The 115,015-nt window shown below is 49.5% G+C and overlaps 3 protein-coding genes across 6 annotated transcripts; 1 reads left to right on the top strand and 2 right to left on the bottom strand.

Moving 5' to 3' along the window:
* Positions 1 to 2,715: 2,715 nt before the first annotated feature.
* Positions 2,716 to 5,768, bottom strand: FOXJ1 (forkhead box J1). Its single transcript, XM_047080408.1, has 2 exons — positions 5,271 to 5,768; positions 2,716 to 3,471 (listed from the first exon to the last, which is right to left on the bottom strand). The coding sequence occupies exons 1-2, from the start codon at positions 5,766 to 5,768 to the stop codon at positions 2,716 to 2,718; spliced, it is 1,254 nt and encodes a 417-aa protein (XP_046936364.1).
* Positions 5,769 to 7,803: 2,035 nt separating this feature from the next.
* RNF157 (ring finger protein 157) lies at positions 7,804 to 91,602 on the bottom strand. Of its 3 annotated transcripts, XM_047081340.1 has the most exons (20): positions 91,455 to 91,601; positions 67,505 to 67,623; positions 36,742 to 36,830; positions 30,766 to 30,912; positions 30,211 to 30,328; positions 29,437 to 29,503; positions 29,093 to 29,136; positions 28,680 to 28,727; positions 26,716 to 26,787; positions 25,842 to 26,001; positions 25,569 to 25,681; positions 22,732 to 22,970; positions 21,924 to 22,032; positions 19,917 to 20,028; positions 19,290 to 19,477; positions 18,948 to 19,013; positions 17,883 to 17,931; positions 15,958 to 16,068; positions 12,193 to 12,233; positions 10,460 to 10,524 (listed from the first exon to the last, which is right to left on the bottom strand). In XM_047081340.1, exons 1-19 carry the CDS (start codon positions 91,540 to 91,542, stop codon positions 12,193 to 12,195), a joined length of 1,980 nt encoding a protein of 659 aa, XP_046937296.1. In that variant the 5' UTR covers positions 91,543 to 91,601; the 3' UTR covers positions 10,460 to 10,524. The 3 variants fall into 3 exon arrangements, with proteins under 3 accessions (XP_046937295.1, XP_046937296.1, XP_046937298.1); XM_047081339.1 differs by lacking the exon at positions 12,193 to 12,233 and having other exon boundaries at positions 7,804 to 10,524; positions 91,455 to 91,599; XM_047081342.1 differs by lacking the exons at positions 10,460 to 10,524; positions 12,193 to 12,233; positions 15,958 to 16,068; positions 17,883 to 17,931 and adding an exon at positions 18,523 to 18,675 and having other exon boundaries at positions 91,455 to 91,602.
* A 16,647-nt stretch (positions 91,603 to 108,249) lies between these two features.
* On the top strand, positions 108,250 to 113,730 carry UBALD2 (UBA like domain containing 2). Of its 2 annotated transcripts, none has more exons than XM_047081338.1 (3): positions 108,250 to 108,440; positions 108,684 to 108,746; positions 112,589 to 113,730. In XM_047081338.1, exons 1-3 carry the CDS (start codon positions 108,321 to 108,323, stop codon positions 112,904 to 112,906), a joined length of 501 nt encoding a protein of 166 aa, XP_046937294.1. In that variant the 5' UTR covers positions 108,250 to 108,320; the 3' UTR covers positions 112,907 to 113,730. The 2 variants fall into 2 exon arrangements, with proteins under 2 accessions (XP_046937294.1, XP_046937293.1); XM_047081337.1 differs by having other exon boundaries at positions 112,586 to 113,730.
* Positions 113,731 to 115,015: the final 1,285 nt, after the last annotated feature.

Here is a 115,015-nt window from a genome sequence, read left to right as displayed (position 1 = left end):
GCTGGCTCCCTGCTTCGGGAAGGCGCTGTCCCCACAGTCGGGCACGAAGTGGTTCAGGGGCTTCTCACCTCAAAGGTGGGGATCAGAGGAGATAAGGAGCCTGCTGGGAGAGCTTGAGTCAAGGGCGCCAAGCCACACAGCCCGAAAGAGAGAGAACCACGCAGTGCAACGTGTGAGCCTGGCAGGGGGGCAATCTGCAAATCTGAATAGAGTCTGTGGTTCGAGGGATCATCCGTGAGCGCTGGTTTCCTGGCCGTGGGCGCGGCGCTAGGCCTCCATGGGAGCGTGCTTGTTCTAAGGAAATACACGCTAAAGTATTCAGTGCTGACAGGGCATCATGTCTGTAACTTACTGGCACATGGCGCGAAATCTATTTAGATTGGGATTGCATTGAATTTATATATAAATAGGAGGTAAGTGAACATGGTTAAAAACCCACCCAGCCAAGGGCCAGAGCAGGGATGGATCGGGCTCTCCCCACAGCCTGTTGCCCTGGGGGAGAGTTTGTGAAGCTCAGCGGCCCAGCCCCTCTATTGGAAACATCTGGAGACCCTTAAAATCGCTGATGCCTTGGTCCGACCCCACCTGTCAATCCTGAGTGTACTCCCTTTTGGCCAGGACTGGAGGCTGATCCTGGGGGTCAATGGGAAGGCTGGGGCCCCCTTGTTCCCCTCTACTGGGGACCGTGGCTAGGAAGGCTGGTGGGGGTGGTGGGGAGAGAGAGGGAGGGGTGAAGGGAGTCTCAGTGGAGGCAGCCGCCTCAGCCTGCTGTGGGGCCGGGGTGGGCTGGCTTCTGGGCTCAGGAAGGCCCCAACCCCCTGGCCCAACAGTGTGTGCGCCCTCCCGAAATATTTGGAATAATTAGCAAGTGAAAGCCGCAAGTTAGCACAGGGAATGCCAGGTTGGCCTAGAGCCAGACTGGAGAGAAGGGAAAGAAAGGGGCTTCGGGAGAAAGGGGTCTGTGGAGGCTGGGCAGGGTTGTGCGAGACAGTGCTCGTTTGTGCCTCGGGTGTGGGAGGGGGCTGGGTGGAGAGGTGGGCTCCAGACAAAGCTGGGGGGAGGGACTGAAAGGTGCCGCTGTGCGTCACCCAAACACACATTTCCCGTGCCTCAGTTTCCCCATTAGGACTCCGGTAGGCTGGTCCCTCGTGGGGGACCCCCCTGGTGGCCTTTTCCTCCTCCAGCCCGCGTTGGGCCCGGGAGGGAAGGCGCCTGGCTGGGTGAGCACACGCCGCGCTGGGGCCCTCTGGCCTCACACCCTGTCCCTCCAGGAGAGGACCCAGGGAGGGTGATGCTGGAGACAGGCCCAGGCCAGGACCGCAGACTCAGGCCGGCGAGCCCAGGCAGGCCCTCGCGGTCAGGGACATGTGAGCGTGTCCCTGGGCATGCTTGGCCCTTGTGAGTCCCCAGGGCCAGGGAGGGGGCTGCGTCTCCTTTGTCGCCCTTTCCCCGGGGACTATGGGTGCAATTCTCCCCATTGTGCAGACGGAGGTGCTGAGGCCCAGGCTGGAGGGGACCCCTGAGGACTGCTTCTCAGCCCCTTCCTCCCAGGGTACACAGAGGTCACGGAGAGTTCATCAAGGGGCACTCTGGAGGCCTCAGCGCCCCCACATCTTCCTCCCAGCCAATCCCCTCCTCCCAAACTGGCCCTTGCCTTCTCCTAAAGTTGCAAGCAGGTCCATCTTCAGATTTTTAAAAATTTTATTTTTAAAAATGTTTTATTGTAAATAACTTTCCATGAAAAAGGTTAGGTTGCCCCACGGGGCAGGAGGGTGGATGTGGGAAGCAGACTGAGGGGCTCAGGGGAGAGCGGGACACTCCCCCCTCAGCAAACGCGGGCAGGGATGCGGGCGATCCGTCCCCCCCACCCCCCCCCAACCATTCCTGGTCCCAGAGGTTCTAGCAAGCTCCATCCCTCCCAGTTAAGCCTCAGCTACAGCTACACTCACTACATTAGTCTGTCTGTCCCCTCCCCACTGCAGCTCAGCTGCCCCTGCCCCCAACCCCCAGAACCCCAACTCCCCCACTGCTCTCTGCCTCAAAGATTAGGGATTTACACTCTTTGCCCCCACCTCTAGGGATGGGGCCAGGCAAAGACCCCAGAGGCCTTAGAAAACCTCCTCGCCCACCAGGCTCCCCGACCTCATTCTGTCTCTGCCTTCTGTCCCCTCCCCCCTCCTTCCCCAGGCCCAGGGGGAAGGCTTTGCCCGGAGGGGCCTCCAGGGGGTTAATTTGCTGTCACCTAATTAGCATCTGTTGTACCTGGGATCTTTCTCTGGATAGAGACCTGGGGAGGACAGCGGGAGAGGAGGGAGAGGTGTCGTAGCTGAGGCACCCAGGGGCGGGCCCTGTACTGTCGCTCCCCAGCTCGGGCCAGCGCCCCTCCACGTGCAGCCCCCACTGTGCGGGGCCGGAGCCCGTCCCTGGGGCAGGAAAGAGGAGGATCAATGAAACACTGTGTGTGCGGCCGGGGGGCCGGGGAGGCAGCAGTTCTGGTCCTGGGCCTCGGCTCTCAGCCTCCTGGGCTGGAATCTGAAGGCAGCCCGGGCTGGGGGCCGCAGGGCCTCGTGGGGCCAGCCTCGGGAGACCTGGCCCAGCCCCTGCCCGGGGTGGTAGGGTGTCCGTGGGCCTGTGCAGGGTGGGTGGGTGGGTCGGGGGGTGCACTCTGGGCCCTGACTCGGGCACTGTCCGGAGCTGGGGGTGGGGCCTGGCCTCTTACAAGAAGGCGCCCACGCTGGCCCAGTCTTGCAGGTCGGCGGCCAGGGTGGCGTCCCCGGCCTCGAAGAGGGGCTCCGGGGGCAGGCAGCCACTGCCGCTCTCGTCCCAGGGGTGCTGCAGGAAGGACGTGGCCAGGAAAGTCTCGTCGAAATCCAGGCTGTCGGCCGCCTGCTCCACCGGAGGCCCCCAGGTCGCGGGGCAGTCGATGTGGCGGCCGTGGACGGTGAGGTCCACGTCCCCGTGCGAGGCGGGGCTCAGCGGCGGGCTCAGCTCCAGGGCCTCCAGGGTGCCCAGCTCGCCGCCCAGAGCGCCGGCCTCGAAGATGGCCTCCCAGTCAAAGTTGCCTTTGAGGGGCTCCAGCTCGCCCTGCTCCTCCTGGGTCAGCAGCAGGGTGCTGGGGGCCCGCGGGACCTTGGCCACCCGCTTGGGCAGCGGCTGCTTGCGCTTGTGCCCCAGCCTGCCCTCGCCCGCCTCCCCGGTGGCCTCCTCAAACTCCCGCAGCAGCTGCTGGGCCTCGGTGTTCACGGTCAGCGGCCCGGCCCACGGGGCGGCGCCGGGCTCCTGCGAGGCCTGGCGGGCGAAGGCCGGGTGGATGTGGACCGGGGGCAGCCGCCGCTTCTTGAAGGCCCCGCTCAGCAGCCGCTCGGCGTACTGGGGGTCGATGCGCCAGAAGCCCCCCTTGCCGGGCTCGTCCTTCTCCCGAGGCACTTTGATGAAGCACTTGTTCAGGGACAGGTTGTGGCGGATGGAATTCTGGGCACGGGGAAGGGAGGGGGAGAGGAGAGAAAGAGGTCGGCTGGGTGAGCCGGAAGGGCCGGCGATGGGGGGGGGCGACTCGTGCTCCTGCCCGCAGGGGAGGAGGGACGGACACAGCGCTCTGACCGGTGGCTCTGGGACACAGGCCACAGGGCACCGGCGGCCAGGAGTGCGGCCGGGGGGCTTTTGTTCCCTGTTGCCGGGATATCCGCCTGCTCAGTCATCCGAGCCCTGAGCCGCAGGGTGGCTCTCAGGGCCACCCCGGCCTGCCCTCCCTCCCTTACCCCACCGCTTGCGGTCTCTGGCCAAAGGCTTCAGCTCCCCCAGGGCCTGGACGGCCCTCTCACTCCGCCTGGGCCTGGGCCTGGGCCTGGGCTTGGCGGGCCCTGTTTGTGAAGAGTGGGTGGGTTGAAAGGTGGGGGTGGGGAGTGCTGGGCTGTGGAGGGTGTGAGGGTGTGTGCTCTGAGCGTGTGTAGGGATGAAGTGGGGGGGGATCTGATGCCTTGCCCTGTTTGTTGAGCCCCTGCTGGCCTGCCCTCCCCGCTCCGCCCCCCGCCCTCCCCCCCCCCCCCCCGCAGGCTATGAGGCCTCAGTTGATTATTACCCAGCCTGGAGCACAGCACTCATTCCCGACACCCAAGTCCCGAGGTCTAAGCTTCACGGGCTTGGGGGAGGAGAGAAGGGGGGGCGGTCTCTGCTTTCTCATCGAGGGTACAAATGACACTTGCCCCAGTCAGGGCCCCAGCAAGTGTGGAATGGCCTGGGACTGGGATTCTGCAGCCTGCTCCCGGTGGGTGCCCCAGGGAAGAGTCTGGGCGTTCTGGGGCCTCTCTCTCCAACTAGACCCTGATCTAAAGTGGAAGGCTCATATCTGCTTGGCCTCAAATCACCACTCTGCCTTGTTCATTCCTAGGTGCACAGTCTTGTCCAAACCACGCCAGGGGACAGGGGTTTAGGGCCCAGAAGGCAGAGCAGGTGGGTGGGTAGCGGCCCCCCAGTAAGGCTGGGATGTTTACATGGAGGCTCGGGCCCCTTGGCTGCTCTGTGCCAGGTTCCGGAGACTTGGAACATGAAGCCAGTGAGTGCGGCAGGGAGAGCCCCTGTGGAAAGCACCTGGCCCAGGTAATTGTCCCCCCGGGGAGGTTGACTGAGAAGAGGGGGAGGACAGGAGGCAGGAAACTGAGGAGGAGTTGGGTGAGGGGCTGGGGCAGCAACGTTACTTTAGGAAGGCCCCACAGTCCCTCCAGGGGGACACAGCTGGCCTTCACATGCCATGTCCCCCCACCCCCAGCCCACCTCCACTGGCCAACTGCAACAAGACAGAATGCAGAGCCTGGCAGGGGCCATGCTCCAGCATCCCATTCTGAGTTGGGCCTTGACAGACTGTCCTTGGGCAGGGCGGTGTCTAGGAATTCTAGGACTTGGGACAAAAATGTGTCCCTTAGTCCATCATCCTCTCTTAGAGGACCATGTCCGCGCATAATCTGGCCCTGGTCTTTGGGCTGGGTCTACTGGATGAGCGGCAGGTGCTTTCCCCATGAATATTGGGGTCTGCATCCTTTCTAAAGCCCTTTCAACCTCCTCCCTCCTCTCTCTCTGAAGTCAAAGGGAGGGGCAGTTCCAAGCACTGGGCTCCCTTGAGGTCCTTCCTCGACGGCCTTCCTCCCTTGGGGCCCTGCCTGCACAGCGAGCCTACTCGGCGTGCGGACCTGGGACCTAAGTCCAGTCAGTCCGCCCCGCGTGGGGAGAAAGGAGGTGAGTGGGGAGGGAGCGGCCGCCACCTGCACCTCCCCTACCTGCCAGGTGGGATCAGCGTGGCGGAAGTAGCAGAAGTTGTCCGTGATCCACTTGTAGATGGCCGACAGGGTGATCTTGGTGGCCTTGCTGGCCTGCATGGCCATGCAGATGAGCGTGGCGTAAGAGTAGGGCGGCTTCACACTCGGGTTGGTGGCGTAGTCCACGTCGTCGGGGGGCGGGGCCTGCAGCCCCGGGGGAGCGCTCCGCGACGTGCATGACGACGTGGGCTTACCCGGAGTGTGCGGCTGCCCCAGGCAGGCGGGATCGGCCGCCAGGGGCGACCCCGGCGCGACCGAGCCTGGCACCTGGTGATAGCCGTGGGGGTCGGTGCCCCCCGGCGGCAGGGCGGGGGCCTTGGCGTTGAGAATGGAGAATTCCTGCAGCCACTGCAGGCTGGTCAGGCTGTCGTCCAGGGCGTCGGGCTCCTCCAGGCCGCCCTCCGGCCCCGCCTCCTCCGCCGCCCCTGCACCCGAGAGGCGTAGCCAGCTCTCCGCCATGTCTGCGGGGACCCTCCGAGGGGGCGGTCAACATCCACGGCTGAGCCGGGGGTAGCCCGCCGCGCTCTCCGGCCCGCTGACTCCCGCGGCTCCAGTTACAGGGCCTCCCGGACGCGCGCTTCCATCCCGCGACCAGGGGGTCGCCTCCTCGGAAGACCAGTGTGGTTCCTGCGAAGGACCACGGCGGGAGCTGAGCACTTTCCCCACCCTCGAGGGGAGAGTGTGTGCGAGGAGGGGGAGGCTCCTCTAAAATCGTCCCCGCTGCTGGGGAGGATCTTTGCTGGCCGAGGTCTGGGAAACAGAACCAGTGCCCTGGGGTCCGACCCCCCGCTGTGTCCATCTCACTCTTTTCCTCTTCGAGGTTTTAGAGGAGACTTTCTTTACTGGGTATCCGAGGCTATCACCTTCTCCCCCAGAGCGGGAGATCAACCCTCTCACAACAAATGGAAACGGGGCGAGGGAGCCCAGGAGGGCAGAGGCCAGAGACGCGGAAGTCGTCTGATTTTTGAAAAGAGATATTAGGATGGGGGGTAACGGGGAAGGAAGGAAACAGGATAGGAATTACAGGGGGGCGAGAAGTAAGTGTCCCCCAAACTCAGATGTCATTCCCGGGTCCACCAATTCACTCGAGGACGGATGGGAGAGCGGGCTGGTACAGACACCCTCCCTTCCCGCGGCCAGCAGCCGTCTCAGTCCCTTACCTGGCTCAGAGCGCAGCCCGGGCCAAAGGAAGGTTCTGGAAGAAGTTCCTCCCACCCCCCGCGGCTCTCTGTACCCAGCTCGAGTGCCCCGCCAGCGCCCCTTGTCGCCCCCCCGCCCGACGGCGCCTCTCTGAGCGCTAGTGGCCCCCGGACCGGCATTAAGTAGCCGCTGCAAAGGCTTCTTCTGCTGCCATGGCGACGCTCCGCCCCCATAAACAGCTTCCGCTGCTGCTATTGGCCAGTGCGTTTCTAAGGAGATCGCGGGCTCTAGCCACTCTCTCTGGCGGTAACTCTCCTCGAACTCCCTCCTTCTGCCGCCCTCTCCCGCGCCACCCAGCCCCCCTACCCGCCACCGCGTCCCGGCTCCGCGCATTCCCGCTCGAGGGCCCCGCGCAGGACTCGGAGAAGCGCGCGGCTCTCGCCCGAGGCCCCCGGCACGCCCGCGAGCCGTCCGCCGGGGCAGCCGCACTCCCGCCCTCGCTCCCTTCCTGTCCCGGCTGCTCCGGGCGTCCACGGCTCCGCGGACGGAGCCAGGGGCGCGGGGGCCAAGGCTGGGAAGGCTGGGAGCCGGCTCAGGCTCGGGAATCGTGTGCTTGGGGTTTCCTTTCCTCTCCTCTGGGCTCACGTTTCTGTGCCCTTTCCCACCCTCCCGACCCTGAGTGTCGTCTGGGTGCCCGTGGGCAGGTCTGACTCTCCGATGCCACCTGCCGCTCAGGCCCGCAGCAATGGCTGCACCGATCCCAGGCACACCAAGGCGAGCAGGGTTTCCCGGTAAGCGGCTCCCTCCCCACCCCTGCATTCGGCAAGGTTCCCGGAAGCTGACTTTCCAGAGGCTTCTGCGGAAGCGCTCTCCCTCCTTTTCAGATAGCTGAGGGAACAAAGCCGGTGAGTGAAACTCACAGAGGTCACAGACTTGCGGAACTCTCCTAGCAGGGTCATTCGCCCCGTTCGTTTCACCAACTTTCTAGTGGCATGGACTAAAGGTAGGGGGACACCAGGGGCTGCTTCCTCCCCTCCTCCTGGTCTCTGGCCGGTCACCAGCTTTCCTGCTCTTCAATTATTGAGGAGCTGCAGTGACGGAAGTTCTCCGGTTTAAGGGTGAGGGTGGGGTGAGGACTCCTTACTCAGGCCTCTGCCCAGAAGCTGGAGGGCAGGGAGTGGGAAGCCCGTGTCCTCAGGGTGGCCCCTCAACTCCCACCTCCCACGCGGAGCAGGTCTTTCCCTACCTTCTGCCTCCCCCACTCTGCCATCTGGAGATTCTCTTGAGGAAAAATGTTTGAGTGCTGGAGAAAGTCGGACAGAAACTTTCACAAATGAGCCAAGGACACAGTTAATAGCTCTCCTTCCCTTGTAAACAGTTTTATTCGTTTTAAAGAATCATGCAGCAGTCCATAAATATTGCATCCTTGATGTCCCCACTGTAGTGTGCCCACGAGTGTACTCCAGGGAGTGAGGGGTACACAGATGGCACAAACAGTACACACACACACACACACACACACTTGCACACACCAGGTGTGCAGGTCCTAAAGCAAAGTGATCAACCAGCATGCCAAGATCAGGTGGACAGGACACCAACTCTCCCCAGGTGAGACAGCTCAAAGTGTGCGGCTCTATGCCCAGGAGATGCCCCAGTGCGGGCATAAACTCCAATGGGTGGAGCTGGGTGGGGAAGGAAGGAAGGCTCCATGCAGCCGGGATCAGCACACCACCTGGAGGCCACAGGGACCTCGGGCCAGAGTTGGCAGGAGAAGCCACAGGCCTCCAGAAGTCTGTGCCCTTGTGCGAGAGGCCAGGCCCCATCCCATCCTCACTGGGCCAACTGCTCATAACACAACTGTCTCCGGATGACGGACTGGGTGCGGCAGGGTCAGGAGCTGCCCTGTTCCCTGATCAAGCTGACTAAAGTCCAGCTCCTTTGGATGGGATGTTTCTGCTTGCCTCAGAGCCAAATGAGAACAAAGAGGTAGGAGAGACAGAGTGACAGAGACACAGAGGGATCGGTCCGAGAAACAGGAGCGAAAGGGCCATTTCTGACCTGGGCATGTCTTGATTGTGGAACCAAGACCTTGAAGAATCTTTCTGAGCCTCTTGCTGGGAGAGGACCCAGCCTGTGCTGTTGGGAAGGACACAGACCCTCCAGGAGGGGTGATGATAATGCTTTTCTCTCAGGGCTCCTGGCCACTGTGGCAACTGTTTACCTACATCTCCTTCATCTTGGGTAACACCACACGGTGAATACTACCTGCCGAGAGGGGAGGGAGGCTGTGGACCGCCACCCCCGGCTGAGGGAAGATCCCCATTCCCTGGGGCTTAAACTTCAAGGAAATCAGGCAGTGGGGTTATTGCTCTGAACTCAACCGCAGAAGGGGCCGTAAGGATGTTGGGGGAAAGGACAGGAGTCGGGCCTGAAGCAGCAGGGTCCAGAAGCCCCAGCAGGGCCTCAGAGAGGGGGACATGGGGACTCAAGACAGAAGCTTAGATTCAGGCATGACTCACGTGTCGTGTCTGTTGGGACAGCAGGCCTTCCCCCCACCAGGTCAGGACCTGAGTCATAACCACTAGGCCGGGCAAGGGTCACCACCGCCTGGCAGTGCAAAGAAGCCACACGGAAGGGGTGAAGGATTCCCTGGGCACGGGGCTCACTTTGGGGTGTTGGAGACGACCCTGAAAGGCTCTTCCAGGGTAACAGTTCCAAATACAAAGACAGGCCATCATCATGGTCAGAGCCTAAAGGCTCTGTGGTCTCTGGGCCTCATAAATTGCTGTATCTAACTCTGCTTCCCTATCTCATGCTCCACTAAAAGACCACCTTTTCCCAAAGCCAACAGACACATCTGTGCAAGAACTGTGCGGAGCCACCGATGGCAACACTGTCCAGAGAGGAGGAGCTCCCAGCAGCTTACAGCCTGGCCTCGCTGTTTTAGACTTCTGTTGACATGCCTCGCACGGGGCTGAGGAGAGGTGGCGGGGGTGGGGGTGGTGCCTATGATCTGAACCACAGAATCTCTGAATCTCTAAAGAGCCTGTGGGAGGAGTGCCTCCCCCTCCCCTGCTCAGGCTCGGCAGGTCTGGAAGGCAGGGAAGGGTAACACTTGGGGTGGGGAGGCCCCAGCTCCACGTGTGCCACTTCCTGTGGGACTCCTGGGCACCGACTTGAGAATCACTGTTCCACCCCTCTCTCAGCCTATTTCTTCAACTATTGACAAAAAGGGGTGGGCACAGGGACAACAGATAGATGTCCACAGACCACCACCGGACCGGGCTGTGGTGAGGGAATGTGAGAACATCCGACAGCTCCTAACACAGGTGCCTGGCACACAGAGGTGGTCAAAGATGTGTTTTCTGGAAGGTCACCTTAGGATGGAGTCCCAGGCCTTCATGAACGCACCTGCTCCTAAATAACCCTCCCGAGGGTCATCACATAACTGGGGGATTCTCAGACTCGAGGCCTCCTTCCTAAGCACACAGATGCACGAGGCACAGGGGACCAGCTCTGTGACCAGACCAGATGTTCCAGAGACCAGAAAATGCCAGAGGGGTGTTTGTAATGAAGCTGCCAAGACTCCAGGTCTTCTTGGTTGTGCCCCCTAAGGAGAAAAAGATGCACGAGGAGCAACCAGCCCGTGGACCTGAAGGTCAAGGTGGGTACCTTCCAGAGAGTCTCTGCAAGAGGTCTCATGAGCTGCAGTTCACTGAGAGGCTTTGGCCCACGAGGAGAGAGGAGGCTGCCAGTTCCTTCTGGGTGGGGAAGGGTGGGGATTACGGAGGACACCGGGCCAGGAGCGGGGGCAGGCTGACCTCCACGTCTAGCTTGCATCTGGGTGTAGAGAGTCTTCGAGGTTTCGCTGAGGATGCCGAGGAGGCCAGCAGTCCAGTGAGGCCGGGATGGAACGTGAGGGTGGCAGGGAGCCCAGGGACGGGCTGGGGCTCTCACACGGCCAAAGGACCCCACACGCAAGGCCTGTCCTGGGGGTCCTCCAGGCTGCCGGATGGTAAGCGCGGGCGCTGTGTGTGCCGACGACCGACGACGTTGTCATCGGCCTGCCAGGTGCCTGGAGAAGAGAAAAGAAGGGGATAGGAGCCAGACCCCCGGCCAGGTCCGGATGGCATCTCCAGCAGGACAGCCCAGGAGTTCGGCACAGAAGCTAGCAGGACGCGTGTTACCTGAGACCCCCATGTGTGTGCAGGCCACAGCGAAGGAGAGAGAATCGGGCGAGGTGGGCACCCAGGGGGCAGGGGGCTGTCCCTGTCCTAACGGGCTAGGGACAGTCACGGCCACCATGGACTGCAGAGAAGAACATACAGGGTATTTCTCGTTCTGTGCACCTGCCCTGCAATCCACTTCTGTGTCTTTGTTTTGAAGTTTGCCTAGATGTTATGGGGGGTCGGGCTGAGGTTTTCCCCAGGGCAGGAAGCAGTGGAGGGGAGTGAGAAGAGCGTGTTAATTTGGGCTCGGTGTCAGTGTTTGCCGTGGGAGCCGGGAGGGGCAGGACGGGGCTGGTTGCTCAGCAGGGTGCCAGGGACAGAAAGGTGGGGGGGGGCGCAGGTGTGACGGGCCCACCTGCTGCTCTTCATCTCTGTCCACCCGAGCAGCCCTCTGGGGTCACCATCAACCCCGGGAGACACCAGCCCGAGAGCCTTGGGGTCGCCCAGGTGGCACCCACAAAACTCTTGTCCTCCCCCAAACTCGCCACGGCTCCTGCACAAGGAGCACCGGCTGCCTGGTCTAGAAGCCTATTCTTGGCTCCTCCGTCCTTCGTGCTCTGTATTTCATCCATCACCACCTCCTGTCTGTCATCAGAAAACCCGGGCTTCCCTCCTGGCTCATGACTGACGGACTGACCGCGTGCTCCTGGGCGGAAGCCTTGATTCACCCACCCATCGAATGGGAGCGGAGTGCTCTCCTCACAGGGCTGCTGGGACGACAAAACAAGGTGACATGGGAGTGTGCTGAGCAGGGCGTGCCTTGTCCAGGCCGCCCTCTTCTCTCCCCGGGGTCTCCCCTCAACTCTCGTGCTGGCCCCGACTGCCTTTTCCCAGTGGCGCCCTCCAGCGCAGTGCGAAGCTCCCTGTGACACAGAGGCTCCCGGGGAAGACCTGACTCCACGGGGCCCGCGGACCTCCAGGCTGCGCCCCCCAGGTGGTGCCCCCAGCCCGACTGTGGCCACAGTGTGCACCTGAGACGGCGAGGGAACCGCCAGGCCCTTGGCCTCCTCCGTCAGACTGCAAGCTCTTCTGGGCAGGCCTGGCCCTCAGAGGACTCATGCAGGGGACAGGCCGGGCTGAGCCGGTGCAGAGGGAGGGCCCGAGGCTCACTGTGCTCGTGTTTGAGGGGCTCAGCCTCACACCAGGGCCCGCCCAAGACCCTTTCACGGCCCGCACACTAGGACTGAGTAGCTATAAACTGCGTATCTCCCGGAAGTGCCCTGGTGTGATCATCCATCTAAAGGCTCTGGCGGCAGTGTGCGGGGGGGGGGGGGGGGGGGGCCTGGGGCAGAGAAGTGAGTGGAACAGAAAATTCGTGCTGTCTCTCGAATCTAGATGGAAGCTGGAGATTTCAATTCCCTGGAGTCTAGGACATGGGCCAAAGTGCATTCTCCTCTAAGGGAGGCTCTCTTCAGTGTGACAGGATGGACAGAAGGCAAGATTGCCCTTTAAGTCAGGAACCCCCAAATACAATGAGTTGTTTGTTCACTTATATAATTTGGTAGATCTCATACCTATTCCTCAATGTTTATGGGGCAGGACTCCGGAACTGCGGCTGTTCGGTAGGAAAGACCAAAAGCAAACGGTGAACGAGAGAGAAGACACACATGCATGCACAAAATAAAATCCACGCCACCGCCGCCGCCAGCACGCCACGAAACACCGGACCGACAGGCCGCCCTCACTCTGAATTCACACGAGTGCCTGCTACAGACTCCACCGCTCTAGAACCCTGAGCCAGGGCCTGGAACCGATCCTGCCGGAATAGACTCAGCACTCAGACCTGAAGGATCTGTTCTCGCCGGCTTCTTAATTCACTCCGTGGCGAGGGGAGGGTTAGCAGCAATCCCGTGGTGCCCTTCCTGCTCCCCCCCCTCCCCCCCGAAAGGACTCCGAGGGGCCCTCAGCAGAACCCTGCTGCGGCTCCCAGGTCACATGTGCAAAGGGGGAGCCTGGCTGCAGAGGGCAACCGGCTCGCAGACGGGGCTTCCCGAACACATGCTCCCACTGGGTCCGGCCCTTCAGCCAGAAACTGGAGCTTGTTGACTGAAAATCTGTCGTGGCGACAGATCAAGGTGCCTTTCCATTTAGAGGATGGGAAACAGGAGGGCAGAGAGACCTCTAGAGGTAGATTTGGGGAGCACATTTAGGGGAATTCTGCACATCCCTTTCCCAGCTCTACCAAGCCCCTGATTAAATGTAGGCGCTCTGACAGTTTGATTGTCTCATGGAGTTTCCAGGGGAAAGAGAAACCTAATTCAGATTTCTCCTTCACGTCTAGGAAATATGAACTCTCCTAGGTGCATCTCAGCCTCGGGTTATGAGGCTTGAAGACAGGAGGAAACTGGATTTCAAGTTTTTGCCGGTATTGCTGTGCTTCGCTGGATATGTCCCCTCCTGCACACTGCGGTCATTTAACAATGTATCTCTATTTCCACTAACAAACCCAAATTATGTTGGCTTTTTTCCCCCCCATCACCTACACTACCCAGAACCTTATCACTTACTCTACCCAGACTTGTCTCTGGTCCTCTGGCCACTATGTTGCCACCTGCGTGGTATGTCATCCAATTCCTTGGAGCCACATCCACTCAGCATGGCTTCACGGTCCCAACCTGCTCACCACCTGCACCAGCCGACTTAGGCTCCCTCCCCTTGAGACCTTTTAGAACACTCTCAGAACACACCACCCCCTTGGTCTTGGAGCCCAAGAAGGCCCAGAAGCTTCTTAGGGGAAGAAGGGCTGGAAGGCCACGGGTGCCCTCTCAGTGACACTCCCACAAGTGGGATAGGAGTGGTGAGGATGGGGACCTGCGTGGTCTTCGTCACGGGCCGGGTCTCCCGGCAGAGCACACACGAGCATGGGGAGCGTGGCATGTGGGGCGGGGAGAGCGCGGGATGCTCCCCTTGGCTCCGCTTCTCATCAGCCCTCCGCGACGGGAGTGGCGCCACCCGGAGAGGGAAACCGACTCGAGCGGAGACCAAGTGCCTGAGAAGCTGTCCTGGTGGCCGCAGAACACGGAGCTGAGCCAGCCTGTGGGTATCCCAGAGGATGGTTTGGACTTAACAGCTGAGCGCGAAGAGGCCTATTTATTCCACTGGACCTACCAAAGCGGATGCTCCTGTTATTAATCCAACAGATGCTTCCAGAGAGTTCCCCAGCAGGCTGCTACCAGCGTGATGCTAACGGTAGAACCAGAGGAACATTTGGCCGAGAAAGCAGATGCGCCTTCCCTCTTGTAAGAGCCCTTGAGACCTGTGGTGAGAGGGCACAAGGGGCCACCTCAAGTGCTTCTACCTGAGTCGCTCTCCCGACAGGCGTCACAGGCATTTGGCTGCACGTCTGGCTTGGACCATGAACCTAGCTTAATCCCAGCGCGCTGGCTCTTGAGAGCACCATAAGGAACCCCGGGGGTCCTTTCGCCTTCCCGCAGTCCCGCAAGTGGAATAAATATCAACAAGCAGGTTGGCCAGAGAGAGTCAGGAGGCGGAGGGAGCGGAAGGAACAAAGTCAGTTTCCAGCAGCATGGTTGGCTAAAACCGTTCCTGGCAGCCCCCTCTGCCAGAAAACGGGGGTGAGGGGGAGCCCCTCGAGGGAGACAGGAGCCTAGCAGAAGGACGGCTGCTAGTGAGCTGCCACAGACACAGGGCAGAGAGGACAGAGATGTCATCATTCCCGACTCGTGCCCCAGGATGCCAATTCAAAACGACTCGTCCTCATAATGCTTGCCACAGAAGCATCCCCATTTTTTGTGGAACAGGGACTCATCTATTTTGACAAATATTTTTTTCTCAGAAAATCTCCTATTGAGTGCAGGCCCTCGCCAGTTAGGACCGGAGACCTAGGCAGAAGCCTCTGGCATGTGCACACGCCCAGCAAGCTCGGTGTCGGGCACAGCATGGCTGGCGGGGGGGGAGGGGGGCGCGGGGACAGTGCTGGCGCAGAGTGAACATGAACTTCCATACGAGGTCTACATAACATAAATGAGCTTCAAAAGAAACAAACCAGACAGACAGATTTACATTTGGCAAAAAGACGTGAAAAACAAATGGACAGACGGAAGCAAGATACGGAGTGGGAAGGCAGGAAGTGAAGTGTGCCTGGGCCCCACAGCTCCAGTCCAGGCCTGACACGGCATCTTTTGTCCTCACTGAACGTGAAGAGTCCTGGGCAGGATCTTCAGGACAAACTAAATAGAAAACAACCGGAGAGGCCTTTGAAAGGCTGGAGAAAGCGCCTTCTGGGGATTACGGCTTCCCCGCCACAAGCCTGTGTGGGGCAGGGCGTGCGAGTCCCCGTGTCTCTCCCAGGCTGACGGAGAGCGGCCACCACAGGAGGCTGTGCTGTTCCGGCGCCTCTAGCTGCTTCGCTGAGCGAGTAAAGCACTGGACCCATGATGTGACGTGGCTGTTCTGAAGTTCAAATAAGTCTCCATTTCAGGGGATGTTGAAGAGATTTACAGACACCACAACGTGGATGACCATCTCTGCTGTGAAACCAGGAGGGCGGTTTTGACCTAGTCTACCCGGCCGTGACTCGGCTTCAGAGGAGGGGTTTGTGGAGCCCTTGAACGAGCACATGGAATAGAAGGGGGTGGGTGCTTAGCGGGATTAACGCGGTTCCCGTATAGGAAGTTATCCCGGGTTTGGCTTAGTATCATGAGAGGGAAAAAGGGGGCCTATCGATAGTCCGGACTCAAAGTCAGGGCTCCGGGGAGCATAGTCACCCTCGACCCCTGACTTCTCCTCTGGGATCCAAGTCTAGTAAGTACAATGCAAATGTAACCCAAAGCTCACTGGATCACAGAGCCATTTGCTAGTCTAAAAAATGTCGGCTTTCAAATTCCTCCCTGTTCCTCTGAAGAGCTATGGATCCCCTTTCCAAAGGCTCAGGCTATCTTTCCAAGACCTTCTTAGAGAGGCGGGGTCTGCCTCAAACTTCCTGTTGATGAAAACAAGACCAGGCTACCTGCCACGGGGCCTGCAGGATGGGGGTGGAAGGCTGCTTGGTCAGGCCAATTCGGAAGAAGGGGGGTTTTTTACTCCTGTCGTCCTGTCCTCATATTCTTGCTCAGGGCAGGGTGTGCTCTCTGCACAAGTTCAAGGGCTCTCCCGAGGCCTCCTCACTTCCTTTCAGCATCTGGCTTCCAGCAGCCTAGCACAGCCCATGCCTTCTTGCAGGAAGGCCGGGGCAGGAGACAGGTGTCCCAGGGTGAGAGCAGGGGTGCGAGCAGGGGTGCATCTCCCACCAAGTTCATGTTCAGCAGACTGCCACTCACCGGGTAAGCAGACCTCAGGGCACAGCTTATTGTCCAGTGCTTTCACGCTTGCGATGCCAAAGTCATTGTTATTGTCACACTCCATACCTAGAAATGCGCGTGTCCTCTGGCCTGTAAGGGAGTTAACGCAGTTAGAGAGGGGCTGGCGGTATTTTTTCTCTGCTTTGCTGTCCTTAAAAAAAAAAAAAAAAAAAATCTTAAGGATGGAGACAAAAAAAATTAAATCATATGTTTAAAAAAAAGACAGTAATTAAGTGGGTAAAGAGTGGACAATAAAGGAATCAAATTTTGTGAGGCTGCCTGTGTGCCTGCCCTGTCCTGCCCTGTCTCCCTAACTGGCTGCTTCCCAGCAGGTGCTCAGCCTGCTGGAGGCCGCGGGGCACCGGCTCACGCAGAACCACACTGGTGTGGACTGCGGCGGGGAAAGCTAGGGAGAGCATCTGCTGAAGCTACCCCTGCTCCTGCCTGGGTCTGGTGTGTGTGTGTGTGTGTGTGTGTGTGTGTGTGGTGTGCACGCACGTGCGTGTTTATGACCACAAGGCTCTGTAAGATGATAAATACATACAACAGACACTAAAAGTCTCAGTTTCCATAATTTTGCATATAAAATCAGAATCACCACATTCACAAAATTATGTTTTGTTTTCCTATGAAACTTGTTATTTTGAGGCTGCCTTGAGGGTCTGACCAGAAACCTACAGACATGTGAGGGGAAGGGAAGAGTTTCAGAAGTCATTTTTTCTAGCTCCCCCTGTGCCGCCGTTTTTCTCTTGGTGAAAGGGAGAGGAAAAAACGTAAAACCACCGTGCGGGCCGTGGGATGTCAGGCAGAAACCGCTCGCCACCCTGCAGTTTTCAGAAGCGAGTATTCTATGGGCGGGAAGCAATCACAAAAGGGCAACTCAGGGACCTTGAGCGCTGAAGGCATCCACCGAGCGGACGACACGCCGGGCCCTGTCTTGGGCTGGCGTGCAAGCGTGGCAGGGGCACAGCCTTGGCGGCCGTCCCCTCCTCCTTCAGGGCTTCCTGGTCAGGGGAGAGTGGTCAGGCCAGCATGCACACCCCTGAACTCCCCAAGCAATGGCCAGCGCTAAAGCAGAAGCAGGTAGGATGACATCTGCGTCCGGGCTGCGGCCCGGGTCTGCTCCGGAGGTGCCCTTCTGAGGGAGGAAAGAGACGCTGGCCCCTGGAGCACGTGGTAGTCGATTCCCAGGGGGATTCTCCCAGTACCCCCCACCCCCCGACTCTTCTCACTTCCCTGATCTGAAGATCATTCCTTCTCTCCCAGCCTCGCTAGAAACAAAACTCTTCCATCTGAAGATATAATGGGGGCGTGAGTTACAGTAAAGAAAATTGTGATGATAGCCTGCAAACGCTCGTCGACACGGAGCAGCTGGCGTCTGTCGCCTTCTCACCCCTGCTCTGCGCCTACGGGCTCCGAAGGTCCCTCCACTAGCGAAACGTCAGCCACCTTCTTCACCAAAGCAAAACCAGACCAATTGCCTGACGGTCCTTTCTCCCACGTGGAGGAAACTGTTCTGCTGCTGTTCCTAATCATTGGGGCTGCCGGAGCAGCTCTGGGGGGGCGGGGGGAGGGCTCAGCTGCCAAGCGGAAGCGGGAAGGAAGGAAGGTGATGAGGGTCGCCCAAGAAGCTTCAGAACTTAGTCCACGCGAATTTAGAGCTCCCCGTGCGCTTTGTGAAGCAGCTCCGTCCTGATGTCCTCGGCCCTGAGGCCTCCAAAAACCCAGGAAGATCGCTGCGGCCCTCAGACTCCCTGCTTGCCTTGATACTCCATCAAGAAGGCCGCCTTTCCCCACCAGGCGCCCTGGTGCCACCGAGCCATCCCGGTGTCCCTTTCTGTACCCTTTGAAGAATCCCAAGAGGGGAAATCTAATAAGAGGGAGCGAAAGACCAGGTCTTTTACCATCTTCTTGTGGGGGGGGTCCGTCCTCTTCCTCCATAACATCATTTCCCTAGGACAGAAGGAAGGCGCTATGAGTCTGTAAAAGCAGTAAAATGAATCTGTTGATCAGCTGAAGACAGAAGTAATTGGCCTAATGGTATCTCACTCCAGGGCCTACGTCAACGGCATACATCTCCCGTCGTGTCTGAGGGGCCCGGGAGGCTGAGCAGAGACAGATTTTCCTTGGTGAGGCATGGTCTGCCCGCAGGGACCGCGTCTGAGGCCCGTCACAGATGTGCCCGGGGAATGTCAAGAATAGCCTTGGTAACAGTTTAGCTCATACTGTCTCTGTCTCTTGAAGGTGGAAATAAAAGTTGTCAAATGAAAAGGTAAATAGTAAGATCATGGAACTTTCAGAAATTCCTTTGGGATCCCAAACCCCAATGGGCTCTACTCCCGTGAGAGCATCTGGCTCAAGAAAGAGTGCTAGTGCCCTCACTGTGACCTGGGCCTGTCACGCACTTCCCGAATACCTCCATCAGGGCATTCTCATACTGAATTGTAATCCTGTCCGCACCACCTGCCATGGGGCTTCTAGACGAACAGGACATTTAGTGACTCTACACACAACATGGGGCTCGAACTTACGACCCTGAGATCAAGAGTTGCAAGCTCTTGTGACTGAGCCAGCCGGGCGCCTCTGCATGAGTCTGTCTATACAGTCAGGGTCGGGGGGGAGGCCAACACCAGGTCACTGGGGTCTTTGTGTCATCCCGTGCCAGGAGGTGCCTGAGACAGTCATTCTGTGTAAATACTGAGCGAACGAAGGACACACACGCTCAGGTGGAGGGTCCGACCCAGAACAGTTCCCTCTAGGACCCATTCCACACCTGCTACGCTGGGACTGGCGCACGGTGCCGTAGGACAGTCCACTGACCGGAGTGCGTGGCCACTCTCCCCTGCACACCACATCCCACCCCCAACTGAGCCAAGCCTGCCACCTTAGGAGGCCTCTTCCAGAACAGCGCCCATCCTACCGCGCCCCCCCACCTCCGCCAGAGCCAACAGCCCCACCATCGGCGTTACCTCTGCGTCCTGCTCCTCGGCGGCGAGGCCGACGAAGTTGCTGTCCGGAGATGCTGCCGGCATCACCTGCCACAGAGCAACAGAGATCAAGGCACAGACAGACCCAGCTCGCAGGGCTGCAAAACCGACCCGAGCCCTCGGCAAGAAAGTGGCACCAAAGAGAAGGGTCAGAGGTGAGGGGTGTTTGATTCAACGACCCCACCTCGTCTGCCAGGCCCTCCTTCCAAGCCCGGTGGGCACTCGGCAGCTGTCCCCCCGGCAGACCGTGGGGCGAGCTGCCCTGGCCGCGTGTGCCGAGTCACGGCAGCAAGGACCGTCCCCAACCCCGGGCTCCTCCCTCACCTCTCCTTCTTCTGAGGGGGCCCTGCTGGCGGCCCGGGGCGAAGGGAGCGCCTCTCCCTCTTCTTCAGTGCCGGGGGCGATGTAAGAGCCGGACATGGAGGAGACCGTGTCGGTGCTGATCTGGGAGTGGCGGCTCTGGGAGGACACCATGGACATGACGGACTGGGCCAGACTGCTGCTGGCAGGGTCTGGGGAGGCCGGAGCGGAAGGAAGGAGACGGGAGGTCAGGCTTCGGCGAGCGGACTGAGGAGCGGACCCACCTCCCTGTGCTCACGCAGCGAGGACCACAGCGGCCACACTGCACCCTTACCTAAAAAGCTTCGGGTTCAAGGTTTTCCGAGGTTCTGCCCCTTTGCATTTTAGAGCTCAGGACTCTACCCCGGGAGCCAGGGTTTGCTCGTCTCTGACTTAATGTTACAGGAACCGCTGACGGCAGGCCGGGAAACAGACGAGGACTCCTGCCCCCCTGCCTGGCTGTCAGCAGGACCCCCTTGCCTCTGACTTTGGCCTCGTTAGTCACGCAACTTAGGTATCAACCTGCTGGCCCAAGTCCATCCTGGAGGAACTGTCAGGGGTGCTGAGCGCTGGGCCGAGGGGCCGAGCGTGCAGTCCCCCTCCCTCATGTACCTTCTGGGGAGGAGATTGTGGAAGAGAGAGGCGTCCCTGTGCAAGACGACTGGTCAATAGCTCCCGACGATGACATGGTAAGATTCTCACTTTCTGGAGTTATGCCACATTCCTGGAGGGAAACAGTTAAGTGCAAAGGGAAGGGTATAAGGGCAGGGGGCTGGCTACGGAGGGTGAGGGGGGCATCGGGGGCGCTGAGGGCCCCTCCATCAGGGGGCTACGTGCAGAGGAGGGGCGGTTTCTCTTGTCCTCACTTCTCTGCCGCCCTGGCCTGGAATGGCTGTCTCCCAGGGGAGGTGCAAACTTCAGTCAGCACATCCTGCCTGAGGCACAGCATCTGCTAGGGCCATACAAAGACTGCAGCTCAGGTGACACAGGTCACCCAGCAGCTGTGACACGGGAACACCCCAGGTTTCCCCAGGATTATAAACCGCTTTCCTTCTGAAGGAGAACACAAAACCAGCAGAGGCCTCACTGCCTGCCAGGCACCTCCGCTTGGATATCGGGTTAGTTCCAGCTCAATCGACCTAACACAAACACTACCTTTGCCTCCCCACCCACTCCCGACACCCCAGCTATCGGTCACCTGGGCCAGTACCCTCACCCCATCCCAGGCAGATGGGGATTCTGTCCCTATAACCCTTTCTCCAGGAGTTTTGTTTGGTTTTAAGTAGTCTCCACACCCAGCGTGGGGCTTGAGCTCACGACCCTGAGATCAGGAGTCACGTGCTCTACTGACTGAGCCAGTGGGTGCCCAAGGAGCTCTGTGTTTATCGTAGCTCAAGGATTCCCTCCCGCCTGGGCCAGTGGAGTCATCCTGACGGCCTGCTGGAATCTGGGCGGCCACTGTGTGCCTCCGTCAGGCAGGCCTTCCTACAGCAAAGCTCTCCCAGACAGCGGGCCTGCTCAGAGCCCCGGCCTCCGCCCTACACCTCTGCGTGCCCTGCCCTGGCCATCTCAGATGCTTCTGTCGCCTTTCTCTAGGAGTCTAAAACATGCTGAGAGTCAGCTCAAATGCTACTCCTCCACTCTGCTCCCCTGGTTTATAACTGCTCCTGTCTCTGCCACAGCACTTTACTGTCCCTTCTTCTCTATCGTTCAAATTCACTCAACGGGGCACCTGTGTGGCTCAGTTGGTTGAGCGTCCGACTTCAGCTCACGTCACAATCTCTCCGTTCAGGAGCCTGAGCCCTATGTCGGGTTTGCTGCTGGCAGCGCAGAGCCTGTTCTGGATCCTCTGCCCCTCTATCTGCCCCCCCCCCCAATAAATAAAACATTAAAAAAGATTCATCTATTCATCCATTCAGCAAACAGTGCTAGGCACAGCACTGATACTTGTGTGTGCGTCCTGTCCCCAACCAGACACTGAGCTCCCAAGGTCAGGAACCACTTCATCAGGTTTGCCTGTTCACTCTCCCTAGCTCACTGCTGTACAGAGAGCGGGGGTAATGAACCTGTTCAATGAAGCCTGTGGGGAGCACGGGTGGCAAGCCCTGCCCTCTTCCACCGGCCTCCCAACGCACCTCTGCTGGGCCTTCCTGCTGCCTGTTCCCACGCCCGCAACCCGCTCTCCTCAGACATCTGCATCGTTCACTCTCTCACCTCCTTCCGTCTTGGTTCACAGACTACTTTTTACAGACAGCAACCCCCACCTCTGGCCTTGAACTCCCTTGTCTGACGAGCCAATCCACAGCACGGTCTGACACATCCCTTTTCTCCTGTCTTTGCGTCCATCCTAGCCCTGATAGCAAGAATATCAGCGCCACCAGGACAAGGACTTTTGCAGTTTCCTTACTGCTACTGTTCTCAGCATATGGAACAGTGCCTGGTAGAGAACACAGGCTCAATATATTGTTGAAAAGATGGACGTAATGAAATCTTTGCTGCTGTCTCAAAGGGTGTTCCAAGGTGCCCGAGGAACGAATGAAGGCAGACAGACCTGGAGAGGCCTATGGGACGGAAGAACCTGTGGTCCAACGTCCGAGAAACGGAGGGGAATGAAATTACCTCTTCGAGATGCTGAGCTGAGGGTCTCTGAGAGAGCGGTGTCTCTGACTCGCTGCAAGAACGCTCGTCTTCCTCTTCACGCAACACAGAAGAGTTCTGGGAAACAGACCTGTAACAGTCCGGAGGGGAAAGCATCTGGCGCCAGAATCCACACGAAGAGGGGGACTGGCTTGTACTCTCACGAGCCGGACTCCATGGGAAGAAGAGGCCCGAGAGGGGATGGAAAGGAAGCCCAGGTCTTAAGGAGGAGGACGGAGGTGGGAAAGAGCCCTAGGGGTAGCCTGAGCGCTTTTCGGGGTGTCAGAAAATCTGGGCTTTACTTTTAACTCCTTTAGTAACTTGTGTCTGTACCTGGGGAAAAGTCACTGACATTTTTAGGGTCTCAACATTTTCATCTATAAAATACGCTCCTTAACTCTGCCACAGAAAGCTTATCATGACTTGTGCCTAGTTGGATTTAAATGCTTATGAGGTACAGGTACAGATTACTGAGCGACGCTCCCCACAGGCGTCAATGACCCTAGGGATGTCCTCCCCCCCCCCCCCAAAACACATGAGATTTGCCTGTCTGGATTCTAAGTACCCACAGGTACCGTAAGTATCTTCCTCACCTACGGAATGGGGTAACCTTCTGCCAGAGTGTTCACCCCAGGTCTTAAGTGGGACAAAAAAGCTCCGGGAACAGCCCAGAAGGTCTACACTGCCCTGGGGACCCAGGACGTGAGCCCGCACTGAGGAGGTGAGAGAAGGAGTGAGAGCCTATCATCAGGGCCTTGAGGGGCAACATTGTCGAGCACCAACCACTCACTTGGAGAGACTCTTTTTGAGCTCGATTCCTTGGCTGCTACAGTCGGACAGGCGGTCGAGTGGGGAGAGCGTCCTGACAGGAGGCAGGTGGCCATCACTGCCGTACGAGGGGAGCATTCCCGAGAGGTGGCCGTCTCCAAGCACGTGAAGGGCAGGGGCCGCTGGGGATGGGGTGAGGGGCCCATTGAGGGCCTCCAGAAGAGACACAACTTCATAACCTGGTGGAATGTTCTCTGAGGACTAGGGGAATCAGAGACAGGTTGAAAAATTAATTAAGTACTCTTTGTTTTATGACATGATCATGTTTCTCACTCTACACTGAAAAAAAAAATGTTTTCTTTTACAGCTGGTCTGGCAAGAAAAGCTTCTGCAAAGGAGGCCAAAGAAAGACACAATGTCAGGGAACCTGCATATTCCTACATTCTGCTTACAGGCGAACATCTTCTCAGCAATGTTTATTTTTCTGATTGTAATGGGAATACATGTTCGTTACAGGGAATACGTGTTCATTACCGCGAGATCATAACCTAAGCAGAAATCAAGAGTCAGACGTTAACTGACGGAGCCCCCAGACGCCCCTATCTGTAAATCACAATTTTATATCCTGCTTTATTTTAGCAAATGTAAGTATTTTCCTTCATACACGTCCCCTTGTCACAGATTCCATGTTTCCTACCTGTTCTCTGCCCGGGATTTAGCTGCATCCACCATTTCCTACTGTAAGCAACATTTTGAGGAACATCCTTGTGTACAGATCTTTTATTGTTTTTGGAGATTTAATTGGCTTCATTAAGCAATTCGTGAAGCGGGCAACATCCCATCTAGCAAGGAGAGAGATGCTACCACAAATCTTTTTTTTTTTTTCCACATTGTTTTCTTGGTATTAAATTCTTAGATCTTCGATGACCAGATACAGATGTTTTTAAGGCGCTTGATGTACGCAGCTATACGGTTTTGTTTCTTCAAAGAGCCTTCTAGTCACACTCCTATAAGCAGCACAGAAAACCTATTTCAACTGCTTCTCTGACAGCATGGAGTATCTTTAAGAAGCTTTCGAATCTGGGGGCGCCTGGGTGGCTTAGTCGGTTAAGTGTCTGACTCTTGGTTTCAGCTCAGGTCATGATCTCATGATTGGTGGGTTTGAGCCCTGTGTGCAGACAGCGTGGAGTCTGCTTGGGATTCTCTCTCTTCCTCTCTCTGCCCCTTCCCTGCTCATGTTCCCTCTCTTTGTCTCAAACTAAATATATAAAACTTAAACAAACAAACAAAAAAAGCTTTCGAATCTGGAAGGTGAAAAATGGTACCTCATTTTATTTTTTTTTTAATTTTTTTTTTTTTTTTTTGAGAGAGAGAGAGAGAGAATGACAGAGGGGCAGAGAAAGAGAGGGACAGAGGATCTGAAGTGGGCTCTGTGCTGACAGCAGCCAAGTCCAATGTGGGACTTGAACTCACAAACCAATGAGATCATGACGTGAGCCTAAGTTGGATGCTCAATGGACTGAGCCACCCAGGCGCCCTGGAACCTCATTCTAATTGATTGGTATATGGTGGATCTCTAATGTGGTTGACTTAAAAAAAAAAGAAAAAAAAAAGATTGTTAACCAGTTAAGCATCCTCTTCTGAGAATTAAAAAAAAATATTGTGGGGTGCCTGGGTGGCTCAGTCGGTTAAGCATCCGACTTTGGCTCAGGTCATGATCTCACAGTATGTGAGTTCGAGCCCCGCGTTGGGCTCTGTGCTGACAGCTCAGAGCCTGGAGCCTGCTTCGGATTCTGTGTCTCCTCGTCTCTCTGCCCCTCCCATGCTCATGCTCTGTCTCTCTCTGTCTCTTAATAATAAGTAAATGTTAAAAAAAATTTAAAAAAAATCCTTTGTCCATTTATCTACTGTTTTATCATATGAGCCATGGCAAAGACATTGTCTTTCCTCTGATATAAATGCTGAAGACATTTTTTTCTCTAAATGATTTGTTGTTTACCTATTTTAATTTTTTACACATGTGAACTTTTACATTTTTTATACAGTAAAATCTACCCTTCTTCTTTTTTTTTTTGTACTGTTCCTCTGCTTTTAAGCTTAGAGAGTCCTCTCCCATGCCAAGTCAATTAAAGAATCACCTATAATTTATTCTCAGTCTTTAATATTTGGTTTGGTTTCATTCGCTTTAATATAGTTACTCTATCTGGAATGTTAGTTGTTAATCTGGTAAGGAGTAAAGTGCTAGGCTGATTTCTCCTCCCTAAATAGCTAACTAATTATCCTAATACCATGTACTGAACAATGGCTCTCTTCTACTGGTGTATGAATCTGAAGACGGTCTCTGCTACGAAAGCACAGCTTCGAGGCTGCGTTCTAACGCCATCACTTATGCTGTGAAACCGAGATGAAATATTTCATCCACTCGGGTCGCAGTTGCTAAAGCCATGAAATGGGATAAAGAAAACAGTTACCTTCTTCGAGGACTCGCATAAAGACAGTAATCTGTATTCAAATCCAAAACAATCATCCCCTTGTTCCTGCTTGGGGGGAGTTCCAGAGCTGGACCCCACTGGGAGGAGGCTGCACGCAGACAGCTCTAGGCGTCGTAAATATTAACTGGACGCCCAGTTCCCAGGGAGGAAAAGGGGGATTTAATGATCAGTATCCAATTTTCCGTGGTAATACCGGTCGGTTTTAACACAATGTGACCTCAGCCAGCTTACCAAATACTGCAGCGTGCCAGGGTTTAATTACTTGTTGCAAAGTCAGGTAAAGAAGGGTAAGAGGTGAAAAAAAAAACCCAGCAAGGAGAGCAGAACGCCTGCCTCACAAACGGTCATGGTGCCCAGCCCAACTTACTGAATGCTCTTCCGAGTCAGACGTCTGAGACGAGATGATGGGGTTAAAGCCGGTTGGGGACAAGGGGCCCAGTTTTTTCCTCATGGCCCGGATCTGAAGCAGTGCCCGGAAGGCTGGAACAAGGAAACAGGCCATCGGGCCATCCTGATGCAGGAGTCAGGCTACACGAAAGCCCGGGCAGAAACCACAGTCCCCCCACCCCCACCCCCACCCCAGTGTCGGTCAGTTCGCAGACCCCGTTGTCGGGTCCCGGCCTGCGGTTCTGGGGCTTACGCAGTCGGCAGATGGGGCAGTTGTTGGCCTGGTAGCGCAGGGTGTCCGCACACGTGTTACACAGGCAGAGGTGGCGACAGGGCAGAATCAAGGTGTCGCGGACATCCGAGAGACATACCACGCACTCAGCGCTGTTATCGCTCACTTCATCCTCAGCCACCTGTCCCAGGAGACAGAAATTCAGCCGGTGACACAAAGCCCTTCGTGTCCTCCATTTTCTTCACAAGCAGCTTTGCCTGAAGAGCTGAGACAAGTGGTAAGAACAAAACCTTACATTTGCTTTGGACTTTAAAAAAAAAAAAAGTGTATTTATTTTTGAGGAAAAGAAAGGCAGAGAGACAGAGAATCCCAAGCAGGCCCTGTCAGCACAGAGCCTGACGCTCTGTGCTGGGGCTCAATCCCATGAACTGTGAGATCATGAACTGAGCCCAAATTAAGAGCCGGATGCTCAATGGACTGAGCCACCCAGGCGCCCCTGCTTTGACTTGACTTTCCCGTTCAGCAAGTGCGTTCACATACTGGTCAGTATCACTTCTTCTGGGAACTATTTATCTCAAGCTCGTCCTATGGGGCTCAGATCTGTCCTCTCCGACAGATCTGGTGGGGCCCTAGGAGACCACACCAGGAAGGGCAGGGGCCAGGTAACTGGGTGACCAGAACTCTGCAGAACAACTGATCCCAGCCTGCCTGTGTTTTTCATTTTGGAAGTGAGGTAAGCATAAGCATCTGAAATAAGGAACAAGAGAACACCCTCCTAGGACCAAACTGATTCCAGAGTTGGTCATGCTAAACCCCGAGATCCCAGCTTCATCAGAGCATTTCTTACTCCGTCCCCAGGGAAAAAAGTACATTCAGAATTTCGGATGGAACTTGCCTTAGAATCCTGGGTGTTGTACTTGTTTTCAATTCCATAGATCTCCTGAAGGAGGTAGCTGACCCCATCTACCTGAAGAGCAAACAGAGAAGTTCAAGGGCAGGCTGACTCAACAGAGATAAGTAGGAACTTGCCCCTCAACCTTCTCTGGTAACCAAGGACTACTGATGCACAATGAAAAAAAGCAAAGGCCTAGACAAGTAAGGATTTTTTTTTTTTTAATTAAAAAAAATTTTTTTTTTAATGTTTATTTACTTTTGAGACAATGCGAGAGACAGAGTGCAAGCAGTGGAGGGGCAGACAGAGGGAGAAACAGAATCCGAAGCGGGCTCCAGGCTCTGAGCTGTCAGCACAGAGCCCGACGTGGGGCTGGAACTCACGAACTGTGAGATCATGACCTGAGCCGAAGTCGGATGCTCAACTCACTGAGCCACTCAGGCGCCCCAAGGATGCTTTTATTTACTTATGTTTTCTCTTTGACAGAGAAAAGGAAATCCAATGTTTGATTCACCCACCATTATACCCAACAGGGAACACGAAAGTTCACAAATACAACACTAATCTGTGTACTGCAGCTCACTATTCCAGACAGTTAAGAAGGGATAGACTAAGCAAATGGAAGAATGTGCATCAAAACAGAAGCATCAGCTAGGTAACCAAAGTTAAGTGTAGACATTACAAAACCAAAGGAATGGAAAAGAGAAAGCAAGAAAGCAAGAAAGAAAGGCAAGGGAAAGAGGGGAAAGGAAAACATCTGAAGCAAAGAGAGACAGAAAGATCTTGAAGGGGAGGCCAATGGAGCCCCTCCACCTTCACGAGCCACCGTCACCTACAGAGCCAAGGACCCCTCTTGGCCCTGTTCCTTAAAACCCCAAGTTCAATGCCCACTCCCACTAGCCTAGCCACGTCCGAGCCAAAGCAGGCCCTTTTCTCGTTTCTTTACACGAGCCCACTCCTCCCTTGGCTTCACCTCTGTCCCACTGATCCCCTCCCCTCAGACCTAGCCTGTCACTGATTTTATACCTCACTCTCCAGTGTGACAGAGTCAGTTGCTAATGCCAAGCTAGCAATAGGAAAATAGACCATTTACCTTGAGCTACCCTAGCCTTTCCATCCTATCTAGGCGTTCTGGGAAATGAGGCCTCCCCATGAGACAACTCACCAAAGCCTGGCCGTGGCAGGCAGTACTCTGGGCCCAGGATCTGTTTCCTCCTGTGCCTCTTAAAACTTGTTTCGACCTACTGATTCTAATGGAAAGGATATTATCAACAGATTTAGACTAAGGTGTTATTGACTACTATTGGCCTCATTAATGAATAACTCAGAATTTCAGACACCTGTCACCCATCTGCAGGGGAGGCTGGCCAGTGCCACTGGCACCACTCTCCAGGACTCTCCGCTCACCGTTGCAAGAGTGGAAAAAAAAAGTGCTGGCACACAGCAGGGGTTAGGCCTTTGAGCAGACATATGCGTGACTTGCTGGTCATCCCGGAAGACGGCAGATGGCCAGGAAACTTGGAATTTTAGAAAAACACTTGGTGGGATAAATTAAGCCAAGGGCCCTAACTGGCTCTGAATTGGACCCCGACATTTTATCCTTTAGCTCGGAATGTTTCTCGCCCTGGCATTTTCAATGAAAAGAGTTCTCCCTAAACCTAATGACAAGAGACAAATCCTGTTCTTTCCTTTCTCAAGACCTTTGCTCAGATAATGGCTGCCTCCACGCCAACAATTCTGGAACAAGAAAGACACCAAAGTCAGTATTCTTTTCAGGCCACCCAAGGAGTTTCTAACACACAAAAGCACTCCTTTTTTTTTTTTTTATTTTATTTTAACTTTTCTTGGATTAAAAAAAAGGGGGGGAGTGGAAGAGAAAGAAGCATGCTTAGCAAAAGAGAAAAAGAGAGAGATGAAAAGAAAGAAGTCTGGGGGGGGCCAACGATCCCCGGCCCTCAGATACCTACCACTTGTTTCTGTTTGAGGGGCTTGACACAGAATGACCCATCGGTGTGCTGAAATGAAACACGACCATTAGGACCAGGAAGCAGGGGCAGGAACCGGGCGTTCTCGGGCACTCCTCTCAATGACACCTGCGTGTGATGGCACACTCCTCACGCCGCGGGGCCTCATGAGCATCTAGTCTGACCCTTCCGTCTCGGGAAGAGGAGACTGCGGCCTCGAGAGCTGCAGGTCGCGCAGCACGCGGGCGGCAGAGCTGGACCGAGGCCCGAGGGCGGCCCCCAGTGTGGTGCTCCTCCCGCTCCGTGGGGAGCTGGGCCCGTCCTGCCGCGCTCAGGGAGCTGGCCAACAGGCCGCACGCGTCCCCGCACGAAAGACAGCTAAACAGAACCGAGTGAGGCCCTGTGAAGCTACTCACCTTTTCAAAAGTGCCCAGCAGTACATGGCAATGGCCAAAATACTCTGAAAAAAATAAAGGGACGCGGGTGAAGGAGAAAGGCAAACAGCACACCTTGCCACCCATCTATCTTCCCCGATTCCCCCCAACCCGGAAGACCAGACGCTCTGGGCCGTCAGGAGAAGGGGCCCGTCCCCTTCACCCAGGGCTGTTCTCATCAGCCTAAGGAGTGCAAGGGGCATGGAAACTGGCTGCCTGATCCCCACGGCGGGGGCATGTTGTTCCCGAGGCCACAGCGACTGCCCGGCCTGTGCACCACAAAAGGGCAGCGCGTAGAGCAAAAGAAGACAGAGAACGCCCATTACCGTCTCCTTCATCCACCACGGCGTGGACCACTAAAGGGTAAACCTCTCGGTCCAGATCAAAGCCAAGCTGAAGGGAAAGAAAAGGGGGGGGGGGGAAGACTTAACACGTGTAAATGGCCCAGTAATCCATCAGAAAGGGAGACATGGGGGGGGTCGCCTGGGTGGCTCAGTCGGTTAAGGTTAAGCGGCTGACCTCGGCTCAGGTCATGATCTCACGATCAGTGAGTTCGAGCCCCTCGTCGAGCTCTGTGCTGACAGCTCGGAGCCTGGAGCCTGTTTCAGATTCTGTGTCTCCCTCTCTCTGACCCTCCCCTGTTCATGCTCTGTCTCTCCCTGTCTCAAAAATAAATAAAACGTTAAAAAATTAAAAAAAAAAAAAAAGGGAGACATCATCAAGAAGCATTAACTTCATCTCTGCTCTCGTTCGTCAACTTCGTGACCACCTAAGTCTGTTTAACTGGAGGCCACCGTTGCTTTCTAAAGTCTCATGGCTGTGAAGCCCTCTAACTGGCAGGTTCTTCTCTTTGAACGTGACTTTCTCAAAACACCCGGGGTGAACGCGCTACTTTGGAACAGAAAAGCTATCGACATGAGGTGTGTTTTAAGGGCAAGGAGAAGTTACAGTGCTGAAGAACATGGCCTCCCAGCATCTGGGCGGTCCGGGCACTGCCGGCCGGAGTCCCGATTAGGTCCTAGGCCCGTCTGGGTCCACGTGAGGGACCTGCCCCCACGCTTCCTCCCAGCAGCCTGTCACCGCCCCCGGAGGCAGCTCACCTCCTCTTCTGCCCACTCTGAGGGGTCCACGGTGTGGGAGGGCAGGCAGAACTGCTGGCCGACCCCTCGCTTGTAGTGCACCGTCTCCGACTGGAGGCTGTTGTCCTTGGGGATGTAGCTGTCCATCAGAGAGGGAGACAAAGCAAAAGTCAGTATCTAGCCCGGAAGGATCTGACCGCTTCCTCTGTCCCACGCCTGGTCTCAGTATCAACGGGCTCTAGGTACAGAAAAGGAAAGGAAATATTTCCTTCTAATGTGTCCTTTGCTCTTGCTTGGGAACGCCATTAAGATTATATGTCCAACCCGCACATCCGCACAAAGGTGGCTTAACAGATTTTTAGCAGCATCTTGATGAAATGCAAGGTTGTGCCACCATCTGCCGCTGCACAAGCTGGCCCAGATTGAAGGGAAAAGGCAAAGAGGTGGGGCTCTGCAGAAGAAAGTCCGAGCTCAGGAACCAGATCTCACCCGGTCCGTAGGTTTTTTCCCCACAGGTGAGCGCGGAAGGCTCGCCTGTCTGGGAGGGATGTGGCTCACCTGGCCTCTTGTTCTTACCTGGCAATCCCGTTCTGGAACTCTTCCGTGGCCTGATAGTAGATGGTGATGGCCACCCGAGCATCAGTGTCAAAGGTGAACTCCACATTGTAGTGGACTTTAGCTCTGCCTGCCTCTTCTCCCAGGGTCTTCACTTCCTCGGCACACCTAGAAAACCAGAAAGACGTGGCATTTGGGAGCTCGCAAACCAGTTTTCAATTTATCTTTTACAAATTTTTACACTTCATACATCGTGAGCTTCTCTCCAGGGTCGGAAACTTAGGCCCGCACCTTCATTTCGAGTGATGGCTGAACACCCCGTGAGCACTGCTGTTGGGCATTTAGGTGACTTCTGATGTTTTGCGGTGCTATAATGAACATTTGTGCATTTGCCAGACCTGTTTGTCTTTTTTTTTTTTTTTCTTTAGTTTTATTGTAATCGAAGTTACTAATCACATAGCTTCGTTTCCGCGGGGCTTGTTACTATCATAGCAGGCCCTCCCCCCTCCTTTCCCCCTCTTCAGAGACAATCTTTACCTCGTTTAGCTGATCATTGTCGCATTTACCTATTTTCTATACAACATGCTTAGATTATCCTTTTTATTTTTTTAAATGTTTTTATTTTTACTTTTGAGACAGAGACAGACACAGACACAGAGCACAAACAGGGGAGGGACAGAGAGAGGGAGACACAGAATCCAAAGCAGACTCTAGGCTTTAAGCTGTCAGCACAGAGCCTGACGAGGGGCTCGAACCCATGAATGGTGAGATGGTGACTTGAGCCGAAGTCGGACACTTAACCGACTGAGCCACCCAGGCACCCCACGTGGATCATTCCGGACTCTTCAGTTCCAGGTGCTAGCCCTGACTTCGTACTATGGGAACCAGGATTTCTTTCTCTTTCCTCGCGCTGCCCCATATGTAGTACCCACCCCCCACCCCCCAGTACGCTCTATCTCGATTCTGCTAGTTCAGCACATCCGCGTCTGTCTTACTGTGATTATACGGACGTGGTTCCCGGCTTAGCCACAGAGTAATCTCTGAGTATTTTTCTTTCCCTTTTTCTCAAGAGTTTGTGCTCATTTCTCTTTCAGTCGCTCGGTTTCCTAGGTACTTTCTCACTAATTCAGACCCTAGCCCTCTGCTGGCCATCCGTCTAAATCTCTCCATGTCCAGAAGTGCTGGGTGTTCCATGCATTTTGTCTTCTTGAGGGGGGTCCTACCTGTACCCCAGGCCCTCTGTGCCTGGGTGCAACCACCCGGAGCCACCCTCCCCCCGTTAGCCCGGGAAGTCCCCTCCACCTCTTTCCTGCATCTCCTGGCTTCTTCTTCCTTGGGGCACGCTTTCACTGTGGCAGAGCACCTCTTCCACTAGCCTCCTGAAAAAGGACGTGTTGGAGGGATCAACTTTTTGAGAGATTTTAGTCTACAGTCACACCACACTAAAAGTTTGGTTGAGGGGCGCCTGGGTGGGGCAGTCGGTTAAGCGTCCGACTCTTGATCTCGGCTCAGGTCATGATCTCACAGTTTGTGAATTTGAGCCCCGCATCAGGCTCTGCACTGATGGCGCGGAGCCTGCGGCTTGGGATTCTGCCTCTCCTTCTCTCTGCCCCTTCCCTGCTTGTGTGCTCTCTTCTCTCTCTTTCGCTCTCTCTCTCTCAAAATAAATAAATACACTTAAAAATGAAAAGATCATTTGGTTGAATAAAGAGTGCTGGGTCATAAATACTTCTAAAAAGCCATTTGAAAACATTGCTGCATCATCCTCCGGCGTCTAGCACCGCCTCCAGAAGCCATTCCAACTGCTGGCCCTTTTCCCTCTGATATATAATCTCTGCCTTATCATCCATTGAACTCAACACTCCAGTAGTCCTTTTTTTTTTTTTTTTAATTTTTTCAAATGTTTATTTTTGAGAAAGAGAGAGAGACAGAACATGAGTGGGGGAAGGGCAGAGATGGGGAAACACAAAATCGGAAGCCGGATCAGGTTCTGAGCTGTCAGCACAGAGCCTGACACGGGGCTTGAACCCGTGAATGGTGAGATCGAGACCTGAGCTGAAGTCAGACCCTTAATTGATTGAGCCACCCAGGCGCCCCTCCAGTGGTCCGTTCAATTTAGAAACTCATGCCCTCTGGTTCTGGGAAATTTTCTTAAATTAGTTATGCCATTAATGATGATTTCCTTCCTTCTATAGTCTCTGTTCTCTTCCTAGAACCATTATTGGATATGACACCTTGTAAACTGGCACTCTATGCTTTGGATCTTTCTTCTTCTATTTGCTGTATCTCAACCTTTTTGGCCCACTTTCTAGAAAGTTTCAACTTTTCTTCCTCCATTCTATTGACATTTTCATTTCTGCTGTTTTTGAGTCTTGTTTATTTCCTAAATGGCCTGTGTCATTGTGTCCATGAAATAAGACAGCATCTACTGTCTCTGAGGCTACAAATGAGCTTTTTCTCTTCCTGCAGTTTTTATTTCCACTTAGTTATATTTTTTCCTGTTGGTTTGTTTGGCCCCTATATTTTGTATTTTTTTTTTATGTTTATTTATTTTTGAGACAGAAACAGAGCATGAGTGGGGTAGGAGCAGAGCGAGAGAGAGACACAGAATCTGAGGCAGGTTCCAGGCTCCAAGCTGTCAGCACAGAGCCCGAGGCGGGGCTTGAACCCACCAACAGAGAGATCATGACCTGAGCCGAAGTCGGATGCCTAACTGACTGAGCCACCCAGGCGCCCCTCTTTTGTCTTTAAGTAGGCTCCACGCTGGGTGTGGAGCCTAACTCGGGGCTTGAACTTAGGACCCTGAGATCAAGATTGGAGCTGAGTTCGAGAGTCGGACACTTAACCGACTGAGCCCCCCAGGCGCCCCTTGCCACCATCTTTCATATTATAGGCACTCCCTATGCATCTAGGAATCTTTGGTTGTCTGCTCATATTTAACAAATTAAATCTCCGGTTGGAAGTCTGAATGCATGGTGGGGTTTGGGGACCCTGGGCTTCCCCAGGGACCAATCCGGGTCTTTGGAGGAATCTCCAAGGCCAGTCTCTTTGGTCTTCCCATCTGGGAGGGTCCTGCTCCTCAGAGACAGTGTTCCTCTCTTTGGACAAGGGCCTGGCAGCCAGCATTCTGGGGGCAGACAGTGTTGGGTGGTGGCAGGCTGCAGGGTTCAGCATCCAGTGTGCCCAAATTCCCTTAACCCCCATCTTTAGTACTGAGTCTAACTTTAGCCGTCCCTGGGTCTCCCAAGTCCACAGAGTCTCTGTTTTAACTTTTCACTGAGAATCGCCTGCCAGCCTTCTGCCAGGGTGTGCAGAGGGCAGCTCTGGCCGTGTGGCAAAGAGAGGAGGATCTGACCGCCTCTCGAGCAGGCTTCCCACCAATGCTCTTCATGTTAGCCTTGCACCTCGATATCCAGAGGTCCTGGTACTGCCATTTCCTGAGCCTTTGGGGGGGGGGGGTCACAGTTCCACTGGGTGATTCTCAGCTTTTCCTTCGGCTCACTTGGGATCCTGATTTCACAGGCCTGCTGCATTATTTAACTCTTACCATTTGTCCCAGCCTCTAAACCGAGAGGTTTAGTTTTTGCAGTTACTCCTCTCCCATTCCCCCACTGCTTCTGGATTTATGCTTTTTAAAATTGCTTTTTTTATTAAAAAAAAATTAACGTTTATTTTTGAGAGACAGAGTGCAAGCAGGGGAGGGGCAGGGGGAGAGGGAGACACAGAATCTGAAGCAGGCTCCAGGCTCCGAGCTGTCAGCACAGAACCCGATGCGGGGCTCGAACTCACACACCGCAAGATCACGACCTGAGCAGAAGTCGGACGCTTGACCGACTGAACCACCCAGGCACCCCAGGATTTATGCTTTTGAAAAAAATGTTTGTTTATTTATTTATTCTGAGAGGGAAAGAGAGAGCATGAGCAGGGGTGGGGCAGAGAGAGAGAGTCAAAGAGAAGGAATCCCAAGCAGGCTCTGCACTGTCAGCACAGAGCCCATGCGGGGCTCCATCCCACAAACCGTGAGATCATGACTTGAGCTGAAACCAAGAGTCGGAAACTTAACGGACTGAGCCACCCAGGCGCCACTGGATTTATGCTTTTGAAAATACACTTATTAGTGGGTTTTGACAGCAAGCGAAAGATGTTCAATCCTCCATTTTTACCTGGAAATCTGTGAATCAGTATTTACCCTATTCTCATAATCTCAGAAAAACAGACCCAAAACACCCTTCACCTTAATATTTATTGAACAGCGGGTGTTTTCTTCCTATTATCTTGCTGAATTCTGACAAGAGCCATTAAAGGTCAAGTGTGGTGTCGCTCTCTACGTTACGGACGGACGGGAAAGGACTTATAGGGTGAGAGAAAGAGGAGAGAGCGGCCGACAGCCGCTGGCTCCCGAGGGCTCACGGGCCGCAATCCACTCTGCTGCGGCGGGAGCTGCCCCACGGAGGGTGAGCACCCGCCTGCAGGCTGCCCCGCGCACAGAGCAAGCACCTCCTTGGCTGCCTGGTCCCCAGAGTTGACTCCAGGGCTGGGGAAATCGTTGGGGAAGCAGTCAGAACTTCAGGGGCAAATGAAATACTGTATATAAATCAGGAGAGAAACACAGAAGTAAATTAGTGGTTGCTTAGGCCTGAAAGAGGGGTTTCAGGAGAAATGTGGAGTTATCACCAGTGAGTTCAGGGTCTCTTTTGGAGGTGATGAAAATGTGCTAAAATTAGATGGTGGTGATGACTGCACAACCCTGAATATACTAAAAACCACTGAATTGCACACTTTAAATGGGCGAATTGTACAGCATATGAGTTACATCTTAAAAACAATGATCAGAAATAAAACTTCCTACTGCTAACAGGACTGACCTATACGGGCATAAAATGGACTCATGAGTCATCTTCCTTGTCCGTTCAGAAAAACCTGAGATCTGCGATTTGCCCTAGCCAAAGCTGTCTTCCCAGGGGACCAGTGGGCATCAGATTAGCATGCTACCTGGAGGGCAGCATCAGTGTAAAAATTACACTATCTTACGGACTGTACAGAGAAGGTAAATGTTGAAGATACTTAATAATGATGATGATGATTAACCAACCAGACAAGGACACAAAGAGTTCCTCTGAGGAAGGACACATGAGATGAAGAATAAATTGGAAAGTAAATATAAGCAATAAAATAACGCTTTTATATTCCAACTGCAAATATCCCATTTTTCCGCAAGCTTGCTGAGGTAGCTGCAAGATTCACTTTTTCCCCTCAACAATTTTATTTATTTATTTGTTATGAGAGAGATAGGGGCGCCTGGGTGGCTCAGTTGGTTAAGCGTCCGACCGGCTCAGGTCACGATCTCACGGTTCATGGGCTCGAGCCCCACGTCGGCTTCTGTGCTCGCAGTTCAGAGCCTGGAGCCTGCTTCAGATTCTGGGCTTCCCTCTCTCTCTGCCCCTACCCCGCTTGTGCTCTGTCTCTTCCTCTCTCTCAAAAATAAATAAGCATTAAAAAAAAAAAAACTAAGAGCGAACACGAGTGGGGTAGAGGAAGAGAGAGAGGGAGAGAGAATTCCAGACAGGCTTTTTGCTGTCAGGAGCTCAAACTCATGAACCACGAGATCATGATCTGAGCCGAGATAAGAGGCTCAGGACACTTAACCGACTGAGCCACCCAGGCGCTCCAATATATATATATATATATATATATATATATATATTTTTTTTTTTTTTTTATCATAAAACAAGAATAAAGACTGCTTCTGGGAAAAGGGAAAGTCTTTCATAAACACAGACTCTCACATAAAGTTCTGAACAATCTGGATGCGGGAAGACCTAATCTACGTGGACAGGGGCTGCTCGATCACCGCCAGGGCAGTTCACATCCTTGAGGCCAGGGGAATGAGACTCTGGGTCTGGAAGCAAACTGCTCTGCTAGTCTCTTGAGGGGTGGGGGAGGGGAGCTGCTCCGCACCTAGAACCGGGCCTGAGCCCCAGCCCCAGGGGAACTTACTTTACAAGTCTTAGTGTGTCCTTTCGGATGTTGATCAGGCTTCTCAGAGTCTTCACAGGTTCTTGGGGAGGTGGGGCCGCATAAGGAAACTGTCGGAAGCAAAGTGAGAAGGCAGCATGTTTATAGAGACCGGTCACTGTCCCCGGCTGGTACACAGCTTCAAGGCTGTCAAACAACAGCTTTGGGAGGTGAGATGGGAAGGCGCCCCTCTCCTAACTAAGTGAGGACACCCAGACCTGACATGTTAAGCGAACTTGCCCAAGGTCACAGCTAGTGGTAGAACGGGGATTCGATTTGGCGTCAAAAGGGCGAGATGTGTCTGCTTTTTCCATTAGATGCAGTTCATTTGAGTCGGGATTCAAAATGTGAGTAACTAATAAAAACTCTCACTGAAGTTCCAAATACCAAAGGACATACTGTGGCCGAGTTAATCACAAAAGGCTTTTCCATCTGACCTGAGACGACAGGGAGCCAGACCTGCAAGGTTTTTCCTTCAGTGAAGCCACATGGTGTCTTCGGGATTTAGGGACCGTAAATAAAAGAGAAGCCCATCCTGTGTACAGAGCTGAGGCTGCAAACAGCGAAGAACAAATTTTCCCTGCAGCTGGTTATATAAAGCAGACTCCTTTAAAATGTGAGCCAAGAGCTATTTTGGGGTCCTAAGAGGTCTGTGCTTGCCCGTCATTTACCTTATGCTTTCACTCTTGCCCCATTTAGAGGGCTGGATTTGGAGTTCTGTGTGAGGATAATGTGATAAGAAAGGGAAAACAGTAGAAACGTTAAGCGAGACTTGCTTTCAGATAGTTAAGAATGACCGTTCTAGTGTTACCTGGACAATCTACGTTTTTTACATAGAATTCACAGAAAACCCACCAGTCTCTGTAGCTTGGCCAAACTGTGGTACTCCTAGGCTCTAAGAGTCGACCTCCTAGTGCTGGGATCAGAAAATAGGATACCCACATTATACTCTACTTGTGCCTTCACAGATTTTTGCTGAATGTGGCTCTTTTTCTTGGGAAACATAATTTAACCCGCGGTACGTGTGATTTTATGTATTCAGTATGACTGCTGATAATTCACTTGTATGAAATGGGACCCTTAAGAAAACACATTCAGTCTACAATCATGCGCCTTCAGATTACCCACCTTGTGGGTGTTAGATAGCAACATTTTACTTTTTCATGGATACATTAAACATGTATTCTTTTAAAATACAGGGTGGTTGGCTTTTCTAATTATAAAGCAATACGTGTTCAAGCAGAAAATCTGAAAAACACACAAAAACTACAAAATCAGCCATAATTTCAGCACCCAGCAACACCAAAGTTAACACTGCAGAATATGTGTCTCCAGACAGGCATCTATCCCCTCACTCATCCATCGGTCCAGCTGTCTACTTACCCACCCATCTCTGTATCTCTGCACTGTTTCTGTGCAGAGATATCTATGCAGCCGTGCCCACTAATTTTTTCCGTTTTTCATTTAGAAAGGTGCGGTAACCCTAACCCTAACCCTAACCCTATAGACTTTTAAAGTCTATGGGGCGCCTGGGTGGCACAGTCGGTTAAGCGTCCGACTTCAGCCAGGTCACGATCTCGCGGTCCGGGAGTTCGAGCCCCGCGTCGGGCTCTGGGCTGATGGCTCGGAGCCTGGAGCCTGTTTCCGATTCTGTGTCTCCCTCTCTCTCTGCCCCTCCCCCGTTCATGCTCTGTCTCTCTCTGTCCCAAAAATAAATAAACGTTGAAAAAAAAAATTTAAAGTCTATAATCAATCTGCCCATGTGGCTACACACATCAGAGACAGCACCGTACTTTCTTTGACCAATTCCATATTATTCAATGTTTTCCATTGGCTTTACTTTTTCTCCTTCTTCTTTTATTTTTTGTTTTTGCCGATACAAATGTTGTGGTGAGTGCCTTGTCCCTACATTGCTGCATGCTTGTTTGATTACTTCTTTAGGACAAATTCCTAGAAGTGGAATTACTGGATCAAAGAGTAAGCATATTTTGAAGACTTTAAAAAATATTTTGCCAAATTGTTTTCCAGAAAGCTGATTCCAATTTTGCTCTCCCACTGGCAGCGTACGAGGGGGCTTTTCTATAGGAAAGCTTCAATTCTGGTTCAGATCCTCTCTGTGGCCTGTTCCCCTCCCCCCCCCACTTCCCTAGGCTGTCACACTAAAGGAATTTAAAACAATTTTAAAACAAGCTTAAGCAAAAAGTAATTAGGCGAGAAAATCCGACACAAGTGCTAGTCTATTCTAAAGCCAAAATAAATGACTTTGGGATTAAAATTTTTTTCTGGAGTAGCAAAGTTAATCATATTCATTTGCACAGGTACTTGGGAGTTATCCATAACTCCTGAGTTTAAAAAAAAAGAAAAAAAAGGCGATTCTTCCTTCTTTCTTCACCCTTTACCCTCTATACCCCCCAAAAAAGAAAAACAAAAGGAAAGTGAAAAAGGAAAACTAGTGCTCTTCGTCCTCCACCTCGAATAATCCCTGAACCTCAATTCTCGGTCATAAAGGTACTGACCTCAGAGGTTTTGTCCGTCAGTCCCTGACCAGACCAAACTTAATTCTTTGTCCACTAGTCTTTACCTAAACCCTGTCTTCGTTATGAAAGGTGAAGCAGAATCCCAGAAACGGCACTTAGGCGTCCTTCGTGAGGCCGTTCAGCTGATGTACTCCAGGATGATGCCCGAGGAACAGGAAGGCATTCCATACGCCCATCCTGAGCTTGAGGCAAGAGGTCAGGATGTGCCCTGCAGAGGCTCGACAGTCTTCCTCCATCGGTGGGCCTGGTGGCATGCTTTGTCCAAGACAGAAAAGGCCACTTCTTCCCACTGACTGGGCTAATTGTGCCAGGGTACTTGTGTCTAGTGGTCTTCCTTGTCACCACTCACTCCCGAACTCAATGGATGGTCACCGAGTGGATCCTGAGTCTACTATGTGCCAGGATCATGCGGGGTTCTTTGGATATTTTGTTTTTCATTTGACTTCACTTAATTGTGGTAAAATACACATAACATGAAAATTTTCACCTTCACCATTCTAAGTACACGGTTTGGTGGCCTCCAGTACATTCACATGCCGTGCTTCCATCGCCACCATCCGTCCCCAGTTTAAATACATTTTTATTCAATAGGCTCAACACTGGGAGACGTGTTTGCCACGCACACCAGATTGTAAAGTCCCGGGGGAACTCAAAAATTATGCTGGTTGATGGGATAAATGAAGAAAGTCAGTATTAACATCCTCACTTTGCAGATAAAGAAACTGAGATTCAAAAGATTGTCTGATTACTGAAGATCCAGGCCTAATAGCAGAATCAGGATTTGAATCCAGAACCAAGAGTTCTGGTTCTTTCTCTTGTAGCTGCCTCAGCTAGTGCAGGGCAAGTCTATGGGTTGTTCTGATCCCGGGAGTATTCTAGGAACCTGAGCAGAGTGTAGAGAGCCTGACAGTTAAACACTCATTGCAGAAGGTACCGCATCCTGTTCAGGTTCTGCAAGTTAGAGTCGAAACTCTGGATCACATCCTTACGCTCACTTAGCCAGCAGTACATACAAAAGCATACCTAATGCCATACTCCTTTTAAATTCTAACAGGAGTATCTAAGGTCTTCTCAGAGAAAAGCTTTCTTGGAGCACAGCATGACAAACTCCTTTTGTTTGTAAGATCTAACAGCACCTGCAGGAGACACAAATGTACATTCAGGGTATGGCGGCCACAGCAGAGGCAGTCACTGCTCCTCTCCTGCCCGAGGTGCTCAGACGCATGGCACTGAGAGATATTTCTAGAGCACAGTGGGTTCCTCTAAACTATTTTCAAAGCACAAAGATGGGCACCCATCCATTCAACACTCTGGCTTCATCCTGAGTACTCCGTGCTAGGCCTGGGATTCAATGAGGGACCCGGCACACCTTTCCTGGTCCTGCTTGTAAGGGGCCCAGAGCTGTGACAGCTTTTGTTGGGCCACTGCGCTCACCGGCCTGCGGCTTCTGCACTGAAATAAGACCAAATCTCAGAATAATTTAAATCCCAAACACCTCATGTCCAGGATAGGAGTATGGTACAGGCTCAGCCAAATGAACCCTTTCAATGAGCCCCAGGGGACTGCCAATCAGGGTTCCCTGTGAATACTGAGCAAGTTCCTCTTTGGCCTTTTATCCTGGTGTTCATCAGTTTCCTTTTATGTTAGCCTTACGCTGGCCAAGTGCCACCTAGTGACCAAATGTGGAACTGCCAGTTTAGACTCAACAGAAGCATGCGTTGCTGTGTGTGTGTGTGTGTGTGTGTGTGTGTGTGTGTGTACGTACAAAGTATACACACGTATATATGTGTGTGTGTATCAACCATATATCCTAGACTTCTAAACCATTCTAATTTTCAAGTATTTTGTTAAATCACCCCAACGGATGCACACATTTTGTCGTAGAAAATATGGTCACAAGGCATATAAGGTAATAGAATATCTTATTTTAGTTGTAAATTATTAGGCAATTCCCAGTAGTCTATAAAAAGGGCTATAGCCATTCATAAAAATAAGTAATTAACTTCAATCAAAAAGTTTTTAAGTACATAATTTGCTAACGTTTGCTATTAGATTTAGGCCTGATCAGATGCATACAGCCTCCCAGATTTGGCTGTGGGGGGGCTCCTTCAAGGTGGTTACTGTGTCCTTTGACATGCCCCCATTGTTTTCTGAGCACTTCCTTACTTTCTGGTACCACAAGATATTCCAGGTTAATCTTGTGTTTTTCTCTGATCCCCGGAATTGTTCCAAGGGGCCCTGGGGTTCTTTGAGAGAAGTCTACCTCATGCCATGACTTAGTCACTAATCGTTCACTAATGAACACTTGGTCTGTTTCTAGTTTTCACTATTACAAACAGTGATGCCATGAACATTCCTTGGAAGGAATCTTAATAGAAAAAAGAAAAAAATAGGGAAGAAAAAAGGTGGGGGAGAAAAGCAAATTAAAATGCACTAATGCAGTTTTTATTTAGGAAAGCAAAGGCCCCAAATGCCAAAAACCTGCTTCCAAAGAGAGAGGATATTATTTTAGCCAATCTTCTATGATTAAAATAGAAAAGAACTCATTTAATATATTAGCAGTCTTGTAATATTTGTGCTAAAGGATCAAGTAATAGTTACTATGGAAACCGACATCCGGGGTCAGACGAATAACTCATTTACAGCACTACAGAAACCCTGTCTTTTATAGATTTTTTGGATTTTTTATATGTAAATGTCACCTCCTTTTTATTTGATGTCTGCTTATGTTCTCAGCTTTCGCTATTTCCCCTCTTCTCAGATGTGTAGTGTGTCCTAGACTCACCAGTGGGTATTTTTAGAATTGCGATGCTTTAGAACATTTTCTTAGATCGGTGTCAGGGGAGAACAGTTTAGTCTCGGCTTGAGTGCTCTGAAATGAATTTGCCTATTTACCAGCTGTAGCGCTGAGACAGACTGTATTGTCCCTGCTATAGACCAGAGCATCAAATAAGCTATATTCACAGCTGTTAAAAACCCCTTTTCACGAATCTCCCATCCAACCCTCGTGGGGAGTCAATCACCAGTGTAGAAAGACTGGCGATCACAAAGCTGACAACACACAAGACACTCTTTTCGCTTATATCAGAAATGTGAGCGACACACCAAGAGGGTGTCACACGATGACCTTAGCACAAAGATGCTCTGTGTTCAGGGTTGGTTACCAAAGGAATCAGTCCAAGAAGGCAGCCTATTTATAGTCTGTTAACTCTTTTGCAAGGTCTCCTGGCAGGAAGCACACAGGACCAATGGCATGGCCATGTGACATCACATCTTATGTTGACCTTTCCCAAAATATTTAAACCCTAGTATGAGTGTGCCCAATTAACCGAGTCTCTCCAATCCCTCTAACCGGTGATAAGAAAAACATGGAAAATCCACTGCAGAGTAAAGCATCCACCATGAAACCACACGGATCTAGGTCAGTGACCATTGCTATGTACTGCTTTGGTGACAAATGAAACCTACTCGACTTTCAGTTCCCCACTGACAGAAAGCCCTCGCCAAAACCAGGCCCCTCCCGGGAAGGATCAGGATAAAGCACGACCCAATCCTACTGTGCTCCTGAAATAAAAGTACCTTCCTGAGGATGAGCTGTTTTTAGATATACAGGGTTTTGCCTAACACCAGCTCATTTTAAGGGGGGTTAAAAGGGAAGTAGTAGTGCTTTTATTAAAGCAGACACAGTCATCTTTTCCCTCCAGGCAAGTTGGTAAATAATGACTAATGGCCAGAGAAACTACTTTCAGACAAGCACTCCATTCCAGACGCCTGACTTCCGGATTGCATCTGGTCAGAAGACTCATAACCCAGCTCACAAATAAGAATCCACTTTTAAGCAAGAGATTTTGAGATGCCTGACACTGTATGTGAAGAATGTGTCCAAAGAGACAAGCAGCAGTATTAGTTGAAATAGGTATTTTAATATACAACACCTATTTCTCCCCCAATGAAGCATATGAATGTTCTAATGCCACCAAATGCTAGTTTTCTGGTCATTTTTAAAAAATGTTTACTTCCTTATTTTTAGAGACAGCATGTGCACGTGGGTAAGAGGCAGAGAGAGAGGGAGACAGAATCCCAAGCAGGCTCCTCACTGTCAGCACAGAGCCTGATGCGGGGCTTAAACTCCCCAATTGTGAGATCATGACCTGAGCGAACTTGGGACGCTTAACGGACTGAGCCACCCAGGCTCCTCGTTTTCCAGTCATTTTGAAACAGGCATTTTCAAGAGGCCAATCCCTAAGAAGGGCAAGAGGAACAAAGCCTTCTTCATTCCATATTTCAAAAAACAAAAAACTGGGGCGCCTGGGTGGCTCAGTTAGTTAAGTGTCTGACTTTGGCTCAGGTCATGATCTCATGTTTCTTGAGTTCGAGCCCTGCATCAGACTCTCTGCTGTCAGTGTGGAGCCTGCTTCGGATCCTCTGTCCCCCTCTCTCTCTGCCCCTCCCCCGTGCTCTCTCTCAAATAAATAAATGAATGAATGAATGAATGAATAAAAAATAAACATTAAAAAAAAAAGCAAAACCAACAAACTATAAACTGCTCTGCTGTCTTTCTGTGCCCCCACTGAAATATACTGACTCTAAAACTATATAAATGAGGTCCAAGGTTAATCACAAGAGTTGTCAAGTCTCTTCTCACATTCCTGGAAAGAAAATATGCTCTTGCTTGAAAAAATAACAGTATGAAATACGGAAATAGTTAAGTTTATAAGCCAGTCAGTTACAGGATTCTCATCCCTGGTGCGGTCTGGAGACTTTGGCGAGGCTATCTATTCACAGATACAGCCCTAGGAAGAACGCCATTACTCTGAATCGGTGACCCTAATGAGATTTCATTTTCTTTAGCTAACCACAAGATATGGCAACCCCATATAATTCGAACTAAATAGCATGCAATAAATATCTATAGCTCATGTCTGATGGTTTTAATTTGTAAGTTATCAACATTACGATCTGTAGTCTGCAGCTAATTTAACAAGGTGATGAGCTCCATGTTGCCCTGCTAAAGTTCCAGAAGTTGTGAGAGCTCTGATTATTCTTCAGTCACTCCTTAGTAGCAGTGAATACCCAAGGTTCCATAACCCAACTGAACTACTTTATCTGGCTCATATGAAAGTCTAAGCTCATTTAAGGACTGTATATAGTGAAATCTAGCAGCTAGAACCGTAACTATCGTCCTGGATGGTGAGTCTCAGAGACAAAATGCACGTATTACAATAAACCATGTTCAGAGTCCGGCCTAAAGTTCGATTTTTGTCACTGGCTTCCCTCTCTTCGTGGGATCCGTGCCCGTCCCTTCCTTGGCCTCCTACCTGAGATCTCTGCACCTCTCCGTGTCTGTTATCTCTCAGACTGTTCTTGCAAATCTCCACTTCGTCAGCCACACGCTTTAACATCTGCAATTTTCCTATTGCCAGCAACCGTGTCTCTATGGCTCTTCCTCTTTTCACCGATTTCCTGCATGCTGTGAAGACCCTGAGCTTCTGATTGTATTTCAGGGCTTGTCAGAGGTGATTCCAGTTCATCAAGAATAAATAGGTGTCCCAGTGTTAACCAAAAGCTTCCTGAGACTAAAGACGGCCAAGTTCCAAGTTGAACCACGGTGCGACACAAAGGTGGATACAATGGATAATAATTCCCCAAGAAGCACTACACCATCGCATCTCCTAACACCACGAATCTGACTCCTAGGTTTGTAATTCGCGGCCATGAACACAGAGATCCTTTAAGCGCCAGATAATAATCTGTTCGGAAAGCACAGCCCCATAATTAAGTGGGCAGTCAAATGTACAGCACGAGGATTTAGTGGCTGGCTTCTAACCAATAAATTATGGAAAAGGAAAGGCGTATAGTGGGTAAACCTGACAGATCCCACTTGGACCAAGTGATCAAGGTCACCATCAGCAGTAGTAAGTCATGAGCCATCAGGTACCTCTGAGGTGATGCGATCAGAGGAGCACTTCCCTCTGTGGTACTCTTCCCCCAAATCTGCAGCCTTGGTCTAATTACCAGAAAACCCAAACCAAGGGAAGTTCTAGAGAATATCTAACGGTACATCTCAAAATTGTCACGGCCGTGAGAAATAAGGAAACACTAAGACACTGTCACAGATGAGAGGTGACAACCAAAGGTGATGTGGGATCCCGGATTAGATTTGGGAACGGAAAAGAGACATGGAAAAACTGGGGTGGTCCTAATAAAGTCTGTAGGGTTTTTTGTTTTGTGTTTTTTTTTTTTATGTGTGTGAAAAGAAAGCTGGGTAAAATCTGTAGTTTAAAATAGTAATGTACCTATGCTAATTTTTAGTTGGGATAAATGTACCGTGGTGTGTAAGAGGTTAACAGTAGCAGAAGCTGGAGGAAGGGTATTATGGGAATTCTCCACTACCTTTACAATTCTTCTGTAAACATAAAATTATTTCTTAAACAAATGTTTATCTTTGGGGCGCCTGGGTGGCGCAGTCGGTTAAGCGTCCGACTTCAGCCAGGTCACGATCTCACGGTCCGTGAGTTCGAGCCCCGCGTCAGGCTCTGGGCTGATGGCTCGGAGCCTGGAGCCTGTTTCCGATTCTGTGTCTCCCTCTCTCTGTCCCTCCCCCGTTCATGCTCTGTCTCTCTCTGTCCCAAAAATAAATAAACGTTGAAACAAATGTTTATTTTTGAGAGAGCGAGTGGGGGAGAGACAGGCAGAGAGAGGAAGAGACAGAGGATCCCAAGCAGGCTCCACACTGACGGCACCAAGCCCGGTGCGGGGCTTGAACTCACGAACCGTACGATTATGACCTGAGCCAAAGTCGGACACGTAACCAACTAAGCCACCCAGACGCCCCAGGATAAAATTATTTTTTTTTAAATAAGTTCCGGTGGCACCTGGGTGGCTCAGTCAGTTAAGCATCTGCCTTCAGCTCCGGTCATGATCTCACGGTTTGAGTTTGAGCCCCACATCAGGGTCTCTGCTGTCAGTGTAGAGCCTGCTTTGGATCCTCTGTCCCCTTCTTTCTCAGTCCCTCCTCCGCTCATGTGCGCGCGCTCTCTCTCTCTCTCTCATAAATAAATAAATAAATAAATACACAAATGGAAAGCAGAGGATCTCAAAGTGGAAGGTGCAGGTCCTGGCTCGTGTACTACTGGTTGTGTACTTTCCGATAAATCACCGTACTTTACTTAAGTAAGTCTCCATCCCTCACCAGTAAAATATGCCTCACAATTTGTGACATTAAAGGCTGTATTCATCAAGGGCAGATTAGGAAAACAGAAACCACACTGGTTACTTTAACAGAGAGAATCTATTCTAAGGCACGGGTTAAACAGGCACTGGAGAACTAAAACACGAGAAAGGGACCCTGAGCTGACAGAGGGTGACCTCAGGAAGCAGCTACCTCCCCTAAGGGCTGGGAGAACAGAGGAGAGAGTGGGGGTTATCAGATCCCAGAGGCCCTGTGAAGCTGGGCTCAGACTGCTTCTTCTTTTTGGATATAGCTGACAGAAAGAAATTGAAGATGACACAGACCGAAAGACAAATATTCCATGCTCATGGATTGGAAGAATTAATATCGTCAAAAAGTCCACGTTACCCAAAGCAATCTGCAGATTCAACGCAATCCCTATTAGACTTTTGAGGTGGGCCCTTCTCTTCCTCCAGCCCTTCCAGCGCTCCCTGTTGGTAGAGCCTGGCAGGGAGCAGCGGGTAACGGAAAAACATGACCCCTGGACGCCAGTTCCAGCCTCTGGGGTGGTTAGGGGTCAGGAGACAATAGCTTAGCTATTACCTGTGAGATAGTTTTGTAGACAGTAAACTCTGCCCACAGGTATTTATTATTATCATTACTTCTAAGAAGTGCTTAGGCTCACTGCGTGTTCTCTTTCTTTTAAAAAATATTATTTATTTTGGGGGGCGCCTGGGTGACTCAGTCGGTTGAGTGTCCGACTTCGGCTCAGGTCATGGTCTCGTGGTTCGTGAGTTCAAGCCCCGCACCAGGTTCTGTGCTGACGGCTCGGAGCCCGGAGCCTGCTTCGGATTCTGTGTCTCCCTCTCTCTCTGCCCCTCCCCTGCTGGTGCTCTCTTTTTCTCTCTCCAAAATAAATAAACATTAAAAAACATTAATAAACATTAAATAAATATTTTTTATTTTTAAGGCTGACGATATACACTTCTAGTGTTTATAGCATTTAACATTTTAGTGAGTAGAATATATGGCTAGGAACTACATTCTATTCTATTCTTAGAGCAACCTTTACTGCAAAGCTTGCTTATCACTGTTCCTTCTATAGATAAAGCCTATGTCTGATTGACTTCTGTAATAATCAGGGCTATTTTATGTGATTGACCTGGTAAGGCCACTTGAGAGAATGCAGAGAGCGTGCTCCTTAGGGATGCTGGTATGTACGTGTAACCAACTGTTGTTTGACTCAGAAGCCTTTGACTTTTATAGAATTTGTGGAACAGCTTCATGACAAAATAAGGCCACTATGCATCCCTTTAAAAGCTGAAAAAATTAACCAAATTTTTCTTTGAAATGCAACAACAAGAAGCATAGTTTCCCGTAAGGTGGGGTGGACGATGACAACAGGAAACAGAGGTGAGAGTGTGTACGCTTGGCTTCAGTAGGTTTCAAAGAAATTTCGAGGAAATTCCTCCAACACAGAGGCTTTAGTTTCACTGCCAAATACCACAGCAGTTCTTAGCACTCTGGTTTGTCAAGAAACAGCATTAAACAACAAACCACAAGTTCAAGCGCTTTAGTGGCACTTTCCAAGTCCGCAACACTGATGTCATAAAGCGCCTTTCTCAGGGCTTCTGTGAAACTGTACAATTCACGATCACGTCCTCTCTGTGTGGTGTCTGCTCTTCCTGCGAGATTATAAACTGGAGGGAGAAATCCATGTTAGAGTTGTCTTTGTATGGCCCAGAGTGATTAGACCAGAACACGGACAAGACAGGAGGAGGGATCTGTAGAACGAATACAAGAGTAAGATCTTCAGAAAAGCATGTGTCCACGGTGGCTCTCAGGATTCTGAACATTTGCCCTCAGGCTACGTGGCAGGCTGGCACAAACAGTGTTCACAAAATAACTGGACAACGCGCACTGCCACGTGTTTTTTAATAAAGGTTTGTGGGGCAACATTTATTAAGTTTAATGAGGCATTAAGACCCTCCGGTCCTGCCAGTGAACTGTGTGCAAGACTGGAGAAGGAAAATGAAATTATTTAACGAACTGATGGCAACACCAGGAGCTGGAAGACTCGGTTCTCGCACTTATTGATAAGTGAGACCTCGGGTGAGTAATTTATCATCTCGGCCTCAGTTTCCTCGTCTGTAAAATGGGATTTACAGCCCTGTCCATCTCCTAGGGCGATTAAAATCAAATAAGAAATGTTTTAAAAACGATACAGTGCTATGAAAATACTGGTGATCATTAGCGATCGCTGTTAGTGATAATACTGTCTCTTCTTTAAAGAATTCTACCTGTGATGCAATCGTGGACACAGGCATACTTCGGAGAGATTGTGGGTTCGGGTCCAGAATGCTGCAATAAAGCAAGTCAAACGAATATTTTGGTTTCCCAGTGTATATAAAAATGATGTTCACACTATGCTGTAGTCTCTTAAACATGGAATAGCGTTCCGTGTAACAAAAACAAAAACAAATGATGTACATACCTTAATTTAAAAGTATTTTATTGCTAAAGAATGCTAACCATCTTCTGAGCTTTCGGTGAGTCATAATCACTTATCCCAGATCACCGCGGCAAATATAATAATGGAAAAGTTTGGAATATTGTAAGAATTACCAAAATGTGACAGAGACATGAAGTGAACAAATGCTGTTGGAATATGCTCGACGCGGTGTTGCCACAAACCTTCAATTTATTTATAAAAAACTCAACGTGTGCCAAGTGCAATAAAGAAGCACAATAAAACGAGGTACGCTTGTGCTTAGAAAAAAGAACGTACAAATGAAACGTCGGCAACTCGATCTCCCTCTCTTAACTGTGAATCCCGAAGCACTCGGAGTAAATACAGTTAGGATGCATCTCACTTTGTTGTGACCCAGGAGAATTATTCTAAATGTGCCACTTAACTCTATTGGAATTCTAACTCCTGGGAAGAGCAAACTCCCAGGGAGGTACGGAAGTTCCTACCACAGTGACTGGTAGGCTCTTTGAGGTTCTCAGCTTGTGATTAGACGGAAATGGAAGAAGACACTGGCTAAAGTAAAAGGAGAGTTAGGCAAGCTCTCCTCTTGCTGTGGCCCTGGCGGCCTAACACACAGGACTTCTGCAGCATGACCCCAAACAGTCATGAACCAATGAAGAAAACAAAGCACAGGTCTGGGACGAACAGCTTCTGTCCTGCAGCGAGACACATGCACCCGTTGCTGGGGAGCTGGGATTAATGGCTGTGACCGAGAGCTGCCCGTGACCAAGGGCTGCCCGTGACCGAGGGCCGCCCGTGACTGAGGGCTGCCCGTGCAAAAGCCAGGCTGACCTCCCACCCCTCCCACCACCACACTGGGATCTGCGCCTGTCCACAAACAGGGGCTCCCTGAGCTACGTGGAGACCAGGCCTGAGAGAGAACGCTGGCATATCTATGAACCCCCGCTCCCTTCCAAGATATATTCTTTTTTTTTTATTTAAAAAAAAATTTTTTTTTTCAACGTTTATTTATTTTTGAGACAGAGAGAGACAAAGCATGAACGGGGGAGGGGCAGAGAGAGAGGGAGACACAGAATCGGAAACAGGCTCCAGGCTCTGAGCCATCAGCCCAGAGCCCGACGCGGGGCTCGAACTCACGGACCGCGAGATCGTGACCTGGCTGAAGTCGGACGCTTAACCGACTGTGCCACCCAGGCGCCCCCAAGATATATTCTTTTTTAAAGTCAGGCTTATTGGGGCGCCAAGGTGGCTGAGTCAGTTAAGCTCAGGTCATGATCTCGCGGTCTGTGAGTTCAAGCCCCTCATCGGGCTCCGTGCTGACAGCTGGGAGCCTGGAGCCTGCTTCGGATTCTGTGTCTCCCCCTCTCTCTACCCCTCCCACGCTCATGCTCTGTCTCTCTTTGTCTCTCAATAATAAATAAATGTTAAAAAAAAAAAAAAGTCAGGCTTATTGAGATATGATTTACATCAAAAGTAAAATTCACCCTTTTCAGTATGCAGTTCTATGAATTTTGACAAACACATACAGTTGTGTAACCACCATCATAATCAAGATACAGAACATTTCCACCACCCCTAAATGTTTCTTCATGCCCTTCTGTGGGCACCCCCTCCCTGCACCCCCAGGCCCTGGCAACCACTGATCTGTTTTCTATCCCTATACTTTTGCCCTTTCCAGAATGACAAGACATATTCTTTACAACACTTACATAAAATAGCCAAAGGCCTCTTCCAACTCGCACACTACGCTGTGTGTTCAGTTGCCTTACGACCCTCTTGCGTATGCTAGGAGGGAGAACCCAGGGTCTGAGGCTTACAAAGGGCAAGAAAATTCACTGCAGCTTGAGAAGCCTACACATGGTCTCCTGAGAGCAGGACATATCCTGGTGGGAGGGGGAGCCGCTCTTTAAAGTCCAAAAACAAAGGCCTCATTTTAAACTGTCCCTGTGTAAACCTCCCAGCTTCCTCTTCCCTGACTGCACAGCATTAGACACAACTAGGTTTCCTTCCGGTTTAGATGAATTTCTGGTGTTAAAGGAAAACATGAATTACTGTGGCTGGAACTGGATATAGATGAGTAAGAAAATTCTGCTAGGCTAAGAAGCTTGAGTTTCAGTAGAATATTCTTCCTGTCAGATCTGGCTTGACCTCACACTGAGTTATTTGGGCCTTGCAAAAGACTGAAGTTTTACTGAATTCTGCAGGAAGCGCTCAAGACCTAGGCGGGTCTTGGGTTAGGGTTGAGGTTAGGGTTCTTTGCACACAAAGGAAATAATTATGTGACCTGATAGAGATATTAGCTAAAGCTACAATCATACTGCAATATAAAAATATATCGGATCAACACACTGCATACCTTAAACTTACACAATGTCATACGTCAATTATATCTCAGTTAAAATACATAAATTAGAAGAAAGGGAGAATGAAAGGCAAGCAGAGACTTTGTAAATATAAACATATATTTACATATATCTATCTGAGAAAGGACTCCTATTTTCTTAGTATTTCCTTACCAAGAAAGAAAAAGCAGATGACCTCGTAGAAAAATCAGATAAGCTAATGGAAAAGATTTGAACGGACACTTCACAAAGGAGGAATCCAAATGGCCAATAAACAAACATAAAGGTGCCCGTCCTCACGAGTCATCAGGAAAATGAAAATTAATTCTTGGGGCACGTGGGTGGCTCAGTTGGTTAAGTGTCCAACTCTTGATTTCAGCTCAAGACATGATCTCTCAGTTCATGAGATGAAGCCCCACTCTGGGCTCCGTGCTGACAGCGTGGAGGCTGCTTGGGATTCTCTCTCCCCCCCCCGAGCCCCTCCCCCCCGCCACTGTCTACCAATTTGTGCTTTCTCTCTCTCTCTCAAAATAAATAAATAAACATTTAAAAGAAAAAAGAAAAACAAAATTAATTCTACACACCCACCAGAATGAGAAAGAGAAAATACGAGGTGCTGGAGATTTCTAAACCATGCTGGTCGGAATACAATTGGTGTCAAAACGGCTTTGGGGAACGGTTCAGCAGTTATCCACAACAGCGTCCTCCCGTGCCCTGGCAATGCCCATCCCAGGTATACTCGGAACAGACGTGGGTCCACGTGCGCAACAAAATACACACGATGGGACGGTCACAACGGCACTATTCGCGACAGCCCGGAACAGACGGCCGAATGCTGTAAACCGTAGGGTGGGTAAACTGTGGTGTACTCACACAGGAAACACACATGCAACAAACATAATCGCTACATGCGATGAGGTGAGCAAATCTCACAAACATTGAGGGTATCCGTTATATTTCAGGAAGCATAATTTTTACTTTTATTTAAAAAAAAATTTTTTTTTAATCTTTATTTTTGAGAGAGAGACAGTGTGTGAGCAGGGGAGGAGCAGAGAGAGAGAGGGAGACACAGAAACTGAAACAGGCTCCAGGCCCTGAGCTGTCAGCACAGAGCCCGACGCGGGGCTCGAACTCACAGACCGTGAGATCATGACCTGAGCGGAAGTCGGACGCTCAACCGACGGAGCCACCCGGATGCCCCCAGAAGCATAATTTTAAAAGGACAAGCCAGCCTCATGTAAATAGATCCAGAATGATCTCCAAGATGTGCTATTCAATTAAGAAGCGAGAAAAAAAAAACAACCAAGGGCTGAAGTGGGAATGGGGTGTGCGGTGACGCTCTAACACCCGCCTCCACTCCCTCCCGGCATTCCCACTCTCCAGCTGCTGAGCATGTCGGCCACTGACAGCCCACTGCGGCTCCTTCGCCAGGAATCAGGAACCAGAGCCTCCTGGTCCAAGAAAGTGCCCTGGACTTCCCCTTCATCAGACCACCACAGGGCAGTCAGCAACCAGCGAGACCTGGGCAGGGCATACGAAAGGCCAGGCCCCTTGCCTCAAGGTAGGGCGACGCTGTGACCCCAGTTGTCTTCCAAAGCTTCCCAAGGAACCAGGCCGAAGCGAGTGTCTACCAAGACCCCACCGTTGTTCAGTTTTGCTCCCCTGCCCCATCTGGCTTCTGCTGTCCCCGTTCTCAGGACAGCCTTCCTTCAATAAACAGATTTCACAAAGGTCTCCGTCTCACGTTTGTTTCCAGAGAACCTGGTATCAGCAGCTGCCTAAGGAAGTGGACTCTGCGGGTGCAAGTTGGGGGGTAGGTTACCTACCAGCCAGAGGGCAAGGAGGACCCATCCCCCGACACGGTCCCTGGCGTGTTATGGTAAGTGTACCACTGGCTGGCTTACGGGAAGTGCAAGTGAAATTGTTTCCATAAAACTGGAGAAGTGGGTGGCTATTATTAAGATCCATCCATTCACCAAAACGGGAAAAAGTCTCGGACACAGCAGTCAACAATTTAAAGCCAGGTAGGACAGGCAGTCAGCGTCCTTTGGCAAATTTCAAAGACCGCCATTTCCTGCAGCCACAGGACCTAACTTTAAGGAGTGGAGGACAAAAAGAAGGCTGTGCTCTTAGCCCAGGTACGTCTATGAAGGCAAAGTCAGGGCTCTGATGGGGAAAGAGTGGCCTCTAAGGCTTGAGAAGGGGATATCTATGTATACTCACTGGAGAACCATGAACCCCAGAGTCCCTCGACTCCCTCTCCTTGGAAGACAGGCGACACGGTGCTCTCACACAAGACAAGCTCCTTACAAGACAATGCTTGCCCTGCAAAGGACCTGCCCATCTTCCGTCTTCCCCCATGGCCATAGACCATAATTAGGGTCAAATCTCAGCATTATTCACTTGGGGCCCGCTAGGCCTGCTAAGGGTGGGGCGGGGGGGGGGGTGGCACGTGGATTTTTATGCCAAAGATGTGCAGGCCCAGGCTAACACGGACACAGATAGGACTAGAAGCATACGTGGGAGTGGTCCGAGGGCACTGGGGCAAGGAGTGTGGAATACAAAGCTGGATGAGGGACAGCCCACTGGTTACGGGGACATTCTCTCGTGACACAGAATTAGCACCTTGGCAAGCTCCCTGGGTCTAACGTGCTGGGGAAGGTGGCCTCTTGGGAGCTTAGAAAAGCAACGGACCATACTAAATGATATCAGAACTGGTGCAGCAGTCGCCGGAAGAAAAGATCAAAGCCTTGCAGAAGCAGGTACACTAGGATGGGTCTGTCATACAGGAAAACCCACCAGCTGGCCATGTCCTGTGCGGGAGCCTAGAAGAGTCCAGTTACCAAAGCCTAGACGCTGCCGCTTACACTGGTTGCCAACGTGAATCCTGCCTCACGTATCAGGGCCTTCCTCTTCCTTGGCCCTGCAACCCGAGACGAGACCTCCATCAAATCTCATTTGGACAACTGGCTCTCCTTTACCTGTCCCCACAACCCCCTAAATCATCTTCTACACTGTCATCTGAGTGATCTTTCAAAATGTGTATTATATGACACCCAGTTTAAAACCCATTAGTTGGGACACCTGGGTGGCTCAGTTGGTTGAGCATCCCCACTCTTGATTTGGGTTCAGGTCATGACCCCAGGGGTTGTGGGATTGAGCCCCAAATTGGGCTCATGCTGAATGTGGAGGCTGCTTAAGGTTTCTCTCTCTCTCCTTCTGCCCCTTTCTCCCACTCATACTCTCTCTCCAAAAAAAAAAATTTTTTTTTAACCCATAAAACCCATTAGAGGTTCCCCATGGCTACCAGAGAAAAGTCCGAAGCCTGCAGAAAAGCATACGAGGTCCCTCCGTCTAGGCCTGGCTCAGGATGCTACACTTCAGTTAGATGGAATCATCTGGAACACACAAACCACCTTCCCTTCTTTAGATGCCTTTCTGCCTTTGCTCATCAGCCCCTCCTCCGACACGTTCAGGTTTCCTGGCTCGTGGATAAGTTCCTCAGGGCAGGGACTGCATTTGCTCTGCCTTTGTGTCTCTCGTGTTCAACATTAGTCTGGAATGTCACAAGTGTTCAATAAAATGTTAAACGAAGGAAGGAATGATTGAGTCAGTCAATCAACGATTTGTGTCACGGGGAGGGGAGAAAAAGATCAACGGCATGGTGTAATGATTAGTAAAGAAAACTGTATTCTCAACCAGTACAGACACCAAATTAAGGCAAGAACAGAAGAGAAACTATTTCTTCCTCTTCCTTCTCTACTTCTCCCTTTTATATTCTCTTCCATTTATAATCCAACCTGATTTTGAAATACTTTTTTTTTTAAGCTTTACTTATTTATTTTGAGAAAGAGAGAGAGAGAAAGCACGTGAGAGACAGCAGGAAAGGGGCAGAGAGAGAGAACTCCTAACAGTTCTCTTGGGGCTCGAACTCACCAACCATGAGATCATTCATCTGAGCCAAAATCAAGAGTAGGATGCTTAACTGACTGAGCCACCCAGGAGCCCCTTGAATATAGAGAAGGTAACCCACTAGCAGTCAACAGCTACTAAAAACTACTGTTCCTCATTCATCTCCAGCAAAGTTTCTTCTCCAGAGAATTTCTCTCCTTTCTCTCATAATCTCAGGTTACGCTACAACTGCCTTCTATAGCTTCTCTTCATATTACTATACCCTGAAGTCCGCACACCAGACAGATAAAACCACGATCCCTGTCTTCCATCTTAAAGCAAGGCAGTACGTCTAACATGGAACATCCTGTTTCACTAACCTTGGCCAATGCAGAAAATGTAGCTAAAGGAAGGAGCAAACGTAGTTGATGTTTTTTTGCATTAAAAAAAAAAAAAAAATCCAGGCAGTAGTTGCAAACTATCTTCCCCAAGATACTTATCATTTATCTGCACAAAGCTGTTATTTAACAAAGTAATACAGATGCAATCAGGGTTAGGCACGGGGAGGTGGTGCCGGCAACATTCCACTTTTTGATCCGGGTGGTGGGTACAAGGGCGTCTGTTTACGGTTTCTTTAAACTGTAGGCATATGGTTTACATAGTTATGAATATTTCACAAGTCACAATAAAAAAGCGAGAAGAAAACTCATAGGAAATAAATTAAAAGGAGTTGTTTTTAAAAAAAAAAAAAGAAAGTAAGGGGTACCTGGGTGGCTCAGTGGGTTGAGTGTCTGACTTCAGCTCAGGTCGTGGTCTCGCAGTTCATGAGTATGAGCCCCGCATCGGGCTCGTTGCTGTCAGCATGGAGCTTGCTTGGGATTCTCTCTCTCTCCCCCCCTTCTCTTTCTGCCTCTACCCTGCTCACAAGCTCTCTCTCAAAAAGAAATAAGCTTTGTCCATCTGGGTTGACTCAGTCGGTTAAGCATCCGACTTCAGCTTGGGTCACGTTCTCACTGCTTGTGAGTTCGAGCTCTGCTTCGGGCTCTGTGCCGGCAGCTCAGAGCCTGGAGCCTGCTTCAGATTCTGTGTCTCCCTCCCTCTCTGCCCCTCCCCTGCTCACAATCTCTCTCTCTCTCTCTCCCTCCCTCCCTCTCTCTCTCTCTCTCTCTCTCCTTCTCTCTCTCAAAAAATAAACATTAAAAAATTTTTAAAAAGAAGGAAATTCTGACACCTGCTACAACATGGATGAACCTTGCAGACATCATGCTAAAGCCAGACACAAAAGGACAAATACTGTAAGATTCTACTTATATGAGGTAGCTAGTCAGATTCAGAGACAGAAAGTGAAGAGTGGACGCCAGGGGCTGGGGGTTGGGGAGAATGGGGTGTTAGCGTTCAGTGGGTACAAAGTTTCAGTTTTACAAGATGGAAAGTGTTCTGGAGATCGGTTGCACAACAAGTTTACCGCTGAACTGTAGGCTTCAAATAATTAACATGCTATGCTTTATGTTATGTGTATTTTGTCACAATTTTTTAAAAAACTATTAAAGCTCACTTATTGAACTGAGCAGTATGGTCACCTCTGGGAGGAAACTAGGAACAGGGAATTAATAAGGAAGCAGGAATATTAATAAGGAAGCTATTTTTTTAAATACTTAAGTAAGGGGTGCCTGGGTGGCTCAGTCAGTTGAGAGACCGACTTCGGCTCAGGTCATGATCTCATGGTTTGTGAGTTCAAGTCCCACGTCAGGCTCTGTGCTGACAGCTCCGAGCCTGGAGCCTGCTTCGGATTCTGTGTCTCCCTCTCTCTGCCCCACCCCCACTCATGCTCTGTCTCTCTCTGTTGCAGAAATAAATAAACATTAAAAATAAACAAATAAGCCAATAAGCAAATAAATAAATACATAAATAAATACATCAATACATAAATACATAAATAAATAAAATACTTAAGTAATACTGTATAAAGCCCTAAACCGTATTTAAAAAATGGGATTATTCATTCTCCAGTTTAGGCATTTCATAGTCTGGATTTTCTTTTACTCTCAGATTATTAAAAACTAGGCTGTATCCATCATGAATCAAATGGTTCTAACAGTGAATCATTGCACACTGGCACCAAGAGGATGAAGCCACCTGATTCCATATTCCTCTTCATGCTTATTCTGATCTTGTTACTGTTCTCCACAAGCCCCCAACCCCACTTGGCAAGCCACACCCTTTCTGTAGTTCACTAAACAATTAAACCATTATTTTATTAATTTCCTTAATTTTCCCACTCTATGTATTTTCCTAGAACTGTCTCCTTTCCTGCTCAGCAGTGGGCCCTTTTCCTATTTTTTTTTTTAATGTTTATTTATTTTTGAGAGACAGAGAGTGAGCAAGGGAGAAGCAGAGAGGGAGACACAGACTCCGAAGCAGGCTTGAGGCTCTGAGCTGTCAGCACAGAGCCCGACGTGGGGCTCGAACCCCACGAACCGTGGGATCACGACCTGAGCCTAAGTCGGATGCTTAACCGACTAAGCCACCCAGGCGCCACCCCCCGTTTTTTTTTAATGTTTATTTTTTTTTTTAATTTTTTTTTTCAACGTTTATTTATTTTTTGGGACAGAGAGAGACAGAGCATGAACGGGGGAGGGGCAGAGAGAGAGGGAGACACAGAATCGGAAATAGGCTCCAGGCTCTGAGCCATCAGCCCAGAGCCTGACGCGGGGCTCGAACTCACGGACCGCGAGATCGTGACCTGGCTGAAGTCGGACGCTTAACCGACTGCGCCACCCAGGCGCCCCTAATGTTTATTTATTTTTGAGAGAGAGTGAGCAGGGGAGAAGCAGAGAGAGAGGGAGCCCTTTTGCTATTTTTACAAAAAAATTTAAATGCTTCTGATTTAAAAAAAAATTCAAATTCAAATATATATTCACACAGAAAAATACAAAGTCAGGAGTATGTACCTCCCCTCACTGATGTAGCCCGAGAGTTACCACTGTAACGGGTAAAATGCATTATTCTCTTATGTATTTTATGCACCTACAAATATAAATACACAAAAAAGCATACAAATACACATATATTGTTATGCACTGTTATTTTTATCAGAAATGAAACTGGATTCTATAGGATACATAACAACTTGCTTTTTTCAGCACACCATGTGGTCATAGACGTATTTTTATCTCAGTGGGGTACAAATCTACTTTATTTTTGGTTGAATACCAGTTCTTAGTGTAGACACACTATAATTTCCTTAACAATTCCTGCCTGATGTGTGCGAAGCCCACATATCTGGTGTCAAAAACGAGTTAGCATTGTGGCAGAATATTGAGAGAAGAGGAGTAAGTTTCTCCTTTACTCAGAGATTCAGAGAAATGAAACAGGTTGGCTAAAGGGTATGCAGAACTAGAAATGTAATAAATATGGCCAAACTAAATGCCAAAGACAGCTGTAGTACAATTTATAAGGGAAGGAGGAAGGAAAGACAAGAGCATGCAAAAGGCAAGTAACTCAATCTACAACACACACCCACATACACACAGAAAAGAGGCACGTTCCTGTCATGGACTCTCATATCAAAATTCTTATGTTAAAGCCCTAACCCTCAATGTGACTATATTTGGAGGGGAGGCTTTTGGGAGGTGATTAGGGTTAGGTGAGGTCATAACGGTGGGCCTCTCAAGATGGGATTAGTGCCCTTATAAGGAGGGAAGAGAGAGAGCACTTTCTTTCTGCCATGTGGGGACAGAGCACGAAGACAGTCACTTGCAAGAAACCCTCACCAGAATGAAATCTGCCAGCACCTTGATCTCGGCCTTCTTGCCTCCAGAACCTTGAGTGATGGATACCTGTTGTTTAGCCCCCTAATTTATGGTATTTTGTTTTAGTAGCCTGGGTAGACCAATCCAGGCTCTAAGGCAACGCATGCCAGGGTACCTGTATTGTGACCCACCTGTCTGATTACACTGGGGCCAGGGCACAAACGAAACTGCAGATAGGGGGCGCCTGGGTGGTCTGACTCTTGATTCTGGCTCAGGTCACGATCTTGCAGTTTTAAGATCAAGCCCCAAGTGGGGCTCTGCACTGAGCATGAACCTGCTTGGGACTCTCTCTCTGCCCTTCTCCCACTTACGTGGGCTCCCCCCCCACCCCAACAAAATAAAGAAAATTTTTTAAATGTTTATTTATTTTTGAGACAGAGAGAGACAGAGCATGAACGGGGGAGGGGCAGAGAGAGAGGGAGACACAGAATCGGAAGCAGGCTCCAGGCTCTGAGCCATCAGCCCAGAGCCCAACACGGGGCTCGAACTCACGGACCGCAAGATCGTGACCTGAGCCGAAGTCGGACGCTCAACCGACTGAGCCACCCAGGCGCCCCGAAATATTTTTTAAAAAGAGTAAAACTGCAGGGGCTCCTGGGTGGCTCAGTCAGTTGAGCCTCCAACTTCGGCTCAGGTCATGATCTCACGGTTCATGGGTTTGAGCCCCGTGTCGGGCTCTGTGCTGACAGCTCAGTCTGGATCTTGTTTCAGATTCTGTCTCCCTCTGTCTCTGCCCCTCCCCCACCCATACTCTGTCTCAAAAATAAATAAACATTTAAAAAAATTTAAAAAGCGGTAAAACTGCAGATAAAACCCACACATGGTATCCAGTTGAAGTGCTAGCTGTCCCACAGAGGCTGTTCCTCGTGTCCTTAACTACGCCCTGCCTTCGGTTCAGACTGCCCACCGTCCTGTAGTCTGAACCATCTTTACCGTTAACGCCACTGTTCTAGTTCAGGCACCGTGTATCTTCCTTCTTATCTAAAACAAACCACGACCTAACTGGCTCCTTATCTCTTGTTTCTCCAATTCACTCTCTACACCGTGAGATGATTTAAAGAATTAATTTTCTGGGGGCACCTGGGTGCTCAGTCAGGTAAGCGTCCAACTTCGACTCAGGTCATGATCTCACGGTTCATGGGTTCGAGCCCCGCGTCAGGCTCTGTGCTGACAGCTCGGAGGCTGGAGCCTGCTTCGGACTCTGTGTCTCCCCTCTCTCTGCCCCTCCCCTGCTCACACTCTTTCTTTCCTTCAAAAATAAATAAACATTTTTAAAAATGTAAAGAAATTCAATAACAGTAGGGTGCCTGGGTGGCCCAGTCGGTTAAGTGTCTGACTTCAGCTCAGGTCTTGATCTCAAGGTCCATGAGTTCGAGCTCCGCATCAGGCTCTGTGCTCACAGCTAAGAGCCTGGCGCCTGCTTTGGATTCTGTGTTCTCTCTGCCCCTCCCCCCAAATAAATAAACATTAACAAAAAAATTAACTTTCTGGGGGTACTTGGGTGGCTCAGTCAGTTAAGCATCCGACTCTTGATTTCGGCTCCAGTCATGATGTCAGTTATGAGATTGAGCCCCAAGTCGGGAGCCTGCTTAAGACTCTCTCTCTCCCTCTCCTCCTGCCCCTCCCCAGCTCATACACACGAATGCTTTCTCTCTGTCTCTCAACAACGAAAAAGAATTAACTTTCTGAAAGGCAAATCAAATCATAATAGCTGTCATTTTTGGAAAACTTAAAATATATCTGCAAGATAGGTATTTTTATAGATGGGGAAACTGAGGCTCACTGATGGCTAATATGTTAACCAACACCAAGAAGCTACTCAGTGGCAAAGCAACTCATGACTATGACCTTCTTTACTGCCTTAGAAAGAAAGGCATAAACTTCTCAATACGACCCTCATCGCCCTTCCAACATGGGCCCAGTCTGTCTTTCCAGCCTCACCTCCCACCAACATACCTCATGACCCAATCCTTACAGCCTGCTCACCCTTCTGGAAACCCAATCTTAGTCGCTTCCTCACGTTGCTTGTTAATTCTGCCTTAGTGACCTTCCCGACACCCACCAGGGAAATCCTGCTCATCCCACCCGGTTCAAGGAGTCGTCTCTCAGAGCCAGCGCCCTGGGTGGAAATCATCCTCACTCCCCTCTGCTCCCAGAGCACTCTGGCCCTGTCTCTCACACAGTCACACAGGACTTACCGGAACACATCACAGTCGGGAGCAACCTGTCTACCCCATCATACCGCGAGCTCCTCGGGGCAGGGGCAAGCCTTCTTCATCTTTGCACTCCCAGCTGCTAGCGCAGTATATGACCCACAGATATTTACTGAACAAATGAATGACCGTGACGGACACAACGCTCTGTATGGCCCAAACTCTACTTTGTAAATGGATACATTGCCAAGTTGTGTTAAATAGCTCGCTCTCCCTGCACACCTGTGGATAAAAGGGCTGAATTTACAGAGACTTGATGCAAGTACAGCTTTTAGGTGTATCTCTGTTGGGGGGGAAGAAAGACCCACCTGTGCCTACCTTGATTCCTACGGCCAGCTGTGCAGCCCTGGCTGCAGGGAGCAGGACACAGAACCCGTGTCAAGGGGGTCTGGTGACACAACACGCGAGATGGCGCATCAGAGGCCGGACTGGAACTCAGCTGCTTTCCTCTAAGGTGAGATGATAGATCTGAACTCAGGTAGGGTCGAGGTATCACTTGATTCTTGGACAATCCTGAGGTCACCACGCCTCTAAATAACTTAGAGTTTTAGCAGTAATCTGCCTCAACAAAAGAAGCCCTCGCTCAGTAAAGGAGCAAAAAATCAGCACCAGCTCTTCCACCCCGTAGGAAGGCGAAGCATGGTCTTTATTTAACATTTTACAACGGTGATGTACAAACACAGGGATCTCAGCTCCTCTATATATGGGGACCAGAACAGAAAGACCATCAGAAGCCCTGTTGACCGCTTAAGACAATTACTTAAAAACCAGTGACTATTCTCTCCACGCAAAACTATCGGTAGCTGCAGAAATAACCAACCTGAAAGGGTAGCAGTACAGCCAACATTGTTTTTACCCTGGCTTCTTTTTACCCAGCAATCCCAAGACATTCTTCAAGCATCACACTCCCATAAAGTCAGAACTATCCCCCTTTACCAGTGGGTAATCTGAGAGCCTCAGTGATAGATTTGCCAAGGTTGCAAAGAGTCTAGTGGTTAAGATGTAAACAAAACCTGAAATCTTGACTCCAGCCTCTCTTCAACCATCCATGTCTATGCACGCTCTAGTTCATTAAATCTGACCCCTGGGACTTGATACTAAATTTGACGTTGACGGATTATCCCAAGTGGGAGATCGGCAGGGCTCCAGTAAAAACTACAGGCTGAGTGATGCGTTTGCAAGCGGTATTCTTTTTAGTTTGACCATTCAGAAATGACAGGAAATACCACAAGTCCCACAAGCCAGGAAGTCTATGGCACTTATATATTTTTTTTTTATTTTTTATTTTTTTCAACATTTATTTATTTTTGGGACAGAGAGAGACAGAGCATGAACGGGGGAGGGGCAGAGAGAGAGGGAGACACAGAATCGGTAACAGGCTCCAGGCTCTGGGCCATCAGCCCAGAGCCCGACGCGGGGCTCGAACTCACGGACCGCGAGATCGTGACCTGGCTGAAGTCGGACGCTTAACCGACTGCGCCACCCAGGCGCCCCTATGGCACTTATATTTTATGTAACAATTTATTTCAACATCTTCCACTCCTTATCTTCATTCTCCCTCGAAGGAGGAGCTGCTTGGTGGCTTTAAAAGGTTGTTCCCGGGGTGCCTGGGTGGCTCAGTCGGTTGGGCGTCCGACTTCGGCTCAGGTCATGACCTCGCAGTCCGTGAGTTCGAGCCCCGCATCAGGCTCTGGGCTGACAGCTCAGAGCCTGGAACCTGTTTCGGATTCTGTGTCTCCCTCTCTCTCTGACCCTCCTCTGCTCACGCTCTGTCTCTCTCTATCTCAAAAATAAATAAATGTTAAAAAAAAAATTTTTTTTTTTTTTTTTTTCCAACGTTTATTTATTTTTGGGACAGAGAGAGACACAGCATGAACGGGGGAGGGGCAGAGAGAGAGGGAGACACAGAATCGGAAACAGGCTCCAGGCTCTGAGCCATCAGCCCAGAGCCTGACGCGGGGCTCGAACTCACAGACCGTGAGATCGTGACCTGGCTGAAGTCGGACGCCTAACCGACTGCGCCACCCAGGCGCCCCAAAAAAAAAAAAATTTTTTTTTAAATAAAAGGTTGTTCCCTTTCCTCCGCAACCGGATGCCCACATACTGACCCTGGGGGACATGTTGCTAGAGAGTAGAAGTCAAGTCCTCAGAACTCAAGCTACAAGTCCATGTTCAATCTCTGGGCCGTCCCCCAAACAGGTATGGTGTGCAGTAACGACAAAACACAGAGGTCAGACCAGCAGATGGAATATACACCAAACAGCAGCTCTCTCAAGGGACACTCAGAGAGAACATGTCCCTGCCACTCGGTCTACTTTTAGATCTCTGTCTGCATCTCACAAATTACACTTGATGATCTACTAGGACAGACTCACAGACAGGATATGCACAGAGTTCCTGAGCACACATGCTCTGAATAGCAGAAACCGGAGTGCTTCAGGCTCTGGGGCTGGACGGCTAGGTTCAAATCCCAATTCAACCACGTACAGGCTTAGTGATCCTTGTTTAAATTCTTTGCATCCATGTTCCTCATCTGTCAAATAAGGACCTTCCTCACCAGGGTGTGAGGACAAAATGACATAACATGTATGAAGAGCTTAGAGCAACCAGTCCTGACAAACAGTAAGTGTTCAATGAATGTTAGCCATGATCATTATGAAATAACGTGTGGGGAAAGAAAAGGAAATGTGCCACGTTTGTTCTGTATACCTTCTTTTTTTTTTTTAATTTTTTTATTAATGTTTTATTTTTATTATTTTTCAGACAGAGAGAGAGTGAGCCAGGGAGGGGCAGAGAGAGAGGGAGACACAGAATCCAAAGCAGGCTCCAGGCTCTAAGCTTTCAGCACAGAGCCCGAAGCGGGGCTCAAATTCATGAACCGTGAGATCATGACCTGAGCCGAAGTCTGATGCTTAAACCATTGAGGCCCACAGGCGCCCCCTGTATACATTATTTCTGTATATATCTGAAGTTACTCCAATTTGCTTTATTAACCTGAAATGATGATATCTCCTGAAAACATCTGCTCTTACAACATTAAGCATATTTAATGATGACTACATAGAAACAACAACCAAAATGTCAATACTCCTCTAGAAAAAGCCTCAAACTTCAGGTCAGGGCTGCTCTTTAGGGCTTCAGGAAGACCTCAGTCCTCCACAGGCTCACAGAGAAGCATAAACAGGGCAGCTGAACCAGGAGTCTGCCAGCCAGAAGAAACCTCAGTAGGAACCAAAAGAAGTATTTATTTGTTTTAAAATAATCTTTATGGGGCGCCTGGGTGGCTCAGTCGGTTAAGCGTCCGACTTCAGCTCAGGTCATGATCTCACGGTTTGTGAGTTTGAGCCCCACGTCGGGCTCTGTGTCAACAGCTCAGAGCCTGGAGCCTGCTTCAGATTCTGTGTCTCCCTCTCTCTCTGCCCCTCCTCCACTCGCATGCTGTCTATCTCAAAAATAAATAAAAACATTAAAAAAAAATCTTTATGGTCTGAAAAGGTCAAAATTAAAAAAAAATAATAAACTATTCTCACACAAGAAGAAAGAGGAAAAGAAAGGAAGTAATTGACGTAAAAAGAAAGGGCCATTTTTCAAGCACGAATTGACTCCCAGGGAGGGAGGCACAATTCTTACCTGTCTCTGTCAAAACAAGACAAAACAAAACAAAATAAAACAAAACACCAAAGATTCTTCTACTCTAATTGCTAAGGCACCAGTAACAAAATCAGAGAGTGGACATTTGGTGAGCATGAGCTGGCATGACCGAATACGAAGCAAGAAGGATGTGGTATTTTGAAAGCACTCCTGGTCTGTGAATTAGGGGAGGGGGTCACTCCAGATAGAAAGGGAGAAACCAGTGAAAACCCATCATCAAAATATGTTTTTTAATTAAAGCTCAAGATGGGAGACAGTCCCTGGATGAATCTCCCTAAAGGAAAAAAAAAAAATTCTCCAGGTCACTTATCTACCTAAAAGTCTTCAATATTCCCCATAGCCTACAGGTAAGAGTCAAAAGCCTTAGGGGTAATGCAGCCCCTACCTACCTTTCCAATCGTGTCTCACCATCAGGAAATGTCTACTCCTGCCAGCCTGGCTTCCTTATTTGTTCCCGGGAGAAACAGACCATGCTCATTTCAGCTTGGTGTCCCCAGCGCCCATCACAGTACCTGGCACACAGCAGTCGCTGGGTAAAGGTCTGCTGATTTGACAACAACGGGAAAACATTCGGGCCTGTGCTCTGCACCCGCTCCTGGAAAGCCCCTTCCCCACCCGTCTGGTAAAAGCCTAGGCCTCTCCAAAGGCTCGCTCAACACCGTCCGCCTCTTCTCCACACGAGCATGAGGGGGTCAGGCCTGCCGTTCTCCTCTCCTGCTCGCAAGCCCCACAGTATCCAATCACTTCGGACCTCTCCAGCTATTTACGCATCTCCTGTTCCTGTGTTTCATCTGCCCCACTGACCCAGGAGTTTCTGGAGGAAGGCAGGGCTTTTTGAAGCAATGAGAAGCAGTGGAAAGGTCATCGACCTGTGGCCAGGCAGACCTAGTTATTGGAGTTTGGGAAAACTTTATGTAAATAAACACTTAGAACAGTGCCTGGAACAGAGCATGCACTTATCATTGGTCATTTCTTAGAACCTCAGTTCTCTTGCTTATGAAACGGGATTAATAATTGGGGCACCTGGGTGGCTCAGTCGGTAAAGCGTCCGACTTCTCAGGTCACGATCTCATGGTCCAGGAGTTTGAGCCCCCGCTTCGGGCTCTGTGCTGACAGCTCCGAGCCTGGAGCCTGCTTCAGAGTCTGTGTCTCCCTCTCTCTCTGCCCTCCCCAACTTGCGCTGTCTCTCTTGGTCTCTCTCAAAAATAAATAGACATTAAAAAAATTTTTTTAATAGGATTAATAATAAATCTTCTGGTGCCCCTAGCTGGATCAGTCAGCAGAGCATCAACTCTTGATCTTGAGATCATGAGTTCAAGCCTCACATATTAGGTATAGAGCTTACTTAGAAATTAATAACAATAAATCTCTGTCAGGTGGGTCTTACGAAGATTAGGAATAACGTCTGAAAAGTCTCTAGGACCTTCCTTAGCCACTCACTAGCCATATGGCAGGCTATTCTTCCAAAGCCTCGGGCTGGGTGTGGAGAGGATGCTACATACGTTTATGGCATGAGCTGAATGAACAGAGACATAGCCTAGTATCAATTCAGATATGAAGGGAAACCTTTTCAGTCATTCATTCAACAGCTCGTTAAGGGCTTGTCAGTATGTATCAGGCTTTGTTCTAGGTGCTAGGACGCAACAGTAAAAATAGTCCTGACCTGTGAAATATACATTCTAAATTTTTTTTTTTAATGTTTATTTATTTTTGAGAGAGGCAGAGACAGAAGGCAAGTGGGTTAGGGGCAGAGAGAAAGAGGGAGACACAGAGTCTGAAGCAGCTCCAGGCTCCGAGCTGTCAGCCCAGAGCCCGACGTGGGGCTCGAACTCACGAGCTGTGAGATCATGACCTGAGCCGAAGTCGGACGCTCAACCGACTGAGCCACCCAGGCGCCACCCCCCCCTTTTATTTTAATTTTTTTTTAATGTTTATTTATTTATTTATTTATTTTTATTTTTTTTTAATTTTTTTTTCAAGGTTTTTTATTTATTTTTGGGACAGAGAGCGAAAGAGCATGAACGGGGGAGGGGCAGAGAGAGAGGGAGACACAGAATCGGAAACAGGCTCCAGGCTCTGAGCCATCAGCCCAGAGCCCGACGCGGGGCTCGAACTCACGGACCGCGAGATGGTGACCTGGCTGAAGTCGGACGCTTAACCGACTGCGCCACCCAGGCGCCCCAATGTTTATTTATTTTTGAGAGAGACAGAGACAGGATGCGAGTGGGTTAGGGGCAGAGAGAGGGAGACACAGTGAAATTTACGTCCTACAAGGAAGGGCAGATAAAAAACAGAGGGCGAGACAGAGAAATACAAACTGATATGGTATTAAGTGCTATGAAGAAGAGAAAAAGAGGTGGCATTTAGCAGAGACAGGAATCTTTCGGACATCCAGACATCGGGAACCTGTGAGATGTCCTCCCCCTTAGGCAGACTCCCACAGTCTTTCCAGGGGTCAGCCTCTAGTGACTGGAGACCCAACGCCAGCCAAGGGGCTGTGGCCTGGCTCCCAGGGACCCTCTCAACTCACACCGAGCTACAGACACCTCCGAACCAATGATTACAAACTTATTTTTATAAGACTGTTTGTATTGGCCACTGAAGCCCCACGCGGAAATAAACAGGTCATAACCATACCGCTACTGGTCTGTTCCCCAGAAAGTTCAGATCACTGTTCTCTCCAAATAGGTAACCTTCGGGGTGCGTGGAGTCAAACTTCTCTCCTCCCATAATGAAGTGGCTGGCAAAATAGCTTCCTAGACAGGGAGACACAGAGACATCAAACAGAAACCAGTCAAACTAAACCAGGTAAAAAAACTGACTCGAAAAAACGTTAATCCTTCCAACAAATAATCAGTGCAACAGTTAATAACTGTTAGGGATTTTCTCTTGATTTGGGACAATGGCACAAAGTACGCCAAACCATAGCAGCGAAAACCCAAGCTACCAACCACAAATAGATGAATTTTCCTTTTAACGTTGTTAATCGAATCCTTATTATGACCTGTCTGTAATACCATCAGCCAAAAGACCAGAAGGCCCCACAATGCACATTAATGACCACATGTACGTATTTTGTCCCCGTTTTTTTCCCTTAAACTTGAAGTGGTTATTTTCTATCCCCTATATATTCAGGGATCTTAACTATAGGCACCAGCATGTATACACACACATACATTTCTCTGCCTGGATTTTCCTAAGCCAGTTCATACCTAAACACACACGTCTCAGTACCTGCCTACTACCACATACGTAATTCCATAACCCTCTACAATGAAGGCTCTTTCCTTTTCACATTTGCTTCAAAATGATTGTTGTTGTTGTTTTTATTGAGCGAGAGAGAGAGAGAGAGGACACATAAAGGCGGAGACAGAGAGGAAGAGAGAGAGAGAGAGGGAGAAGCAGGGCTCACCCAAAGCAGGGCTCGTGCTCATCCCACGTGGGATTCGAACTCACTCACTGTGAGATCATGACCTGAGCCAAAGTCACATGCTTAACCGACTGAGCCACCCAAGTGCCCCAAGATGATTATTAAAATGAATTTATATAATACAACTGTCCTTGGGGGCACCTGCGTGGCTCAGGCGGGTTAAGTGTCCGACTCTCGATTTCGGTTCGGATCACGATCTTGCAGTTCATGGGATTGCGTCAGGCTCTAAGCTGACAGCACAGAGCCTGCTTGGGATTCTCTCTCACCCACCCTCCCTGCCCCTCCCCTGCTCTTACACTCACACTCTTACTCTCTCTCAAAATAAATATCTCAAAATAAATAAGTAAACATTTTTTTAAAACATAGCTGTCCTTGGGGCACCTGGGTGGCTCAGTCGGTTGAGCGTCCGACTTCAGCTCAGGTCATGATCTCACACTCCATGAGTTCGAGCCCCACACAGGGCTCTGTGCTGACAGCTCAAGAGCCTGGAGCCCACTTCAGATTCTGTGTCTCCCCCTCTCTCTGCCCCTCCCCTTCTCATGCTCTGTCTCTCTCTGTCTCAAAAATAAATAAAAACATTACAAAAAATATATATATAGCTGTCATTGACTTTACTTACCAATTACCACACAGATTATGGAGTTCAACAGGACAATAGTTTAGAACTATGAAAAGACACATGTGCACACACACACACACAAAACACACACCCTCAGTCCCAAATTCACTAACGGTGTGAATGGCCAGGGTTTCAGAGACATCAGTCATGTCTTGGCCCCACCTTGACTCACGAGGAAGCAGGGATATTTTTAACACTACAGTAACTAGAGGCAATCCGTACTCAGGGGTCAGGATCCCCATCTGCCTCATCCAGACAAACTGAGGAACTGTACCAGGACGTGAGGGCACTGATAAGTCACCAAGGGAGGCTTAGGTAACACTGCAAATTCCACCTGGGAATACTTTCCAACCTAGACTTAAATGAATGCCTCTTAACATAAATTTCTTTTTTTTTTTAAGTTTATTTATTTTGAGAGAGAGGGAAAGTGAGAGGGAGGAGCGGGGCGGGAGAATCCTAAGCAGGCTCCGCGCACTGTCAGCGAGGAGCCCGATGTGGGGCTTGAACTCACAAACCGTGAGATCACACCCTGAGCTAAAATCAAGAGCTGGACGCTTAACCGATTGAGCCAGGCAGGCACCCCAACCCAAATTTCCATAATCTAATTATCCCATGAAGATAAGCCATCCGAAGGAAAGGATTTATCCCCCAACACGCCTTCTCACGGCTCTCCTCACATACCCCAATTCCTGGATGAATTCAAAAAACGTATGAAATGGTGAGAGGCTTCGTCGTTATCTGTCACACAGCAAGAGTATAGATACATTTTCTAAACCAGTTTCAATTTTTGTCGAAGGTTTATAGCAAACTAAACACAGTGAGATTCAGCACTTTCAGCTGTGAAAAAGCCATAGGAAGGAAGACAGAGAAGCAAATTCCAACAGAAAAACTGAACCACATGTTCATTCGCGGGTGTTCTTCCCATGCAGCTTTACAAACACTTATTACACGAGGCAATGTGGATAAAAATCACTCACCACAAAGTGAGGCGGTTCTTTAATTGAACAACAAGTAGGAAAACATTATTTGAGAGAAAAAGCGGCCAAAATCAAAGCATCACTGAGGAACTCGCGAGAGTTACCCACCAAAACCGAAAAATACAAAGTGTATCTATCTGCGGTGACAGTGCAATTCATCATTTGGGAAAGCTTAATTATCAATTATTTATGTCTCGCACTTGCAAGCCCTATTTTCCAACTGCATAATTTATAGAGGGGGGAGGTGCCGAGTTGCCCTAAGTAGAAGCTGCCATCTCAAACAGTGGAAGTCATTTGCTGTTGAAACTTAGCAAAATATATTTTCTATACGTTAGAGACTATATAGTTATCATCCATTCGCTGAAATTTTAAAAGTTAAAGATTTTGGGGCGCCTGGCTGGCTCGATCGGTAGAGTGTGCGAGTCTTGATCTCTGGTCAGGAGTTCGAACCCCACGTTGGGGAAAGAAATGACTTAAATAAATAAATACCATAAGATAAATAAAAAGTTAAAGGTTCCACGCTGAGGGATGGCTTGCCCAAGTCATGAATAAAGAATGGAGAGAGGAAGGTTTGGTGTCTGAACTGTACTGTTGAGTTCAGTATGGGACACGCTGAGTTTCCAGTACCTGTGAACAGTCAGGTGAGGGATGTAGGGACAAAGAAATCCAGATAATCAACTTACCGATGGTAGTGATTATCCTAGCAAGAGAAGAGCACTGATGTCTTGGGGGGTAAAGGGCTAAAGATGGTGACAGGGTTCTTTTTTTTTTTTTTGCCATAATATTAAAAGAGAAGAAATTACCAAGAAAGTAGGATACAGCTAGCTGTACTTTTGCCTTACACTAAAAATCAAGAGCACAAATATACACAGATTTAAAATTAGGGTCAATATATCACAGGTGAAAAAAGGACTTCTGCATTTCAGTAGAAGAGTCGATGTAAAATTCCTTTAAAAAGATGATCTCCGGGGGCGCCTGGGTGGCTCAGTGAATTGAGTGTCCGACTCTCGGTTTTGGCTCAGGTCACGATCTCACAGTTTGTGGGACTGAGCCCCGCACTGGACTCTGTGCTGACAGTACCCTCTCCCTCTCTCTCTGCTCCTCCCCCCAACCCGTGTGCATACACACGCGCGCGCGCTTTCTCTCTCTCTCTCAAAAATAAATAAACTTAAAAAAAAAAAAAGATGATCTCCCTTGGTGCACTTAAAATACAAATACCTTCTCTGTTAAAAAATAATAATAATAAGCTTAAAGCAACCAAAAATTTGCTCGTTCCTTTCTTTGAAACGGACCCCTGTAATAACTTGCCCTAATTAGACTGGCAAGAAAGAGCAAATCTGCCTCTGCAGCCTGGATAAAGCTTTCTGTCTGTCTGCCCAGCTGTCTAAAGGGACAGATCAGCGCAGTCATGTGCCGCTACCGCATCAGCAGACGGTAACGCCGAACACACTGACGGTCTCTGAAAACGATGCCTTTTGGCATATTTGTGCACAGTTTCACTTTTCAGCATGAACTACACTCTAAAATCAGAAATGGTAAGGGGGAAAGAACTGTACTCAAATACTTTGCCTGTTTGCTAACAGGAACACGTATGACTAATGGATAAACTGCAAGCTTTTCATTATGAGTTAGCTAGAATTTCTTACTCAGAATTCGTATTCAAATTGTTTGTGGGCTTGAAGAAGGTATATCTTGTGGCAATCATTTTACGAGATAGACGTGTGTCATCTCATCGCTTTGTACACCTTAAACTTATACAACGTCAATTATATCTCAGTAAAGGGGGAAAAAGAAGACACATCATACACGGAATTCCAACATTATATTTAAAACACAGCACGAGTGGGAGGGAGAAGGGGGAAATGGTGTTTAATGGGTATAGAGTTTCTGTTTTGTAAGAAGAAAAAGTTCTAGAGATCTTAACAGTACTGAATTGTACACTTGAAAGTGGTTGAGATAATAAATTTAATGCTACATAATTTTCACTACAGTAAAGAAAAAAATAATAATAAGGTTTGGTCCAGAATGGCCAACACTAATTCAAGTTCAGGATTAAAGGAAAAAAATATTAAAGAAAAAAAGGCATCCAGGCAAAAAAGTAAAACTATTTCTAAGGGAAGAAAATTACACTAGCACTGTTCCTCCAGATCAGGGCTGTCCAATAAAAATATAACACAAGCCAAAAGTGCAAGCCCCCTACGTAATTTTTAAATATCTAATAGCCGCATTTTTTAAAAAGCAAAATTAATTTTAATATATTTTATCTATCCCAATATTGGATATCCCAATATCCCAATAGATCCAAAATGTTTTATCAACATGCAAATCAGTGTAAAAATTATTAACAAGCTATTTACATTCTTTTTTTTTTTAAGTATGGAGTCTTCAAAATCTGGCACATATTTCCTACTGTTTACAGTGCATCTCATTTTGGACTGGCCAGGTTTGGTTTTTTTTAATGTTTATTTATGCATTTTGAGAGAGTGAACAAACAAGCAGGGGAGGTGCAGAGAGAGAGAGAGAGAGAGAGAGAGAGAGAGAATTCCAAGCAGGCTCCACACCATCAGCACAGAGCTGACATGGGGTCGTGAGATCATGACCGGAGCTGAAACCAAGAGTCAGACGCTCAACCGCGGAGCTGAAACCAAGAGTCAGACGCTCAACCAACCGAGTCACTCAGGCGCCCTTGAACTTGCCACATTTCAAGTGTTCTACGACTACATGAAGCCAGTGGCCGCCACAGTAGAGAGCACAGCTCCAGACACTATTCCTCATCCTCTGATTTAATCTTTGTCACTATCAACACTTTCTGGCTCTACAAAAACTTCAGAGTAATTCCAAAGGAACTTGTATAGTACCAAAGGAATCCTACCCTATCAAAGACAACTTTTGAACCAAGAGCTCAAATCAGTAAATTGACTTCAACTGTCCACAAAGAAAAATACAACTATTTGTTCCTTATGTGAAGAAGAGAAAAACCTCAGTTTTTCTGAGAAAACTGGTTTTCTAGTTTTCAGAAAAACCAAAGAGAAAAACCTCAGTTACAATTCACTATCTTAAACAATTTGCCCAATGAATTTAAGCTATTGGGCCATATTCCGAACATCACAGTGAAATTAAATATTGCTCAATTGATTCCATAATTTACATCTGATCCAATGAGACATTCTGATATATGCCACCAAACTGCTATGAACTATAACATCACACAATAAAGAACAATTAGACCCACTTCCCATTTTCCTGCAACTCTGTATGCCTTTTATAAGATATACATATATCAAATCATCACATTGTTCACCTTAATCATTATGGGTACCCTATATATTAACAAAAACTCTAATTTAAAAAAAAAAGGGGGGAGCTGGCTGGCTCAGTCCCTAGAGTATGTGACTCTTGAGTCAGGGTTGTAAATTTGAGCCCACGTTGGGGGTAGAGATTAATCAAAACTAAAATGTAAAAAAATAAAAACTGAGCCCGGGTGGCTCAGTCTGTTAAGCGTCGGACTTCGGCTCAGGTCATGATCTCACAGTTTGGCAATTCGAGCCCCGCATCAGGCTCTGTGCTGACAGCTCAGAGCCTGGAGCCTGTTTAGGATTCTCCCTTTCTCTCTGCTCCTCCCCCACTTGTGCACAATGTCTCTGTCTCTGTCTCTCTCTCAAAAATAAAAAATAAACATTAATAAAAAAGATTTTAAAAAATAAATAAGAACTTTTCTTTCCAAATCCATGAAATTACTGAAATATGTCTGCCTACAGAAACCAGGCGTAGGAAAAAAACCCCAACTGTTTAGGCCTCTAAGTAATGCCACATTGCAAATCAAAGATTTTAAACTCAAGTCATGGAAACTTTATATTTTACAAAACAAACAAAACTCAAAGATGAGCAAGCAAAAAATTTTGATAATTTATGTGGAGTAAATGATAAAGTAAAACGTATTTGGGATTTTAGCCCCTATCTTAGGCTAAGTGGGAGTTTTTATTGCAAGATTTATAAACAATCTTCCCTTCTTTTTGCATTTTGAACGATGTCACATAAAACAACTATTCTGCCTATAAGTGAAAAATATTAATCTTCAACTTAATGGAGGTGTATGCTTGATTATTGCAAAAAAATGGAATTATATTTAAAAATAACTTTAGGGGTGCCTGGGTGGCTCAAGGTTAAGCATCAGATTTCGACTCAGGTCACGATCTCCGAGTTCATGACTACAAACTCCTCATCCGGCTCTCTACTGTCAGTGCAAAGCTGGCTTCAGAGCCTCTGTCCTCCTCTCTCTGCCCCTCCCCCATTCTCTCTCTCTCTCTCTCTCTCTCTCTCTCTCTCTCTCTCTCTTTCAAAAATGAATAAACATTTAAAAAAGTAAATAAAGGGGCGCCTGGGTGGCTCAGTCAGTTAAGTGCCCGACTTCGGCTCAGGTCATGATCTCAGGTTTGTGAGTTCGAGCTCCACGTCTGGCTCTGTGCTGACAGCTCAGAGCCTGGAGCCTGCTTCGGATTCTGTGTCTCTCTCTGCCCCTCCCCTGCTCGCTCCCTGTCTGTCTGTCTCTCTCTCTCAAAAATAAATAAACATTAAAATTAAATAAATAAATAAAATAAAAATAAAAAAGTAAATAAAATAAATTAAAATAACTTTAAAAATAAAATAATAACTTTATACAAAATTTAAATATGAGAAAATTGGCTATAGGAATCCTATTAGGTTTCCATGTATTTGAAAAAGCTTCATCTACACAATATTTAAATAATATAATTTAAGCTTTTGGTCGCAAAAATGAAAAAACAGTAACAAAAGTTTTTCAAACATCTCTAACTATTCGACTCAATTCTTTAAAAAAAATTTTTTTTTAATGTTTGTTTATTTTTGAGAGAGAGAGAGAGACAGATTGTGAGCAGGGGAGGGGCAGAGAGAGAGGGAGACACAGAACCCGAAGCAGGCTCAGGGGTCGGAACTGTCAGCACAGAGCCTGATGCGCTGCGAGCCGTGAGATCATGACCTGAGCCGACTAATGCTGTTCACTCAATTCTATTGCCACAGCACTACTTCTGTTATTTATGCTTTTATTCACTTACAAAGGGCACCTGGCTGGCTTAGTAGGTGGAACGCAGCGACTCTGGATCTTAGGGTTAGGAGTTCGAGCTCCATGTTTGGTGTGGAGATTACTTAAAGCCTTTTTAAAAATTACACAAGTAAAACATATCCTTTGCAAAAAATAAAAAACAAAAACACACAGAAGCGCGTAATTTAAAAAGTGATAATCCAACCCGATTATCCGTTCTGTGAGATGTAACTCTGCTATTAAGAATTGGTTTGTGGCCTTCCAGATTTTCCTACACAGATGTAAACACATTCGGATTTTCTGTTTTACTTTGTCTTTTAATTTAATTGGAATATACACATATCGATCTGCAAGGTTTTTTTTGTTTTTGGGTTTTTTTTGCCTATCGCACTCTATGCATCTTTCCATGTCTGCCCTTATAAATCAAACTCGTGGGGCACCTGGGTGGCTCAGTCGGTTAAGTGTCCGACTTCAGCTTAGGCCATGATCTTGCGGTTTGTGAGTTCGAGCCCCACATCGGGTTCTGTGCTGATGGCTCGGAGCCTGGAGCCTGCTTCGGATTCTGTGTCTCTCTCTCTCTCTCTCTCTGCCCCTCCCATGTTCATGCTCTGTCTCTCTGTGTCTCTCAATAATAAATACACGTTAAAAAAATTTTTTTAAAAATCAAACTCATTATTATTATGACCACATAATACCTCATAATAATAACCTCAATGTAATAACCCCATATCGAGGACTCACTCTATACCAGCACTGTACTAACAAGTACACATAGGTTATTCCTCACAACAACCATATAAGGTAGGCGGTACAAATTTTTTTATTTTGCAGAAGAGACGGTAAATGCACAGAGAGGGTAAGTAATTTGTCCAGGATCACACAGCTAGTAAGAGGCAGTGTCAGGTCCCAAACCCAGCTATTTTTGTTACAGAGTTCCTATGTGTACTCTTAACCATTGTACTATATTCCCATTGAATGCCCAGATTTAATGAACTGGTTCCCCTACTGATAAACATTCCCTACTTTCTAGTTTACATTGCTTGCATACTTTTTTTTTCCCGTCCTGGGTATTGTTGTTGTTGCTATTTGATCTGGAATTTGTCCTTATAGACTGTGTGGGATAAGGGGTTAGTCTTTTTTTTTTTTTTCCAAACGGGAAACTTTACTAACACCATTTATTGAATATTCCATTAACCCCACTAAACTGAAAATCTATTTTTATCATGCTATATATACATACCTAGCTCCAGACTCTATTCTATTCTGAATGAGCACAATGAAGTGTTTTTGTTTGAGTACAATATAGTTTTGTTTTGTTTTTTAGTAGGCTCCATGCCCAACGTGGGGCCCAAACTCACAACCCTGAGATTCAGAGTCGCATACTCTACTGACGGAGCAGGCCAGGTGCCCCTGAGTACAATATAGTTTTAACAACTGTAGCTTTCCAATATTTAGAGCAAGGCGCACATCGACAGAGCCAAGCCTTCCCCCCATTTTCAAGGTACCAAACCTGACTCTTCCACTTTGCGACATCCCCTCAAAATCCTTCAATGTCACAAAAGCTTCACCACCTCGGGGTGCCGAGGTGGCTCAGTGGGTTAATCATGTAACTCTTAACTTTGAGTCAGATCATGATCTCACAGTTCTTGAGTCTGAGCCCCACATCTGGCTCTGTGCTGACAGTGCAGAGCCTACTTGGGATTCTCTCTCTCTCCCCCTCTCTCTCAAAATCAATCAATAGAAAAATCCTTAAAGAAAAAAACAAAAACAAAAAACCAAAGTTTCAACACCTTCCAACTTCCCTATATTTCTATCCATACATTCTTCCGATTTCAAGAAGGTAGCCCTTTCCCCATTCCAAGGTTAACTTTTCCGCTTGAGTTCCCATTCCCAACTGCCTCTCCCTCCTCGACACCTCATCAGCAACCTCCCTCTTTCTCAATATTGCTATTCCTCTGTCCACCATCTTTTTACTTGCCTTGCGCTGAAAGCATATTCTGGTCTCCCCAACTTAAAAAGCAAATACAAAAAGAGTTTCATCTGCCATGCCTTAAAATCCGCCCCCTGGGCCCGCATCCGTCATTCCTGCCTGCTCCCACCCACGTCCAGTAACTCCGCAGCTCTTCCAGTGGTTTCCGCCGCTCTAAATTCTTCCCTGCAACACCAGCGGGCCAAGTCTGTTCTCACACTTCCTTCACCCTTATGAACGCTCAGAAGACTTCCACACTCATTTCTGAGGCTCCTTGTCCCTTGGCTCCCCAAACCCTCCCGGTCCTGAATCTCTTCTTACCTACCACTTGTTCCACGCTTTTGTGCAGCCCACAAACGCGGAAGTGTCTCTAAGAGCTCAGGTCTCTCCTTTCCTTTCATTCTTTCTCCCTCTCTCTTCCTCATAGAATCAAAGCAGAGGCTCTGACTTAAGGCACACGTGAATTTGCTCCTGGTGCCACCTTCTACCACTGTATGACCTAGGACAACTTATTTAACTTTTTTGAGCTGTGGTTTCTTTATTTGTAAAACGGATAGTAACACCTCTTTCAAAGGACTGTTGTCAGGCCCAGGGAGCAATCAATACACACGGGCTCCTCCTTTCCCATAACGCGACTCCCAAACATTTTCTTCTGATCCTTCTTTGGAGTTTCAGCCCAAATCTTTAACCACCTGCTGTATCTTTTCATCCGGGTAACCCCTCTTTGCTTCAAGTTCAATGAATCACCTTTATTGCTGGGAGGAGCGGGAATAAAGAGCATTTTATCTCAAGAGCTGTCAGCACAACTCCTCTGGGTGAAGGCACAATCTTTTTTTGGAACATACCTTAATGAGCTTCTGAGAATGAAGAACAACACACCAAGGGTCCGTGTCCTTTTGTTACTGGTTGCAACTCAAACTGTTTTGTAACTTTTCTTCTCAGGAGAAAGGGTGAGAAGAAGAGTCAAAAAGGCAGAGAAATGACAGGATGAGAAAGGCTGGGGCTGGGGAACCTAAGAGCCAGTAAAACTCCGTAGCTGAAGTTCAGTTTAGGGCGATGCTGCTTGCTACTCCTTTGTATTTCTGCGACATAAACCCCAACTTCATTGCCCTCCACAGATCTTTAGCAGAATCTATACTTTTGGGGGGGTTTTTTATGTTTATTAATTTATCTTTGAGAGAGAGAGAGAGCGAGTGCTCGTGAGCACAAACATGCATGTGAGCAGGGGAGGGGCAGAGAGGAGAGAAAATCCCAAGCAGCTCCAAGTTGCCAGCGCAGAGCCTGACTCGGGAGGGATCGATCCCACACGACCTGGGAGATCATGACCTGAGCAGAGACAAAGGGTCCGATGCTTAACCGACTGAGCCACCCAGGCGCCCCAGAATCTACGCTTTTAGGGTTTTCTGTGAATGGAATTTTTTGGAGAAACTGAAGAATGGACCGAAGTCACATTTACTGTGGGGCAAAGACAGCAAGCTGGAGCTCCGGAGCCAACATGACTATACCACGGGATATGCAGGAATTCACAGAAATCTTGGAAGTGGCATTAGAAGTCTACACTCTATGATTTGGGGGGATTGGGGGGGGTTCTAATTCTTCTAGATTCTAAGGAGCAGTAAAGCCCTGGATGACATTTGGAACTCACTTTAAAATTCTTTTTTTATTTTTTATTTTTGAGAAAGACAGAGAGGCAGAGAGAAAGGTAGACACAGAATCCAAAGCAGGCTCCAGGGGCTCGAACTCATATCATGACGTGAGCTGAAGTTGGACATCTAACCGACTGAGCCACCCAGGCGGCCCGTTTGGGACTCACTTGAAAAGCAGTTTCTTCCCCAGATTCTCAATTTCTGTCAATGGTGCTCACTTCTCTGGTCACCCAGCCTAAAAATCTCATAGTCATCAAAACCACAAAAACACTCAACGTGTGCTTTGTGCCAAGCATCCTTGTCAAGACCTCAGCCCTTTCCAAGTTCGGTTACAGTGGATTATCAGGTTATACTTCCCTAGCAAATCTCCATGCTTCTAGGTCTTCTTCTCCCTACAACCTATACCTCTAAGAGATAAATCTTCCTAAGAACACCACCTGGTTCCTCTCTCTTTTGGCTCCTACCCACCTCCCAAATTTTATTGCACGCTGTCTTTCTACTAGAATTCCCTGCCTCAACCAACTAATCTATTCGCTATTCTCTAAATCCATCAAGAATACTGGCAAGTACACTTGAAACTAATACAACACTAGATGTTAACTGACATTAAAACAAAAACTTATAAAGGCCAAAACAAAACAAAACAAAAACAAAGCACACCAGCAAACTTCCAGGCCATTACTAATACTATTCTCCCTCTTGGGCTATTTGAGCGTTCTACCCTGCCTTCGATGTGTTCAGAACCATTGCTTTCTAGAACTCTACCCTTACTGATCAAGCTCTTTTCTGTATTTTACTCACTTGGCAGAAACCCCTGTGTAGTTACTTTTAACAGCTTTACTGAGGTATACTATACATCACATAAAATTCACCCATCATGGGGCACCTGGGTGGCTCAGTCGGTTAAGCGTCCGACTTCGGCTCAGGTCATGATCTCACGGTTCATGGGTTCGAGCCCCGGGTCGGGCTCTGTGCTGACGGCTCGGAGCCTGGAGCCTCCTTCGGATTCTGTGTCTCCTTCTCTCTCTGCCCCTCCCCAACTTGTGCCCTGTCTCTATCAAAAATAAATAAATGTAAAAAATAAATTTTTTTTTAATTCACCCATCGTACATTTTAATGACTTTGGTAACTATCACCACCATCCACTTGAAAACATTTCCACCACCCCCAAAATGTTCCCTCGTGCCCGTTTACAACGAATTCCCACTCCCTTCCCCAGGCTTAGGCAAACACTGCTGTTTTCTAGCTCTATAAATTTGCCTTTTCTAGCCATTTTGTATAAGTGGACTCACACAATATACAGTCTTAAATCTGGTTTCTAGCACTTAGCACAATGTTTTCGAGGTTAATCCATGTAGTGCAGCATATATCACTAGTTCATTCCTTTAAATTGCTGAATAGCATTTCATTGTATGAATTTACCTCATTTTATTAATCCATTCACCAGCTGATGAACATTTGGATTACTTCCCATTTCTTGCCTATTCATAGATACAATGCTGCTATGGACATGCACATACATGTCTGTGTGTGAATCTTCTGGACACATTCGTTGAGAGTGGAATTCTAGATCATAAGGTAACTTTATGTTTAATTTTTTAAGACACTCCCAAACTCTTCCAAAGTGGCTGCTACCATTTTACATTCCTTTCAGAGACATACTAGGATTCCATTTCCATGCATTCCCACTAGCACTTGAGATCTTTTTCTTTTTTTTTGACATCGTCTTTCTTATTGTAGCTCTCCTAGTGGTTGTGAACTGCTATCTCCTTGTGGTGTTTTTTTTTAATTTTTTGTTTATTTATATATTTTTGAGAAAGAGACAGAGAAAATGAGTGGAGGAGGGGCAGAGAGAGAGGGAAAGAGAGAATCCCAAGCAGGCTCCGCACTGTCAGCACAGAGCCCAATGTGAGGCTTGAACTCACAAACCTTGAGATCATGACTTGAGCAGAAAGCAAGAGTCAGAGGCTTAATCGGTTGAGCCACCCAGGTGCCCCTCATTGTGGTTTTGACTGTATTTTCCTAACGACTACTGGAAGTGAGCATCATTCTATGGGTTTATTAGCCATTCCTATATCTTCTTTGGGGACATACCTATTCAACTCGTTTGTCCATTTTTAAATTGGGTTGTCTTAACACTGTTGTTAGGGACGCCTGGGTGGCTCGGTTGGTTGAGTGTATGACTCCAGCTCAGGTTATGATCTCACCGTTTGTGAGTTGGAGACCCGCATCAGTCTCTGTGCTGACGGCTTGGAGCCTGGAGCCTGCTTCAGGTTCTGTGTCTCCCTCTCTCTCCATCCCTCCCTCACCCACGCTCTGTCTCTGTCTCTCTCAAAAATAAATAAACATTAAAAATAAATAAATAGGGGCGCCTGGGTGGCGCAGTGGGTTAAGCGTCCGACTTCAGCCAGGTCACAATCTCTCGGTCCGTGAGTTCGAGCCCCGCGTCAGGCTCTGGGCTGATGGCTCAGAGCCTGGAGCCTGTTTCCGATTCTGTGTCTCCCTCTCTCTCTGCCCCTCCCCCGTTCATGCTCTGTCTCTCTCTGTCCCAAAAATAAATAAACGTTGAAAATAAATAAATAAATAAATAAATACTGAGTTGTTAAAGTTCTTGGTATATTCTAGATGCAAATCCTTTATCCATGTGTTTTGCAAATATTTTCATTCAGAAGATGCCTTGTCTTTTCATCTATCTTAACGTTTTCTGAAACAGAAACATGTTTAATTTTGAAGAAATCCAATTTATCAGTTTTTTCTCTTCTGGATAGTGTTTTTGGGGCTGTATCAAAGAACTCTTTCCCTAATCCGAGTCAAATAAATAATTTCTCCTGTATCTATATCTTCTTTTAGGGGTTTTACAGCTTTAGTTCTTACATTTAGGTCCATTTTTTTAAACAGCTTTATTGACATATAATTCATACACCTTACAATTCACCTATTTAAAGTACACTATCCAGTGGCTTTTTAGTATATTCACAGAGTTATGCAACTATTCACCATGATCGTATTAGTGGACATTTTCATGATCCCAAAAAGAAACCCATTAGCAGTCACTCCCCATTTTCCCCTCCCCCAGTCACTGACACTCACTAATCTCCTTTCTGTCTCAATGGATTTGTCTTTTGCAGACATTACGAATAAATGGGATTATTCGATGTATACCATTTTGCATCTGGCTTTTCACTTAACATGAATGTTTTCAAGGTTCATCATGGTGTAGCAAATACCCTGTTATTGCCAAATAAAGTCCCATTGTGTGGACTTGTCACATGTTATCAGTTGTTCCATTTGCCAGTTGATGGACATTTGGGTTATTTCCACCTTTTAACTATTGCGAAAAATGCTGTCACGAACATTCGTGTACATATTTTGGTGTGGATTTTCCCCATTTTTCTTGGGCATATATATACCTACGAATGGAATTGCTGAGTCATTTAAGGAACTGTCAAACAGTTTTCCAAAGCAACTGTGCTCTTTTACATTTCTACCAGGAGGGTACCAGAATTTTAATTTCTCTACATCCCCACCAACACTTATTATTTCTTGTATTGATTATAGCCACCCTAGTGGTTGTGAAGTGGTATCTAACTGTAGCTTTGATTTGCATTTCCCTAATGGCTAATGGTGCTGTTTTCATGTGCTTATTTTCCATTTATGTATCTTTTTTTGGAGGAATGTCTATCAAGACCTTTGTTCCTTTTTTAAGGTTTGTCTTTTTCTTTTTTTCTTAATTTTTTTTAATGTTTTATTTATTTTTGAGAGAGAGACAGAGCATGAGCAGGGGAGGGGCAGGGGAGAGGGAGACAGAATCCACAAAGCAGGCTCCAGGCTCTGAGCTGTCAGCACAGAGCCTGACATGGGGCTTGAACTCACAAACCGCGAGATCATGACCTGAGCCAAAGTCAGAATGCTTAACCAACTGAGCCACCCAGGCGCCCCAGGTTCTTTTTCTTATTGAATTGTACAAGTTCTTTATATATTCTTGATACAAATCCCTTAACATACATATGAATTGCAAATATTTTCTCCCATTCTGTGACTTGTGTCTTCATTCTATGATCCATTCTGAGTTAATTTTTGGTGATGTAAGAAAGAGTTTAAGTGGGGCGCCTGGGTGGCGCAGTCGGTTAAGCGTCCGACTTCAGCCAGGTCACGATCTCGCGGTCCGTGAGTTTGAGCCCCGCGTCGGGCTCTGGGCTGATGGCTCAGAGCCTGGAGCCTGTTTCCGATTCTGTGTCTCCCTCTCTCTCTGCCCCTCCCCCGTTCATGCTCTGTCTCTCTCTGTCCCAAAAATAAAAAAACAAACGTTGAAAAAAAAAATTTAAAAAAAAAAAAAAAAAATAAGAAAGAGTTTAAGTTTATTGTTACTATTATTTTTTGCTTGTCATTATCCAAATGTCCCAGAACCATTTGTTGAAAAAAACTATTCTTTTCCTGTTGGTAAGTCTTGGTACTTTTGTCAAAATCAACTGACCATGAACATAAGGTTTTATTTCTGCCTTAAAATTCTGTTCCATTGATCTATATGACTTTTGTTGTGCCAATACCACACTGTGGTTTTATAGTAATTTTTTAAATTGGGTAGTGCAAGTCCTTTAACTTTGTTAGTCTCTTTCTTTCTCTTTCTCTCTTTCTCTCTCTCTCTCTCTCTCTCCCTCCCTCCCTTCCTTCCTCTCTTCCTCCCTTCCTTTTTTTAAGATTTTTCAGGGCACCTGGGTGGCTCAGTTGGTTGAGCATCCAACTCTTGATTTTGGCTCAGGTCATGATCCCAGAGTCATGGGATCGAGCCCTGCATCAGGCTCTGTGCTGAGTGTAGAGTCTACTTAAGACTCTATGTCTCCCTCTGTCTCTGCCCCTACTCCACTCATGCTCGGCCTCCCTCTATCTCTCTCTCAAAAAGAAATGTTAAACAAAAAAAATTAAAAAGAGAAAAAGAATCAGTTGGTCAATTTCTTTAGAAAAAGTTTGTTGGGATTTTGACTAAATTTTTAGATCAATTTGGAGAATATCGGCATCTTGACAATACTGAGTTTTCCAACATGAAGTGTTTAATTACTTAGATCTTTTAAAACTTCTTTAGTTAAAGCATCAATCTCGGTAACATTGTAGAATTTTCAGTGTACAACTTTTATACTTTTTTTTTAAAGTTTATTTATTTATTTTGAGCCACAGTGTGTGCAAAAGCGTGCAAGAGTGAGCAGGGGAGGGGCAGAGAGGGAGAGAGAATTCCAAGCAAGCTCTGTGCTGCCAGCACAGAGCCTGAACCAGGGCTCAAACTCACGAAACCCTGAGATTATAACCTGAACCAAAACCAAGAGTCAGACACTTAACTGAATGAGCCACCCAGAAACTCGAGGATGAATTGCTTTCTTTCTTTCTTTAAAAAAAAAAAAATTTTTTTTTTTAAATGTTTATTTATTTTTGAGAGAGAGACAGAGTGCAAGATGGGCAGAGGCAGAGAGAGAGGCACAGAATCTAAAGCAGGCTCCAGGCTCTCAGCTGTCAGCACAGAGCCTGATGCTGGGCTCAAACCCACGAACCACAAGATCATGACCTGAGCCAAAATCCGACACTCAACCAACTGAGCCAGCCAGGTGCCCCAGCTTTCTTAATTTCATTTTCAGATTATTCCTTGTGTGTAAAAATGCAATTGATTTTTATATATTGATCTTGTATGTGCAATCTTCCTAACTCATTTATTGACTGTAGTAGTTTTGTGTGTGTGTGTGGAATCCTTGGTACTTTCTCATACAGGATTGTGTCACCTGTGAACAGAGTTTTACTTCTTCCTTTATATTCTGGGTGCCTTAAAAAAATTTTTTTTTAATATGTACGTGTGTTTATTTTGCCGTACTAGTCCGAATCTCCAATCAACACTAAATGACAAAAGCAGACATCCTTGCCTTGTTCCTGATCTTAGCAGGAAAGCATTCTGTATTTCATCATTAAGTATGATATGAGCTGTGGGCTTTTCAGAGATGCCCTTTATCAAACTGAGGAAGTTCCCTTCTATTCCCAGTTGGCTGAGTGTTCCTCATCTTGAAAAGGTTGGATTTGTCGCGTTTTATCTCCATTTATTGAAATAATCATGTAGTTTTTATTTTTTATTCTACTAATGTGATATATTAACGTTAACTGATTTTCAGATATTAAACTAACCCTGCATTCCTGGGATATACCCCACTTGGTGACGGTAGTCTGTATTCTTACTTACCTCTGTATGCCTGCATTCCACCTCTCACACTAGATTATAAGCACTGAAATTCTGGAAGAAGCGTAATTTTTAAATAATGATTTCTAAAGGTTATAACTTTTAGATTTTTTTTTTTAAATAGGTTTTGGGGCACCTGGGTGGCTCAGTCAGTTAAGCCTCCAACTCTGAGTTTTCAGAGGCTTGGTTTCGGGTCAGGTCATGATCTTGCAGTCTGTGAGTTCGAGCCACATCTGCACTGTCAGCACAGAGCCTGCTTGGGATTCTCTCTCTCTTCTTCTCTCTGACCCTTCTCTGTTCATGCTCACTCTCACTCTCTCTCTGAAAAGAAATAAATAAAGAAAAATTTTTTTAAAAAAGAGGTTTTCACAGCACAAGTACTCTTTCATCAACTAAAACCTCGAGCTTAGCACCTACTTCACAAGAATAATTAGTTAAAATAGGAAGCCACTATAGTTGTAAATTTTATGTGTCTTGGCTGGGCTGTCATGCCCAGCTGTTTATCCAAACGTTAACCTAGATGTTGCTGTGATGGTATTTTGTAGATGTAATTAACATTTACAATTAGTTGACTTTAAAGAAAAGAAATTACCTTGATAATGTGGATGGGCCTCATCCAATCAGTGGAGGACTGTAAGAGCAAAAACCGAGGTTCCCCAGAGAAGAAGGAATTCTGTCTTAAGACTGAAAGAGAAATCCTGCCGGAGTTTCCAGTCTGCTAGCTTGCTCTACAGATTTCAGACTCATGACTACATCAATTCCTGTCTGTTTCCAGCTCGCTGGCGGGCCTTATAAATTTTAGACTTGCCAGCTCCCACAATCACAGAAGACAATTCCTTAAAATAAAAAGTAAACATAAAAAAATAAACCTTTTATTTTAAGGAACATACATGTATTTTTTAAATATACATATATCTCCTATTGGTTCCGTTTCTTTGGAGAATCCTGACTGATACTGCCACCAAACAGCTTGTGTTGTTAATACTCCCTTCTGTGACCCATATCATGAATTACAAAGTTGATTTGAGAGCTATCCTGCTGCTTGCCAAAGGAATCAAAATCACTGAGCACAAGGATCAGAATCTATATACTGGTGCACAGTACAATGCATGATACACAGCAGGTGCTCAGTAAAGGTACATAAATGGTAATAAACAGAAAGAGAAAACATGCTAAAGAACAAAAGGATACAACCACCATCATATAAGGAAATCAAAGGCCCTAAATCTTAGAACAAAATCAAGAAGTAAAAGAAATCGGTCTGCTTTTAATGAAGTATCAATAAAACAAAAACACTGGAGGTTTCAGGGGCACCTGGGTGGCTCAACTGAGGGTCTGTCTGACTCTTGATTTCAGCTCAGGTCATGATCCTACAGTCGGGGGATTCTCTCCATCTTTCCCTCTGCCCCTCTCTCATACTCTTTCTCTCTGTCTCTCAAATAAAAAATAGAAAATTAAAAAAATTAACCATAAATACTGGAGGTTTCAAGAGGAAAATCACTACATTTTAAGTGTTTGAAAAATAATGCTGGCATTTGAACTCTTGACCTTGATGATCATCATTAAATGGAGGAACGTTTAGGTTTTTTATGGTATTCAGTGTATTTACTATGAATTTCAGATTACTTTCTTTTTTTAATGTTTATTGCGGGGGAGGGGCAAAGAGAGAGAGAGCCTATCAGAAGTGGCCTCTGTGCTGACAGAGTTCATGACCTGAGCTAAAGTCAGTTGCTTAATCGACTGAGCCACCAGGCACCCCAAGGAACTTACTTAATTTTAAAGTTATCAAACTGTCCCAGAACTGAACAATTCTTTATTTTGTAGTGAGTTACAGATTTTAAATTCCTTGGCTTCGAAACTAATATTAAATTGATGTTCCTAAAAACTAAGAGAAATTGTTATAACTATTTCACAAACAAGAGACGTTATCCATGCTTAAGAAACTGCTCTTGGGGGGCGCCTGGGTGGCACAGTCGGTTAAGCGTCCGACTTCAGCCAGGTCACGATCTCGCGGTCCGAGAGTCCGAGCCCCGCGTCGGGCTCTGGGCTGATGGCTCAGAGCCTGGAGCCTGTTTCCTATTCTGTCTCTCCCTCTCTCTCTGCCCCTCCCCCGTTCATGCTCTGTCTCTCTCTGTCCCAAAAATAAATAAACGTTGAAAAAAAAAAAAAACTGCTCTTGGGGCACCTGCGTGGCTCAGTCGGTTGAGCATCTGACTTGATTTTGGCTGAGGTCGGGATCACAGGGTTGTGGGACTGAGCGTTGCTTCTGGTTCCACACTCAGTGTGGAGCCTGCTTGGGATTCTCTCTCTCTCTCTCTCTCTCTCTCTCTGCCTCTCCCCTGCCCACACTTGCATGCTCTCTCTCTAGCTCAAAATAAATAAACATTTAAAAAATAAAATCTTTGGGGTGTCTGGGTGGCTCGGTTGGTTAAGCATCTGACTTTGGCTCAGGTCACGATTTCACGGTTTATGAATTCAAGCCCCACATCCAGCCCTGCGCTGACAGCAAGCAGTCTGGAGCCTGCTTCAGATTCTGTATCTTCCTCTCTCTCTCTGCTCCTCCCCCTCTTGTGCTCTTTCTTTCCAAAATAAATAAATAAACAAACATTAAAAATGTATACAAAATAAATAATAAATAAAATCTCTACAAAAAAAAGGTTTTAACAAAAAGGTGCAGAACAGCCTAAATAGCATGTTATGCTTGTATTCGCACAAGAAACTGGAAGAATTCCAAAGAAACCAAAAGTGGTTACACAGGGATGGGAGGAGGTGTATGGGGAGAAACTGGGTGATGAACAGAGCAGTGAGAACAAGACTTTCACTTTATGGCTTTTCATTCTTTTAAACTTTGAATCATGTAACTTAGATTACTTATTCAAAAAATAAATAATTATAAAACAATTTAGGCTATCTCTCTCTAAAAAAAGAAGCCTAGGGGGCGCCTGGGTGGCGCAGTCGGTTAAGCGTCCGACTTCAGCCAGGTCACGATCTCGCGGTCCGGGAGTTCGAGCCCCGCATCAGGCTCTGGGCTGATGGCTCAGAGCCTGGAGCCTGTTTCCGATTCTGTGTCTCCCTCTCTCTCTGCCCCTCCCCCGTTCATGCTCTGTCTCTCTCTGTCCCAAAAATAAATAAAAAACGTTGAAAAAAAATTAAAAAAAAAAATAAATAAAAAATAAAAAAAAATAAAAAATAAAAAAAGAAGCCTAATTTTTTAAAGAAACTTCAGTTTCAACATGAAATCAGCTGTTTTCAGTAATTTCTAAAAAAATTTTTTAGGGGCGCCTGGGTGCCTCAGTTGGTTAAGCGACCGACTTCGGCTCAGGTCATGATCTCGCAATTTGTGAGTTCAAGCCCCGCGTCGGGCTCTGTGCTGACAGCTCAGAGCCTGGAGCCTACTTCAGATTCTGTGTTTCCCCCTCTCTCTACCCTTCCCCTGCTCACGTTCTGTGTCTGTCTCTCAATAATAAACGCTAAAAAAATATTTTTTTTATTATTTTAATATTTACTTTTGAGACAGAGAGCGAGAGACACAGAGCACAAGGGGAGGGGGGGGCAGAGAGAGGGAGACACAGAATCTGAAGCAGCTCCAGGCTCTGAGCTGTCAGCACAGAGCCCAACACGGGGCTCGAACCTACAATCATGACCTGTGCTGAAGTCAGATGCTTAACCGACTGAGCCGCCCAAGCGCCCCTGTTCTCAGTAATTTCTAAATGTTTCCATTTCAATGAGCATACAAAACTAAGGGGTTCCTCTAAAGACACAAACAAAAGAAAGCAATTTCTGCCAGGCACTGTAACTATCATCACAGGGCCAGATGACAGAGTTGCTTTCTGAAACTCTTCCACGGGCAGCAGAGTCTGAGACTTTCCAGGGAGTCAGGGCACGGTCTCAGTTTAGCTGGTCACCTGGAGAAAGCTGACTCTGTTATCTGCTTTGTCCTACTATCAGTACTGAAGATAAGAAGGCTTAAAATCAACCCAGTCTGATTCCTCAACAAGGACGGGCCTTTGAGTTCTGTTTCAGTCCTGATGCAGAGCAGCCTCCTTTCCACAAGTCAATTCCTTTGCGAAAGGCAGAGGCTGATGGCTTAGAAAGAAGTGCCCTAGGGGCGCCTGGGTGGCTCAGTCGGTTAAGCGCTTCGGCTCAGGTCATGATCTCGCGGTCTGTGGGTTCGAGCCCCGCGTCAGGCTCTGTGCTGACAGCTCCGAGCCTGGAGCCTGTTTCAGATTCTATGTCTCCCTCTTCCTCTGACCCTCCCCTGTTCATGCTCTCTCTCTCTCTGTCTCAAAAATAAATAAATGTTAAAAAAATTAAAAAAAAAAAAAAAAAAAGAAAGAAGTGCCCTAACTTGATGGGTGCCCTGGCCAGACTAATTTACGTCTCTGGACTTCCACTTTCTTACCACCGACCTGAGTGGGTCTTGGGCCAAATTCTCTCAAAGGTCCCTTTCAGGTCTACAATACTATCATCCCCATAAAAAGCCAAGTCGGTTTAAAGATCAGATGAAGGAAGGGGCGCCTGGGTGGCTCAGTCGGTTAAGCGGCCGAGTTCGGCTCAGGTCATGGTCTTGCGGTCAGTGAGTTCGGGCCCCGCGTCGGGCTCTGTGCTGACAGCTCAGAGCCTGGAGCCTGTTTCGGATTCTGTGTCTCCCTCTCTCTGACCCTCCCCCTTTCATGCTCTGTCTCTGTCTCAAGAATAAATAAACGTTAAAAAATGAAAAAATAAAATAAAGATCAGATGAAGGGTGGGAAATGTCTCCAGACTAGAGCATATATGCAAGTTCATGGAAATTCTCAAGTACACAAAGATGTGCTGGCTGGGACATGAATGTTCTGGTTCTTATCTTCTGTGTTTTATCTTCAACACAAATAATTTGGCCCTTTTGCTGTAAAGATTTCTCACATATAGAACTTCCAATTAGAAATGAGCTACGACTACTTAGCACTTTTAAAAGACTGGTGGAGTGGAGAGGATTATTTCAGACTGTCAGCACAAAGTGTGTTGCATAAGGAAAGTTTTAGTTTGGGGATACCTAGGTGGCTCAACTGGCTGAGGGCCTGACTTCGGCTCAGGCCATGATCTCCCAGTTCGTGAGATCGAGTCCCGAGACGGGCTCTTCACTGACAATGTGGAGCCTGCTTGGGATTCTCTCTCTGCTCCTCCCCCAGCCTCTCTCTCTAAATAAATAAATAGACTTAATAAACAAATCTTTTTAAAAAGTTTTAGTCTGGTCCATTTTCCTTTTATGATCATCACCCAAGGCTCAGACTTGTATTAATATCCTTTGGGGAACCGCCTTCTAGAGATTTACCCATGCTAATTCCCACACGTGAAGGGAGGGTGAATCCTCTTCTGAGACTGCAAACTCTACTGAAAACTCCAAGCTCAGCAAAACATGTTCCATACTCCGATCAATAAAAGCTAAGTGATTTCAGGGGGGAAAAAATCCCCCACAAATACTTATGCATATTTCTGTCCATTAAAAAGCAAAGTGCACGCTTCTATGGGCATTTTTTCATACAGTCCTAATTAGCTAGGGTTTTACTAAAACACTAGAGATCCCGCAGCTTTATCTTAGACTGTTCTAAAACGGCTCTTAATCGTATTCAGCAAGGATTCATTCTTTGGCACAGCAGCAGCAAGAAACAGCGCTGGCAGACAGTCCGCAGGGCGCAGGTTCATTGTCTGGTCCCTGCTTCCACCTGGCACACACTGGACACACTGCTGAGAAACCAGCTCATCTCATTAGCATGTCTTTACCCTGAGGCTCCCATCCTGACACCTCTCCAAGATCGCCCAAATCCTCATTAGGTCCCAGGCCAAAGAGAAGATGGTAGCCATCCGTCCCCCAGAAGTCTTGGGAAAAAGCAATGAAAAGTCACGAGCAAAGAGGTCATGCAGCAAGCAGTTCAGAACTGGCCGGTGCTCAATCCACTTGGGACCCTCTCCCCCTCCCTGGCAAAACCCTCGTCCACCTCCAACGCTTAGGCCATAACCCAGGGGCTGCAGACATCGCTCTTTTCAGTGATTCTGACCACACACATAGTAACTTCCAGACATTCTAAATGCCTGTGCCCTGTCTCCTAGCTCTCCCCGTTCCAAAAGCCAGGCCGGCCGCTACTCCGGCAAAGGGACAACCCTGGTGACTCTGATACTCAGATGCCCAAACATTTCTGTGAAACACTTCTTTCTGCTTCTGACAGCTTCCTGAAAAGCGCCAGCCTGCAAACGCATTCTGGGCCTCCATCCTCCCGCAGGCAATGGAAGCTTTCCGCCCCCCCCCCCCGTCCCCCCGGCCACTCCACCCCTCCCCGAGAAACCTACTTCAAACCTGGCGTCCGCGCCTCCCTCTCCAGAGGCCTGGATGCGCGGCCCCCGGCCCTCCGCCCCCGTTTCGGACGCCAGGCCCGCCTCACCTAGCCCTCAGCACCCCCCGGCGGAAAGGGCGCACCGGGCGCCAAGAAGGGCCCCGCGGGCACCCCGCCCCTCCGGAGCCGCAGTCCCCGCCGCTCGCGTCGCTGTCACCGGGCAGACGGCCTGCAGGCCGCTCGAGTCCTCGGGCGGCGGGCCGGCCGGCCACCGCGGCTACCCCGCCAACGGCCCCGCCGCACCGGCCCGCAGACCTCCCCACCCCCCGGCCCCGGGGCGCGCCCAGCCCGCGCCCGCCGGCCCTCACCGGACTTGGGCGGGTAGCGGTACACGGAATTGGACGGGATGTCCACCTCCTCCACGCCCGCGTGCTGCCGGCTCGTCAGGGCCCCCATGGCGCTGCGCCCGCGCCGCCCTCTCGCCTCACCGCGGCCGCTCGCCCCGCGCGCGGTGCGGGGGTCGGCTGTCCGCCGCAGCCGGCTCCGCCTCGGCGCTGCGGCTCTGGCGGCGGGGAGCCCCCGGCGCGCCGCGCACCATCCTCCGCCGGGCCCCGCGGCGGCGCCTCTGCCGAGGGGGGTCTGCGCGCTGGGCCGGGGGCGCAGCCGCCGCCGCCGCCGCCGCCGCCTCGGGCCGCGTGATGTCAGCGGCAGCTGGAGCAGGGGGCCCGAGGCGGCGGCCGCGGCCAATGGCGGGGCGGGGCGGGACGGGGCGGGGCGGGGCGGCGGCGGCGCGCCAGCCAATGGGCGGGGGGATGCGGCGCGAGCGGCTGCCATCCGGGCGCGGGGAGACGGCCGGGGGCTCGCGGCCGCGGGCTGGGGCTGTGGGCTGCGGACCCGGCTCCTCCGACCGCCCGGCCCGGAGCCTGCTCGCCGTCGACCCGGACACCTGAAGGCGGCGCGAGGCCGCCGGGCGGTGGAAAGGCTGCTCCAGCCCCGCCCCCGACACGAGCGAGCCGGCGGCCAGAACCCCGCAGAGGGGCGTCCCCAGCCGCAGCGGTCCGAGCGCGCTCCAAGCAGAGGACTGCGTGGCATCGGCGTCTCTCTCGCCGCCCCCCACGCTCACCGCGCCTCTGCTCTAAAGTGCCCTGCTAATCCCACCTCCCAGGGGCCGGGGAGATTACTCAAGGCTGGAGACCCGCTAAACCTGGGTCGCCAGGGGTATTGCCATCCCTCTCACGTAGCTCCTTTCGGAGCGCCCAACTCTATACATGCTCCCTGTGGGTCCCTGAGGCGGCTCCTGCAGCTTCGAAGTTCGGAGAGCATCAACCCACGTTAAGATCAAGACATCCAAGCTCTGATTGCACCTTTTGGGGGCTCTTGAGGACTGCGTGTGCCAAGAATCAACGCAGGGGAAGGCGAATGGGGCCAGGCAGAGCACGGGGCCTCTCTTGATGAAAACACTTAAGACAGTGAGAAGCTGGGCAGAAGGCGTCATTCTAAAAACTTAATTATAGACATTTGTATTTTAAACCTTTTATTTTATTTGTGGGTCGGGTGTTTTGTTTTGTTATGTTTTTCTGAAAAGGTGGGCTGATCAGCAGAAATTTCAACTGCCAAAATATGACTTCAACAACTTTTCACAATGTTTTTTTTTTTTTTAACGTTTATTTATTTTTGAGACAGAGAGAGACAGAGTATGAACAGGGGAGGGTCAGAGAGAGGGAGACACAGAATCTGAAACAGGCTCCAGGCTCCGAGCTGGCAGCACAGAGCCCAATGCGGGGCTCGAACTCACGGACTGCGAGATCGTGACCTGAGCTGAAGTCTGCCGCTCAACCGACTGAGCCACCCAGGCGCCCCTCACAATGTTTAAAGTACCGTGTGGAGTGTCCAGTTCCCTTGATTAGGTTTGCAAAGGCTTTTTATAGTCTTTCCTGGTTATGTTTTGCGTTGTTCATTGCCCTCTTTTGGCGCTAAAGGCACTTAGGACAAGTTGCCTTGGTTTTCTCCAAGGTCCCCAGGATGGGAGGAACATGTCTCTGTTATTTATGTTGACTGATGCTATGAGGAGGGCTGGAGCTACAGGGCAAGTCCCTGGCCCAGACATGTTGGTGGGCAGCCTTCTCCCAAGCTCCAAGGCTCCCTGGCAGAGTCCAGAGCCTTCCCTCCAGCCCCTGGCCCCAACCACTAGTAGGCTCGCAGACATATCTCTGGGAGGGAACTGGTGTCCTCCTCGATACTCCATTCCCCACATGCAGGTCCTACCTTATAGTAATAATAAGGTAAAATACGAGTCATGAAGAATCTACAACAACCTCAAAATAGAAGGCCTTCAGCACATCGCAGAGTAGAATTTAGCCTTATAATCTTGGGCTCCATTCAGAAACTTTTGTTCTTCCTGCTCTCAGCATTTTGTAAAGGGGCTACTGTCCTTTTTATGAGTTTCTCTGCATCTAAGGGTTTCAGTCAGAGCCGGGGGGGGGGGGGGCGGGGGGATGTGTCTCAATAGGGCAGCTCAGGGGCACCCGGATAGTTCAATCATTAAGCATCTGACTCTTGGTTTTGGCTCAGGTCACAATCTTGAGATTCGTGAGTTCAATCCCCATGTTGGGGTCTGCACAGAGCATGGTTGGGATCCTATCTCTCCTTCTCTCTCTGCCCCTCCCCTGCTTGTTCTCTCTCTCTCTCTCTCTCTCTCTCTCTGTCTCTCTCTGTCTCTGTCTCTCTCTCTTTAAATAAATAAATAAACTTAAAAAAAATAAATAAATAAACTTTAAAAAAACTTTAAAATAAAAAAATAAATAAATAAACTTAAAAAAAAAAAGGGCAGCTCAGTTCTGTTGCTTGCAAGGATCTGTTCTGGTCCCACCTCAGCCTGCGCCGAGTCTGGGAAACAGGTTCATTCCTCATCTTGGATAACACTCTACAAGCCTGTAACCTGCTTCCTGCTCCCATGAATAGTCAGGAATCCAATGCTTGGAAGAGTGAAGAAAAACAGGGCATAGCACAAGAACATTAGCAGACATTAACTGAACACTTTCTATGTGCCATGCCCTATTTTAAGTGTTTTTACATATTAAAACATTCATCCCGCCACGGCAACCCTACGAAGTACGTGCTATTAACCTTTGGTTTTACAATTGAAGAAACGGAAGCAGAGGAAAAGCACTGACTTTCGGTTGGACAAATCGAGACCCTAGCCAGTTATGTAACTTTGGACTAGGCTCTAATCAAGTCTGTTTCCTTGTCTGTAGAATAGCCCGGCCTTCATTGGTTATTAAAGAACCAATGAGTGAATCAAGAGGCAGTTAAAAAGAAACCGTAGAGGTGGTGCCTGGGTGGTTCAGTCGGTGAGGCATCTGACCCTTGATTTTGGCTGGGGCCATGCTCTTACAGTTTGTAAGTTCGAGCCCCATGTTGGGCTCTCTGCTGACAGTGTGGAACCTCCTTGGGATTCTTTCTCTCCTTCTCTCTCTGCCCTTCCCCCCACCTCAAAAATAAATACACAAACTTTAAAACTAAACAACAACAAAAAAGAGAAGCAATAAGAAAAAAGTAAACATAAATAAATAATTAAAAAGCATCAATAAGGGTGCCTAGCTGGCTCAGTTGGTAAAGCATATTAACTCTTGATCTCAGGGTCATGACTTCAGGCCCTACGTTGGGTGTGGAACCTACTAAAAAAAAAATATTTTTTAATTAATTACTGTTTTCACAAAAGGGGTAAAGGAGCCTCAGATCAGCCTTTCATCAATTCAGATCAGTTTGTACCACCAAATTTAGGGTTTTCTGAATGTCTGGGGTTTTAGGAGTTGCAGATAAAAAAAAAAATAGTGGAGATCGGGGCGCCTGGGTAGCTCAGTTGGTTAAGTGTCCGACTCTTGGCTCAGGTCAAGATCTCACAGTTCATGAGTTCCAGCCCCAAGTCAGGCTCTGTGCTGGCAGCCCAGAGCCGGCTTGGGATTCTCTCTCTCCCTCTCTCTCTCTGCTCCTGCCCTACTCGCACTGTCTCTGTCTCTCTCAAAATAAATAAATAAACTTAAAAAAAGAGAGAGACACTTCCTGTGAGTTAATTGGGTTAAAGTCCCACTTTCTACAACATAATCACATAATGTTAAGGTTTGGGAAAAGAGAACTTCAGCCAGTGCCCAGGGCAAAGGAGAGAAAGCTATGCAACCAAGCCTTGGAGCAGCCACCTCTGGGGGGGCCAGTCCTGCATTCCTCTCTGGTCCTTCCTTGGCGCCACTTGGCTCCCTCGCCAGAGATCTGGGCCAGGGAAAAGGCCCGAGGGAGAAGACGGCACAGACGAGAGGAAAAATCCAGAAGTGATTGCCATCAAGAGAGCCATAAAAATGCTTTTAACTTGAATAAACGGTCTGGTGAGGGGTGGCAGAGCAGTGAGTGGGGAAATTACATGCAAATACCATGCATCCTTTGTGTAAATAGCCTCACAGCATCCTCTCTATTTGCATGCTACAGATGCAGCCCTTGGGAAAATCCCCGCAGAGAACCCAGCATTTAAGGGTCTCAGGGGCTTCCTCTAAGCATCCACTCAAGGCTGGGAGGTAAAAGCCACATATTTTATCACGTCCCACCCCTTCTCAACCTTGGGTCTAAGGGAGAAAGGAGAAGCAGGGAGAGGGAGCACAGGGATGAGTAATTTCGAGGTCAGCCGGTCCCTTAGAGCTTTCAATTTTGTTCATTTGGGCTGTCCTGATTTCAGCTCAGATGTTCATTTTCCACCTTTGTAACACATCCACTCATTTGAACGATTCTCACAGATTCCTGTAACGGGAAGGAGAGAGAGCCTGCCAGGGAGAAGCTGACAGATGCTGGTCTGTTTGTAGCACAGCATTCCCATGATAGCAGGGGAAAGGGGCGGGGGTGGGGGGGGGATGCCTCCTGGGAGCCAGAGGAGCTAAGACAGGCCCCTTATTGGCTGTTGGCTTGGCCCTTCCGCCCCTGGTAGGGCGATAGGAAGAATAGCCCTCTGGCTGTTCTGAGCGAGTGCAAGGTCTCTCCAAAAATGGGGCCCAAGCAGCAATATATGGCCCCTGATCCCTCTCTAAGTCCATGGGCCATGGTTTCAGTGGGTTAAAGCTAAAGCAACCAGAAGAAAATTTCACACGCTACCCCAGATCAGCCGACTAGGCTGACACTGACAGAGGGGTCCGATCCTAAACGCTTTGGGACCCTGCAGATGGTTCCTTCCGCAACCTTAAGGCTCTCCGTTGAGGAAAAGAACCTTGTCCGTTAGGAAATCAGCGATCAGGCTTTCATATTTTGCTTCTTGCCAAATGTGAATTCCTCATTGTTAATTTCCTCCTCAGCTGCGAGCCGCCGCTCACAAAGGAAAGCTGTTCAAATGGCCCCGAACTTCGGTTGGGGTTCGTAGCTTCTTAATCTACTTTTCCATTCCAGACTGTAACCGAAGACGATGCTTGCTTGCACTGCCCAGTGTGGCCGAGCCCTGGATGGGGAGAATAAGGTGTTAGGGTGCATGATCCTTACGTGGCGCTCACACTCACCGCCATGCGGCTGCCTCTCCCTAGTTTTAGCCCTGCTGCCTGGGCATCTGCATTTGCAGAAATGAGGCACCTGGGACATGAATCCCGTTCAAGAAATTAGGAGAGTCCATTCTACTGCACTTTATTATTATTTTTTTTAACGTTCATTTTATTTTTGAGACAGGGAGACACAGCATGAACGGGGGAGGGTCAGAGAGAGAAGGAGACACAGAATCCGAAGCAGGCTCCAGGCTCTGAGCTGTCAGTACAGAGCCCAACGTGGGGCTCGAACCCACGAACTGCGAGATCATGACCTGAGCCGAAGTCGGATGCTTAACCAACTGAGCCACCCAGGCGCCCCTATTGCACTTTATTTTAGTTTACTTCCTGACTGTTCTACCAAAATACCAGACCCTATGTAAGCTTGTTTCAGTATAGTCACTTCTGCCTTCATTTGGCCCTGCTTTTGTATCTGAGCTCAACCCCACCTGAGGCTGCACATTCTACACGATGAAGTCAGGGTAAAAAGAATGCACCTCTAACATTTCAGCCCAGTGTCCACTCAACTGCCTCTTCTGCCCTTCTCAGGTAAACACACCTACACCCGGCAGGCAAAAAGCCCAGCATCTGTCACCTGCGACACAGAGAAGCCGGAATGTGAAAGAGGCAGGGAGGCAACAGCCCTCAGACCTCCCTTTAACAAATGTTCCCCTGTGGTTACTTAGACAAATCAAAGGAAGAAAGGAAGAACAAAGGCTCTTCCTTCTCCTAGGGCTTCTTGATTATGTGTGTCCTGGCTGGAGCATCAGATCTGGAAGAAGTCTAAAGGTCATCCAGTCCAGCCCCCTCCCCTGACAGATGAGGCAGGTGCAGCCTGGAAAGGGAAAGGGGGACTGGCCCAAGGCCACACAAGTGGCAGCACGGCTCGGAACTCAGGGATCCCAGGCTCTATGCGCTGGGCCCGGCAAAGGGAAACCCATACTGCTGGTTTGGTTTCTATTTATTACAGGGTAGACTGTCTTCTAGAGCCGGTATACGAGGACAAATCAACTCAAGGGAAAAGCTCAGACACCCAATGCAAACACAGTACCAGTATGGACGCGGATGTGATGTGCATTTGCCTGGAAGCTATCCATAACCATGCTCAAGTTGGAATAAGAAAGCCACAGAGACTCTCTCACCCGGAGTCTCCCCACACTCCCCCTCTACTCCTTGGAAACTGGAATGGAGGTCAGATCTGTCACCTAACTCCTTGCAGGCAAAGGAAGCAAAGCTCAGATGAGAAAAGGGAGGGAGAGCAGCCACCAAAGGGATCAGATTCTTATCAAGCGGGTTAAAAGTGTCCTATCCCACTGATGTTGTGACTCTGCTAAAGCCTGAGCTAAAGTCCAACACAGGCCAGGGATTCGATGACTTCATTTACAATGACACATTCATTCCTGAGCTAATTGCTTATTTATTTAAGTGATAACTACTGTCCTCATTAGGGCACTTCAAAGACTGTGTTGAGCTGAAGAGTAATCAACAGAGATCCTACCTACTGTTGTGGTTCTCACAGTTACTGTTGCAAACCCTAGATCTTTTTTATGCACCATGAGGTGCATATTTATTATATCTCTTGGTTGTATATACTGTTGTCTTTTATATTGCAAGATGAAATCTGCACATGAAAAGAGGTCTGGCAACTTCATTAGCTTCCTCTCTGGTCTTCCTGCCTCTTGATCCTGCCCCTAAAAATTACTCTCAGGGGGCGCCTGGGTGGCTCAGTCGGTTAAAAGCATCTGACTTCGGCTCAGGGTCATGATCTGACGATTCGTAAATTTGAGCCCCGCATCAGGCTCTGCATTGACAGTGTGGAGCCTGGAACCTGTTTCAGATTCTGTGTGTGTGTCTCTCTCTCTGCCCTTCCCCGCTTGCGTGTGTGAGCCCTCTCGCTCTCTCTCAAAAACAAATAAATAAATAAACTTTAAAAAATAAAAATAAAAATAAATTGGGGGCGCCTGGGTGGCGCAGTCGGTTAAGCCTCCGACTTCAGCCAGGTCGCGATCTCATGGTCCGTGAGTTAGAGCCCCGCGTCAGGCTCTGGGCTGATGGCTCAGAGCCTGGAGCCTGTTTCTGATTCTGTGTCTCCCTCTCTCTCTGCCCCTCCCCCGTTCATGCTCTGTCTCTCTCTGTCCCAAAAACAAATTAAAAAAAAAAAAAAAAAAGTTGAAAAAAAAATAAATAAATTGGGGTGCCCAGGTGGCTCAGTCAGTTAAACATCTGACTTCGGCTCGGGTCATGATCTCACCATTCCTGGGTTCAAGTCCCGCATAGGGCTCTGTGCTGACAGCTCAGAGCCTGGAGCCTGCTTTGGATTCTGTGTCTCCCTCTCTCTCTCTCTCTCTGTGTCCCTCCCCTGCTCATGATCTGTCTCTCTCTCTCTCTCTGTCTCAAAAATAAATACACATTTAAAAACATCGGGGGGAAAAAAAAAAAAAAAAAAAAAAAAAAAAAAAAAAAAAAAAAAAAAAAAAAATAAAAACATCGGGGGGGGGGGAGGGCGCCTGGGTGGCTCAGTCAGTTAAGTGTCCAACCTCAGCTCAGGTCATGTGTTCGAGTCCCACATCCGGCTCTGTGCTGACAGTTCAGAGCCTGGAGCCAGCTTCATATTCTGTGTCTCCCTCTCTTTCTGCCCCTCCCTGACTCTCACTTTGTCTTTCTCTGTCTCTCAAAAAACGAATAAGTGTTAAAAAAATTTTTTTTTAATTAAGTTAGCATTCTAAAAATGGTGGGGGTGGGGCGTGCCTTGGTGGCTCAGTGGGTTGAACATGAGACTCTTGATTTCAGATCAGGTCATGATTTCACAGCTCGGGGACGGAGCCCCGAGTCAGGCTCCTCACTGAGCTTAGAGCCTGCTTGGGATTCTCTCTCTCCCTCTTTCCATTCCCAGCTTGAGTGTGTGTGTACTCGATCTCTCTCTCTCTCTCTCTCTCTCTCTCTCTCAAAAAAAAAAAAAAAAGTTAGCACTTATTGAGAACATGCTCTATGCCAGGAACTGTGCTAGGGCTTTTTTTTCTTTCCAAGATTTTATTTAAATTCAAGTTAGTTAACATATCATGTAGTACCGGTTTCGGGAGCAGAATTTAGTGATTCATCACTTACATATAACACCCAGCGCTCATCACAAGTGCCCTGCTTAAGCCCATCCCCCTGCCCACTCCCCTCCAGTAACCATCATCAGTTTGTCCTCTATGGTTAAGAGTCTCTTGACGGTTTTTGTCCCTCTCTGTTTTTGTTGTGGAGTGGTTGCATTTTAAAGGTATTTTTTATGTCAGAAGTCAGGATTTCTGAGCCAGGATGTGCATTCCAGACCCTGCCTTCAGTATGCACGTGATAAAACTGAGGTTGGCATCCCCCTTGGCTGAAGGCAGAGCCCAGGGGTTGGATCCCCTGAGAAACCATCTTCCCGTGCCCATTGGAACTCCAAACGCCAGGGACGCATCTCCCCCATCACGCTGCTGAATGGCCAGAGAAAAAGCCAGGTTTTTTCCTCCTCAAAATGCAGCAGCCTGAGTCCCTACACTCAGCGATTGCCACCCTGAATAGCCCTCTAGCTGCTACAATCTGGATCAGCCCTCTGTGGACAGGCAGGGGGAGGGTGTATCCGTGAGTCTCTAATGTTAACTTTTCACTTATGTGTCATTTGCTAACTGGAGAGAAAGCTCGTTGGGTTGGGGCCTGCTCTCTAGAGCTGATTGTTCAGTTTTGCCAGCCAGTTGTTAAACTGTCAGTAGCTTGAAATTGGCCGTAATGAGACTATTTAAACCACAGAAACCATCAAATGCTGTGTATCAGGGCTTCGCCCACTCCCTGCGCAGTTTACCGCCCACTCCTGGTCTTAGGTTTCTTCGAATTCACCCCCTCTACATACACACAAGGACTGGACACATTGTTTCCCATATATAAGTACTCATTACATACATAGCTATTGAAATACATATGAAGAATAATTTTTTTTTTCAAGAAAAAAAAATTTTTTTTTTTACTTGTAAGGAATCTCTGCACCTAATGTGGGGCTCGAACTCACAACCCTGAGATCAAGAGTTGCATGCTCTACGGGTGGAGCCAGCCAAGAGCCCTAAAGAATAACCATTTTTTAAATTAAAAAAAAATTTTTTTTTCAACGTTTATTTATTTATTTATTTTTATTTATTTTTTGGGGGACAGAGAGAGACAGCATGAACGGGGGAGGGGCAGAGAGAGAGGGAGACACAGAATCAGAAACAGGCTCCAGGCTCTGAGCCGTCAGCCCAGAGCCTGAAGCGGGGCTCGAACTCACGGACCGCGAGATCGTGACCTGGCTGAAGTCGGACGCTTAACCGACTGCGCCACCCAGGCGCCCCTAACCATTTTTTTTAATGTTTATTTTTTAATTTATTTTGTGAGAGAGAGTGATAGAAAGCGAGCAGGGAGGGGCAGAGAAAGAGGGAGACAGAGAATCCCAAGCAGGCTCCGTACTGTCAGCGCAGAGCCCAATGTGGGGCTTGAACTCATGAACCTGACCTAAAATCAAGAGTCGGCACCACCCAGGCGCCCCAGAATAATCATTTTTGAGCAATCACCCCATCTAAGCGTTTATTGAATAGATTATTTCATTTAATCTTTAAACCAAAACTAAGAGATAATGCTCCCATATCCCAGATGGGGAAACTGAAGCTCCCTCAACTACAGGTAGGGAGCAAGAACTTGCCTGAGGCTCATCTGAGTCCAAAGTCCCCAGTCTTCCCCACATATTGCCTGTCCTACCAGCTTCTGTGGGTACCCTGGTCCAGGGCCAGGCCTGCTGGTCACCAAGCCAGCAGAGTGGCTCTCTCTGCAGTGGCACCAGTAATAAAAGACGATGGGGACTTCCCTCCAGCCCCACCTTCCCACCTTGCCTCTCTCCATATTTAACCTGCCTTCCTTATCCTACCTGCTTCCTTCTACATCATCGCCTTATCTGAATTAGGACGCTTTGTATTTTTTAGGACCATTTTTCAACAAGCTTGACGCTCCAAACCCCCTATAGAAATCCTTTTTGGCCTTCAACTTCTCTCCAAGAGCTCCGGCAGACGAATAACCTCCTATAAACTCTGTGGACCCTGTGCTTTGTAACTGTCTCCAGGCCTGGACAGACGCCCTGTCTTCTTAAGGAATCCCTTCCGATGGCTGGGCTCCATACACAATGCGGTCAGTGGGGCAGCTCTGGTCTGGAGGCTCCTGAAGTGCAAGGACATGGCATTTTCCCTGACTGCTCTCAGGCCCCAGGGGCATGCTAGGCATGGATGCTGCTGCTGATGAGGAACATTCTGGTGGTTTCCCAATTCTGCTGTGTACAACCCAGTGCTCTCGTTCTCAGCAAATACTTCCTTCCTCTTTATGCAGAAGACTGTCCTGTGTTTATTTACAGCACCCATGCTTGGTCCAAAAAAATGATCTGTGTGGCCTGGGCTTTTGGGGTCAGGAAATAGCACGAGTGTATCCTTTGCCCCAAGGTGCCCTGTGTTCCTGAAGAAGGGCACCTATCATTGCCAAATATGCAAAAAAAAAAAAAAAAAAAAAAAAAAAAAAAAGATCAGGGTATTTATTTCAATCAAATGCTTCTCTTCCAGGACTTGCTAGCTTTTTTTTTTTTTTTTCGTGTACCCTGACTTCCTGTGTTCCTGAAAATTTCTGAAACCTCAAGCCACATCTCATCAGAAATTCCAGACCTCTTCAACATTGCCCTCCGCTCTGCTGAGTCCTCTGCAATTTAAAATCCCACTGCAGCTCTGGGATTTAGAGATAAACAGGTAAAAATAGGCTCATCCTCACTGCCCAACAGTCTGGTGCCTGTGGAAGAAGAGCCCCATGGTGGTTGTTTCGACTAATGCTCATCAGTACTCTGGGCTCCCCTACTTTTTGCTTCCCCCTGAGTTAGGAGAGGCCGTGTGATTCTTCTGGACAAGGAACCATGAACAGAGGCGTGTTACTTTCAGGCTAAAGCAAGGAATTGCCAAGGCTTGACTCTCCAGCACTCTCGCTGCCTGCCTGCGGAAGGTTCCACGTAGCACAAAGGACAGATCGGAAACCTTTTAGGCTTTGTGATCCATCCCGCAACCATTCGGCTCTGCTGTAGGATAAAAGCAGTCATAGGTAACACAGAAACAAATAATGGGTAGCCGTGTTCCAATAAAACTTTATTTGTAAAAACGGGCAGCCGCCCAAGGGCCGGAGTTTACAAACTGGGAGCTACAACATGTGGAAACTCCCACAGTCTGGATCATGTCCCTGCCCAGAGGGCAGTTCTTGAGAGTTACCAAACTTGTATTGGCGAGAAGTAGAATTTTAGGATTGCAGCGACCTCGACACAGCTCAGCCTAACCTGATTAACTTCAGGAGTCTCTGCAGCACCTGGAGAAAGCATGTGCCATTTGGGGGGAATAAAGGAAAGGATACTAACCACCCTCCTCCCCCACTGCCCACGCTAACGTTTGCCCATCCAAGCTTAGCGTCACCCCTACCCCACTGTCTCCCAACAGATGCCCCCAACAGTCCTTGCTATAAGCTCGCTTTCAAAGTGACTTCTGTGCTATGGTTAGCACTGTTTCCTGTTCTGAAAAATACCTTTCGTTCTCCTTTCTACCTACCCCAATCCTTCCCAGCTTCACTTCTTCCTCCTCAAAGGAGCCTCCCTATCTCCTTACCACCTGTGATGCTAGTTTGGATCAGAGCTGCTGTCTCGGGTCATGGAAAAGAGAACAAGAGAGCCAGCCCCATCTGCCAGTGACCCATATTGGTAAGGAGGGTCCACTGAGCTCACCCAGCAGAGTTAATAGAGGGAGAGACTGAGCACACAAAAGGGGCGAGCCACTTATGCAAAGGAAGCAATCCAATCAGTCACACCCACAGTGCATTGTTTGGAGATACCTACATACAGGATTAAATGACAAAGAAAAGCAAGGGAATGATTAATGCAAATTTGAGGCTTAGGAGTCTTTCTGGGAAAGAAAGAAAGGTATGCATTTGGAGAAGCTCTTAGGAACGTTTTCAAAGGTGCTAGTCTTGGACATCTTAAGTTCTATGTTGGGTGTGTGGGTGATTCGATATTCTTCGAACTGTGCATAGATTATGCACAAACTCTTGGTGTATGATATATTTCTCAGAAATCAATCAATCAATCAAAGGGTGGGTCAGGGGGCGTCTATGTGGCTCCGTCGGTTGAGCTTCTGACTTTGGCTCGGGTCAGGATCCCATGCTTTGTCAGTTCGAGCCCCGCGTCGGGCTCTGTGCTGACAGCTCAGAGCCTGGAGCCTGCTTCAGATTCTGTCTCTCTCTCTCTCTCTCTCTCTCTCTCTGCTCCTCCCCTACTTGTGCTGTCTCTCAAAAATAAATAAATATCTAAAAAAATTTTTTTTTAAAAAGGAAAGTTGTCTCTCTGCCCTGCCTTTCTCTCCCCCTTGGCAAAGACCTAGCTTCTGGTGTCCCTTCGAAAAGTTGCCAGAGCCTCACCTACCGTGAGACATACCTGGCAAGCAGGGGCAGGGCCTCCTTATCGCTGGGCTGGCGTAGGACAGAGAGTACAGGCCATCAGGGCTGCTTTTGGGAAATGCCATTAACTATGTTGGGAGTGGTACGGCCTTTGTCCCTTGTGGGACATGTGACATTTGGTGAAAATGTAATCTGGTATAAACCAGCAAGAACTCATCACCTGGGGAATGGCCTTGACCTACCTGCTACTTCCAGCAATGGAGACAAGCTTTTCGATCTGATCTTTTTAGTACCACTAAGGGAGAAGCTAAAGTGGATTCCAGGGGAGTAGGCAGGGCTAGAAAGTAGCATGTGATATTTAAGAGCACCAGGTTTGGGTGCAAACACAGGTACCTGAGTTCAGAGCTCAGTTCCACTCTGAGCTAGCTGAGTGACCTAGGGCAAGTCACTTAACCTCTCTGATCCTGCTTTTCTCACTTGCTAATTGGGGGTGCACAGGGTTTCCCACCTCACTGGGTTGTTGTGTCAGATCAAGTAATTCAAACAAAGGAGTCAGCACAGAGCTGGGTTCATAGTACCTTCTCCACAAACACAAATCTCAGTTATCACAGAGAACTGGGATTTGCCTGGAGTAGAGGAAGCACTCCTGTACTAGTCCCCATCCTCTTTAAGGAGGCAGACCAGAAAAAACTTCATGCTTCAAAGTAGCAAAGTCAACCGAACCTTCCATATAGTAGAAATAGCGTACATTTCCACCGAAAAGGAGTAACACGAAATAGGTTGTGTTAAGCAAGCAAAGGCTAGCGATAAATAGCATGGGAAGTCCGAGACGGGGGAAGGGAGCCATCCCACACTTGTCAGTACCTGAGCCCCACTTGCTGAGCCGGCCCTTCCCCTCCTCCGCCAGCTGATGCCCGCTTTTCCCCATCGGGGGTTCACTCAGTGGAAATCCCAATGTCCTTGACAGCCCTCGTGTGGAAAGGGCAACCACTCCAGCACGAAGGCGGGCAGTGTGCTATAACGGGTTACCGCGGGGTTCTGGAACTAGTCTGGAGCCAATGCCTCACCCCACTGCTTACTACTGTGACCTTGGGGAGGCTCCTCCCCTCCCAGGTGCCTTACCTGCCCAGCTGGTGCTAGGGGACTCCGGATTGTGTGGATTGAAAGGAGTCCGCTGACGTCAAACTCTTAGAAAGGTGCCTGGCCCGCAAGAAGTGCTGGGTAGGCGGCAGTGGTTTGCTGCGGTCCAGCTGTTGCTGTCCTGTCTCAGCACCCAGTCTCAGCACTCGCCGACTTACATTCACAATTTCCTTGTGAGCCGCCCGAGGAAACACTGGCTAGGTCTGTCTGTCTTCCAGGTGCCGCATCACGGCTCGTTCTGGAGTTTAGAACACTGATGGGACCAAGAGTTTGTTCCTTTGGAGGCTCCTACTGTTTTGTTATTAATGGGCATGTTTTTATGGCTCTGTTTTACGTGCTGCACATGGTCCTCTCAGATTAAAATAATGATACCTTCAGTTAATCATACCTTGCACTCGGAGAGTCGCTTTCATCCCGGCAGCTCAAAGCCCTCTACAAACATGACCTCATTCATTCTCCCTGGGCTCCCAGGACGGGGACACTCCTATGTTAGCCAGCCTGGGAAGAAGACGCCCTACCCCCGCTCATCTCCAACCAGAGTCTCAGAAGCCAAAGTATTGACAGAGCATTTCCACCTCTCACGGCCACAAGTCAGAGGCAGAACTCGGTTGCTCTCCCTCTCTCTGCCCTGAGTGGCCTTACGCACACACAAGTGGAGCCCCTCGGGCTTGGGGGGGGGAGGGGCTTGTCCTCTAGGCCTTTCTCAGGTGCCCGCAGCTGTGATCAGGATACCTGCCAATGGTAAACCTTGAAGAAACCTTCAGAATTAACTGCCTTGAGAGCCGGAGTGGGGGTGGGGGCAGGGGAAGGTTTGGCAACCTTGGCGTTTTCAGGATTCTTGTCTTTCTGGAGAATTTCTTCATTAAGACCTAAGGGCTCCTGCGGGCCGAAATGCCTCTGCCCGGGTAAATCCTACTACTCACGGTCCTGACACGTTTGCCGCCTGTATGTACTTGTGAAAACCAGAGCCCCACAATGACAGTACTTCCTTGTTCTGAGGCTGCTTGTGGCCTGAGCTCCCTGGCAATACGAGCTGTTGGCTGCTCACTTTTGTTTTCACCTTGCAATTACTGGAAGGGAAGGGCTGCAAGCCGCGCTCGACTCTCCAGCCACGCTGGGTCTCAGCCCATGTGCACTTAATTATGGCGAAAGAAGCAAAGAGCTGACTCCTTCCCCTTCAAAATAAACAAACAAGCAAGTAAACAAACAAAAAGACCGAACGGGATAAGCGCACTGTAACGCCCCAGGCTGGGGCTGTTTTACATCAGGACATAAACACTGGGTGTAATTTCTTATTTTTATTTTATTTTTTTATACGGTCAGGTTTTCTTAGCTAGAGACTTAAATCCGCTGTAGGCAAAGTCAAAATAGACCCGTGGCTTGCTTCCTTCCAGCCTCCTATTCTGCAGACTCTTAACTGATTAAAAAAAAAAAAATTTTTTTTTAACGTGATATTTTATTTTTGAGAGAGAGAGAGAGAGATACAGATACAGCATGAGTGGGGGAGGGGTGGAGAGAAAGGGAGGCAGAATCTGAAGCAGGTTCCAGGCTCTGAGCTGTGAGCTGTCAGCGCAGAGCCTGATGCGGAGGCTGGAACCCACGAACCCGGAGATCGTGACATGAGCTGAAGTCGGACGCCTAACTGAGCCACCCAGGTGCCCCAACCCTGAACTAATTTAAACATAGTGTGTAATTGGTATTTCAGATCCAAAACTTACCAAGTTTTTCAGAAACTGAAATTCTAACAGTGAATCCCTAGTAATATTTACCTTCCTAACTTCTCTGTCCCTTCCTTAATCCACTTAAACTCCTAGTTCTTTCCCCACCCCCACAATACCCAAAAAAGCCTAGAAGGTCAATCCTTTTTTTTTTTTTTTAAGATATTATTTTTAAGTTATCTCTACACCCAACCTGGGGCTTGAACTCACAACCCCGAGATCAAGAGTGGCTCGCTCTTCCTACTGAGCCAACCAGGTGCTCCTAAAAGCCAAATTTTTATCCAGAAGATGATAGCTCAGCACATATAAATAAATCTGGTTTTTAAATGGCTAGGGTTGAGAGCCAGTAGCCATATAGAAACACTGTATTCAAAAAGATGGTAGAAATTTAGCTTCAGCTAGGCCAATTGATTTAAGGAAAAAAAAAATTCGCAGCTTGGGCTATTAGTGACTGAGAAAGTCTCATTTTTCCCCCCTTGCAATTATACTTAGTGTATGTTAACATCGGTTTATATCTTTAGAGAGCAAAAGTTTTTGGTCTAAAAACTAGGAAAAGTTTGTTTGGCCTTTGGGGAGGGTAATGATCGAAAGGCAGAAAGCAAGTACCTTATATTTCAATAAAAGGCTAAAAAAAAGGAGAGCTGTTCGAAAGTTTTAAAAAAATAAACAACTTTGAGACTTGAGCAGCTGCAAAGCCTCTGTTTTCTATTTTGATCATTCTGTTTCTCGAGATGACCACATCTTTCAGAGGAAATGAGTCAAAGCCACTCTGTCTTGCTTTTCCAGCTGAGCATGTACAGTTTCAATGAAGTAATGAATGAACTTGGCCGCACCACCCCCAAGCCTACAACAGCAAACACAGGGCCCTCGGCCAATCAGCAGACACTCAAGGTTTTCAAGTTGAGTTCAAACAGGCCCACGGGAGGCCAATCAACGCGCGCGGCTCCGCCCCAAACTCCCGGCCGCGGCCAACCAGGAGCCCGGAAGAGCCAAAACACAGCGGCCGACCAATGCCGGGCGGCTCCACGGCGCCGAGCTCCGCCAATGGGCGCGGCCGGGCGAAAAGAGAAACAGTGCGGGCCGCAGGCCGCAGGATTCGAATCGAACGTCCGCACCGGAGCCGGGCGCAGGCCGAGCGGCGCGGGCCAATCAGCGGCGGCGGCTCGCGGCCCCCGAACGTTGGGACAGCGGCCCCGCCCCGCGCCGTTGTTTGTGGTGTCGGCGGCCGCGGGAGCCGGGCCGGGACACTCGCCGGGCGGGCGGCGGGCGGCTGGGGGTCCGGAGGCCGCGGGCGGGCGGGCGAGCGGGCGGCGAGCGCGAGCCGAGAGCGGCCGGCCTCCCGCGGCCGCCGAGCCGGAGTCGCGCGGCGGCCGGAGCCATGTCGGTGAACATGGACGAGCTGCGGCACCAGGTCATGATCAACCAGTTCGTGCTGGCCGCGGGGTGCGCGGCCGACCAGGCGAAGCAGCTGCTGCAGGCGGCCCACTGGCAGTTCGAGGTGCGCGCGGGTCGAGGCCCGGGGCGCGCGGCGCCGGGGAGGGGGCGCTCTATTTGTGTCGCCCCGTCAGGCGATCCGCGGCCGGGAGGTGTCGCGTGGGGCGCGGGCCCGGGGCCGGGGACGGCGCGGGGGGGCCCTGCCCGCGGGGCCGACGGGTCGGCCGGGGGCCGATGGTGGGGGGGGGGGGTGGCTTCCCGCCCCCGTCCCCGTTAACCGCCGCCCTGCCGCTGTGTGTGTCCGCAGACCGCCCTGAGCACGTTTTTCCAAGAAACCAACATTCCCAACGGCCACCACCACCACCAGATGGTAAGCGGGGCCGGGTGCCGGCGGGCGGGCGCGGCGCGGGCGCGCACCCCGGCCCCGCAGCTCACCCGGAGCCGAGGGCGCGGGCCGGGGGCCGCTGTCAGCCGCGGGCGGTGACAGCCATGTTGCCGGGGAGCGCCGCGCCGCGATGTAAACAAAGAGCCAAAATGTCTTCCAGGAAAGAGCGGCTCCCGGGGCCGGCTGGCTCGCCCAACTTCGTGGGCCGGCCTCCCAGGCGACTGTACCTCGACCTCGGGCCTGGGCCGGGAGCGCTCCCCGGGGCCGGGGGCCGGGATGGCCGGGGGATGGGGCGGGGGCTCGGATGGGATGGTAACGGGTCGTCTGGGAAAACTGGGACCCGGGTGAAGGACCCTGAGGGGGCTGGGAGCTGGGGTGTCTGTGTTTGCGGAGAGCTCCCCCCCCCCCCCCGCCCCACACCCCAGCCAAACAACCCAGCCCTGCAGGGAACAGGAAAGGGATAAATCCACCCAGGCTCGGGTAGAGCTAGGCTCTACCCGGAGAGGTATGTTCACTCTTTCCTGTTGTTGGAAAAGGGACTTGCCCTGAGCGTGGAGGACATACGGATTTAGACAAGATAAGGACAAGAATTTGCATTTAACCCCAGTACGTAAAGACACATAAAAGTACAGGAAACAGAAGCGGTTGGGGTCTGGGTTTGCTTTCTTTTCCAAGCCGGCCCCCCGGGGCCTGAGGCTTTGCCCTCCTGGCCGGCGGGGGTGTCCTGCTTTCCAGGGGCACAGGACGAAGCTTTCACTTTAGAGGCTTGAATGCCTTTCCCTCCCCACCCCTAGTTACCTATTAGCTCTGTTGGGGGGGGGGGTTGGGGAGGGACCGGGCTCCGCAGTAGGGATTGTAAAACATTATTCCCCAGGAGATCTGTTGTGGCTTTTGGAGTACATTTTTGGCATTTTAACACTTGGTGTCCTTGCCCATGGCTCCCTTCTCAGCTGCTCCCTTTCCTGGAGAAGCTGCACGTGGTTCAGTGTTGTGTCTTATCCTTGGGGCCCTGTTTTCATCTAGGTGAAAGGACAAGTAGAAGGGTCCGTCTTGACCTTTTAACCAGCTTCTCAACTTGGAATGGTTTATGCTGTATATAAATCAAAGGACAAAAACGTCTTGGAATATGAGGGGAGAATTGTGCCGGCTGCAGGGCTGTGGCAAGCTAAGGCCAGGTTCCTTGTATAAACCGTGAGGGGTCATCTCCAGGAGACCTTGCCCTGCGTGTGACCATGGGAAAGCTCTGGCTTCCACCTTGCGCTAGAACCTGGGAGCCCCCTGCCTCCCATCTCTCACAAGAGCCTTGGGGTTTGCTCCACCAACTGTAGCCATTCCAGAACGCCCAGGGGCTTCCAGAACAAGCATTTTGTGGTGCAGTGAACAGGGAGAGCTGGGACTATGGGCCCTTTTAGGTCCTGTAGTTCCTTCTCTGCAAATCCCAAGGGATTATAATCTCCCTCTCTCCCTCCCTCTCTGTCTCTCTCTCTCCCTCCCTCTCCCTCTCAATCTCTGTACCCCACGTGAGGCTGGAACTCACAGCCCCGAGATCAGGAGTCCCATGCTCTTCAACTGAGCCAGCCAGGCGCCCAGGGATTATAATCTCTTAAAAGCTTCCCTCAAGGCAGGCGGCAGATTTTGTAACAGACTTTATAATCTCGGGTATCCATCAGCCCGCCATGTATTGAGTACTTAATCAGCACGGTGGAGAATGCCATTCCTGCCCTCAAGGAGTCTAATTTTAGAGAGAATCCAAGGAAAAAACTTAACAACAAAGAGAACAGTAGTGGCATAATACCCGAAGTGACCCAGGGCACAGGTAGCTGATAAATGATTGTCCTGTAAATTACTGTACAGTCACACAGCTATAGGCATCTTCCCAGACAAGGCGGGGGGTGGGGGTGGGGGTGGGGGGCTTTGGGCAGCTCTAAGAGTAAGGCACTGCATCGCAAGCAGGGTGCAGTGGACACTGGGTGTGCTTGAGGGCTGGAAGCTTCGTCCACAGTTGTTAGAAGCAAGGAGCTGCAGGGGCTTCGGGAGCATGTGGTCCAAACCCCTGCGTTTACCAAAGTAGAGAGAGAGAGAACCTCAGAAAGGTGAAGGAACTTGCAGGAGCTCACCCAGCCAGGTGGGCACGGGATGCGCCCGGTCCCCCGCGAGCCAGACCATTCTCTGCAGCGGGGTGGTTCATCGAGGCCAAGCTTCGCTGGCTTGGTCAACTGGGGAAGTCACGATGCTGTGATGCAATTGGCCTCTACCCCCACCCCCCATTCATTGTTTCCTGCTGCCGAGAAGTCAGCCCTGGGGTGGGGGGCGGGGAACAGAAGGGAGGAGGGAAGCGGTCGGTCTGGGTGGGGCCGGGCCTGCTGGGAGCCCTGCGGCCGCCCCTGAGGAAGACAATGGTTGGTGCTCCCTAGCTGCTGGTAGGGAGCTGGCCCAGTTAATAGGACTGCTTCTCCCTCCTCAATTTCTGCCTGGGATTTAAAAGCAGAGCTGTGAAAGCGCCCTCTGGGAGGTGAGGAACCCTAGAATCTTGTCTCCCCCGCCCCCCCAGCCCCGTGCCTGGGGGAGGGGCTGGTGTTGCTAAAATTAGGAGAAATTCAAAGAAGTACTCTCCTGGCTTCCCCGGAAAGGGAGAAGCTGCTGGTGAGGTCAGAACAGGCTTTGTGTAAGGCCTTGCTCTCTGCTGCCCTGGGCCGGGTGCCCCTGTGGGACGCTTCTAGGTGGCACCCTCAGCCCCACCACGCTGCACTACCCCTCCCTCCCTCCCCCCATAGGCGGGGAGAGTCCGCCACCCTACCCCAGCCCTTGGCCCTTCCTGGCGGGGGTCCCTGATCAGAAAGGGTGGAGGATACTGGAGAGTTCGGGGAGTTTCCCTCCCAGGGTCGTGGCAGAAGACAGCAGGTTTTGCGGTGTTGGTAAAGGTACCCCCAGGAGGCGGGCTGAGGGACAGAACAGGCCGAGACTTCTGGCAGCCTCTGGCTGCCACATCATGGGAGAGATGCTGGGGACACAGGAAACCCAAATCCCTCCCTGGTTTTTGTCCTCCGGGAGCGAGGCATGAAGTTGTACTTAACTCTAAGTGCAGATGACTCAGGGTTGGGTAGAGATTAAGAGCTGGGGCCCGGAAGATCTGGGACCCCACCCCTACCCCCACCCCCAGGAATTCGAGCCTGGGAATCCCATCTTCTCAGCTTGTAGTCTGCTGCGGTGGATGTGCCTTGGTCACTTGACTTGAGCTCCGGGCCTCAGTTTCCCCATCTGTGCCCTGGCGTCGTGAGAAGTGGGATAACAAAGTGTCCAGGGCCTGCTGGCCGGTGCTGTTAATGCCGAACGAACCCAGACACTGAGAAAGTGTAGCTTCCGGGCATCGGAGGGAGACCCTGGGTCTGGCCGCCTTCCTTTGACCAACGACCTCAGAACATCTGAGGGCGGATTATTGAGGGAGCCAGGTGGTTTCTTACCCAGGGTGAGGCGCTAAGCAATGGTGTCCCGGGCTGCTCTCTTGTCCTCACTTGAATCTGACACCCTAGCTTCTGGTTGGAATTAACCCTTTACTTCTGACGCTCCTCGGGATGTCGCTTCCTGGCATCATGAAACTCTCTTTGGTTTTGATGAAAATCGTTGGGGTTTGTGTGTATCGATTGGCTCAGGGTGGAAAGGGTGCTTTTTCCTGTAGAAGCTCCTCGTGGACTGGAAAACGGGAATAACGGAGGGGCTGGCCTTGGCGGAGAGCCATCAGAAGGCTCCGGGCCCAGGGGGCGTGGCTCCACGTTGGGGGCGGGGAGTGTGCCGGTAACCCTCCCCACACCTGTGTTCTCTTCCAGCAGATGTGCACCCCCAGCAACACACCTGCCACGCCGCCCAACTTTCCGGATGCACTGGCCATGTTCTCCAAGCTTCGCGCCTCGGAGGGCTTGCAGAGCGGCAACGGCCCCATGACGGCCGTGGCCTGCTCCCCCCCTGCAAACTTCAGCCCCTTCTGGGCCTCGTCCCCCCCCGGCCACCAGGCCGCGTGGATCCCACCCTCCTCGCCCACGGCCCACAGCTTCCACCACCTGCACCACCCGCAGCCCACGTGGCCCCCCGGAGCACAGCAGGGGGGCTCCCAGCAGAAAGCCGTGGCCGCCATGGATGGCCAGAGATGACACTGGATGCTGCCAGGCGCTGGGCTGGAGCTGGGGGGCAGCCCAGGGTCGCGGAGACACAGGAGGGCCAGGGTGGGGGGAGCTGGGGCGGGCGGGGGTTTCCTGAAGATCGCACTGGAAGATTTTATAAAAAGAATTGTTGTGGGGGGGCGGGGCTAGTAAACTTCCTGAGCCACTTGGGTCCTTCAGGAGTTTCTCTTCAGGCAAGTTTTTTCTCTTTTTAATATATAACTATAATATATAAATATATAAATGTAACTAATGTATGTGAGAATGGAGCTGGCTGGTCGGGGTCAGCAGGGAAGGGCTGGAGCGTCCTCCCCTTTGGGCCAGCACCCCTCCCTCCACCCCTGGTGCCGGGGCAGGTGCTTGGGGGCCAGGTGTCTTGCTAGCCGCCTCCCCTCAAAGGTCATGCCTTCTGGAGTCAGAAGAGGACCCCCGTGGAGCCACTCCAAGGAGTTCCGCGGCGGCAGGGGCTCCCAGAAGTGCCCGGCGGGGCGGCCGGAGGGGTGGAGGCCTCCTCGCCATGGGGCGCTCTCCCCACCCTGGCTTCCTCAGCGGCCCCGCAGCTCCCGGGGTCCCCCCATCTCCAGCTGGATGTGCGGGGCTTGTGCGGAACTAAGGAGCCGGCTTGGGTCAGAGGCCCAGGCTCTGCCTAGCCGGGGGACCCGATCCTCCACGGCCACCCTGCCTCTCCCGCTGTGCGTCCCGTCCGAGTGGGTGACAGAGTGGAGAGCTTGCCTTTGGATTTAGTTCCCAAATCAATCATCTCACCAGGGTGAAATTTTAATTTAAAGACTTAAAAAGAGACTTTTCTAACTTTCCTGGTTTGCGGTGCCTTTATTTGCCTTGGAAGGAAAAAAGCGCTCTCCTGGGGAAGAGGGGCCGGGGCGCCCCGGCTGTGCTGTGGTTGGAGGGGAAGGGCTTCCTTGCTAGGTGGCTGGGCTGGATATTCTGAGGAGGAGTGTCCAGACCCCGGCGCTGAGAGGACAGGCTGGGTCCCGTTGAGTGTGGAAGGGAGAAGGGGAGACGGGGCCTGACTTGGCGACCGTGACCCTCGGCCCTCGGCAGTGGGGAGTGGCCGGTGCTCAGCCCTGGAGCCTTTGTCTTGTCCGCAGTGAGGGGAGCTACCCCTCCACTTGGTGGCAGCCCTATCCTCTGCCCCTGCCCCCAATCTGGACCCATCCCTAGTATTCTGTCCTCGGCCTTTGGGGTAGCCTGTCCCTGAGTGCGTGTTGACTGGCCACACCCCAAAGGTCAGCCCAGGCTGTCAAGGATCCAGAGAGATGTGTCCCCACAGGAGCTGACCTCCTTGTGTTTCGTACCTTCCCCACAGCCTGCAGGCAGTAGAGTGGAGGCAGAGGTTCCTGGCCCAGTGGGCCCCTTCCTCAGGTGACCCTGCCGTGCGGGTGGCCTGGGTGGCAGGAGCCTAGTGGCTGGCTGGAGGAGTGGGTGGCTGGTCCCAGGGTCGGGGCTCCTCCGTGAGCCTCATGCTGGGGAGGAGGGATGCTACCTTGAGTCCCTTGTCCCCCAAGAGCTTGTTTCCTCCCTCTGAGCAGCCAGAGCCCGCGAGTGGCCCCCGCTGCAGCTCGGGGACCGGAAGGTCTGGGAGTTCACGCCCAATGCCTGCTAAGCCAGCCCGCCCTGCTCCTGGGTCTTCCCGCACCTTCTCTCGCTGGGAAGCCTGTAGCAGCTCCCCTCTGCCTGTGATGGTTTAGGGGCTGGGTCCGTCCTTTCGGTTTTGTTTCCTGGTTGGAAACCCCTGGGGCTCCTCCTGGCCTCCCCCCACCAGCCAGCCCACCTGTGCTTTCCCGGACTGCCAGGGGAAGTCCCTGCGGGGCACGTGGGTGGCCTCGGGACCACAGCCCCGGTGAGGGTGGGCGGCCGGCCCAGGTGCGGGGAGGAGGGTGGGCCTCCGTTCCCTGTCCTTTCGTGGGCGTGGGGGAGGCCTGGGTGCGGCGGGCCGGCTGTCCTGCTGTCCTGCTGCCGCCGCCCTTCCCTGCCAAGCTGGTGAGTTTGGATTCTAGGCCAGGGACACGGAGCCAGCAACCTTCTGACATTTCTCAGGGTGCGAAATGGGAGCCCGAGCAGGAGCAGAGGGGCTGGCCC

The sequence above is a fragment of the Lynx rufus genome, unplaced genomic scaffold (assembly GCF_022079265.1).
Source record: "Lynx rufus isolate CCGP_SWC_20201006 ecotype Redwood Valley unplaced genomic scaffold, mLynRuf1.p SCAF_18, whole genome shotgun sequence".
Lineage (NCBI taxonomy): Eukaryota > Metazoa > Chordata > Mammalia > Carnivora > Felidae > Lynx > Lynx rufus.
The sequence above is the reverse complement of the archived record's forward strand: the minus strand, read 5'-3'. Positions and strand labels throughout refer to the sequence as shown.

Coding starts and splice junctions, on each gene's coding strand:
- FOXJ1 (XM_047080408.1), bottom strand. CDS start 5,768: ATGGCGGAGAGCTGGCTACGCCTCTCGGGTGCAGGGGCGGCGGAGGAG. Junction 3,472..5,270: donor ACGCTGATCCCACCTGGCAG/GTAGGGGAGGTG, acceptor CCCCGTGCCCAG/AATTCCATCCGCCACAACCT.
- RNF157 (XM_047081339.1), bottom strand. CDS start 91,542: ATGGGGGCCCTGACGAGCCGGCAGCACGCGGGCGTGGAGGAGGTGGAC. Junction 29,504..30,210: donor CAGAGTGGGCAGAAGAGGAG/GTGAGCTGCCTC, acceptor CTTTCCCTTCAG/CTTGGCTTTGATCTGGACCG. Junction 26,002..26,715: donor ACAACACCCAGGATTCTAAG/GCAAGTTCCATC, acceptor CTCCTGGGACAG/GTGGCTGAGGATGAAGTGAG.
- UBALD2 (XM_047081337.1), top strand. CDS start 108,321: ATGTCGGTGAACATGGACGAGCTGCGGCACCAGGTCATGATCAACCAG. Junction 108,441..108,683: donor CGGCCCACTGGCAGTTCGAG/GTGCGCGCGGGT, acceptor GTGTGTCCGCAG/ACCGCCCTGAGCACGTTTTT. Junction 108,747..112,585: donor GCCACCACCACCACCAGATG/GTAAGCGGGGCC, acceptor GTTCTCTTCCAG/CAGATGTGCACCCCCAGCAA.